This window comes from Thalia democratica, chromosome 1 (genome assembly GCF_965202585.1).
Source record: "Thalia democratica chromosome 1, ktThaDemo2.hap1.1, whole genome shotgun sequence".
Classification (NCBI taxonomy): domain Eukaryota; kingdom Metazoa; phylum Chordata; class Thaliacea; order Salpida; family Salpidae; genus Thalia; species Thalia democratica.
Window position 1 is genome coordinate 53,499,628 of NC_139165.1, and position 144,179 is coordinate 53,643,806.

The window sequence follows — 144,179 nt, forward strand, 5'->3', positions numbered from 1 at the left end:
GTGTTGTTCGATACTTCATACATTTAAAAACAAACATTTCCGACCATAAACATTAACAAGGCAAGGATAAGCTATCTTCAAACCTAATCGGTATTTCAGTGCACTTGCAGATTTTCCAAAACCTTCATGCAACTAGATTTAAACAACTCTAATACATGATCAACCTTAAGTGTTTCATTGAGATCTTTTATATATTTTTTTTGCTTTTTATGGTAAAACTGTTTATCATATCAGAATTACTTTTTGTTTTGTTTCTTTTATACATGCAAAAAAAATGTAATGAATCTTCTTTAGCTTTATTAAATCAAATAACAGTAGTTTAATATTGTATAGTTTGTTAATTTTTGAAAATATATTATCACTATAAACTCCAGATAAGGATTTCCAAAATTCATTAATTTCGAATAGTTTGCAATTTTTTTATGTTTTAACTTGAAATGTTAGGCTCGAGTAACTTTTAGTAACCAAATTATAATTTTTTTAGGACTAACTAGTATTATTTCAGTCCAGAGTTATAATATATATATATATATATAACTGGCTGAATTTAACTGGCTGATGATTAAAGCTTTATGAAAAATTAAAGCTTTATGAAACATATGTACCAGAATTTTTAAAATCGCCATTTCAATAAATTATTTAAAAGCCCTTCAAGTGGGCTCAGTAGAAGGTGTTTAAGTTTGAACATTAACCTTATTTTATATATATATATATATATATATATATAGAATTATGAATACTTAACTAAATTTAACATAAAATTTCATACTTGAGAACCTTGGTAATTAATGTATTGATTCAAAATTCTGAAATACCCGATCAATAAGCATCTAACCGGATCCAAATCTTTTCGAAATTAGCTTCCATTTGGATCCAGATCTTTGTCTAAAAATAGTATTTAGCCGGATCCGGATAATATGTTTAAAATGGGATCAGGAACTAAAAAAGGATCCAGCTGAATCCAAAAGATCCCTAACTTAAAATGATCCAGCCCGCTGAGGACTATATTTTTCTGGATCCGGCCCGTCAACTATTTACGTTGCCCGCCCCTAGTTTAAAACAAAAATCACTTAAAAAAAATGTATATACTGTATTATAAAACCTGTATTGTAATATTATAAAAATATAAACTTTATAAACCCTATTCATGCAAAATTATGAGTGTTTAACAATAATCTGCCTTACTTTTCTGGTTGAAGTGTGGTGATTTTAAACTACAAATATTTGCTACCTATTAACTATATAATATATATAAAGTATATAAAAATATAGTACAGGAAAACAGCTGCAATCTCCTGATTGCAAACAATATTTGCATTTTTTCTTTAATAAGTACTTGAACAAAGACTAAAGAACTTCAGGATTTCTAAAATTCTTTCTTACTACAAAATATAGATAAGTTATTAATTATTTTTCACAAATAGTTTTAAATTACTAGCTAAATATTTTGTTTTAAAAAAGAACTTTAAAAACTACAAAATAAAAACGTATAAAAAGATTAACTTATTATGTCAGCACTTCTTAAAAAAATAAATTTTAAATATGAATGACATGCAAGCTATAAAAATATTTACATTTTTTATACAAATAGATTTTGTAAAAAGTTTCAGCTAAATTTATTTAAATGTTAACTAAATAAAACAATTTAAACTATTTTTAAATTGATAAAAATTAAGATAACTATCATATTTTATTGACAAGACCAAAACAAATTTGAGATTTGTTGTCTTCTTAATCAGTTTGGAAAAGGAAGAGTTTGTGACTAACGTTTTATACCATAACTTATTCTCAAATCATGTTTAATTAAACATGAGAAAAATTCAGGTACTTACCCTTTGCTTTTCGTTGTAAAGAGAGTTATTTAATTTTAAATTGAAAAGCAAATAGAAGTAAGTTATGAAAATATTATTTCCTGCCTGGGCAGAATGGTGAAAATCAAATAATGTTGAAACTAAAAATGTTTGTACAACGGGAAATTCCCTTAAAAAGAGCTAGTAATTAAGTAGTTTATTTTAAAATTTTATTCAGTGACAGTTTTAAATTTTATCAACAATGTTTCACTGTATTCAATATTTTTTTTTTTGAAAAACTAAACAAAACAATAAGTCTTAAACACATGAACCAAAAATTACGATAAAATCAATTAGTATTAAAAATCAAAACAAAGAAGGTATAATCAATAATAGACTTAATGTTGTTGATCAATTAGTAACATTTATTTAATAATAATTACTACAACATTTTATATCCTGGGCGAGACATTAAAAGGTATCCGTGTTGTCGAACCGATAAACGAAAGGTTTTTTGTACACAAGGTCGTACGACCGAGTATTTTGAGCGTCTTTTTGTTTGTCTATCAATAAACTATATAAGCAAAAAATTTATACATAAAGTACATATTTTTGCAATTTTAAGCTTGGGAAAAACTTTTGTAAGAAAAATACAAAAAAAAAATAAAACACAATAAGACCAGAAAATTTATAAACATAGAAATACAGAAGAATTGTACATAAGTTAAAAATTTATAGACGTATAAAAAATTTACGATAATCTAGATTTACGATCAGACAAATAATAGTTTTTTTTTACTACTCAGAGAACTATCATTTTTAGGTTTAGCTATTGCACCCTTTCTATATTACTATTCTAAAACTTAATTTCAATTACAAGTTGGTTTTCTGTTTCCTGTGCACCCCCTGAGAAAATAAGCATAAGAAAGAAAAGCTCAGATTATTCAATTAAAACGTTATCTAGCCGGAGACTTTACATATTAATGTAGATTAAGTTGTTCTTTTTTGCTAAACTTTTGAATAATGTTGAACTAATATGACGTAGTTTTGTATGTTTTTATGTTGAAAAACAGTAAAACTGTATAAAAATGTTATAATTGCAATAGTTGCACATATGAAAATTGATACTTTAGATACATTACAAGCCAATCAAAATTGTTTGGAAAAAGTATTTTTGAAAGTTATCACAGCACAAAGGGCTTCATTTTTAACTTTGGAAACTTTCACGTTTGCCTATATTTTGTTTTCAAAAACAGAATTAATTTTTGATTAAAATTTAGTGTTTAGCTAAACTATTATAACTGAAATTGTTTAACTTATCAATTTATCTACATTTCATTAAATATGCTTTAATAATATCAAGACAAGTTAGTTACTAATTTTGATGAGTCTTCGTGTTTAGTTTCTTATTTATAAATGCTTTTGTTACTCATGTTAGCTTTAAAATTTAAAGAAACATTTTCACACTTTCAATTATAAATGACCTTGGTGTATATTTTGCTAGTTTTACTAAAATTTAAAGAACTGTATTACTTGTCAAGATTTTGCATTCTGTTTGACAAGTATTTAAAAAGAATATGTAGATAAGAAAATTTTAAACAGTTTTATATTTGACGCTTATGAAAGTTTCTTAATTGTTTATCAAAAGCTACCACACAAAATGCTTTGTTTTTAAACAAAAAAACATGATACCCCACTGAAAAAAGTCTAGAAACGCCCTTTTATAAAAATATGAAAGTTAAAATAAGATATGGCATTGCAGAATCCTAATCTTTTTTTAATGTAAACAAAAGATACGATAAACAAAAAAACTATTAAAATATTTACAAATTAAAACAGAAGACACACAGCTAAGCAATCTAACTGCACATAAATCTTATAAACAGTGAAACGGATAAAAATATAACTTGCCGCATAATATGGGATATAATAATTAAAATTAAAAATAATTAACTAAAAGATGGTATAAAATTATATACGTTGAAAAAAAGAGAAGTTGAAAAAGTACTCAAATCTAAAGCTCTATTTAATAACTAGAGACAGAATTCCGACAACACTTTTAGGGTTTTAAAAAGATATAAAAAGATTGAACTTTACATTCTTAAATTGATATTAATCGAAGAACAAAGGCTTAAGTTAAACACTCAAATAACATCAGTTTACTAATTAGAACATCTTTACTTGATTTTGTTTGCTACATCAAAGTTAAAGTTTTGTATCTGTTTTAATCTTGTTTGTATACGTCATAATACTTTAAATTTTTTTTTTTTAATTTTTTTTTTAGTAAATAATTCTTAATTAGTTACATCATTTCACAAGGAAATATAGTCTTTTATTTCAAAAATGTTTATGTAGAATAAAAATTAAATATTAAATGAAAATAAAAAACTTCTGCTTTTGTATTTTATATTGCAAATGGTATCTAAAAATTAAGACAAAACATATGCATACACTACGAAATCTAATCAAGAAAAATTTTTTTTTTTCAAGCCAGCATCAAAGTATCTCACAATACCATTAAGTAAATACAAGCTTTTTTATTAGCTATTGTATTCTACTAAGTTTTTATCAAATTCTTATCAAGTTTTTTGATAGGTTTTTTTTAAAGATTTTTTCCAAGTCAAAAACAAAATACTATTAAATTTCACCAATTTATTCAGCCTTAACCATGCAGTTTTTAAATTGTATGATCTATAATGTTATCTAAAAAAAAGGCAAACAAATTTAGTATTTAGCAGTTATGTTTTTAAATTTGACTAATATATTAATAATTTTATTATGTCTTATCATCTTTTTCTTTTGTATTTATACTAAATTTCGATTCTAAGTTAATAAAAATTATTAACTTAGTTAAGTTAAAAAAATGTAACTTGTTGTTTTATGTTTATATAAGAAATAAGTTTACAATATAAATATTACACAAGTTAAAAATATCAGACTTATTATGTTTATCAAAAAATATTCGAGTAAAACAAGTTCGTTAGAGTTAAATAATAAAACTTATTATATACTTGCTTTACTGAAACTGACGTACGTTTCTCTGTGATTAATTAGTAACCAATTCCACGGAGTAAAATTACATACAACTTTTTTTGAAATTTAATAAATTATAAAGACAAAAAACTCTTACAGAACAGTTAGAATAGGTGCACGACTATTCAAATTCGGAAAATTTGAATTTTGGTAATTTAAATTCTTGATAAAACTCTAGAGGATCACGACTTAAAAAGTGTTATACTTGTTTAGAAAATAAAATTGCGTATGTACTAAATATACATACTACACATACATACTATGTAGGTTTAATTAATGCCTACAAATACTATTTTTTCTTAGAAAATTTTTATTAATTTTCTGAGATATGGCTAATTTAACTTTTAAAATACATTAACTTTTAAAAAATAATTAAATTTTTTTTTGATCAATTTTCTCTTTTTTTTATTGAAAAAAAAAGTGTTTGTAGGTATCAACTATAACTACACACAATTTTTTTATTGTTTTAAATATATATTACTTTTTAGTTGTGGTCCATCAAAAAGATTTTTTAGGAATTTGAATTGCCATGTAATAAGTTATAAGAACAGCAGAATTTAAGAAACTTAAACATTATAGTACTACTAGTTTTTATTTTAAAGAATAAAAGATGTAGATAAGTTGAATGTGTGTATTGTATAAATGTTAATCACAGTATAAGTAATGAAAAAATAACTAACAAAAGTTATAATTACATTAACATTAATCATAAACAATATTAGTTTACAAACGTTAATTTAAAAATGTTTTACAGACCATGAAAAATTTGTGTATTAAAAGTTAAAAAAATTACTATAACATTCAAAATGTTTTAAGTTACAAATGTTTTAAAACAGTTTATATAGCAGTATTTAACTTAAAATAAGTTATCATAAACTCATGTTCAGGAAGCTTTTAATACTAAAATTATAATTTGTATCGAAATTATAAAGTTTTTATAAATAATTACGCTATTATAAATTGCTTGTTATTATGTACTGCATACTTTGCAATGTATACTATGTAAATAATTTTAAACAGTATTTTAAATACATTTTAAACTAAGCAACTTAAAATTATATAATTATTTTAAAAATTTTACACTTATTTTAAAAGTTAATAAACCAGACAAACTAATTGTTAAAATACAAGCCTGCAGTAATAGAATACTGCTGATTTTATAAAAAGAACTTAAGTAAAGCACGGTGCATACTGTAATTTTAAAAACTGGCTTTTAATTTAAATTGAAAAGTAACATATAAGAAGATATTGTATTAAAATGAGAGGTAGAAAGTTATCAATATTATCTTGTTTTTTAACTTCTTTGTATTCTTGAACCAGCTACATACGAAAAGCTTAGCTTAATGGTTTGTTTAAAAAAATTGATAATCTTTTGATTAAAATTTTTTTACTTTGATAATTCTAGTACCAAGGAGCAGTAACTTCTCTCAACTTCTTCAGTTCCAAATTTTTATGGAACTTATTCATTGGTTGTTTTCTCAGAAAGACTAGCTTATTTTGTATGTATCTCGAATTTTTTTTTACCTAAAATAAACAATTGAAAAAGAAAAACAAGTTTACTACCTTGAAAAAAAACTAAAAGCTTAGAGATTGAAGCTGATACAAATTGTGATACTATTTCTTCTTGGAGGAACAACTGATCATGTGTTCATCCCCACGCGTCATTTTTGTTTGAAAGTGAAAGAGTTTAATAACGCAACGATATTGTTTGAAGCAAAACCGTCTATTGTATACACAGTTGTTCGAAATATTTTATATTTTGTTCAAAAGATTTTTTAATCTTTAGCTGCTATTGCCATGCGCTCTTAATAGTCTATTTGGCAGATCCCGTTCACGCCAAAGATTTACAACTGGCGTGGTGAATGATTCTACATAGTCTTTAAAGTTATTAAATTAAACATAGTGAAACGTACGTCAGTTTCATTAAAGCAAGTATTTTGTAAATTGTTGTTATAAATACAAGTTTTGTTTATTGAATGTCAAAAAAGGGCTTAAAATAAATGGTATGGGGACCTGGTGTGGTGTACGAATAAGTTTTTCGGTTATCGAGCCGTATCCACTTGGATACAGTTTAAGGTCTTGTCCAGCAGGAAATTATACATTATATAAGAAATGATTTTTCCAACTTACTTTCGCAATTTATAGAGAAAAAATTGTTGAAATTAACTCGATAGTAAGTATTTTGCAAAATGACCATAAGTATTAGTTTTTAGGTAAATAAAGTATTGTTGATGCAAGACTACGGCTTTTGGGAGGTTTTAAAGTGTTAGCTTAGTTTGTATCTGCTTCATATACATGTAATTTTCTACCAATACGTTTAAGTAACTTTATTTATTTACTTTTACCAATTTTAATATTTTTATACCCCCTTTTGTAACCCCTACCCAAACGCATTCTTTAGCCCTAACCCTTACACTAACGTTTACAGTTTTACAAATTATTATGTTCATAAAAAAATACTTTTTAAGTAAAACTTTTTAATAATTAAAAAAAAAAAATTTATACTCTTATGTCTTATCCCTAACCAATGTAACAAACAAAAAAAAAAAAAGTTTTAATAATTAAGATAAAAAACAACATGAAAAAGAATAGAAAAAGTCTTGGATTGATATATGTAAATGTTTTAGGTTTTAGAACTTTCCTTATATGAAGCAGACTAACATTTCGCTACTAGTAGTGCTACAGATTCGGCTAACTCTTTTTAAAGCCTCCATAGATTAAAAAAAGCATAACTGTTTTTGAACATTGAACAAGTCAAAATATTTTGAAAAAATATTGTTCTTGGGGGTAGCTTGATAAACAAGCTTGGCTTGAATAGCTTTTTTTTGTAATTTTTATTTTCAACCAAGCTTTAAAACCAATTATTTTCATCTTCTTAAATGCTAACTTGGAACTTTTTTTATTCTAAAAAACGTTCTTTTGCTTAACTTTTCACAAAAATTTTCATTGAATTGGGATTTTATTTTTGTAGTTGTGCCCCTATAAAAGTTTGATGTTTTTTTACTCTTGAATAAACTCTCAAATAGTTTGCATAAATTAGTAAATTATTACACAGTTGCTGAGTCAGCAAAATTGTTTTCAAAAATTTTTTATAATTGTTTAAAATTTATACCCTTACTCCCTAACCCACCTTACCCTAACAGATAAAAAAAAACTAATCAAAATTAAAAACAACATCAAAACTTTCGGTTAAAATGACATCATCAGTTTCTAAATATAGCAGATAAAAGCATGGAACAAGATTAAAATATGGTACTGTAAAATTAGTAGCTATTTTTAACATTTTCAAAGTTAGTTTCAAAGTTGCCATTATGCCAAATAATTGAAGTTTTTAGTAAACTAGCTGTTACAATTGGTTTCATTTCTTACACTTATATTATAATAAATTAATTGTTTAAAAAATAAGTTTAAAAAACTAAAAACAACCACCAGACTTAGGATAGTTTTAGTTATAACAGCCTTGCTTTTAACAGTCATGGATATTTGCTCTAAGCTTTAATGACAGCTTTAGTTAATATACCAATAGTTACTACTGTGGCAATGAGTGTATATAATTATAAATAACCTGTGTTTAAAACAATAAATTAGTCAAAACTATGAATCCAAATAAGAGTGTGCGTTCTGATGTCCCTAATATTCGGTTTGTAAAGCTTAGTGCAAAAATAATTTCTTCTTATCTTTCTAAATTGTATAATAAACTTGTTTAGTATAGTGTGTTTCCTAAGGCGCTTAAATTTGCTGAGGTTTTCCCAATTAATGAATCTGGTAAAAAAAAGACAAAAATAACTACAGACCTATTTCTCTTTTATCCCCATTTTCAAAAATTTTTGAGTTCTTAAGTGTGAGAGATTGAAATTTTTTTTTATTTGTTGAATGAGGTACTGCATGAGAAACAATATAGGTTTAGAGGAAATAGTACAACTGAACTGACTGTGAATCAAATTGTTGATGAGTTAATTGAGGCTGGTGAGAAAAAATTGATAAATTGCTCTGTATTTTTCGATTTGGCAAAAGCTTTTAACATAGTGAATCACAAAATTTTAAAATCTAAACTTAAAAATTATAATATAAAAGGTACAATGTTAAATTTATTAAAGGACTATTTAAATGATAGAAGCCAATCAACTGTCATAAATAATGTTGTGTCTGAGCGTGAAATTGTGAATGTTAGAATACTACAAGGTTCTTTTTTGGGTCCTTTGTTGTTTCTTGTGTATATTAATGTTATTTTTGCTCTACTGAGATAAATAGAGAGATTGTTTGCTGATGAGGCCTGCTTTAGCTACCAACATAGTGACCCTGAGTATTTAAATAAAGTTATTAATGCTGAGCTGGTTAAAGTTGATAAATGGTTGCGTGATAATAAACTTTTTATTAATTATTCAAAAACAAAATTTTTGCTTTTCAATAAAACTTCAAAAAGTTGTGAATTTAGTGTTAATGGTTTTCTTATTGATCAGAGTGATAGTATAAAATACTTGGGTGTGGTTTTGGATGATAAGCTGAATTGGAAGAAACATTTGAGTTCTCTGAAATTAAAATTGTCTAGGAGTTGTTATGTTTTGTCAAAATTGAGATATTATTTGGATACAAGTACTTTGATAATGGTGTTTTATAGTTTGTTTTATCTGCACATCCAATATTGTATATCTGCTTGGGGTGGTGCTGCTGAATGTTACTTAAAACCAATTGTTTGTATGCAAAAAAGAGTAATTAGGTATGTTTGTCGTGTGCCTGCCTTGACCACAACAAACCCTTTGTTTAAAAAAACTTGTGTACTAAAATTAAATGATGTGTATAGATTGCAAATTTGTAAGTTTATGCGTAATACTATAACAGGATTTGATGTAGAACACAATAGATTTACACTTGCTAGCTCTGTTCACTCACACAATACAAGATTTTCAAAGAAAATCAATTTTATAACTGAAAGACCTAGAACAAGACTTGGCCTAAACTGCTTTAGGTATTTGGGTCCCAAGTTTTGGTCTAGTTTCACTGAAACTTTTAAAAACTTAAAAAAAAGTTGTATTAAATACAATCTACAAGGAGTAGATCTAAAGTGTTTCTGCAGGTATGTTTTGTTTGTGTTGAAATTTGATTGATTTTATTGGGGCATCAGATTGTGATGTGTTGGTCTTTATTTTCTGAATGTTCTGTTAATGTAAGAGTGATTGTTATAAATTATTGAAATAAATTTTGTTTATAGTTAATTTATTTATTTGTTTTTCATTTTGTTATTGTGTTAGATTTAAGATAGTTCATTTTATTTATTATTTTTTTATTTTTAATATAAATTATAGGTAAAAGTTTAAATTTAGTACAAAATGTTAATTCATTTATTTTTAGTTTATTTATTTATTTAATATTTATTTAAGTTACTTACTTATTTATTTATTTTTTTTTTTTTTTTGAGTTTTGTACCAATGTTAATACTAAAAAAGTTGTAAAACACTTATTATTTTATTGATATTAGTGTTGATGCATATATATATTTTATTTTTTTCAATACAAATAGTTTTTTTTCCTACTTACAGTATTTCTTTATTCTAGATTGTTTTTTCTAGAACTAAATACTTTGAATTAGATATTGGTTTATTTGAGTTTGCAACAGCTGATTGTGAGTTCACACTGGTGACAGTGATCACATAGTTGGATTGTTGATGTATTTTTTGTTGTAGCGCAGGTGGATACTTACTTGGGGATTTGAGCTTTATCGTTTTTCCCACACTTTGTGGTTTTTGATGTTGAGATTTTAGCCTTGTGAGTGTTATGACGTGTCACCAAGGGTTTTGTTTTTTGAATAAAGGTTTAGGATTAGTTTTTATTTTGGTTAGTTAAACATTTTTTTTTAGTTTTTAGATATATTTAGTTTTATTTTTAATTAAATTTTTTTTTTTTTCTTAGTAAATTTAAAAGACAGGGCAGGTGGAATAACACGTGATGAGCTCAAACTCACTTGCATGACCTTCAGAAAACGTTTATTGTTGTAGAGGGGAGAATGGGTTTCTTCTTGTGTTTTTCTACCTTGAAAAAAAAACAAATATTTATTAAATGAACTAGTTTTTTATGGTAATCCTTGCCTATGCCTACTACATACTCTATCTTTTACATTATCTTAACTTTAAGTTGACATTCAGAAAAGCAGGAAAACTTAAGCTTTAAACAGGGTTGCTACAAAACCTGGAAAAACTTGGAGTTTTATTAAACATCACCGAAAAATCTGGAAGTTTAAACAATTTTTACTTGTAAAGTAATAAAATTTTAATTTGACACAAAAATTCTGTCGTATACATAACATTTTTTGTCATCATCAGATATTTTTTTAAACAAAAAAACACTTTTAAAGTAGGTTTACAGTGTCTTTTTAATGTTGTTAAACTATTTATTTCAGTTTTTTACCTTAAACTTAATTTTAAACTATTTTAGACCCAAAAGCGTTTGCTTTTAAAAACCTGGAAGAAGTTTTGAAAACCTGGAGAAAATTTGCAAAAAACCATTGATAACCCTGTTTAAATATAAATGAATTAATACAAAAATCATTAAATTAGTCTGTGAATTCTTAGTCTTCAACTTGTTAAATAGTAATTACTTTCTTAAATCAATGTGTTGTATTCAGTACCCAAAGTAATTAAGCTTCACTTGAACTTGAGGTATTTAAAAGTAATTTATAATGATGTTTTCACTTTCAGATATATTTTTTAAACTCTTAAGTTTTTATCAAAAATATGTGGCATGAAGCAAGAAAACAAGAAAAAGCAGTTCGCAAAGCAATTGTTGATATTAGAAAAAGGGCTGAAAGGCGTACAGATTACTATGAAAAAATAAAACAAGAGCCAACTAAGTTCTTGCAGGTAGATTGTTATACATTTAATTGTTTATTTTTTGGTTAATAAGTTAAAATGTTTTCAGTTGTTTAAATTATATTGAAAAGTAGTTATGATCATTCATTTTTGCTTATTTTCATTTTGCTTATTTTTATTTTGCTTATCTCAGGTTAGTTTTAAATTTTAGAAAGTTTTGAAAGCTTTACCTGTCTAGTAAGTTGAAAGTTTTTTTTGTAAACACAGGCTCGTTTTATTTTAATTTCATTGTATTTTATCTTAACTTGTTAAACATATAAGGATTTATAATCAATTTTTTTTTTAATTTTTGTGTATTAATACTAAATATCATGGAGCTTCCACTAATCCAAAAACTACAATATTTTTTCATAAAATCAGGCTATTATTTTTATTTAAAGTAATGGATACTTTATATTGATGATGACAAGTGTCATTTACATTTCCTAAAAGTATATTATTATTACTTTTATATTAAAAACTATAATTAAGGGCATAGGGGCATAATATATGTCCAACATTTTTTTTTTACAAAAATTAACATTGGCTTTTATTTCAAAGCTCATAGTATATACTATAAGATACTTTTTATAGAACAAAAAAAAAATCAATTGACTTTTGAGGTATAACAAGTCTTATAAAAAAAGTTCCTATACAACTGTATAAAATCAAAAATATTCCAGGGTGATTTCCTAAGAATTTTGAAAAAGCTACTAAACATTTATCTCCTCCTTCATTTTTAAAGCAATTTAATTCAAATTTTTAGGAAATACTATTTTTAATATTACAAACAACTTGTAGGAAGAGGATTTTGAAAAAAGTTGTTAAAAAATGATGAACAAAATTAAAAAAGAAGATTTCTTTTTGTTTATTTTCAAAAAAAGAAATTATTTACTAAAACTTAAAATTTGTTTTTTACAAGTTGTTTAAAACTTATAAAGATTACTCTGAACAAATTAAAAAAAAATAGCTCAACTCTGAAGGAGGAGATAAATTTTTAGTGAAATAATCCCTTTTAGTTTGCACCTCCCATAAAGAGCCTATTGAGAATTCTAAGTGTAATCCCTTATATATCAAAAAATACTTTATTTTAAAACCAGCTGTAAAAAATAACAAGTAGCTTGACTAGTTATGTAAAAATTAAGACTAAGTTTCAAAATAAGTGTTTTACCCCTTAAAAACTTAAATTTTTAGAGAAAATAATGAGGTCAAATGTTTTTTAAACAAGAATTAAATTTTAAAGAAATAAGCTGAATTGGCTGATAAAATAGTAAGGAAATGAGAATAATAGTTATAAAAAATGGTTGGATTAGTTCTGGAATTTTGAAAGTTTTGGTAAAATAGTATGTTTAAGAAATTTTGAAAAAAAGCTGGAAATTTGAACAAATATCTAAAAAGAATTAATTTTTATAAGACTCAAAGATTTAAAAATTTAAATGTATTTAATTTTGTAGCTGCATGGTCAAAAAACAAAGATTCATATTGATGAAAGTGGAAAAATTCAAAGTGAAAACAGTACATCTATGATGGCATGGCAAGGAGACAAAAGTCACATGATTGACAGGTATATTCTAAAATTCAAATGATAAATCATTTTAAAAAGCTAATAGTTAAAACTTTGTATATGCTAAAATATTTTTATTGTTTTTTTTTAAATTAAGGGCAAGTACAGGGTTCCCAATTTCCTTTATCTCATTTTTTTTCATTGATTGCTCTTGAATTTTGCAATTTTACAAAAAAAACTTGATTTTTCCTAGGTTTTACTTACTTTTGTCTAGTGTTTGACCAACTTTTAGTTACAATTGTAATTGATAAAATTTATTTATTCTGTAAAAAAGTTATTAGTCTTAAATATTTTGCATTTAAAATCAAAATACTTGGGAGTTCTAAACCTAAACAAGTTTTAGGACATAGTGTAAAACATCTGTTTATTTTTTAAATTTATGTGATACCAATTTTTTTATAATAGCTTACCAGTCATAAAAAAAAATCAGTTTAAATAGTTTTAAGTTTAAGTATGAACCAAAAAAAATTTTCACTTGATAAACTTTAAAAAAGGGTTGATCATGCCAATTCGATCATCAGACCACAAGCTTTGGTAGACTGAGACCGGTTTCGTCCTGATTAGGACTCAGCAGTCAGTCACAATCGAAAAACTTGCAGTTGTCAATCTACAAACAGTTTATCATGCTATGAAGCAACCATTTGGTAGCAATGATCATAGACGTCAGCATTGTCTTTTGCCATGCAATGTTTAAATCATTGTCCACTAGGCAAGACATCTGGTACGCTCGTATTAAGTACGATCAACAAAAACATCAACAAAAAATTCGGTTGTGACTGACAAATGAGTCTTAATCAGGACGAAACAGGTCTCAGTCTACCAAAGCTTGTGGTCTGATGATCAACCATTTGTTAAACTCGAACTTATCTCACTGCAAACGAAAGTCCAGGTTTCTGCCTGCAGACTTTTGCTAATGTTTTTGTTGATTGATAAACTTTAAAGTATTGATACACTTTATAAGTTTTTGTTTTGTTTTATAACATATTAATGAAATAATGAATAGAAACAAAATTATTTTAGGCATAAAAAAACATTTAATAATTATAACTTTCTTTTAGCAAATATGTATATGTATTTTGTTATTGTACAAATTTTTTTACAAAAACTTATTCTGACAGTTTAGTTTTAATTTTTTTAAATGATTTATTTTCAATCGAAAAATTAAGTTTCTCCAGAGATATTCACTAAATAGCATGTTTATAAATTGATTTTTTATTCAACAAAAAAATCATTGGCGAAATTCTATCAGGCCAAAGCCTGGTTTTCAGTGAGACAAGCCAAAGTTAACATAAAGGCTTGATCATACCACTTCTCACGGCACACGTAAGTCCAGGCATTGGACTGATATACTTTTGCCAATGTTTTATCTGATCATTTTCAAGCAAAAGCTTGTGGTCTGATGATCGAAGTGGTATAATCAACATGATTTTTTTAATACTTAGTTATATCCAGTACAACTGATCACTTTTTTTTTAACTATTTATTTTAAATTATAAGTGTCTAAAAACAAGATAAAGCATTTTAAATCTTTTTGGAGACCTATGGAAGTCTTCCTTTATTTTTCCATTTTTTGAAGCTTTACTCGGAAACCTGGTTGTAGATAAATACTTTCTTCCAATTTAGTAGTTCTGTAGATTTTTTACCAGCTACTTGTTGTATTTTACTGATTTAAAAAATTCAAAGTAACTTTTAATTTAGTTGTTAATGAAGTTTAAAAACTTTAAGCCTTAGCATACTTATGAAGTCATCGGTTTCATATTAATAATAATTTCATTACAATATAAAACTTTTGTCTTTAAAGATAACAACTAAAGATCTTAACTTATTGCTAACGCGAAAAGTGTTATTATTATTTGCCTATTGCATAGGCGATAATAACTTCCAATATTTTAATATTTTATTTCCAAAACAATGTTTCACTCAAAAAAATAAATCATCAGTTAATAATAAAATTTTATTCAATATGTTCTGTATCTAAATATTATTACATTTGGTTAATATTTTGTTATTAACTGGTGATCTATTTTTTAAGTGAAAATTTAAGAATTTTTTTTTAGTTATAGTTTTATTACAACAGACAATAATTATAAGGTTTAATAATAAAACAACTCAGCTTGTACAAAATTTTGTCATCATGTGTTTTTGTCAAAAGATTTCTCTGTTTAATGTAAATTAATTTTTAGATATGATGCTCGTGCTTTGTTGGATTTTTACAGAGAATATAAATCAGTAGAAAAGCAAGACACAAGTGGAGACAAAGAAGAAAGAAAATGTCAGTACGAACGTTACAGAGTGCTTGCGTTTAACAAGTTCAAGTAAGTTGATAGATTGCTGAGTTTTATCTGTGTATAAAACTTCTAATTTTGTAAGGTTAAATTTGTTTATACAGGGTTTGTGCGCATCAGGCCAAATCAGGCTAAATCTTTGTTTTTTTGGGAAAAAGTTGATAAACATCAGGCTGAATCAATTTTTTATTTTAAAATTTGAAAATCTCAATTTTTCTCAGTTCAAATGCTTGAAAATTCTTAATTAAAAAAAATTAAGATTTTTTTTTTAATGATCAAATTGAAATGTGATTTTTTTCTAAATATAAATTTAGTTATTAAAGACAAAATCAGTCAGTATTTGTTAAAACAGATGCTTGAAACTTTTTGAGTTTCTAATAGAAATTTGAAGTATGTTTTTTATCTTGTTTTGAGTAGATTATATACATCATAATTAAGAAAGTTTATTAAGAATTATTCAGTTTAAACATTACAGTTGGGGTGCACAACGATTCAAATTGGGACAATTCAAATTCCTGCTATTTAAATTCTGAATTTTAAAGCAAAACTCAAATATTTATATGAACATAATTTTTTTTTTCATCATGATGATTATGATAATCAGACCTATGTGTGCATTTTTTATTTTTTTAACTTCAAGCTACTTGACAAGATATAATTTGAAAACTTAAAAAAATAGATATTTTTAGTATTTACTTATTAAAATTTGATTTTTACAAGTTCTTATTTTATAGAGTTTTATCTGAGCTATCAGACATTTTTAACCATTTGAAAAAATTCAAAGTATTTTTTGAGATATGAGCAATCAAAGTCGGTGACCTCAATAGGTTCATAGTGGAAGGCGCAAACTAAAAAGCGAAACACGACCATTTCACTAAAAATATATCTCCTCCTTCATTTTTTAAGCAGTTTTCTTTAAACTTTCACAAAAAGTCTATATTATTTAATTTTTAAAATAATTACGGCAGGAATTTTTTTAAATAAAAAAAATATAGTTAAAAAAAAAACACCTATTTTTTTTGTTTTTTTATCTAAAATTTTTATTTTTTGATTTTATTAAAATCCAAATATTCGAAGTCTTTTAAACTATAAAAGGAACGTTTCATGAAAGTTTGAGATCTAAAGCTCAAAAGATGAAGGAGAAGATAGATTTTTAGTGATTTTTTAAATTTCCAAGAAAATTGACCCCATAAAATTTGCTGTTATATTTCCTAAATTAGAAACTCAATACCAAATACACTTTGATAGACTAAAAATCATAGCAGTTTATTAATAATTTTATTTACTGTTTGTTTATTAAAAGTTTTTGAAGTTATTAACAAGACTAACACATTCTGACACAGCAGCTACTTTATAGAGACTTTTTAACAAAGAATTTTTTATCTTAATAATAAAGAATACTGACAGAAACTTTATTTTGGTTCAAAAATTTGTAACTTGTAAAAGATGCGTACTAAAATGTGTACTTTATGAAAGTGCGTAACATAAATGCGTACTTTTCAAAACATGCTTACTAGAAATTAAATGCGCACTCAAAATGCAAATTAAATGAGAAGTGCGTACTCAAAACAAATGCATAAGAGGAAGGTGAACATTAGGCTGAGTCGAACAAAATTTTAAATTATCAGGCTAAATTTTTAAAAATTTGTGCACGAACCCTGAACATTGCATATTTACCGTTGGCCTCTTTACCTTCCTTATCGACCATTGGATCTTCCACATTGACTACTAGATATTCCACTTGATTACTGAAAAATTCAAATTGTTCCACGTTGACTGGATGTTCCATGTTGAACCCTGGATCTTTATTGTTGAATATTGAATATTAAATTGCAGCCACTGATTTCATCAATTCTGCTTTGTGGTTTTAAGATTTTTTATATAGTCAGGGTTGCCTTTAAACCTGGAAAAACCTGGAATTTGAGAAATTTTGAAAAAAACCTAGAATTTTGAGCAAAAATCTTTAAAAAAACCTGCAAAAATCTAAACATTTTTTACATATTAAGTTGTAAAGTTTTGATTTAAGACAAAAAATCTATCATAAAGATAAAATTTTTTGTCATCAACAACATTTTTTTTAATCAAAACACATTTAAAGTAGCTTAACAGTATCTTTTCAATGTTGTTATACTACTTAAGGCCATAGGGGGGGGGGGTAGACCATGTTTTTTACAAGTTGATCTTATTTTATAGAGTTTTTACTAAGCTTCAAGTTGCTTTTTACCGTTTTTAAAAATTCGAATTAGTTTTTGAGATATGACCGGCCAAAGTCGGGCCGCATAACAGGTTCCTTATGGGGAAGGAAAAACTAAAACGGCAATAAAAGACTAATGCATTCAAAATCTATCTCCTCCTTCATTTTTTAAGCAATCCTCTTCAAACTTTCACAGTCTATTCTTTATACAATAACAAAAAAACGTTATTTGTGACTTTATCAAATTAAAAAATTTGAAGTAAAAATACTTTTTTTTGAAAAAAAAAAATTTTTTTTGATAAAAAATCACTTTTTTTTTTTTTGTTATAAAATTTTTATTTTTTTAAATTATTAAATTTCACAAATAGCGTTTTTTTCTCATAATGTAAGGAACATTTCCTGAAAATTTGAAGAAGATTGCTTGAAAAATGAAGGAGAAGATGTTTTTAAAAACTCGAGAAAAACGGCTTTAAAGTTACCCTTTATATACCCTTTATAAAGACAACCCTTTATATAACAGGTCATAAAAAAAAAGTTACTTAATATTATTAAAATCTAAAAAAAGCATCTGAAAGATTATGAAATTTACTTTAATATAAGTCTATATGTTATTTTTGGTCAAAAAATGGCTTCTACCCCCCCCCCCCCCCTATGGCCTTAATACATTTTAAAATCTTTATTTAAATTTAAACAAAAAATAGACCCTAAAACGTATTTTTTGAAAAACCTGGAAGAAATTTATTAAAAACCAGCAGCAACCCTGGATAATGAATTGCAACAATAAGATCATGTAGCTTGTGTTGCGCAAAAACTTTTATATTTTGTTAAAAAATAAGTCCTGCGCATGAAATTTTCAATACTAAAGAAGTACTTGTTAAAAATTTAAGAGTCTGGCCCAAAATGTTAGAGTAGATAAGTTTTTATTGAGTTTTTAAATTTTCCTGAAAACTGTTAATGAAAAACTGCAGTACAAATGTATGTATAAAAAAATATTTACATAACAGGCTTTTTCTTAATTAAATTAAATGGGATTTTTATTTTCTGTAAAAAAGTTACTTATGGTTCATACTTTAACCTTTAATACAAAAGCCAATGATATTTTTATAAAAACTACTTTAACTCCCTAAGCTTAATTCTTATAACTTATCTCTATTCATGCTAATTTTATTAACTATATCACACAGATGCTCAAATTTTAATATATATTTTGTTTTAAAGATGATTTTTTTAACTAAAATTAGATTTTATTTGCTTTGACAAAAACAAAAGCTCATTGTACAAAACTCATGTTTTCACATTAGGGGGACTTCGGAAAAAGAACATCTGAGCTTGATTGCAGCCAATGAGATGCATGGAGATGTGCCGAAATCGAAAGATGGAGAGAAAAAACTGCTGGCTGCATCAAAAGCCCAAATCGGGTACAATTACGACGATTGTTCAGCTGTTGAAGATCGGCGATCAACTTCGAATTCGTATGGAAAATCTGAGTTGAGAAATGACAGCGAAGATGGTTGGAGGCAAATAGTTTCTAATTAAATTACTAGTACTTTTCTCAATAGAGAGTTCATTATAAATCTTAACTTTCATTTGAGAAAATAGCAAGATTCCAGGAGTTTGATATGTAGCTCAATTTTTAAATTTTACTTTTGATTTGATATTTAAATGAATTATCTCAGTAAACTTAAAGTTATTTTGCATATTGCATAAAAAAAGGTAAGTCTGGAGTAGAACGGAAGGTAATTGTTTCGCGGGTTACTTTAATTCATGAATCTAGTATTTCGAACATCTCTGACTCCTTATATTAAATATGTAGTTTTGACGCGTTCAGATTAAAGAGTAGCAAAAAGTAGATTTTATTTTCTTTATCTTGAATTAAGAAGTCTAAACTCTTATGTACTTATAAGCATAGTTGCCTGAAGTTTTAAACCTGCATATGTATATGTATGCTAAATAAGTGTGGCTTTCAGCTGATTAAAATGTGGCAACTATAGTTTTAAGATAGTTTTAGTTATAAATTACTATTAAGTTATTGACACGAAGCTCAAAGTTTAAAAGGTAAAATTATAAAAGTTTTATGTATAATTGAACTTCTGCTTATTGTGAATTTGTAGTGGCTATTGACATGAGTCATTGCAAGGTTTTATATAAATACAAGAAAATAGTTTATATAAAAAAAACACATTTAAATTGCAAAATAAAATAAAACAACAGCAACTAAGAAAAATAGTATGAAGGTTTTAATTTTGAAAACAAATATAAAACAGAAAGCTCTGACTTGGAAAATTTTTTGAACGGCATTGAGGACATTCCTGTGTCACGTGACTACTACGACACTCGCTCATTGGCCGAGATAAACACGTGTTCGCATTGCTACGGAATGGTGAGAGGAGACATGGAGAAGTATCTTGGAGAAGATGCGGAGGCCAAGGAGAAGAAGGAGGTGAGAGACGCGATCATGGCGGAAAAGAGCAAGATGGCGGGTAAGGGGAGCAGGAGGCAGCGCAGAATGCTGAAAGATGAACTTCTAAAGGTTAAAAAAACTTAAATGTGTTCCTTGAGTGTGTTTCTTTTTATTGTTTAACTTTAGATTTAGTGCTTTGCCAAAATTGATAGTATGTAAAAAAATTAATCTAGAAAAAAAAAGTTGTTTAAAAGCAGTTTTTTATGAAGTGTTTGAATTTCAGCACCGGAAGATTGGCAAACTAAGCTTTGCAAAATATGAAGACGAAGAAGATGGTTAGTTTTTGTCTATAGCATAAAATTATTGGTACTAAATTAAACATTGTCTCTTACATATTGCCTAAAGTATAAAATGTAACTTACTTTTAATAAGTTAAAAATATATTATGTACAGCAGTTTGAATTCTGCTTATGCACTTTTCAGCCATAAAATACTTTTTGTTCAAAATGCAACTATTTTTGTAACGTTGACACTAAAATATACTTGAAAGTACTAAAAATAATCATAGTAAACGCTACTTGACGATAATTAAAATAAATAAATTCAAAATAACAAACAAACAAAGTATGTTCTTTGTATATTGTAAATACTCTTATGATCATTCATATATGTATATAAAGTAGTAAATAATATGATTAGATAAACTAAATCACCTTCCACAGATCCCACTTGAGGGGCTTTTAAATAGTTTATTGCAAATATTTTATTTTATTATTGCAAAGTGTATTTCAATTCGGATTACAGCTGAGAATTAAAAAAATTTTGTGTTTTTATGAAACATATGTACGGTTCTTTTTTTATTTTAATTTTCGCAATAAACTATATAAAAAGTACATATAACAGTCATATTTAGTGTAGTTATTTAAGAAAAATAAGAAACAGTAAAATTTATATTTAATGTAATCTTGTCATATTGATTTACTGATTGCTTTTATTTAAAAACATAGTTTGCTTTTACGTAATATTTCTCCTTGAATTTGATTGTTTGAATCGTCAAAAAAAACTATTACAAAATACATGACTATAAAGTAAATAAACTTTTAATCCCTTAATTCTTCTTAAAGGTTTGATAAAAAGAATACTTTTTTATAGAATTTTTCATGATTCCCCAATGATGTTTTTTTATCTTATTTTTTTTAGTATATTCAGATTATGTTTAGTATAAGTAAATTGACGACCAGGACCTATTGGGCACTATTGGTAAAGTAATTTTTTATTGGCTGTAATTGAAATGATTTCTCAAGCAATAGACTAATGTACAACAAATTTTGTACATTTTTTAAAATACTTAATATTTCAAAATTTTTTTTTACACAAAAACTGTTTATAATTTATTTTCATAGTTTGTATTTTGATACACTAACATTAAAAGTACTTGAAGAATTCATCAATTTAGTTATTTGTTTTACAGACAGCTCAAGTTCATCATCTAGCGAAAGTAGCGATGAGGACAAATTGGCTGCTTTTAATTTTAAAAGAAGAAAAGTTGAATCACCTTCAGATAGCAGCTCATCTTCTAGCAGAAGGTTCATTACTTGTGTATTATTATTACTATGTGTTTTTCAGTTTCTAATAAAAGTTAAAAATCTAAAAATAAGTACACAATCATGATAGACATACAAATATACAAAATACACATAAACATATAATTTGCATAATTTTCATCATTAACATTCTAATCCAGCTTTTGTAAAAGTTTTGATCTTTAATCAAGAACAATCTGTTTGATATTTTTTATTATCAGTAAAGTATGTACAGTATACTACCGCTTAAGTACGCACTTTTTTTAGTACGCATCACGCCTTAAGTACTTTCTTATCCAGAAAGACAAAGTAAAGGATGTTATACTAGAACTTATAAGAAATTCCAGTTTTTTTGCCTAAATTTTCAATCATCAAGTTTTTCCAGATTATTTTATGTTTCCAGGTAGAATGGCCAACCTGCTGAGTTAGCCTGAGACTTTCACAACTTTTAAATTAGGGTGAGTAATCCTGAGTAGTCTAAAGTAACCTGAGATTATGACAGTCCTGTTATTAAATGTTAATAAACTAAATACTTATGTAGTGGTTGCAGAAAGGTACAAAGAATAATGATATTTGAGCTGTAATGCTATAAAATAAATAAATATAGATAACAAAGTTAAAAAAACCTACAAATACAAAACAGTTAAGTCATATATTAATATAAATGTACATACATTGATGTTTTGAAAATGTTTGGTAAACACAATGTAGTTTGGTACTTTTCCTCTAACAAAACAAAATGTAGCTTAATATTTTTTTTAAATCATTGACTGACATTGACTTTCTATATTAAATGTATGTATTAATTATGTAAAAACTTTTAATATAAAAAATAAATCATTTTAAAATTTATTAAAAAATTTTACAAATTAGAATTATGTATTAAATGTTATTTAAAATAAAAAGACTTGTTTGTTTGGCTTAATTATTTGGTGGCTAGTTGTAAGAAAGAAAACAAACAACTAAATTTCATATTATACTATGTCGTCAAAAAGTACGCACTACCCGTGCTAAGTACGCACTTTTTGGTCGGGTTCAATTTGCGTACTTAAGCGGTAGTGTACTGTACATTAATATAATGAATCTTAAATTTAGGTATGCGTTTTGTTTGTATACTATTTTGCTATTTGACTTAGAAGCTATACTAAATAACATAATGCAGCATAATTTCGCTAGTGGACAGTTAAATGTAAAGTTGTAAGTTTAAAACTTTCAAATAAATCAAATAAAAAATATGTGCAGTTTGTCGCCTCCAGGTGATAGAAGGAGATCGCATGAAAGAAGTCGAAGCAAATATGAATTGAGTCGGTATTCAGGAAGAAGCGGCTATTCGAGGTTTTTTAATTCAACAACTCAATTTATTTTTATTGTTTTCAAATCTTAGTGAACAAGTTAATTTAATAACATTTGCTTATTATTATTTTCTTTTTAATAAAGCGTTGTTTTATACAATCGTTAAATAAATTTCAATTGTAGGTCGCGTGATTATGATAGGGATCGCAGAAGAAGATCTCCACGGGACTCTCGGTACCACCGGAGAAGAGACTCTAGGAGGTTTGTTTTAATTGCTGAGCTTTAAGATTTTTTTTAACATTTAAATCAGCATTGAAACTGTTTCAAGAAATGATTAGTAAATCCAATCAACGTAATATTAAGCTAAGTTACTCTTGTTCTCTTCTAAAGAATATTATAGATTAAAGTGTAATATTTAGTAAATTAAATTTATGCTAGATTACTAAAAATAACACTATAAAAATATAAAAAATCTAGAATTTGTTTTCGTTAGTAACTTTGTTTATGATTTTTATATGATCTTAAGTATTTATTTTACAACTATTATGACATTTGTATGTAGCTCATCACCAAAAAGGTCTTCCAAAAGTTCAAAAACTTCAAAGTTGCTTACTCCGCAAGCAAAGTCTAACAAAGAAAAAAGTTCTGCAGTTAAAATGACGCCGCAAGAAAGACTCAAGTTAAAAATGCAACGTGCTCTCAAAAAACAGGTAGTGAAATAAAATTATAGATTTTTAATTGTACATGCTTGAAGCAGGGATAACAGTTATTATTGTCATAAGTTAAAAAGTTATACAGCAGTTTTTTACTTTCAAACCATTTTTTTGTCTTTTCGGTGTAATACATTGAAGCTTGTGTTTGCTTTTTTAACAGTCACCTTACTCTTTAGTAAGCATTTTTTAGGTACGCAGTTTTTACCCAAAAAACGTTGTGTTTAAAATTTATATTTAAAAATTTTACATACTCAAAAAACTCTGGTAAAAAAGATAATGCTGAGAAATTTTTAGTTTTTTTTGTGTTTAATTGATGAAAACGAAAAGCAAAAACAAGGCATACAAAATATAAATAAACATGCAGTACAATCATAGAAAATAATAAAACAAATAATATTGCAGTTTAAAACTAAAAGGCTCATCAAATTTAGGAGATAGAAATATATTAAAAAGTTTGTTTATCATACTTAAATAGTTTAATAATTAAACATATTTTAACAAGATGTATAGATATGATGTTTATAGTAAGTGTTTATATTTTGTTTTAAATCTCGTCGTTACCTTTAACATATTAAGTTAGCCATTTTGTAAAAAAATGGACCGGGATATTTTCTGTTGATTACGCATTTTTTTCCAGTTTTCTAAAAATACTCAAACGGTTTTGAGATAGAAATTTATAAAATTAATTTTTACACTCAGTTGAAAGCAGACAAAAGTGCCGAAGCGGACAAAAGAGCTCAGGTTTACCACGAACAAATGGAAAGAGCTGATCAGCTTAGAGAAATTAGCAGAAAAATTCACAAGAAAAAGTATAGCGATCGAAGGTTTTTTAAATTTGAAATAAAGTTTTTGATAATGTTTTGTTAAATTAATGTAAGTATTTATAGGATAAATAAAGTTAAGTAAATAATTAGAAAATTAATTTGTATTTTTGACTATTTTGTTTACAAGTTTAGAATGGTTGAATTACGAACATAAAATTGTTTTACAAGCTAGCTTTGTTGCTGCATTAGTTATACATTATAAAAAAAAATATTTTTAGCAATCTTAATTTTACAAAGCCTGTTTTGAAAAGTTCTAATCGTTTTAGACAAGTTGAAATAAATTAGATAAAAAAATATTTAATTATGGCAGTAAAGTATTATTATAATTCCACGTAATTTTTTAATCAGTTCTTTATAGTTTTAAACAAGTAAAACGTTTAGTGAGTTTTGTAATTCTTTAACACATACTAACTTTTGTAGGAGTCCAGAACGTGATAACTATTACAGATAAAAGCTGGAAAAATGTTTAAAGCTTTTTCCTCTGAAGATAATTATTTTAACAATTAAGTTTATAAATTTACATGTCTATTTTTGTTTATATCTCAAAATTATCATACTAACTGTGTTTAACTTTTTTTCCACTTGTTTTTTTATTGGTTATTTGATAAAGTAAGTACACAGTGTAGATTGAAATTAAGTGAACATATACAAAATTCAGAATAGTAAATGTTTAAATATTTGTATTAGTAAATGTTATTAAAAAGTGTTTATTAGAAACTTTATTATTATAAGCATTTTATGTAAATTAGTTTTAGTTATTTTTAGTTTTTTACATCTAGTTTACTTAGATAACATTGGTCACCTACCTTAAAATACTTGTATTGAGTTTTAACATTACGTAACAATTTAATGAATTCTTATAGCAAATTTTGAAGTGTATTAAGCATAATACAAAGTTTTTATAAGTATATTCAAAATATACTTCTGCTTTTTAATTTAAATACAAGCTGTTATTTATTAACTATATTAATAATTCTCTGAGACTGAGGTTTGCTTTTTCAAAAAATTTAAGTCTGTAAATAGTCAAAATATGTTTTGTTTTTATTGTTGTTGATTTTTTTAAACGTTTTAAATATAAAATATAGATAAAAAAATTATTTTTTTAGTTTAATTTAAAATTTTTAGTAATTTTAAAAATATGTGTATATTGTATACTTTTCTATTGTTAACAGCTTTAATTCTATTGTTTTTTTTTTATAATTTAGCCATTAAAACATATTTTTATGACAGAGTACTGTTGTTATGAAACTAAACTAATGTTTAACGGTATATTATCGAAATCCACCCGATTTTATTTATCAATATGTTTTATATACTTTTTGCATTTAAAAAATTTATTTTTCTATATTACTGTTACCCCTACCCTTACCCTCGATTGGTAAGCGGTTTTCGAATTTGACCGGGTGGATTTTGATCGCGGGTAGATTTTGAACGTGTCCCTGTTTAACAAACCTATCTGTTTAATAGTTTTTTATTAGTTTTTCAACTAAATTTTAATTTTACGGTACTATGTAGCTCTTTTTTTATCTAAATTTAATTTGCTACTGTCACAACTTAGTTTGCATCGTAGGACTCAGCCATGATAAAAATAAGTATACACATAAACACACGCGTTAGTTTATTTATCTTAGTCTTGAACTATCTAACTTTTTTCAGTAATTAAAGCTAAATTTGTTTTATAAGAATTTAACTATTGACAACTTGGACTGAAAACAAGACAAAAAAAAAAGTGAAACAACCACTCTACGTTATTACTTTTATTAATTGAATGTGGCAAATAAAGACATTGAACAGTAAAGATAAAAGAAAAATGGTCATAATTTACTAGATGGAGTTTAAAAAAACACCAGTTATTTCATATCATTGTAGCGACAACTTTTTGGTTTATAGTATTGCTGGTGGTATAAACATTTCATGAGCCTCGTGCCACCTCATGGTACAAAGGAAGATCACGGCTACTAATTAAATCTAAAAAATGTGTATTTGACATCTGTAAATTTTATTCATCTTGGTAAACTATATCAACAAGCAACTTCCCAATAATAATTTTTTGTAAATAAATTTTAAATATTATATTGGTGCTTTTGATAAGGCTTGTAGGACTCAACCAAAAACTTTATTTTTTATAATTTCACACTTGGTTTTCCTTTTTGTGCGTACAATAACATTTATTAAATTAAAATTATAGAGTTTATTCATACTTTAACAAAAAAACTCAAAATAGACTTTTATAATCTAGTCTTTTTTTTTGAAAGTATTTAAATACCAAATTTTTAAATTGTTGATATATTTTTTTAAAGCGAAATATAAAAAGTAATAAAACTTTCAATGGTTTTCACAGTAGTTTGTTTCTTGAGCTATGCCCTTTTCTAAGTTCAAAAACATCTTATCCTTTGTAGACTGTTTTAAATTATGTTTCCATTTCTTCAAAAATATATTTGCATAATGTTTGCACTACTTTTAAACAAGATTGTAAAACTCTTTAAAGTATCCGAAAGAAGATAATTATTCAAAAAGATACCAGAGATGGCAACTCATGGCATTTAGCACTGATGTTGCACACATCTGTCGAAATTTTTGTAATCTCAAAATATTTTTATTAAAACAAAACCATCGTTAAAAGGAAAATTTATCCATCAAGAAGTGAATCAGTTTAATTTTAAACCAAGAAGGCATTTAAGTTTCATCAAACAACTTTAAAGACATAAATGACTTTTCTCATTTATCTAGCTTTATGAACAGCTCCTAGAAGTTAAAAAGTGATGTCATACGAGATTTAAAAATCAGTTTAAATTTAGACGAGTTTATAAAGCTTTTTATAATCATCACAGAGAAGAGGTAATTTGTTTTTGATGAACTTTAGATGTAAAACTAAGTTAACAAGTTCTGTGTAATAATAGATCCAGATTATATTAACATATTTCTTAAATTTTTTGAAGACACTCTACTCAGAAAGCTTAGATTTTCTCTAAAGTAAGATAAGAGAAAACTGTATCTAGTACATGGTGCCTACAAGCTACACAGCATTTTCTTTACCTAGACATCTTAGAAATATTACTGAAGTACCTGAAATGTGCCCTGTACTGCAGAAAACATACCGTATATGATGTTCACACAGTTCCATAGTTAAGAACATTCCTTAAATTTTTTAAATTTTATTTTTTCATACTGTTTCTTAATGAAAGAACTCTTAAAAGCTTAAGTTCTTTTTCTGAGATTAAAACAGACAAGCGTTTTTTCTTCGAAGTACATCCTCGATTGTGTTATCATTTTCGTCTCATTGCATCAGAAGGCTTTAAAAGCAGTTAGTTTTTGCCTGATAGCAGAAGAAACTGCTTTATTTATGTTGTTAAAGTTGTTTAAAAAATACGGATGTCTAAAAATGACAAAAAAGTAAATCTCTACCACAGATATTTATAAAAGTAAACATAATCGTCAGTAAGTCAGCTGGGGTGTTATAAATTCTTATTGTAGCTTTAACTTTATCATTAAGAAAGTCCGCAGGTAAAAACAGTGATAAATATTTTTTGACTTGTGCAAAAGTTTCTGAGGAATTTCAGTAAATGTATCAAAATTAAAATCTCAATTGAAAAAAGCGAATGTCAGGTATTTTTTAAATATGTCATCACTAATGAGCAAAATATTTTAAATATTTACTTGCGTTGCTCCAGCTTCCGTTACTTAATTCAACTGATGTTTACTTTCTCTAAAGTGCTTTAATGAGCTATTAAGTCATTTTTTATGGTGTGAAGATACTGCACGTTAGTTCTGATCCAGTTTTCCTTGTTGAGATGCATAAAGTTATTCTGATGGTCATGAGATTCAAGATTTATTTTTATTGTATCTCCAGTATTTGAAGGTTATAAGGACATAATTTTGCTTTAATATTTTTTGACCGTCTAGTCCAGGGTTTCCAAAAGTGGTAAGATGGCCCCTTAGGGGCAATAAGTTGCAAAAGCCATAAAGTAATAACTTGAAAACACTAGATACTCTGAAGTTGACGATGAAGAACAAAAAAGATCTTAGGCGTATTTAAGGGTATTTTAAGAACCTACACCAGATGTTACGGGAAAATTTGAAACTTACACTAGATCAGGGCTTTCCAAAGTGGGTCATTTTAGAAAGTTAGGGGGCCATAAGCTACAAAGAGAGACATAAGGCTATCATTTGAAAATTACACTAGATATTCTGTAGTTAATGATAACAAGAAAAAAAAAAGGTTTTAGGATAGTGGGTAGTTTTTTGAAAACCATTTTTAGAAAGGACCATTGGTATTTTAGTTTCTTCAAAGGGGAGCTTATGAAAAAAAAGTTTAGGAAACCCTGGTATATGATGATCCAGTAGCTTTTCCAAGTCAAAGTTAAATACGTACTCTCAACTTTTTCTATTCAGAACTACGTTTTATATATTTTCCACTTTAAAAAAATAAGTTTGAATATTTTAATATACAAGGATAGTTGTACTTTGTTCCAGTTTTTTCTACATATACGTTTTAGGTAATTTTATAAAGTCAAAAAATTTAAACAGAAAGATTAAAACAAACCTTATTTTTTTAGTTTCTGACAATATGCTGTTTATTACCTAATAAAGACTAATCTGTAAAATTTTTTTGAATTAGATTGATAACAATAGGCAAGATAAACTTTAAACAAATTAGTCATTTTTTGCTGTTTCCGAAAGGAGCCTATTGGACTGTTTTCTATTTGTCATATCTTAAAAACAATTTCATTTATAAATAAATATAAAACGCAATTTCAAAATAAACAACAACTAATAAGCTAACTTTGGACTATTTTAATGTATTTCGCTCATATGACCTTATTGAAAAAACTGATAACATAAAAGCTCAAATTTTATTATCGACGAATACTACCCTTAGAATCAAACCTTTTGCCAAACAGGTTTAGACTTATCATTGGCAACAGTTCCATTATGTGCTGTGTCTGAACAACTAACCTAAGAGTTAGAGTCACTTCTCCAAGCGCAAAGCAAAAAGACTTCAGTTGTTGCCTATGCAGCAGGACTTCACTCTCAACAATGAGGTGTAGCTCAGCTGAACAGTAAGGCTGATACAGCTGATATTTATCATTTTTTTCATATTCTGCCGGAATAGAGTTAAATTAGACGCTTGAGAATTCCACTACTAGAATTCCACTACTAGCCAATTAGAGCAAGCTTTTTTTAAGCCAATCAGAGGCTGTTTTAACAGTAGTAACAGTAGCTTAACAACAACTGATGCTAAGCTGAGAAATGTAAAACCATTCATTGAAATAAGAAATAAAATAAATAATAAAAGAAGAATTTAATGAAAAATGTATATTATGATAGATAAAGAAGTTAATTCATTTTCCTAGGAACATATAGTGATAGTTATAAATTAGCTAGTAATGTCCTAATAAATTTAAAATAATTTATATATTAAGTTTTGTATTAAGGTTGAGTATATCATCATTTTTTATTTGGTTTAGTAATATTTAAATTCGTTGAGGTACTTCTTATTATTATTTATTGTAGCATTTAAATAGAATGAGTTGTAATTTACAAAAAGTGGTTAGTGTATTTTTTGTATACTAATTTTTGAATTAGAATGAATTATCAGTGTTATGTTTGAAACGCTTTTAAAACATAAAATAATTTTAGCTCTTGTTTTCTACAGGCAACAGAGAAGATAGAAGTTGTATTGAAAGGTATTAGCCCGTCTGACCAGGTATTTTTGTTAGAAAAAACTAACTTATTAGAAGTTAATAAATTTCTGGAATTTTGTAAAACCAGGGAAATTTCTTCAAATAAAAACCATAAGACTTCCTCAAACTTCTTTAAAATAGTAAAACAACCTAACAATTTATTAAATTTTTCTGATCCGTTATTTGATCCCGTACAACCAACTTCTACATCTAAAAATTTTCCCACCAAAACCCTTGGTATTAAGCAATTTTCTAAACCTTCAGGTTCAATCCTTTTAAACTCTTCCCTTTCTTCACCTTCTTCTAAAAAAATTACTTTTTTGACTTCACCAACTATTTTACCTAAAAATGTACAAAAACCCCTTTGTGTTAAAAAATTTCTGATCCTTCAGGTTCAATCCTTTAAAAAAAAGGGGGTTTTCCTCAAAAAAAATACAAAAAAAAAAATTCATTTAGTTTATATTTTAACATTATTTGTTGTAGCTTTGTTTTTAAGTTTCAGCTTGTATTAAATTTATTTCGAAATGTTAATTAATTTTTAGAGAAAAATAGTAATAAAGCCCTATAAAAGTAGTTTTAGATTTTTTATTTGATTTTTTAGCTAGATTATAGTGAGGTAACTTAAATTATTTATTGTTAATCATATGATGTTACCAATTAAAATTTTTGAAAGGGCTGAAGAATAACTTATGATTGTATAAATATTTTTGTTAAAAATTTGATTATTTAAAATTGCAACAACTTATTGTGAGTTCACACTGGTGGCAGTGACCACACAATTGGATTGTTGATGTATTTTTGTTGCAGCGTCGGCAGATACTTGCTTGGGGATTTGATCTTCATGATTTTCCCACACTTTGTGGTTTTTAGTGTTGAGATTTTAACCTTGTTAGTGTTTGTCAAATGTGTCACCAAGGGATTTTTTTTTGTAAAACAGATAGTTTTATTTTTTTGGTTAGTTTAATGTTAGTTTTAAAGGGGTAGGTAGAATCACAGGTGATGACAATTTACTTCAAAATACGTTTATTATTGCAGAAGATTGAGTAAGACTGATGTTTTTCTATCAAAAAAAATAATATTTGTATGTATTAAAATAATATATAAATAATAATTAAAAGTTTGTTATTCACAAATTGTAACATTATTAAGATCATTAACTACATAATATTATTTAACTTTTGTTTATTTACAGATTTATAATTTTTTATATACAAATAAAAAAAAAATTGTATAACATTTATTAATGTAAATAATGGCTTCATACAAGACAGAGAAATAGGATGACAGTGCTCAATCTTTGAAAAAGGACATCATACTTCACATTTATGTTAGTTTTTATTTATATTATATTTTAAATTTTTTCTATATGATTGATTGTTATATAAACATTTCTTGCAGTAATTAGGTTTTTTGTTTATTTTAAAAAATTTCTAAATAGCAAAATTCAAAAACTTTTAAACTATAAAAGGAACGTTATCAGAAAGTTTGAGGTACATACAGTTTGAGGTGTTGGAAACTTTCTACAAAAATTACAATATCTCAAAACTTAAATAATTTTTTAATTTTATAAAAACTGACTTGTAGTTTATACTTGAAGCTTTCATATTAGCATATAAAAGCCTATTTTATTTTTAGATGCAATTTGAATAGTCGTGCACCCCCAATTCTATGCCTTTGAATCATGGGTAGGCAAGTCAAAAAATGTATGTAAGATTTGGGAGAAAAAGATTTCTGTAGCAGTCAGAGGAATTGACAAGATAGGTTTGCATACAATAGTTTCAATCTGTCTATCTGATCTTCCAGCTATCAGAAAAGAGATGGTGGCAGAGCTTGTCTTAGGTTTTCTTTTTAATTAGAACTATTAGTAAGATAAAATTTTGTTAATTATAGTTTAATCGTTATTAAATTTCAGTGATAGTTATTTTTTGATTATGTTTTGTTTGTATAGTTTTAATTTTTATTTACAAATCAAAAAAAAAATTAACTTTAAATTATGTTAAGTGTACTACTTAGACAAATTAAGTTTAATCCATGTTTTTAATTTTGTTAGTTCATATAGTTTGTTTTATTAAAATGTGACCAGGCTTGCATTGATTTTAACTAGTGTATTAGTTAGATTCAAATTAGCTTTTGTATATTAGTTTAGAAACAGTTTTTATCAATGATTATTAATACAGTTTTTTTATTAATTATGTAAACATGTGTGCCTTTTTAATTTATTATTTTTTAATTACAATTTAAAAATGTGAACAGGTTTGCCTTTTTTTAGTTATAAAAAAAATAAATTACAGTTGATTTTTGTGTATGAGTGTAGATATTTTTTTAATGAAGATTGCTTTTCCTTATTTAAAATGTAAACAAGAGTGCCTTGTTTTTTAATTAGTGTTATAGTTTGTTAACATTGATATATATAGATAACTTTAGATAGAGTTTTTGTGTTACAATTAATATTATTAATTTTGACACTAAAACATTTTTTAAATGTGAAGAAAATGTCAGCTTTTTAGTTTTGGAATTCTTTACTTTTTGTTGCATTATAGTAGAGTGTTGATATTTTTAATAAGCTGCTTTTATTTTATTTGTGTATGTTTAAATGTCTTAAGAAAAACTTTATTTTTTTTTTATTAGTTCGTTGAAATTTATTTTATTGTTGAACAAAGAAGTAGATTTTTTTCAATTTTTGATGTTATTTGTTACTTCTGAAAACAAATTAAGTGTCTTAAAATAAAAGTTACTGTTTAAAGCAGTTTTTTATCAATTGCTTTAAAAGTTTCTTTACATTTTAAGTCAACTTTATATCTACAAAAAATTATTACTGATGTTTATTTTTCTCTTTATTTTAACTAAACTATAGCTACTTAAATTTTTTCTTTTTAAATTCATTGATTTTTAAATGCTCAACTTTGTTTGATTTTAGTACTTAAGTAAAACAAACCAATTTCCAACTAATTTATAGTTAACAAAATACTTTTAAAAGCTTAGTTTTTTAATTTATTTTAAAGCCGGATGGTTGTAAACTGTTTGTAATAGTAACTATTTTTAATAGTGTAAAAGTTAATAGAGTATATTTTTGCAATTTTTTTTTTCAAACAAACTCAAAAATTTATAATATTTTACCAGTTTTTTATTATATTTTTACTTTTCTGATTTTGTTTATTTTCTATACATTTTGATGAAAACATGTTCGTACTTTTTTATATTTAAATACTTTTGTGCAAAAGATAAATTTTTAATTTAATAAATATTTATTTATCTGTACTATAGTATTAATAATGAAATAAGAAAATTAATAATTTTTTAGTGTTTGTTTTTTACAACAAAATTGTGTGAAATTTATTGAACTAAAATTAGTATACTTTTAGATAAAATACATCTTTGATTATAGACCATAAATATTTTTATTTAATAGAAATGGTAAATGAGCACATTAAAAAATGTAAAATTGGCTGGCTTTGAACCCAGGTACCCTAGATTTAAAAATTTTGATTAAACACAATAACCCACTACGCTATGGAAAACTTTCCTGTCGTTCGGGTTTTGCATTTATATATCTTACACCTTTTTAAACTTTACAATTTGAGCATTTTCGATCGTGTTACTACGTGTTTTACAAACACATATAATTAAAAAGTTTTCCTTAGTATATCTTTAATCCTAAAGTATAATAGTTTTGTACTTAATAAAATTATTAGATAATTAAGCTAAAAAAAAACTGTAATTTGAAAAATTATAAAAAAAACTTGGAATTTTGAACAAAAATCAATAGAAAAAATGAAAAACTGCAATTTAAAACTTTTACATGTGAAGTAAAAAAATTTAAATTTGACACAAAAAAACTATTGTATAGATAAAAAAAAGTTTTCATCATAAAATAAAAAAAATTATTAAACAAAATATTTAAAGAAGATTTAACATATCTTTTCAGTTTAATAATACTATTTAACACAATTTTTTACCATAAACTTAATTTTAAACAAAAAATAGACCTTTGAACGTGTAGCTTTTTAAAACCTGGAAGATATTTTGCTACCGACATTGTCAATTTAAAAAATAGTTTAAAACTGTTAAAAGCTAGTTACTATAACAAAATGTATTCCGGTAAAAAAGTTACTTTTACAAAAATCATTAACTGAAATTTTTTACAATTGTTACTACTAACTATACTCGAGCTTAAAATTATCCAAAAACTAGGTTTTAAAAAGGAAACTATTCATTTATCTTTACCAATGTTAATAATTTAAATACAATTGATCTAGATGTGAAACGTTATAAAAATATCTAGTTAATTCAAATATCGCAGCTAAAAAGAATTCTATTCAGTTTAACTTATAATTTTGTTAACTAATGTACAAAACTTAATAAAGAGCTATCATATACCATTTACATATAAACTAATTTTGCCCTTGCAAAGCTGCGCAGTTGCGTTTGCCAACGAAAAATATGCTTTGGTTGAATATATAGTGGGTGAGACCATTAAGTCTTAGCATTTCCATGTTAATGATCTGTTGATTGTGGTGACCCAAATTTATTTTACAGCGAGTTAGTCATTGGCTAACCAAGTAGATGACGTTTTCAAAATGTTTGCACTAAAAAGTTAGACAAGCTGGTTAATGACCGCAATTTGTTTAAAATTTGATAAAAACGCAAAAGAGAAAAACAATGGTTTCAAAATATTTTACGTTAACAAGTATATTTAAAGTTATATAGTTTTGTTTTCACTATTAAAAAATTAATTTTTAAGAAAGAAACATAATCTTATTACTAATTATGAATAAAAGCAACTTTTGAACAAAACTACTGAATTAATAGTCTAATTTAGTTACAATATCATTGGTATTTGAACAAAGTTGCATATTTCAAGTTTATTAAAGATTTAAAATAAGGATTAATATTAGAATTACAATAAATCAAGATTTATCAGACTCCTTTAATTCAACTAAATTTTGTTATTTTTTTTTACAGAAGTGTTAATATAAGCAAGATAGTATTAATGTATATTATAGAGTTAGACAAGACGTTAAAAGGTATCCAAGTAGTGTGTAACTCGATAACTGATATTTTGTGCGTATTTTTGTCGTTTAATTGATAACAAACAATTTATAGGACTCAAAAAAAGAAGTTTGTTAGTGTACATCGCTAGTTAAATAACTTATTAACAAAAATGATTTTTTTTGTTTGATTTGTTATTTTACTTTAAAATTAATGTTTAAAATAAAATAAAATATTTTACTCAGCTATAGTTTAAAAACACTTATTTATGTCCAAAAAATTTACTAGAATTTCAATACCTTACATCAGTTTTGTGTTATATTTTATTACTTTTATGTATTTTTTATTATATTAGTTACTGTCACTAAAAAAAAGTATTTTAACACATATCCCTTTTTGTTTTGTATAAAACAACTTAAGACTAATTGCTTCACTTCAACTTGTATAAACTATTAGTTAAATATTACCACAATTATTAGTCTTTCAATTTTGTCTTGTTCGATTGTTGACATAATAAAGTTTTTAAAATAAAGTATTTGTCGTATTTGTCGTAATTTAGTACGTAAAAATTGGTTCTCTATTTTATCTTGTTTTATATGTGTACTGTTTATTTTTCGCTCTGGTTAAATAAAAATTTAATTAGTTTTTGTTACTGTGTATCTGAGGGAATTTTGCTAGTAGTGGAAATCTCAAGAGACCCAAATTAGACTGCCTGACTGCTTTAACTACGACTTTCAGAACATAGTTCTACTTCTCCTACAAAAAGATTGAATTACGGGTCTAAAGAGCTTTCTCTACCCGAGTGTTTGAGTTTTTACTTTGTCTATTTTTTTTAAGATTAAACCCGTAGCATTAACTTAACCAAAGCATCTGCAAGGTAGCGGAAGTAGACTAAGAAGTTACAGAGCTGGTGCTAAACCAGGTCAAACCAAAGAGAGGTGTATAAGCTATAACCTACTCATTTTTATAAAACCCTAAACAATCTTTCTTGGAATTTTGTATAGCTATATATATAAACCCTATTATTCTTCGCACCGTGTTTTTTCTATGTACTAAAAATATTTTCTACATAACTAAAAAAAATTAAGCATATAACTTAGAACTAACTTTGTTTTGTTGTGTTTATATATGACTTTCACAATGAAAAATCTTTACAAGGCTTTTCTCTAATTTTCACTCTATTTTAAAATACGTTTAAAAATAATTATAAAACTGTTGATTTCTAAGTTTTTTATCGGTAAACAGTATAATTCTTTATGCAAAAATATCACTGCAGTAATTTTATTTGTAACTATAATTAAGAATGAACTAATAAGCTATTAGATTTTTTTAGACTAATCTTACGGGTGTACTATCAAAATCCACCCATTCTTTTGAAATATTTACTTCTTTTTTTATTATTATTATTATTATTTATTTTTCACTATCACCTTTACCCCAAACCTTACCCTCGATCGGTAAGCGGTTCTCGAATCTGACTGGGTAGATTTTGATCGGGTGGATTTTGATCGCGGGTGGATTTTGAACGTGTCCCATTTCAAGACACAGTTATTCAAAGTAGTAAATGTCTCAATTTTTAATTAAAAAAAACTTTTACGTTTCCTAACTCAAAACAAACTAGCTAGGTTAAACTTTTTCAATTTTTTATTAAGTTTGTTTTTATCATTCCGGTTATTAACTCAAAGTAATATGTTTTTTTGTTTAGCTAAACTTTAAACATTAAGATATATATTTAAATGCTTGTAAACTTAGCATAGAAACAAAATAAATAATAATCAAAAAAATTATTGTATAAAAGTAATACTAGGTTTAATTGTGTAACCTAAAAAAAATTATACATTTTAGAAAAAAATTCTTTATTACCAAATGTTTCAAAATTATTTTTACTATTATAGTTTAAAAAATGTGACCCTTAACTTTTGACAGTGTAAAGTATAGTTAGAACAGTTGTTTTTTGTTTGAAATATGTTTTTTTTTTATTAAGTTCAATAACAAACAAACATTCAGAAGTCTCACCAGAAAAACTGCTATATAATAATTCACTAGAGGCTCATCTGCATGAGAATATCCTCTAACGTTTTCAAGCAGATCACATACACTGTCATCGATCAAGGCGTAAACGTCAAAATCAGAATCAGATATACGAAATGCCGACATATATTGCTTAAATTTAAGTTTAAACAAATAAAATTTAGAAAAAAATAAAAGTAGTGTCGATGTAGATTTAATATATCAGATGCTTTGTTCTGTAAGTGTTTGTTTAATTAGTAGATTACGTTCGATTATATCTCGTGGTGTGTTTCATCCTTATTATTAACTATTTATTTAATTCAGCTGTTGTACAATTGACTTTAAAATTTTAGCACAGATATTACAAACATTTTTTAACATTAGTTACAGAGTTTTTCTATATTAGGGCGTTTCATATATTTCATATGTTACTCGTTTTTTTTTTCTTTTAACGTATCGTTATGGATGTCTCATTTTTTTCTTAAACTATATTAATAAATAATTGAAGTATTTGGTTCGTTGTTGTTGATTTAATTTTTTTCGTTTAGTTTAATAGTTTAGTATTTGTAAACAATGTTATATGAAGAGACTATGTTAATTTCTTTTCAGAAACCATAAATCAAAGCTTATTTCCACTTTGATTTCCACTGTGATATTGAATTATTTTTTTTTTTCGTACATTTTTGTTTCTATTATATACTATTTAATCCGAATATAGTGACTTAAGGGAAAGGACTTTTCCGCTTAATATTTATATGTAAAAGACATTGTTTTTTTTTAAATTAAAATTTTTAAGTAAACATTTATAAATATAAAGTTAACATATTGCATAAATAGGGCTAATTAAATTATGTCCTTGCTAAACAGTCTATTGTAGGAGCTAAAGGAGTATTAATACAACAAATGAATCTACAAGTTAGGATCAGGATTTTCTCCGACTGAATCTTAGCAAAATATTTCAGGTTCGGTAGATCACTAGTTTAAACAAAATATCCGTTTTTTTACTGAAACTATTAAAACTTGTTAATCTGTTTTAAACTTACTTTTGTTTTAAAGAGTTATTAGCAAATTAATCTAAATAACACCAGTGTAAATCAACATGATAGATCGAAATTTAAAGTCCATCTACAACTAATTATTAAAGTAAACTTACAAAAAAAATCAAAGCATTTGTTTGTCAAGTAAATGCGACAAATAATCATGTTTACTCACATACTGAGCCATCACAGAATCCGATCATTTCTAATTCGCGATCACTTCTAACCCGATCAGTAAGAATTTAGTCAAAGAAATTAAATTTGTTAATTTTTAGATTTTTAAAATTAGGACTAAAAAAAACTAACAAAGTTGTTCTTTTACCAAATTTTAGTTAAAATTGTCCCAAACTAAATTTGATACTTATGCAGTTTTAATTATAATTTTTTATTAATACTAATTTTAATTCACTTTAATAATTTTTACTTTTATTTTTATCAATCAGTTTAACCCAACTTTTTTTATTTTGATTATATTATATTCAATAAATTATTTGACATATATTTTTCTAAGTTTTATTGTAGGATTTTTTAAGTAAGCTGTTATAACTATGTTTAAGTTAGATCTTCTTGTCATTAATGTATCTAGAATATTTTGAATGCAAGCAAATTTTAAAATTAAACCTGTACCAATTTAATATTCTGATACAAAATTTTTCAAATTACAGTCTATTAGCTAAGTTGTAAGTCTGGCGCTAAAGTTTTATAATTGTTATCGAAACTATTACTATTTTATAGTCAAAAATAAATAATGACCTTTACCAAATGATTATTAACAACAGTATCCGAGATAATTTACTACCAGTTTCGTCCTAATTTTTCTATTCTACTTTATAATCAATTAGTTTCCAGTTTCAGCTTTAAAACTTACACATTTTTTTCTACAATTTGCACAGACCTATTTAGATGGTAAAATTTAAACAAACATTAGGCAAACTTGAAATTTTTTGTTTTCTTTAGTATATTTAATAAATTTAGGTTATAAGCTAAATATTACCAACTTATAAATAAGTTATGTCATGTAACAATCCACGAAAGCATGTAATATCGGCTAACTGTTTAGCTTTTACTTCATTACTAAATTTAAACTTAGAATCAAGGCAAAAAGTTCACTGACACTTAGACAGACTTGTTCATCAACAAGTCTAAAGACGATCGAATCTCGTCTCGTTACTCTTCCTTAAAAAATCTCACTTAAAATTGTATAATATTTAAAATGTAATATCGTTTGATTCACTTTTTTTTTTTTCACAATTTAAACTTATGTCAATATATATTTACAACCTATGTAAATATATATGTTTTACATTTAATTTATTTAAAAAAATTGAAACAAAGAAAGTACAAACAAAATATAACAAAAAAAAAAAAACTTTCTTAAAAGAAAACAATAAAAATACTTATTGTTAAATTAAATATAACTACGAGCAAAAGCTCGTAAAAACTCCTTACAAAATTTACGAAGATCGGTATAAAGAAAAATCAAAATAAGTTGAAAAAAGTTAATACATGAAAATTATTTTCAAAGTATAACTTTATTATCATTAAGTTTTGTTTGGGACAAAATAAGCTTAATTTTACAAACAGAAGAACTTTGTTAAGAATAGTTTATCTTAATAAAAAATATTAATTATGAAAAATATAAAAATTAATAAGTTTTTCTGATCTGGATAGATATGATTAGTTTAGAAATGATAAAATTACATACTTTTTAAACCTATTTGTTATGATGTATTTCCTTAAATTCCAAGTTTAGCATTCGAGCTCCTTTTCAAATTTAGTCAACCTTGCATTTGTAATAAAGATTACTAGTAGAATTAAATGTGTTGTCGCTGGAATTTGTTTTAATGTTTATCGAAAGGTGATTAACACTTGATTTATTTTGTTTAAAATAGTTACAACCGACTAAGATCCTTGTACTCTTATATTTAATGCTAATTTTAATGGTTGCTAAAGATTTCAAAGTTTGTGTGATCATGAATTACCTTATGAAAATATTTAGTTATAATCATGATCTTTATAAACTAGACCTTCTGTAATGTTTTTGTTCTTTTCAGTTTTAGTCAATTTTTTGAGATATGGCAAGAAGAAAAATTAAAACTTAAACTATGGGTTTTATGACTTTAGTTGTTAATCACATAATCTACTTCAACTATCTAAAACTTCAGAGAATGAGATTAAGTATTTTTTTTCTAGCTGTTTATTTCAAAAACAACATTTTGCTAATTGAGCTCATCAGTAAAATCCAACCAGAAAGTACACAAAAGTTTACTGTTGAAGTCGTTGAGAAAAAAATATCTAAACTATTTTTAGCATTAGAACTTTCATTAGTTTGATCTTAGATAAATTTCTACCGTCTTCAATTTGAACTAAGTTGAGAAATTTCCCCTTGAAAGTATCATAAAAATACGAATTACTTAAGGTTTAACACTGTTTTTAAGTACCATCACATTAAAAAAATAAACCCAAGCCGATAATAGCGATCAGCAAGTTTATACGCAATATATTTATTCTACATATATTGGGATTATAAGTGGTGTAAATAATCATCATATAAAATAGAAATTACTCACATGTTTAAAAGAAATAAAAATTATATGAACTAAGACTCTATGAATTTATTACTGAGATAAATATCAACAAGTAACTTTATAAATGTGTTGTATTAAAGTTTTTAATAAAAAGATCAAGAAAATTTATTCTTTTTACATAGGAAAAATGTGCAGGGTAAAAAGTCAAAAAATGACTTTTTTTGGCAATCATAAAAATAATTTTTAAAGATAGTTTTTGAATCTGTCTTTTAATTTAAAATAAGTATCTAGTTTTGTACGATATAATAAAATAGAGTTTTTTAACATACTCATGGTTGCCACTGATCGAGCTGAGAAAAATTTCCTGACTTTTTACCAAAATTTTCATGACTTTTCCAAAACAAACTCTTATATAAACTTATTCTAAAATACATAATCTAACACTTGAAACTATATAAAGCTTTCAATCTAATTTTAATACAGGTTAAATCAACAGTTTTTTGCTGCATTTTATCATTAAACTTCCAGTACATCACTTAAACCATCTGTGTATGATTGATGTTTGTAATAAACAGCTCTATCAGCAAAATACTTGTATTATTACCTTATAAAAACAGCTTGTCTGAAAAAAGACACAATTTTTTAGCATTTCCTAGCATAAATGTATCTAGATAAACAAATGACATATAAGGAACTTTTACAATTAAAACCTTGAATTAATAAAGAACTTTAACAACTAAAATCTTAAAACAAAAACAAATTTTTACAGCTGAAACCTTAAAACAATAAAGAACACATATTTTAGAATTTTCTAGCATAAACTTATCTAAATAACAAAACGACATATAAGGGACTTTTACAATTAAAACCTTAAATCAATAAGGAACTTTCACAACTAAAACCAAAGAATAAAGAACTTAATCAAATACTATTTTTTTTTTAATGTATGTACTTTGATAAAAAACTTTGATTCTAAAATTATGCTAGATAAACTTTTGTGTATATATCACAGTTTCACTATGGAAGTGTACTTGCTACAGACCATCAATACTAAAAAGCTTACAAAATCTGCTTGTTCAAATAGGGTACTTGTTCAAATTTCAGTAGAAAATTTTTGCAGTTTTATAAAGGATATTTTACTAATTTATACCAGATAAAGGCATTGGAATTAAAATTAAATATATTTGTTATCTAGGAAAATTTTGGAGTTTTTTTCTGACTTTAAAGGACTTTTAATTAATTTTTACCATTTTAAGGCTTTGGAAAACAAGGATTTTAGTAAATTTAAACAGACAAAATCTGACTTTTTTTAAATTTTATCAAATTTCCTGACTTTTTTTCAAAACCCCCCATTTTTTCCTGACTTTTGTCATTCTTTTAAATTTTTCCTGACTGAGTGGCAACCCTTCATACTACACAAAATATAAATTTAAGCGTTTTCTAACAACAGGGTTGCCAACTCGTTTTTTAAAATAAAATTCAGGTTTTCAAAATTTCTTCCAGGTTTTTCAGATTTTCTTCCAAGTTTTTAAAAGCACATCTTTTTTAGATAGTTTGTAGTAGTAAGTTATCATCTATTTAATAAAACTGCTGTTCAAAAGATATAAATTATTTAAGAGTAACTGTTAGTACTGCAATTAATTTTGTCACGATGGAATCTGTACTAAATTCTTCTTAGATGGTTGTTCAAAAGCCTAATGTTGGTTTAATACAAATAGCTAAAAGTCTACTTTAACTTTTTCTTAGTTTGAACGTGTTATCTTTCATTAATTCTTGTTAAACTATAAATCAAATGATTGTTTGCTATTTTAAAAGTTGCAGTAAGTAGTTAAAACATTATATTTTTTTTAAACAAGAACAAAGTCTTAGAACTGAAATAAAATCTATCATCATGATAAATAAAATACGTACATCAGTTTTACTTTCTTCTGCTATTTAATTTCACATTACATTAATATTTTACTCTAGTTGAATGATTTTATAGTAATAATTTAAATAAACAAAACAGCAAGTGAAACTGCTATTTCATTAAAATATAGTTACTATACTTTCTGTTGAAAAATTTGGAGAGTTTTGTGTTCACTTTATATTTTTCTGTAAAAAATTTGTAACATTTTTGTTACAAGTACAAAGTAATGTTTTTATTTATTTCCTAATGACTTCCACCCACTAACATATAAACAAAAAGTTAATGCTAAAACATTATTGTTTTCATAACAACAAAGTTAGCTAAAACTACAGATTTATAAATCATAAAACTATTTGAATTTTATCTATTTTATAAAAATTAACAAAAACTTTAATTTAAAAAATTCCAGATTTTTTGTTCAAAGTTCCAGGTTTTTTTTTCATTTTCATTTAAATTTCTCAAATTCCAGTTTTTTTTTTTACCTAAATTGTCAAACTCCAGGGTTTTCCAAATTTATAGGTAAAGTGGCAACCCTGTTATAAAAATCTTAATGAAACAAGTTCAATGGAATATATAAAAATAACAAATTTAAACAGTACTCTTAAACAGTACAGTGTAATAAAGAAAGAGTACTGTTTAAATTTGCATTTTAAATTTTATTACCAAAAAAGTGTTTCACTTGTTTAAACAAGATCTTTAGTTGATTAATAAAATCTTATTAGTATGTGTGTGTTTACTTAATTAACTAGTGTGTAGTTTATTTTGGAAGCATATATTTTTTACAGAAGTTTTTAGCACCTTGAACTATATTAAATAAATTTATTTAATTAGATAAAAATTTATAAAAACTACGTTTTCAAGTAAATAAACAAAAAATTTATTCTGTTAAGTTATGTTAGAGCCATAAATGCCTGTAAAACTATAAAAAGCAAAAAAAAACTTTACTAAAGTAAAAACTGAAGAAAACTTATGCAAAATAAAAACAATTTATTTTATAACAATTGTTAGATAATTAAAATTCATTTAAAAAACTTTCCAAAACATATTAACCAAAAATTAAATTTCAATAAATTAAACTTAAATAATTTTTTTATAAACTAATATTGCAACTAAAAACAAAACAAAATATGGGCGGAAAGTGTAACTAACACGACGTAAAGGAACATTAGCAAAATTTCATCAAAAAGCATTTAAGGCAACAATATAATAAATTTCAAAATTTGTACGTTTTTTGGGGTCCTAAAAAATTAATAAATAAAAATAGGACAAAATTTTGATGAAGCTTATAAGCAAAAGTTCGTTAAATAAAAATTATATTAAATTTCCTATGCATTTGTGCGAACACAAAGCTTTTAAAGTCGAAATCTTTAATGCATTTAAGACAATAAAATTAAAAGTAAGATTTAAACTTGTTACTTATAATGAAAAAAATACAAAATAACAACTTCATAACTTTTTGTCATGTCTGTGATAATGTTGCCTAGATTCATGGTAAGCGTGATTTTTGTGGTTGTGACGGTCGTACCCACCCGGTTGTCCGTGGTAACGCGGGTCTTGCCAGCTTTGTTGGCGTTGATAATCCCCAGATGAACCCCCGTGGTAATCTTCTTGGTACCCATGGTGAGGCGGAGGCCTGTCATAGTAACCATAGCGGTTGTTGGTGCGTCCTGGTCCGGAAAATTTTGAGGGCGACCTTTGGTTGTAAGGTTGTCTGTTTCCATGGTAACGCTTATCGTTGTAACCGCGGTTATACTGGTCCCCAGGCACTCGTCGTTGGTAATCCGGATGGTTGTAATCTTGATGCATCGGCGGCTTCCTGACAGCAGAGTTTTGGTTGAAACGATTGTCGCGATCTTGTTGGTAAGCAGGTCTGTATTAACATAAGCTTTCATTATTTCCTTGTTTAAATTTTTATGACTTTTTTTCTTAGTTGATTACTCTAAAAATAAAAATAAATCCACATTACAATATGGCTAAATGTTGTGAAATGTTTTAATAAAAATTATTTGGTAATCATTTGTAGTCTTCGGCTACCAGAGTTTCCCAAACTCATATTCATAAATGCCCCCTTAACTGTTTAATTACTCATTAATTTTTCTCCGCTTTACTACTTATTGCGCCATGATAGCCAATGTTGCGAGATGGGGGTGACATTACTCTTTTTTAGGAAACTCTGATGTATACCAATCACTGACAATCACAGTAACTACATAATCATAAAACATGAACGACAAAACTAATATTTATTTTAAACTATTTTTTATTAAAAGGTAATATTATAGATGTTTACAACTTTGTATATGTTTTTAGAAAAAGAGCTTTATTGCTCAGGGGTGCACGACTATTCTAGTTGGAACAGTCCAAACTCTTAAAAAGATGTTTTAAGGGCCACAACTCAAAAAGTAGTATATGCTTTTAAATAATAAAAACGTGTATGTACGTTTAATTAATACCTAGAAATATTTTGTTTCTTTTAGCAAAATTTTTAATATTTTTTGAGATATGACTAAAATAAGTATTAACTTTTAGTAAGTTTGAAATTTCTCTTTTATTAGATAAATAAATCATTATCTCTTTAATTGGACGTACATACGCAATTTTTTTTTCAAATATTTATTACTTTTTGAGTTGTTATTTTTAACATTTTTTTTAAACTTGAATTGTCGAAACTAAAAAATTCCGAAATTGATTTGTCATATAATCATTGTTCAGAGTCGATTTTGTGTTATACATGCTCCCTCACTTATGCGGCCGGTTTAAGTCAAGAACGTTTGATTGAATTCAGCTAAAATCAATGGTTAACTATAATAACATGTCTAGTTTGATTTCAATAACTATGCAATGCAAGCAATTTATACTAATGTAATAGTTCGTAAAAAAACTTATAGAAATTAAATTTTTTGGGCTATATAAGTATAAGAATATCAAACCGGAGCTACTCCGAACACCAGTTTTTGTTCATTGAACCGGGTTGTATTTAAGAATGTTGCATTACTTAAGCATTGGTACACAACCGGCCAGATGAAACAAAAAACCAAAAACCACCCCAGAAAGTGTTTCACAACTTATCCGGTTCCGTGAGTTTAATGCTAAGAAACAAAAAAGTTATGTGAGACAAACCTTTATTCTTTCCTTTTTTAGAAAGAGTTCTGATATTAGTTAAACTGTTCATAAAGTAATATGTTTTCGTTGAAATAGTTTTAAAATTTACAAAGTTTAAGTTCGTTTGTTTTTTGTCTTTTTTAGTTCTTTGGTTCGTTGAAAAAAGTTAAAATAAACTTAATTAACAGATAACTAAGTGTACGTCTTATTATATGCATCGGATAATATTAATGAGGTAGGTTATTAAAAAACGATATTTTATTTTTATCCAGCCATATTTACAAAAAAAGCTTGCCCATCATGGCCGGATAAGTCAGGAAGCACTGCATTAGCAATCAAAAGGAATCGTAGCATAATAAGATGTTATCCATTTTCCTTAGATGGATAGTATTTCAAAAGTACACGTGTTTTAAAAGTATACTATAAGTCAGGGGTCAGCAGGCTATTGGTGCTCGCGGGCCAAAATTCAAGTTTCAAATTCTTCGCGGGTTGCAGTTTTAGTCATATTTTAATAATCTTTAGACTTTAGTTTTAATCACACACAATAGAACATTGTTTTAGTTTTATTCAAGGTGTTGCTTTTAATCACTTCATTAATTTAAATGACTTTTAGCTATACACTAAAGGCTTTTTAAAATTTCACGTATTTATTGAACTAAAATTTACTTTATCTAATATACTTATGCCTTAATAAACTATCTACTATTTTGAAAACTTAATACATTTAATAATAGGGGGCAACCATATAACAAAATATTTAAGCTTTATTATTTAAATAAAGACAAAAGTATGATTAACTTTAAACTCATAATAATTATTCAGTTGAAAACTAATTTTGTTTATTTCATTTGAGTAAAAATAAATTTAAAAAAACCTGAATCTTTCAAAAAAATCTTTAAACTAGTTTGAGCTAGCCTGATTTTTACAAAATTTCACATGAGTCTGAGAATGTCTAAGTGTATAGCAACACCAAAAACTATGATTTCTATTAAATACTAAATCTATTTAACAGTTAAACTAAACCAAAATCATTTTTACATAATAATACGAAAATATATATATATACTAATAATAACAATTAAATATTAAATAAATAATAGAGATTGTGCTAGGAAATAAGAGATATCTAGATTTAAAATAATTCATCATTGTAATAGTATTTTTGATCTCGTTAAGTTAGGGGCTATCTCTATAATTTTAAAGATACCAGAATTGTGCAAACAAAAAGAATTAGATTACAAAGTGTCTTTATTTACTTAAATTCTACATTTTGTTTCCGTTAACAGTATTTTAGTTTAATTGATGATTACTTTACACTGATTATTTATTGCGCTAATTAATTAGTTAGTTTAAATTTTTTGTTTTTAAGGAAAAAACTATTCATAATTTTATGTTTTGTTCTAATGTAAGTTTCTGATGAAAAGTCGAGAAATATGTATTTAACTGTCACAAAAAAACTGTTATTTGAAAGTCACATTTTTACCTGGAATTTGTTTGATCTTTGACTTGTGGAGTAGTTGTAACTGCTTGTTTTGCTTTTTCTTTTTTTAATCTGTTAAAAATAGTATGGATATTACCTTATCAAAGATAATTTTTCAGTTTGCTACATTTATATAATGTTTTTTAATTTAAAAACAGTTTTTTATTATTATTATTCTATTTGCTAAACTCATACTAGAGTTTTTACATTCATGTATAATAATATATTTCAAAAACTTTACAAACTTCCAAGGTTCCTAAAAAGTAAATACTATTTCTAAACTAATTTTTTTGCTTGGCTTGTCAAATAATTTACGCTTTACATTAAAAAAAATCACTACTATAAAAAAAAGCAAAGTTTTAAATATTTTTCAAAAAAAAAGCTTACCGAAACAGAATGTGTTGCTTTTACAAGTAAACTAAAAAGGTAAAAGTAATCAATAAAAGCTTGAAAATATCACATAATCTAGAATCGTAAAAATAACTTCATAGTTTTACGTTAACAAGGCAATTTTATAACACAAAATAGCACTATAAAATTAGTGCAAGATATGAAGAAAGTTGAAAGCAGTGAAACCTCATATCGACATCACACATCGGAGTAGGCAGAATTCCATCATCAGTGATGTTATTTGAAGGATGTACCAAATTTTTAGTAGGAGGCAAGTTTTTAGCGGGACGGATAAATTCTTTTGAACTGTCACAAGGTAAAACGAGCGGAGAACTTTTCTTTGACAATATATATTTTTTAACATCAATTTTCTTTTTTTCTTTTTTCTCAGTTTTAATCAGTCCTTTTATAAATAGTTTTGGCTCTGTAGCAGCTAATTTTGAACTGATTACTTCATCAGAGCTTTTGACTAACCTGTTGTGTAATAACAAAAAAAAAACAAATATAATCAGGCTACAGCATCACAAAATAAAAGTGACACGCTTTGTCTAACAAAGATACTCAAGTAAAAAAATAAACACACTGACTTTTTCCTCATTACTAAACTAAGTATGAACAACAAAAGCTATAATCTTAATGATGAAAACACAAGTTCTTTGAAGAAAACAATTAAAGCCTTTCTAAAATCTTCGAAGTTATATGTAGTGGTATCTAAGAAATTTTTTCTTATATGCCACTAATCATCTTATTTTAGCAAACATATTTAAAATATAATAATATATGATAACTGCGAAAGTAGCAATAGCTGAATGCATTTTAAACATACAAGGGTACAACATACAGCTGACAGGTCGGATCCGGCCTGCCAACAGAAATCCTGGTCCGGACGCATTTTTTACTTTGAAAATATCTTGTGTAAATCGACTAAAATTAAACTATTAAAAAATATAAAGAGTTTTAGAAACCCGCAGTGTTTTTAAATGATTTATTCTTTGCAATTTTAGTTTTAAATAATATCTTTAATCTTTATACAACTTTTTTTTCTTTAATTACGTGACTCACTTTGAATTTAAAAAAAGTCAGGTCTGCGAAAAATTTTCTCTGAAATCTTAAAAATTTGCCCACTCCTGACTAAAAGTACATACAAAACTAAAATAACAAAACGAATTACAACTTAAAAGTAGTTTAGGTTTATCTCAATACATTTTGACAACTTTACTTTAAACTATTAAAAATTTTGAGTTTAATTCAATCACACTAAAAAGTAAAATGTGACTATTATTTGAGTTCATATTTATTTTTTATTTCTAAGTTAGTTTAAAATTCAGCTCTATTTTATCTTTGTTCGTAAATTGAGCGCTTTCATTACTTAATGTAGTTTAAATGTAAACAAATTGAAAGCAATTCAAAAATCGTTCTTCAAGTTAAGCCTTTTTAAGTACGTCGTCCCAGTAAAAGTGTCCAAACAAATACTGCTGCATTCTATTGGGACATCTTTAACTTGTTTGTTTATTAATTTTTTTCATTAATAAACACCTCAGTTACAATTCTCTTATACAAAAACAGTTATAGATAAATATATGTTACAACAAACATAAGTAACTTTTTATCTGTCGAAACATCAGACTTATCTCCTGATTTCTTTCTGTTGTTTTCAACTTTCTTTTCAATTTTGATTGTTTTCATATCTTTGTGATTCACTTCCTGTTTTAAAAATAAATTTTATATGTATTAATATTTTTAATAAATAATTTTAGTACACTAGGATTTATTCAAACACACTGTGTTTCATGCACTGATAATGTTCACAGAGAAATAAACAATTTATTGCTATTATTATAAGCTCCTTGTATTGTAGCTTTTTTAAGTATAAAAAAAAACTTAAAAGTTTTTAAATTTTTTGTATACTTTTAGTATAATTAAAGTAATCTAATTGGCTCACTGTCGCAGTTTGTAAAATTGTTATTTTTTAAAGAACAAACAAAATAGATGCTTGATATAGCATATATTAAACTTATTTAAAGTCATAGATAATAATAAATACTATGCACAATATTATACACAAATGGAAACAATGAAAAAGCTGTAATTACATCAATTAAAATGTAGAATATTAAACATTATTTAAAGAAAACATTTAAAATTACTTTTATTTTATACTATTAGTTACATATACAACAATTATCTAATTTAAGGCCATAGGGGGGATAAGACATTTTTTTACAAGTTGATCTTATTTATAAGAGTTTTTTTCTAAGCTTGAAGATGCTTTTTATCGTTTTAAAAAATTCAAATTATTTTTTGAGATATGACTAGTCAAAGTCGAGCCGCATAATAGGCTCCCCATGGAAAGGGAAAACTAAAACAGCGAAAAAAGACTATTTTATTAGAAATATATCTCCTCCTACATTTTTCAATCAATCTTTTTCAAAATTTCAGTCTAATCTTTATACATTAACAAAAAAAAACATTACTTTGGAATTAAAAAAAAACTGTAAAAATTTTTTTTCAAAAAAAAAAACACTTTTTTTTTATTTTTTTTTATAAAATAAAAAAATTATTTATATTATTTACTTTTAAAAATTCTAAAGTAACATTTTTTCCTTTTAATAAAAGGAACATTTCCTGAAATTATCTCAAAAGTTAAATGATATTTTTAAATTCTATAAAAACAGGCTTGTAGTTTGTATTTAAAGCTTTCATATAAAAGCCAAACTTAATTTTTGTAAAAAAAAATGTCCCCCCCCCCCTATGGCCTTAAGATATTTTTAAAAGTTTTAAGTTACAGACTACTTTATTATTTTTATTAATTTAAAACTTTTTAGTTAGTGTTAACATAAAAACACTGTGATAATAGTACTAACTAAGTTGAAGTTATTGTTTCTTGACTCCTTATATAATTTTAACCATTGATCTGCAGATTTGTCTGTGAAGCAAGACAAAAAATTCCACAATTTGCTGTTAATAAAATAGTTATGAACGTATAAAATTGGCAGTTTTTATACTAAATTAAATAGGATTTTGTAAATTTCTGTAAAAATACTAAAATAAATTTATACTGTGAGTTTAAAATTGTAACCACCAAGTTCGGAAACTAGCCTGCAACTAATTTAATTTAATCACATAGCTTTACTTTTAAATTTCATTTATTATACTAACGTTCTTGAGTCGTCCATTTTAGCCGGATCATGCTTGTATTGCTTGGTGTAATTAACAATCAAGTCGCCGATCTTGTGCAACCTCTTTCGCATCGAACCTTCTCTCTTCTTTTCTTTTTCTTCATCTGCTTCGTCCCTACCTGCCTTGTCGAGCTTGATGAACTCTTTCAGTTCCTTTTTGACCGGCTTCAGTATGTGACGGCATTTCTCAACAACTTCGTCGTTATTAAACAAGTCCATACTTGACACGCTATCACCTATATAAAAAAATTGCTTTATATTACTTTTTATAATGTGAGATCAAATATTACAGTTTTTACTAAACTAAAAAATATACACGTCTATAAAAATACTTTTTTATATAAAATACTGAGAAAAATGCTTTATAAAAATGGTTACACGAAAACTCAAACTTTGAAAACTCAAATTATTGGAAAAATGTTAAAGGGGTCATATCTCAAAAAGTAGTGTAGATTTCAATACAACAGAAAAATGCTCATGTAGGTATAAATAGTAAAAATATGGTAATAACCAAAAACCTGAAAAATTATAAACACAGAAAATTAATATATTAATTAGTTATAGTAAGATTAAAACTTTATTTTAGTTATATCTCAGAAAATAGTTTAATTTTTCTTAGAATAAACAAACGCTCATGTAGGTCAAACTAATACAATAATAATGGTAAAATATCTTAGTCATTTTAACTATATTAAAAGAAATAATTAACAACAGTTTGTAACTATTAAAATTTGAATTGTCGCAATTTTCAGATGAGCTGTCAGAATTTGAACAGTCGTGTACAACTTAAAAATGAAAACAATACTTTTTACAATCACTGTTAACGAATCTTATTTTATTTGTAAACAACATTCAGGTCGAAAAAATTAAAAATAACAACAACAAATGTTACTAGAAGTACTCATTTAACAATTTTACTGAACTACTAAAAAAAATATATTTTGTATATTTCATTCTATCTTTACTTTAAGAAAACTAACTTAAGGAACTCAAACATATTTTAACACGTCTAGAATAAAATAAAATTCTTTTGTAAACATCTAGCCTCATGAAAAACTTTTAATTGCTAACTTGATAATAAATAACAAGTCTGCCTTGATTAGTTTACGAACAAACTCCTACATAATTAAAAAAAAATTATCATTAAAAAATAAATGTGTTTAAACTTAAAATTAGCTAAACAAAATAACACTTATATAGCTGATTTTTGTTAGAAAAAAAGTAAACTGCTAAAAATATTATTCTTAATAACTTTTAATAAACATTAAAATTGAAAATGGGTTACAAAACTGAACTGTTTTTTTGAATACGACTAACTACAATTATAAGTTTTACATATCGCATAACAAAATAAAAAACTCAGAGGTTTTTAATGTTTCGCATTTTAAGTACAATACTATATAAAGTAATAAGTAAATTGGTGAATATATAATCGTTTTAACACGTTTTTTAATTATTGTTGCTTTGTAAGAACCTTTTGAACTTTCAATAATCTTTGGGTTGAGATTGTTTTAAATTATGTTATAAATTAAACTTAATGGAAGCAACAAATAAGTTAGTATCCGGAAGAAAAATATTCTTAAATAAAACGCTAAAACCTTAAATATATAATTCAAGAAGAAAAACGCCAGGGTTTTAATGTTTTAATTCTATCAATGTTTTTGTTTTAAATTTTAAAAATTATAAGAATAGGTTTTATAAATTTCGAAAATCTACCAAATGAAACAAACCGATATATTTAGCATTGGGATTTGTCTGTTTGATTTTAAGCTTTATAGGAGGTTTGGTAGTTTCTTTCAAACTCGTGCTGTCGAAACTTCTAACTTTAGTTTTTATCTTTATACTTGTAGAATCCTGTTTGGTAAAAAAAATAACGATTCTACCATTATATGCTTACCATAGTAGAGTAAAACAAATCAGTATTATGCGTTAAAATAAGGAATAGAAATTATCAAGCTTTTTTCACTACCATGGTTTTGCGTTTTTTCGCAGAGCTGTGTTCAACATTATCCTGGTCTGCAACATTCTCTTTGATATTTTGCTCTGAATCTTTCCTTTTCCTTTTGTTCTTCTTCGATTTACTCTATCAAAGAGAATTCAGTATATTAAAACCACCGATGAAAAATTTTTGATAAAAAACAACATGTTTCTTGTAAAAAAAAAATAGTAATAAGTTTTTGTTTATGTGTTTTATTTCTTTTAAACATTATTATCTAATGTAAAAAAATTTACACGTAATAATGTTATTAACAATAAATTTTAGACTACTTAAAAATAAATAAGCTAAGTTACTAAAAAGGCTCCTAAAAACATTCAAAGTATAAAAACAGTCGTAAATTTTACAAAAAATAAGATGCTTCAAACAAACTTGAAATTAACAACTTTACATTAATGCAGTTTTCATATTTAAGATGCCTATTTAGAAGCTGAGCTTACTTGTTAAACCATTCTATACATATTTAAAATCTGTTAAGTTTGATCATGAAGCAACAATTTTAAAAACTTGTTTTGCTAGAATGATTGCAAAGCTGTATGCAAATTACTAACACAAAAACTAAAGAATACTATTTATCACAATTATCGTAATAACTTTATTCAATAACTTTTGAAAATATTTTTGAAAAAAAATTGCGGTAAGTTTTCTAATTACAAAATACTAATAAGATTATAACTTACAGACTCTTTACTTTGAACTTGCTTTCTTTCAATGTCACTATTGTCATCATTTACTATGGCTTTCGTAATATACTTTTTAGACTTGTTTTTGTTCTGTTAGCCAAAATGTTATTAAATTATTTTAAGTCAACAGATAAATAAACTTAGTTTATTTTTAAACATACTTAGATAACTTATAAAAAAAGTATAAGCTAAAAGTTACTTAAACGATAACTTAAACAAGCATTGCTCATTTTGAAAACATTCAATTTTTAGCAAAAACATTTTTCAATTTGAAAGTTTTAATTTATAACCAATTTTAAAAAAGTACTTTTTTCCTACATTTTTTCCAGTACACTTGAAAGTTAACAGATATAATAAGTAAAAGCTTACTCTTTTATTAGGACTAGACACAGTGATATGCTTTGTCTCTCTAGATTTACGAGACTTATTTTTAACTTTACTAGTTGAGACAGATTCAGCTACAGTAGAGTACTTATGTGATTTAGACAGAATTTTCAAAATGGTGTCGCATCTGCTTTGTAACTGTTTTGCTTGGGGTTTTTCATTGTTCGGTTGCAAAATCTATGTTAACTTTGTTTAATATATTTGAAAACATAATCTTATTACATAATCTTAAAATCAAAAACAATGTTTAGAACATAAAATTTATTAAAATTATAATATAGGTTTAGTTTAAACTAAACTTAAGTACTTAAATAAAAGTAAAACGTACATACAGCACAAAATAACTCAAAAAAAATAACAACGGTTTTACTTTATTGGTTAGACCAAGACTTGGATCAGCTTGTATTTGGTCCCAGCTCCCCATACCGTACTCATAAACACCTTTCATCAAGTTAGAATCATCTTCAATGTTCCATTCACAATGCCACCTTGTAACTGGTCTCACTCCTACATCAAGACTGAATCTGTTTTTTTTTTTTAATTAAGCCTAAAATAAAACTCAAAGTAATACAAAATTCTATAGTTTTAAGCTTTTCTAACTTTTTCTAAAAATAACCCTTTTAAAATATAAACAAAGCAGAGCTATTTTGGCACAAGTTGAAATATTATTATTTAGTTTAATTCATTTATTATACGTTGACTTGGAAAACTTACTAACCATACAAGTACTGAATTCAAATAGATACAAAAATACATTGGTTGAAAGCAGATGGCTTCAATAACTATATAAATTCATAAAGTGATATTTAGTAAAACAATTTTTAAAGCCATAATACAACATTTATATCATAGAAAACAAATTTTATTTTAAATAGTTATTTAAATTCATTAGTTTTCTTTAAAAATATATTAAGACAATTCAAGTAATAAAATTCTCACACTGCCTGAGCGTAAAGCTTTATATGATCTTTAAAGTTTTGGTGAGTTGAACATATTAACTACTAAAAGTAAGTATACTTATTTAGTTAATACTAACACTTACTTACTAGTTAAAATGAAATATACTTTACTTAACTTTTAAGTAGAAAAATATGTAAATAAGTTTTAGGTGTGCTTGTTTAAAAGGTCTAAAAACTAAGAATAAATATAAGTCTAAAAAAGTACTTATTAAAGAAACTAACGTTTTTCTTTCTTCAGGATCCTTAGGAATAGTTTTAACTAGAGGAGCTAGTGAGTCAATAGAGGACAAAGTAGCTTTTACTGACACCGATACACCAGCCAACCTGAACGATGGCCCTCTTCCTCGTCCTTTTGATTCATCCTAAAAAAATTGTAATGCAAAAAAAAAATCAAGATGAAATATTAGTTCTAAACAATTAATTTAAAATAATAACTTAACTTATCAAAAATCATAAGGAATTTTTAAAACAGTTACTTCGCGTTTGTTACTATTAAGACGGTATTTTATAGTAAAATAACCTACTACAACTTACTTGATCTTTTATAATTACTTTTGTTATGCATATTTTAAGAATGTTTATTTATCAATATTATATGATATATATTTCACTCTTATTAAAAAACTACAATAATGAAAAAGTTTTGTTTAATTTGAAAGTGACAAACCTCAGTGTCATTACATGCATTAGAGTTAAGTCTATTATGCAACTCTTGGGCCAATCTCTTTAAATTATTTTCTGACTTTGAATCACAAGCTAAAAGCTCAGCATCTCTTGCAATAGCATCCAGCCTAACAAAAAAATTGTAGAAATTATATGGGTAAATTTCAAGAAAAACTGCTTTTTGTACCTTGCTAGACAAAAATATTATTTTCATTAAAATTTTTATGTTTGTATTAAAAACAAAAGTTAACTTCGTTATTAACCATTTGCGTGGATGAGCCTAAATACCTGTTTAGAGGATCTCCAAACTTTCGATAGCTTTTGACAAATCTTCTGACTTGTTTTTCGTCAAATCCTTGCACATAATCGTCCCACTCCTTCAACCTCTTTCTCCTTCCGCTCTTCTTGTTGTTTAAGTCATCGTTTTCGAATTCGTCATACGATGACTGAGAATCTTCCGATTGTATGACGTCACTATCGATTTGGTCTCCACCTCCGTTCGTCTTAAAAATAGATTTTATATATTTGTTAATACTTTGCTAACTTTAACTCAAATTTTAGATGTAAAATTATTACTAAAAATATATTTAAAAACAAAGTTTAATCTATCAAAACTCACAAGCTTTTTTCTTTTCCTAGGAGCAAGAAACATTTCTTGTTCTTTCTTTAGTCTTTCTTCTTCCTCAAATTTTTGTCTGTCTTTTTCAGGAATAATGTTATTCCAGTCTTTTACTTCCTCATCTTCAAGATTTAACGTAGCTACCTAATATAAACACAACAATTGTAATATTTTTTTTACGATATCCACTTTTTTATATTGCTGAAAACTTTGACAACTTCGTTTCATATCAATTTTATAAACAGTAATGTTTTAAATATTACAATACTCCATATTTGAACAAAATTTTTACAAGGCATAGTTTTATTAAAACAATTGAAAATCATTTATAATAACTAATTTATTTTAAAGATTTTTCAACTATGACTTTTTAACACAAATACCTTAGTCAAAATAACCTGAAAAAATATTATACCTAATACTAAAAAGTTTTAAACACAGTTTTAATTATTAATTATGTAAACAGTAATGTATTGTTAAAAATCATGCATTGCTTACAAAACCTTGGTAACTACGTTATAGAACAATAAAACTACTTTAAATCCTTGCATAAGTTCTTCATAAGCATTGTGAGCACCATTTTGTTCTTGCCTAGTCTCAGCGCGTGATAAAATGTCGTCAAGATCACATTCAGGTTCCTTATCATCGTTCTCATTTTCCTAATAAAAAACATCTAATAAGAATAAAATATCGATCAAATGAAATGTTAAGGCAGTAACTAAGCTTAAACATTTTTTATGTTTTTATAGGAAATCAAAGTACTTGTTAAAACATTAAATTAAAAAAAGACTTTAAATAATAAATCTTTTTATATACATAAATAACAATGCACTTACAGCAAATAATTCCTCGGCACCAAACTGCAGAATAGCATTAAGTTCTTCCTTGTTGAAAGGATTGTTGTGTTTTTTTGATGAGTTTCCAAGCGTATTTTTTCCTGAGGTGTTCATTCTTTGAATAACTAGATGATCCAAAACCATTTTTTGCTTAGCTCGTTCAACAATATTTTCTTCTACACTGTCAGCAATCACCAGTCTAAAAATTCGCACCTGCCATAAAAATTAACTTAATGCGAAAGTTTAATAAGATTAAAAAAATGTAAATAGTTGATATTTTTCTTATAATTACTAGTTTACAAAATAAACTGAACTTTTTTTCTTTTTTTCGTGATTTGTAGGTGATATCAGCAATATAAGATCAGTATTGAACAAAATGTATTAAATTTAATTTACATTAATTTTTTTTGAAGAAAACATAAAAATGACAAATTTGGTTCCTGGTAAACGTTTGACTAAAAATATCTAAAAATAACTAATGAAAAAACTTTAGATTTATTTATTAAAATCAAATAATTTTTACGATTTTTAATTTTTTGTATTTTTTTATGTTTTTGTTAGTTTAAAAGTTTTAGTAATTTCGTATAAAACATAAAACACTTTAAATTTCAGTTGATTGAAAAAGTATTGCACAACTTGTAATAGTAACTAAAAAATTATTAATAATTATTTCATTTATTCTTAGAACAAAAACTACTTCATTCTTTTGTCCTATCCTATGAGCACGAGCCTGAGCTTGCAAATCATTCATAGGGTTCCAATCGCTGTCGAATATGATGACAGTGTCAGCTGTAGCCAGATTGATACCAAGCCCTCCAGCACGGGTTGACAGCAAAAAACAAAAATCTTCAGAGCCTTCTGCATTGAAATGATCTAAAGACCTTTTTCTGTCTGCACTGGGAGTTGTTCCGTCTAACCTCTTTTTTTTTACAAAATGCAGAAGTTATTTTATTTATAAAATGTTGCGCCTAAATTGTAAGATAATAACAATGTGAAACTGAACCATTTATGAAAATGTTCTTTTAATCGAAAACTGGTAATAGTTTAATGTAAGATTTTGATGCATATGTCAAATGATTTCATACGTGTAAATTAAAATATATATCATGTACAAACGAAGCATTGTGACTTTTTTAGTAATAAAAATACTATTAGCTCTTTATTCTCCAGCATTTTGTAATTATTAAAATAATCAAACTTAAAACAAATCAATAATATAAGTATAAAAGAACCTGAAATTTTATTCTTTTTATTTTAAGATAGTCCCCAATAATGTTAAGCATTGTTACCATTTGGGAGAAAATAAGAACTCTATGTCCACCTTCCTTAAACCTTTTTAGCAATTTATCAAGCAAAATCATCTTACCACTGCTCTTTAAAATCTCCTGCAACATTTGCTTTATTGTAGTTTATTTAGTTTTAAATATATGTAAAATAAAAACTATTTTATACTGTTTTGAGTTTACATATGTAACTATCAAAAAATTATGAATAAATAAGTTATAGTTTAAGTATGTATTTGGAAAAACAATTTAGTATTAAGAACTTCCACTTGTTTTAAATTTTCGTTTAATTTTGACTTAAAAAATTTTAACTTATTTTTTTACATAAAACAAAATGTTGTTAATTTCTTAATTTACTTGTTTTTATGCTTATCCAAATTATTTAAATCAAGTAATTTTTTGAAATCTTTGAAGTTTGTACGAAAACTGTAAAAGTATTTTAATAATAAGTTGAAAATTATTTTCTTTAATAAAAGAACCAAACAAAACAAGTTCTCTGTGCTACTCATATTACAGAGAAACGTTAGTTTTAATAAATTAAGAACTTTTCGAAAGTTTTGTTATATACAATTTAGTGGTAACAATATTTTCTGCTTTAATAATATTCTTAGTTTTTAGTTAAATAATGTACGTGTAGATAAATTTTCAGAAAATGCTTAATCGCAAAGCGCTCAAGTAAATTATTATAACATCTAAACAATTAGATTTGAAAATATTTCCAATACATGTAATTATTTAGTTTAACTATTATTAATTAAATCTAAATGAAAAATTTTATTATCATCATTTTTAAAATGAAAAAGGCGTTTTTAAGATTTTAAATTCAAGTGTGAAGGAATTATAATTTAAAAGCAACTTGATATAGAATATTCATTCAAAAATAAAATAACAAGAAAATCTTACAAATATCTTCCATATAGTTATGTATGCTGTTATTAAGATTAAAAACTGTATAAGTGTTAATAATTATAATTCATCTGAAGAAATTTTTGCTTCTTAAAAGCATAAAATCTACCTCAAATTTATTAAATAAAAAGTTCTTTAAAAAAAAGTAAGCTTTACACTGAAAAACACACAATATTTATTCTTACAGGACCAAATGTTTACAATCGTTAGAAAAAAAAATCTAAATTTATTGTTTAAAAATTCATTGTAAAACACGTAACTGATCTTTTTTCTAGAAAAAGTTTTGTTAAATTGACATGTTTAACAGTTTAAGTAATTAAATATATTTACTAAGTAAAACTTGTAAATGAAGTAATTAAAATAAAAATCGTAAAAAGGTTTTACGCATTACTAAAATAAATGAAAACAAATTACACAGTACTTTACGAATTCAACAAACTAGCACATTATTTTCAAATAAAATTAATTAGTATTTCGTAATGCTTATAATCAATAGCAGATAATAATTTCAATAAACTTAATTATTTGTTAATGATAGTATCTTAATTATCATCATAAAACGATCGTAAATTAACTTTAAACCTATGCTTTGATATGTCTTGATACGTAAACTATGAAATTTCTGTTTAATATAAGCAAAGGGCGCTCTAAAATCCATAACACAGTCTTAAACTACAAAAAAACAAACACATGTTTGGTTTTCTTTCGTATAAAAATAGCACTACAAAAGTTACAACATACCTGAAGCCTAACTTCAGCAGTTGCAAATTCAGAATAATCCGGTTCTCTGACCAGGTGTGAGTGGTTGCAGCACTTCTTCAGCTCCATCACGATATTGTTCAGTGAACTGACCGCTCCTTTGCCTCGCTGGCCCTTGCGAAGTTGCTCGTAATTTCGAGTCAATATCCATCTGTTTCAAGCGTAGGTTTTGAATAACTTCTACAGGTTATTTACTTTCAATATATACATAAAAAATGTTATATCATATATTTTAAGAACACTTGTAGATTCTCACTTGTAAAATTGCTTTTGTTTTGATTGCATAGGTACACGAAGTATTTGTTCTGTTTTGTTTGGCAGTGATTTTTCTACATCTTTTTTAACTCTTCTAAGCAAAAATGGTTGAAGAACTTTATGAAGTGATTGAAATCCGGTTTCATTTTTACCAACATACTTATATTCAAACTCTTCCCATGAATTAAACCTTGTGAAACATAAATTATCTAATTATTGTTACAATTAAAACTAGTTAACAATAAAAAATGTACAACTTTATTTACAGCTTTACAGTTTTCAAAATTATGCGTTTACAAACTATATCCTTAGTTTTATAACTATTTATGTTACAAATGATTAATAAAACAAAATAATTAACTGTTGCAGAAAACAGAAACATTGTAGTATTAGTTACTATAAAGTTCAAGCTATACAGTACAATCACAAAACTAAACTTTTAACTAAAAATAAATAAACTAAAAACGTTATTCCTTGGTGTTTAAAGTTAACATAAACATTAAAGAATAAATTATTATTTGAAAAAATGTATATGTTGTTGAATTTCTACTTTAAAGGCATGATGAAATGCAAAAGTGCCCAAAGCTCCTTCATAGAGTTTTGCATAGGAGTACCGGTAATTAAGATACGATGGTTCGACTTGAAATCATATAAACATCTGAAATTGACATACTTTATTTAAATAAGTTATTTTTTAAACAAAAATCTAACTATTTTGAAATATGTTTAAATACATACACCTTTTTTATCTAAAAATCTTTAAAAGTAAAATAAATAAACCAATAAATTGTTTGCTTTGTATATTATTGATTTTCATTGGTTCAAAAAGCTTATATTTAGTAATCAAATAACTAAGAAAAATTTTACTTGCGATTTTCAACTTATAGCTTACCTGTATAACTGAGAAATGTCATTTTTAAGTCTATGGGCTTCATCAACAGCAATAACCGACCAAGCATGTGATCCCAAAAATGCTTTATCTTTAAGTACAATTTCGTATTGCACTAAAACAGCATTGAACTTGTAGCTTCCATTCGGATGTTTCCATTCACTTTCTCTGATCTGTTGAAGTAGTAAACCAGCTATTATATTTTACTTTTGAAAACTTTAAAATTACTTGAGAAGTATTTTTAAAATAGTTTTTCGATAAGTCAGTTTAAAATTTTAACTTGAACAATTTATAAACAAAAAAAAAATGTAGAATAAAAAATTCTTCTAGTTGTTTTATTTAAAAAATCTTTTAAAAATAATAACCACTAACAATAGTTCTACTCTGTTGATCGCCTTGATAAGCTATGACATTCATGAAAGGAGCCCAGCGATCGAACTCTGTTTGCCAAGCAGTCATTGTCGAAAGAGGAACAACAACGAGGAACAATCCGTACAAGTTGTGAACTTGGTGGAGGTAGGACAGAAATGATATTGTTTGTATTGTTTTTCCTAGTCCCATCTCATCTGCCAGTATTACACTGTTGTTTCTGTTATAAAAATAAAAGCCAATATAACATTTTATTATTTAAACAGCGCTTATCTAACTAATTAGAAAGCAATCCACATCATTTGTATTAAAAAAACAGCTATGTGTTTCGTACCTTGAATATGTTAAAACAAACTGTCATCAACAAAAAAGCAAAATTATAATTCACGAACTTGCACCACGACTGAGATAACCAGTTGACACCCTCCAGCTGATAGTTGCGCAGCTCCAACTTGTTTTTTAGCCAATAAGGCTGCTCTTTCATTTCTTCAAATTTTGGGCGGTAGCGTAAAGCCTTTTACAACAAAATACATAATTATTTACCAATAAATACATCTTCTACCATAACAACTTGTATTATAAGTACAAAATAAGTTGTGAGTAGGTAAAAGTTTGAAAACTTGAGCTAAATAAAGGTGTATACTGCATCTAAGTACTAACTTTGTGTGTATCTCTGTTTTTTATAACTTTTTCATTTCTTTGTCTTTCACTAAATTGTTCAATAAGTGGTAAAAAGTCCTGCAGCAAAGATTCATCCTCATAAGTAGAATTAACATAAGGTAATCCTTGCCACTTCACTCGGTAGTCGTATCTTCCATTTGAATTTTTAGTCGAGGAACGACCTAATTTTAATTGGTAGTTTTAGTAAAAAAAACAATTAAATTGTTAAGGTAAAACACCAGGTTATTTATAACTTTTCAAAGTGTTACAACTCACCGAATATGCGTTCTACATTGCGATAACTCTTGTAAGTATTTCTCTCCATTTCGAGATTGCAAAGAATATATTCCCTGTCCTCTTCACTTGCTCTGAACATACTGATGTCAAACAGGTTTCGCTTCTTTTTAAAATTCTCCAACTTTTTCATACCGGCGCAATTAAGTAAAGCTAACGACTCATCACTTTCCCATGTGTTGTGAATGTGTGACTTATCTGTGTAAAGTAGAAATGGCATTATTCTATATAAATTGTTGTTATAAATGTTTTAATTTATAAATTATATTTACTTAGTTGCATGAATGTGTTTCAGTTCTTTTAATTTAACACAAGTTCACTGAAGACGGACTGTTGTCTGAATGCGTTTTGAACTAAACTAGTATGCATTAAACTAGTAGACTTATTAATCCATCGTTTGATTTTTTGTAAAAATATAAATTGTTTAAGAGTATTTAGCTTTAAAAATTATTATAGAGTTATCATAGTTTTGAAAACTTTAACCACTCGGTTTCAGTTAAATTAAGTATGATGACTACTGTTTTACAACAAGTCAAACTAAATAAAGAAATAAAAACCCTCGATTAAGGTCATAGGGGAGGGGGGGTAAACCATGTTTTTTACAAGTTGATTTTATTTTATAGAATTTTTTCTAAGCTTGAAGATGTTTTTTATTGTTTTAAAAAATTCAAATTATTTTTTGAGATATGACCAGTCAAAGTCGGGCCGCATAATAAGTTCCCTATGGGAAGGGAAAACTAAAACAGCGTAAAAAGACTATTTCATTTAAAATCTATCTCCTCCTACATTTTTCAAGCAATTTTCTTCAAACTTTCACAGTCTAATCTTTATATAATAACAGAAAAACGTTACTTTAGAATTAAAAAAAAAATTGTAAAAATTTTGTTTTTCCAAAAATATTTTTGTAAAAAAATTATTTTTTGAAAAAAAAACACTTTTTTTTTTAATCTTTGTGATAAAATTTTTATTTTTTAAAACCATTAAAATTCTAAAGTAACTTTTTTTCCTTTTATTATAAGGAACGTATCCTGAAAATTTGAAGAAGATTGCTTGAAAAATGAAGGATATAGATTTTTAGTGAATTTTAAAATTTTTGAGAAAATTGACCCCGAAAAATTTGCGGTCCATACGTTTATATTGGAAAATTTTTACAAAAAATTAAATATCTCAAAAGTTAAATGATATTTTTCAATTCTATAAAAACTGGCTTATAGTTTGTACTTTAAGCTTTCGTATAAAAGCCAAAGTTAATTTTAGTAAAAAAAAATGTTGGACCCCCCCATGGCCTTAATTACTAAACATTACTCAAATGCAGTGAATACGTTAGAGAACAAAAACTAATACAATAAAACAAATTACTAAACAATTTTTCTAAAAAAATATGCAGCAAATAAAAATTGTTCCAACTCTTGTTCTTCTTTTCAGTAAGTTTTTTTTGATCGACAAAAAATTATTATGAAGCAATAAGTTAAACTTGTGTTTGTAAAATTTTTATAATTACTAGAACTACCAAGTAGAAAATTTTTGTTCTAATAACTTTATTAGTTTATTTAATTAAAAACAAACATCATAACAAAAAAGAAATGTTTAAGTAAAAGTATGATTAACCCAAAAACAAACCACAAATTATTTTTTAGATGAGCTTAAATATGAACTTTTAATATTAGAAGTTTTTATTTAGTTAATACACTAAATACAAATCGATTTAATAAGAAATAAACACGATGTAGAAACATAAGTCCGAAAAAATTCAAACTGAAAACAAGCGAGAAACGATTGAATTTAAGAAAAAAGGAGTTTAAGTATTTCTTTTATAAGTATATCATTTATTTCACCTTCCTAACAAAACAGTAATTATAAATGTATTTAATATCAAAATATATTTACTAAAATTTTTCTATAAAGAGTGTTTAAAATAATTACAACATTAAAAAACCTTGCCACTTGATGAAGTACTGAACCTCCTCGTTTTCTCTATCTTTACAATTATTAAAATCCTTATTTTTATCACCATGCAAACGCTCATTGTAGGGTGTAGTCATTATACCAGTATCTCCTTTGAGCCAGTGCTGTTCATAAAAGTTCATAAAACTATTGAAAGATTTAAGATTATTTTTTTAGGAAATTAAAAAAAAAAGTTTTAAACTTACATAATTATCTAAAATATGAAGTTCAATCTTAAAAACTTGAATATTAAATTCAAAAGGCAAACTATTTGAGTTTGAGAAATCATACAGATAATATTCATTAAATAACAGAAAGGTATCATTACTTTTTATATTCATAAGGCTTAGATTATCCATGCTAAAGGCGATATTAACTCAATTTAATCTTATACGTAGACCTTATTTTCAATTTTAACTTAGGTTACTAACCTGACATACAGAAAAAACTTAAAGAATTTCGATTTGTAACATTATCTCTTATAAAAGTTAAAATTATTTAGTATATCTCGTAGAATTCGGTATAAAAGTATTAAAGTTTAAAAAAATCATAAAAAACTCGGGTTATAAATTAGAACTTTTTGTGATGCAAAAAATCAAACATATTTTAAAACATTTTGAAATTAAAAGTAAACAAATACAATACTTCACTTTCAAAAATACTAACTCGTTTATCGAGAACAAATTCAATTTTATCTTTATCTTCTTCTTCTTGCATGGTGTAGTCTTCTTCTGCATCAAGAATGTCATCAGTATCTGTGTGGCTTGATTCGTTTTCTGCGTAGCTAAAACGAGATTCATAATTTTTATATTGCAGCTTTTAATTGACTATTTTATTGTAATAACATTAATAAACTGTAAATAGAATTTCATACTAGTTTAACAGCTATAAAAACCATCAGTTAGTTTTACTTGATGCAAAAACATAAAAAACTATTTTAAGAATAATGACAGCTGGATTATTCATCAAATTCTTTTTTTATCAGTAAAAATTAAAATTTGGCAACAAATAGAAAACCTATATAAAAGTGTCTTTATATTTGCTTGATTAAGAAAAAAACTATATTCATTCTCACCAAATTTTTTTATCATTTCCAGATCTTCGAGAAGAGCGCATGGCACGAGTTTGTTGCTCGTCTTCCGATGAGAAGCTGTCATTTGACTCTTCGTAAGAACGAGTTGCTGGCCTTCTTTTAGACGCTGCTGCATTTTAAACATATTGTAGGCAGCGCTTTAAACTTTTATATTTATATATATATAATTTATTTATTCATATATAATGTATTAAAAATTACGTTAATTTTTAAATTTCTTTAAATTTTAATCTTTGATGCTGCTGTACTAATATTCTATTGAACTTAATATTACTACTTAATATTGTACAATTAATTACTAAGTACAAGACTTTAAATATTTGAGTACATTTTAAAGGCAGCTAAAAAAATAGTTTATCTAAAGTGCGATAAGTTTATTTACAGCGCAAAAATAACAGATTCAAAAAGCTGAGAAATTTAAAGATATATAGTTACGGGTTATGTTATTAAACAACTACATTTTTTGTTTAGTAAACTTCATGGTTGCCACTGATCAAGCTGAGAAAAATTTCCTGACTTTTCCTGACTTTTTCCTGACTTCTTACCAAAATTTTCCTGACTTTTCTAAATCAAACTCTTAAATTAAACTTATGCTAAAATACATAATCTAACACTTTAAACTATATAATGCTTTCAGCCTAATTTTAATACAGGTTAAAAACAACAGTTTTTTGCTGAACTCTATAATCAAACTTCCAGTACATCACTTAAACCATCTGTGTATGATTGATGTTTGTAATATTCACCTCTATCAGCAAAATAATTGTATTATTACCTTATAAACACAGCTTTTCTGAAAAAAAGACACATTTTGTTAGCATTTCCTAGCATAAATGTATCTAGATAAACAAACGACATATAAGGAATTTTTACAATTAAAACCTTGAACTAATAACGAACTTTCACAACTAAAATCTTAAAACAATAACAAATTTTTACAGTTGAAACCTTAAAACAATAAAGAACACAACTTTTTAGAATTTCCTAGCTTTAATGTATCTAAACAAACGAAACGACATATAAGGAACTATTACAATTAAAACCTTAAATTAATAGGGAACTTTCACAACTCAAACCTTAAGACAATAACTAACTTTTACAGTTAAAACATTAAAACAATAAAGAACTTAGTCAAATACTGTTTTTTAAATGTATGTACTAAAATTTATTTTCTAAGTTTTTTTATTAGCACTTCAACCTCTTCATCTAATGAAGATATGGTTTCCTTCATCTGAACTGCATTCCGCTTTATTTTATTGGCAGTTAAAATCATTTGCCTCATTTTGTTTAAATCGCTCTCATCTGCTGCCCCTACACTTGTTGAAAAGAATCTTTTCTCTAAATCAAGCCACAACTTGTGGGCTTCATTTCTAATCTTTTGGCACTCATTTATTTTCACTTTCATTTATAAAATATTTCCTCTTATCATTTAGTATAAAATTTGTAACAAATAAATATACTCTTATTTACTTAAAAAACCTAAGTTACTCTACAAAAAGTACAAATAATAAGTAAACTTAATCTTGGAATATACCTCTCTTATAACTTATTTTATAAATTTAAACAACTTTGAAAAGATTATAAAGAGGTAAAGTATACACATTAACTTGTTACATAAAATACTAAACTAACTGCTTAGTTATAAAGAACTCAGTTATTTACTTAAACAAAAAACATTATGATTCTAAAATTATGCTAGATAAAATTTTGTGTATATATCACAGTTTCACTATGGAAGTGTCCTTTCTACAGATCATCAATATTAAAAAGCTTACAAAATCTGCTTGTTCAAGTAGGGTACTTGTTCAATATGTTAATAAAAAATATTTGCAGTTTTATAAAGGATATTTTACTAATTTATACCAGATGAAGACATTGGAAATAAAATAAAATATTTTGGTAAATTTCTAGGAAAATTTTTGAATTTTTTCTGACTTTAAAGAACTTTTAATTAATTTTTACCATTTGAAGGCTTTGAAAAACAAGGAAGTTTGTAAATTTAAACTGACAAAATCTGACTTTTTTTTGATTTTATCAATTTTCCTGACTTTTTTTCAAAACCCCCCATTTTTTTCCTGACTTTTCCTGACTTTTGTCATTTTTTAAAATTTTTCCTGACTTTTCCTGATTTCCTGACTTTTCCTGATTTCCTGACTTTTCCTGACCGAGTGGCAACCCTGAAACTTAGAATTTCAACTCAACAATACTGTGTAAACTTTTAGTATCTAGAGTATTAAAATAAAATTTTAGAAAACTATTTTGAATTTCAGAAAAATTAAAACATTAGTAAACTGTTTACTTTAAATTTTATGTGTAAGAACAGGGTTGCCACTCATTTTTTCAAACTTTTTCCAGGTTTTCCAAATTTCTTCCAGGTTTTTAAAAGTACGCATTTTTGGGTCTATTTTTAGTTTTAAGTTAATTTCTATTAAAGAAACTGTGTTAAATAGAATAAAAGCATTGAAAGATACTGTAAAGTTACTTAAAATGAGTTTTAAAAAAATAAAATTTTGGATGATGACAAAAATCTTAATTATATGATAGATTTTTTGTTTCAAATCAAAATTTTCCAACTAAAAATGTTAAAGTTAGTAAAAATTTGAGGTTTTTCCATGTTTTTTGATCAAATTTCTTGTTTTTTTTTCAAAATTTCTCAAACTCCAGGTTTTTCCAGGCTATTTTAGCCTAAATTGTCAAATTCAAGGTTTATCCAGGTTTCCAGGTAAAGTGGCAACCCTGTAAGAAACATGTGATAGAAGTAAATTTATTTAAATTTAATTTTTGAAACATTTTTGTCAATGATATAAAAACCTTTATTCCAAAAAAACAAAAACATTAAGTTTATATTTATTCGTTAAAACTGATCAACTATGTTTATACTAACTTGAAACTGTTTTTAACTCACAGTTCGAATTGAAGACATACAATTTAAACTTAACTAATAAAAAGAGGAGATTTGAAATAGAAATAATTAGAGCTTACAAAAAATTAAAACTTACCTTAGCTAACCTTTAGCAAGCAAAACATATTCTTCTCAGATAAATTTTGATTATAAAAGTGATAATAAACTTAGTTATGACAATAATGAATACTTAGACAACTACAGTTAATAGTAGTTCAGTAATCACAAAAGTTATGTAAAGTTACTTTTTGTAGAGGCAGTTGCTCTAATGCTAGCTTTGTAGCTATTTCTAGTGTATACTTTCTTTCTTATGTTTGAAGCATGGCTCCAAGAAGATTTGAAAGGTTTACGCATCTTTTTCTGTGGTCCTGCTTCAAAATCTGAATCTGAGCTATCATCATTACTTGAACTTGAATCCGACAGATTTCTGTTAAAATAACACGTTTTAAGAACGAAACTGACAAACATTTTAAAAACTGATATCAATTGAAAGTAAATATATGTATAATAGATTCTTCCAACAGTTAAACAAACTAACGTAGCATCCTTTTTATACATTTTGGGCCTTTGCTTTTTTAGTGCGCTATCATCAGAATAATCCTTAAAAATTTATAACTTCTGATAGAATAATGTTAAGAATATATGCTTAATCTATTTTTAACTTAAAATTGCATATCAACTTATAAACTAATTGAGTTACTACAACTTTTCTTGTATTTAATATATTAAATATGTAGAAAAATTGATTACAATAAATTAATTTTAGTACATGTCTCTAATAATTGAATGGAAAAGAAAAGCTTTATATTTTGTTTCTAAAGTTTTTTAAATAAACATAATAACAAAAAAAATGTAGAGATCAGCATTGAACATAAATAATTAGAAAAAGTTATTTTTTTTTATTAAGATATTTTACAAAAGTATTACATATAAAGTAATCAATTTAGTTTAAATCAGGGTTTTACATGTAGGCATTATCCCCCTTTGGCCTCTTTAAATATCAGGGGGCAATAATTAATTAGGGGGAAAAGTAAATTGGATGTTAAATAGTAAAGGGGCGAAATTTTATACAAGTGAAATTTATTTCTTAAATTTTCTGAGTGGGCGTTTATGAAATTAAGTTTAGGAAACCATGGTTTAAACCAGGGGTCGGCAAACCGCGGCCTACGGGCCACACTTTAAATTTTTTCAACTAGTTTAACATATTAATATTCTCAAAAAACAAAAATTAACTTTTAGTGTTATCTTTAAAGGATAATCTATCACCTAAATTTTTTTTGTTCATAAAAATTATCTTTAAATATGTTTTTTAAAGCACATAAAAACGTTACTTTTTTGACCTGCCGACCCCTGGTTTAAACAGTAATTTTTTTAATACAGTAACCTCTCGGATCTTTACGCACTCGTGACGTTACGCACTCTCGTTTAGTTACGCATTTCAGAATTCTATAAAATTCAGAAAATAAAATTTTTTATTTTTTTTAATATTGCACAAATTAGGTTTAATGTATATTTTTTAATTAAAATACGTTTTTGAATGCTAACCAATAACTCTCTATATCTTTAGACTTTGTAAATTTATGTTCCTTGACTAATTGATAAACATTTAGTTATACCTCAGTATATCAGAAATTTCTAAACAATAAGAGGATAAATCAAAATTCTGTAATATACTTGACTGTTTTTAATAATGAAAGTATAATGAAATAATGAGAGTTTAAAACACAAAGAAATAATACAGCAGTCTTGCATTATATATTAATCAACACCATTTTATAGTTGTAAAGAAATGCTTAATTATAAATTGAATTTGCTAAGTAGAATATAATATAAATGTCACATATAAATAAAGATAAAGATAATTTCTACTTATTATTAAAATAGTAAAATTATTTCTACTTGTATTATTGTTTTATAGAAATTCAAATCCTTTTTTAATATATGTATAGTTTTATCTGTTGTTTTCATATTTATAAATAAAGTAAACAAATTGTTAAAAGTAGGAAAGTGCCAAGTCTGCTTTTAACTAGAAGCAATATTAAAAAACAGCCATTTTAGTGAGTATATTTGGGTACCTCTCGTTTCTTTACGATCTCTCATATCTTTACGCACTTTTTCTGTGGACACAATGTGCGTAAATAAGCGAGAGGTTACTGTATTTAATAATATTTACAAACTTTTAAAACAATGATACTTTTTTTCATAAAGTAAAATAATGTTACCCTTAAAAGATATTTGATCAAAAATAAATAAACTTTGTTTTTAACATATAAATTTTATTACGAAAATACTACTTTATAAAAACTTAAAGCTGGCTAAAAAAAACTCAATTTTTTGAAAGTAAACCTATAGAGGTGTATGATGTATTTTTACTAAAACTAAAACTTTCTCTAAGATCCCTACATAAAAAAAATAATTAAACTCATATCTTACTAGGCAATGTTGTAATTTTCATTTTAGCCTAAAATTAAAAAACTATTTTATTCTAGATATTTTACACGGAGGACCTTGCCTTCAAAGTTCCTAAGTATTGAATGTTGGAAACTATAAGTATCTTTAAAGACCATGGACAAATCTTCAAAATATTTGTTTAATTTAAAAATGTATTACTTTTAATTAAAAATATTTAAATTCAGATTTTAACATCTTTTGTATTTATTTAAAAATTGGACTGAGTGAGTTTGAAAATAACTGCATTAAAAATATCAGAGTCTTTTAATAAAATAATGTTAACCTCATTTTTCAAAATTGCTACATCTACAAGTAACATGTATCACTTCGTCTCAAACTAGTTTTTTTTTGGGAGCGGATCATTTCTAACCCGCTATCATTTCTAACCCGATCACTTCTAACCCGATCACTTCTAACCCGATCATTACTAACCCGATCATTTCTAACCCGATCATTTCTAACCCGATCACTTCTAACCAGATCACTTCTAACCCGATCACTTCTAACCCGATCACTTCTAACCCGATCACTTCTAACCCGATCACTTCTAACCCGATTATTTCTAACCCAGTCATTTCTAACCCGATCACTTCTAACACGATCACTTCTAACACGATCACTTCTAACACGATCACTTCTAACCAGATCATTTCTAACCCGATAATTTCTAACCCGATCACTTCTAACCCGATCACTTCTAACACGATCACTTCTAACCCGATCATTTCTAACCCAGTTTAGCCCGATCATTTCTAACTCGATCATTTCTAACCCGATCATTTCTAACCCGATCACTTCTAACCCGATCACTTCTAACCTGATCACTTCTAGCCTGATCGTTTCTAGCCCGATCGTTTTTAGCCTGATCGTTTCTAATCTGTTTTACTTGTTTATTTACGTTTTTTTTTTTGAGAATTTTATGCAAAAACAAACAAATCTTAATAAAGTAATTAAAATAATTACAAAAATTTCAGTTTTTAATTTTTTTTAAACATAATGATTTAATGTGTTACGTCAAAAATATTTTTTGTGTAATTTTTATTTTAGTTTTAACTTAACATAATATTAATTTACTTTTTTTACCTCATTTTTTGAGTTGTATAAACTAATCTAATAACTTATACTTATAACTAATATATAATGATCGCTAAATAATCTAAAGTTTTTGTGTTTTTGAAAATCTGTGAAATAATAACTTTTAAAAGATACAAAGAAAAATATTAAAGAAGTTTTTACTATTAATCGTGTAAAATTATTTTTGCAATTTTAAATTATTAAACTTTTAACTTTTATTAAAATGTAAATTTATTTTGCTCTATATACAAGATATTTTAAAAGAAATATGAAAAAATCAAAATAATAAGTTTTCGACACTTAAATTTTATATTTAAGTTTATCATATAATATTTCTTACTTAATCTTTAAATGTAATTTACCATTGGCTAAAATAAAGTAAATATAAATTAAGTTCTAGTAAATGACAGGGTCTAATTATATAAAATAAACGTTTACCTTTACTTTTTACTTTGTATTAAACAGTATACACTTTCGTTTTAAGAACTTAAAATTTAATGATTACAATTTTAAATGAAATTACCATACTAATTACGACTACTAAATTTTATTAACTGTATTACTTCAAGTCTCATATATACTCATATAAATACTCTTTAAAAATTGTATTTTGTTTAAATTTGCCCTAAATTAGAATGCAACTTGCCAATCTAGTCTCCATATTTAAAAATTATACTAATCATATAGAATCTCTTCAAGGAAGAGTAAAGAATAGTCTTTTACCGCTGCAATGCTCATTATTTTTCTTACATTGACGACTATCAAAACTTAATATTTAATCTATAGAATACAGAAGACTTATACTTTTCCTAATGCTTTTTAAATTAAATACTACAATTAATTTATAACCTACTTTTGAACCTTATTAAAATAATTTATTACTACGAAATTAAATCGAAAAATTTATGCAGTCATAAGTATCTTTTAGTTTAAATGTTGAGTTAGCTTTTAAACAAAAGTAATCTTTGCATAAAGTTGAACAAATTTGATTAAAGCTTACTTGATTAAAATAAGATACTTTATAGCAGAAACTATCAGTAAGTTAACAAATTTTGAACTTATGAACCATTGATTTAATATGTAGGATTTTGTTTATTCTATAGTTTGATTTTATTATAATTGCCTTTCCTATGTAAATAATAAACCATTTTTCATTGTTTCCAATAAATGTTTATTTGACCTGTATTATTAATGTGCTTTGGACTTAAAGTTTTAAACTTAGTGGTTAGTCAATGCATTTGAATTTTTATTTTTTTCTATTGTGTTTACTTTAATTCTAATAATGTTTATTTCAATTGTATAGATTATGCTTTGGCAAAGTTACAAAAAAAAAAGATAAAAAAACAATCTAGTACCAAATGGTTGCACAAATGTTCAGAACCTAACACTAAAAGTATATTTGGTAGATGTATAAACAAGAAGAAGTTTTATTCATAAATTTTTGTAGTTTGTTTGAATTTTGACATTGTAGTATATTCTAAATGAATTTTATAAAAGTAATCCTGAACCTTATTTTAATGTAGAAGTGCGTGATTCAGACTATTTTGCTGATTGCTGAACTAAAATCATAAAGAAAATTTACTAAATTTTCTCAATATGTATTGCTGAATTTTGCAGAGAAGGTTGTTTGTTGAAAAGAAATTGGAAGTTAGTTATAAAATGAAAGATTGTGCAGCTGTGTTTTGTTTTATTGGAACTCACTGATCGTTAAAAAAAATTGATATTTAAGTTGCTTATTAAAAAATTAAAACCAAGTTTGTTAAAAAGTTTCTCCTTCGAATCATAAATAAGTTAAATAGTCTTATTCTAAGTGTTGATTTTTTTTTGCAGCTAATCTATAGAAATTAGATAAAACTGTAGTTTTTGACTTTAAGATATATAAATTTTTGTCTCTTCGTTATTGCTATTTAGTTTAGCGGCCCAGATTTTTATGTTTGGGTCTAGCGTAGGAAAAAATAACTTCCAATAGCAATAAATATCAAAAATTATATTTTATTAAAGCTATCTAAACATTAAGTTTTACTTTAAACAAAATAAACTAAATTTCGATAAAAAAAATACAACTTTGTTGAGACTATTTTGATTTAGAAACAAACCCTTACTTTAATACAATTATACATAAACATATTGTTACAGATCGGATTAATAATTGTCGGGTTAGAAACGATTGGGTTAGATATGATCCGGTTAGAAATGATCGGGTTAGAAATGATTGGGTTGAATTGGGTTAGAAGTGATCGGGTTAGAAATGATCGGGTTAGAAATGATCGGGTTAGAAATGATCGGGTTAGAAATGATCGGGTTAGAAGTGATCTGGTTAGAAGTGATCGGGTTAGAAATGATCGGGTTAGAAGTGATCGGGTTAGAAGTGATCGGGTTAGAAGTGATCGGGTTAGAAGTGATCGGGTTAGAAGTGATCGTGTTAGAAGTGATCGAGTTAGAAATGATCGTGTTAGAAATGATTGGGTTAGAAGTGATTGGGTTAGAAGTGATCGGGTTAGAAGTGATCGGGTTAGAAGTGATCGGGTTAGAAGTGATTGGGTTAGAAATGATCGGGTTAGAAGTGATCGGGTTAGAAGTGATCGGGTTAGAAGTGATCGGGTTAGAAATGATCGGGTTAGAAATGATCGGGTTAGAAATGATAGCGAGTTAGAAATGATAGTAAACCGTTTTTTTTCTACTAAACATAGTAAAAAAATCTTTAATTCAGTTTAAGTTATTCAATGTAAAAATAAGATATAAAAAGTATTTTACCCCCCCCCCCCCTTAAAACTGTAAACATATTATAACTACCTTGTAACTAAATCTTTCTGTTTGTTTTCTATGGCGAGTAGATCGCCTTACTTCTTGCATTTGATAAGCTAATATCCAATCTTTTCCAAGCTTCGAATATAACAAAAAAAAGTTTTATCAGATAAGTCATAAGAAAAACTAATAACACATCGAGTTTTATAAACTTTTTCTACTAATAAAAAATATATAAAACAAAGTTATTCAAATATATTTTGACTAAAAGACCTCAGTAGTTCAGTACTAGCTAAAAAAAATTTAACTATATGTAGCTGCTTAATCAAGCCTTTTTTTTTGTTTTGCTTTATAAAAAATTAAAGCTAATCATTTACCTAGGCTAAGGTAGATGAAATGTAAAAACTATAAAATGTGAGTAATTCTAGCCAGTCTAAATCAACAAAAACAACTAATTTTAAATTTTAAAATGTAGAAAAAAACTGTTCAATTCAATAGAATTTCTTTTTTTTTGTGTTTTAGCCCTTGTTTCTGATAACTTTAGTGTTAAACTGTTTTTTAGTTATATAAATTTATTAAAAAAAAACTACAAAAATGAATCCTTTAAGAGCATAGGAGCAGCTCTAACACTTTTTTTACTGAATTTAAAACTGGCTCTTATTTCAAAGCTTTGAATTAGATACTTTATGTTACTTTTTATAAAACAAAAAAAAATCAACTAAATTTTGAGATATAACAGGTCTTGCAAAAAAAAGTCCAATACAATTGTTTGAAATCAAAAATTTATAAGGCCAATTTTATCAGAATTTTGAAAAGTTTAATAAAATTCTTATCTCCTCCTTTATCTTTAAAGCAATTAAATTTAAATTTATAGGAAATGTACTTTTAAATATTACAAACAACTTGTAGGGAGCGGATTTTTGAAAAAAAATACATAAAAAACATTTATGACAAAAATAATATAAAAAAATTATTGTTTATTTAGAAAAATTTTTTTTTTTATAAAAACTTTAAAATTTCCTACGGTTGTTCAATATTTTTATATCAACTGCTCAAAACTGAAGGAGGAGATAGATTTTTTGTGAAGTAGTCTATTTTTGACCTTTTAGTTTGTGCCTCCCATTAAGAACCTGTTGAACGCTCTAACTTTGATTACTTATATCTCAAAAGTAACTATGAGTTTTAAAAAGTAACAAGTACTTAATCTATATTTGAAAATTATTACTCTATGCCTATGCCCTTGATATAAAGTCTCAAATTATTGTAACATTGCTATCAGCATTTTACTCTAAGAAGGCAAAGAATTTCAAAATCTTACAAAGTTGGTGATTATGAAAATGAGCTAGAGAAACCCTACTTTAATATCTTTAAAAAATAAAACTAGTTTAAATTTTAGACAAACCAATATTTTTACGTTAAATAAAGCTAAACTATTAGCTAAATCTTATAAATGTTCAAACATAACACTTAATAATTTACAAAAAAAAAAGCAAACATTTTTGAACGCAAATATTTATTTTGAATGCATTTCTAAAGAGTCTTCAAATTCAAATGTACAAAAAAAGGTAAAAACTACAGAAGTACAAAGACTAAATCAAAATATATAAAAAACTTGATATCTACACTTTAAGGTGGACAATAAATAGTTGTGCCTGAACTTGACATACAGAGTAAAATTTTAACTACATTCAATAATTGTAAATCTATAAAAAGATACTTTTCAAAACTAGCCAAAGACTAAATCAACTGAATTTTTCAAACTAAGTAAAAAATTATAGTAAAACAAAGTTTATCAGACTTAAAGTAGAAGCTTCCTAAAGTATTTTTCTTTATGATTTTTTTTAACAGGAAGTTTATTTTAAAGTTTAAAATAAGGCAAGTTAAACTATCATTTTTATAGTTTTTGTATTGTATCAATTTGGAAATTATTATTAGATTTAAATATTAAGTTTTGATAATGAAAAAAAACATTGTAATTAATTAATGAAACTTTAAAAAATAAGTTTTACATGGTTTTTCTGAAGAAAACATCATTTGTAACTGTCTAAAAGCATAAAGCAAAAAACTTTATGGATTTTCTGGGAATATTTTTTAATTTAATAAAAGCATAATAAATCTGTGGTTTTAAAAAACATTTACGTATAAATACTTAGATTTTTAGCCGGTATTTTATTTTTTCAAGGTTTAAGGATTTTTTTTAAGAAATATTTGATAAAACTATTGATGAACTATTGAAATGAAACTTTAAAATACCTTGTTTTAAACTATGATGAAGGGAGTTAAAAGTTTTAATATAATAGTAGTTTTTATAAAGATATTTTTTCTTTGATGATTGATGCTATTTTTAAAGATAATAAAATTTGATCAACTCAAAAAACTTCAAATTGCCTCGCGCGAACTGGCATAAGCTGTGTTATAATAAGAATTGTGTAATCTAGTTTGAAGCTCTAAATGTGGTAGAATATTAACTTTGTTGTTGTTTTATATTGTCAATTTGAAAAAGCTCTGAAGAACCTTCTAGGTGAAACTGTGTTAGCTTGAATTGACAACTGTTGAATAAATTATACTTAATAACTTTGTTGTTGCAAATTTTCATAAAAAGTTTTAATATTTTTCCATTTGCTGAATTCCTGTTCCACTGCGCACTAGGGTGCATTTGTTGCCTGGCCTTGGAACTAAGCTTAATTTAATTTTTTGTTCATGGCAAATTACGCAAAAATTAGCTTCCTAGCTTTTACCACCATTGCGCTATTTACATTTTTCTGAAAACAACCCCTATGTAAATTGTATGGGACATAAAAAACTTAACCTTCGAGGTTTTGGTTGATTTTTTTTTACATGTAGCAATTATCACAAAAAGCATTCTACATATTTTCAGAGGATTAAAATAAGTTTCATTAAAAATTGTTTTTAATTTTCTGTACTTTTTTATCAGTTTTCATAATTTTAAAACTTTTTGAGAAAATCAAGAAGTACCTCCATGAAACTTTCTTCAAATCACCTGAAAACGAGAAGAATGTGTTTTTTTGGCAACAGATGCACCCTTCTGTGCATTTTTCATGTGATAACAAAAATAAAACTTATTAAAATAAGAAAAATGTTTAAAAAACATGCTTTGAAACATAATTATTTGCACATTTGTGTGACCACAAAATATTTTCTATGTCATAAGAAATCATTTATATGTCCATGAACAATTTAAAAAAATATATATATAAAATATTGCTTGATTGAATCAGCCTAAAATTTAATAGTAAATCTTCAAAACAATTTACAAATGCATGACTGAACTAAGACATTGTACTTTTAAGTTTTTCTAAAAACACAATTTTAAAAACTAGCTGAAAAGAGTTTTCTTTTGTTTTCAAACTAGCCTTATTTTTTTCAAGTAGTCAGTCATATGATTGTCATTTAAAAACTATCTACCCAGTTATTAAAAACATACATTTTAATCATAATAAGAACTGCAATGTTAAAAATTATAATTGAATAGATTTTATATTTGTTTATACTGATCTAGCAATTAAATTTTTACCAGTAAAGTAACCAGATTTTTTGTTAGTAGTTAAATATATTCAAATGATAATATTAAAAATGTTAAGCCAAAAGGAGGGTTCTACAGTTTTTTTATAAAAACTAATATTATGTCTTAAATAAAAGTTTCAAGTTTTAACTATAAGTAATTTTTAAATAGTAAGAAAATTGTTAAAACTTTCTTACCCCTTTAAACTTTAGAACTCATAAATTTATTAAAGATATACTTCAATAACAGTAACAAATAAATATTACTACAAAGAATGAAGTAAAATAAACAATTACTCTGCACTGTTGATAAACAATAGAAGTAACTATATCGTTAGGTACAAACATTTTCAAAGCATTGACTATAAGATCAAATTAGTTAAGTAATATTTATAAGCATTTTAGTTATTTATTACTTACTGTGTTGTTTTGATTGTTTGATGTCAAACTTCTGTTAGATTTTTCTTCATCTGAACTACTATAAAAAAAAATAATTTTATAATAACGTTATTTAATGTTTAAAAAATTAAAAAGTTTTAATTCTGGTCTTTTTTGTAAGAAACTTTAGAGTTAATGTTAAAATTTATAATAAATCATTGTACTTCCCCTTAAAAGTAAAACAACAACTTTAAAGAAAAAAGTTTGCTTGTGATTATTATAAAAAACTTTTCAATGTTAACAATCAAAAAGAAAATTCAATTAAAAATAACATTTAGTTTAATAGAAATATTAAAATCTACCTAGATGAAGAACTAGAATTTTCACTGCTACTTGACATGGTGTAAAAACAGTAATTATATAACTATAAATATAGAATAGGATTAATTTTAATAAAAAGAATAATAATAGTTCAGAAGTACTTAATAACAAATACTAAAAAAGTTTTGTTAACTCTGTTAAAAGTGTATAAGTTGTTTTATTCTAAAAACTATTTTAATAAAACTTGGTATTCTAGCAAAGTATACTTTCATGATACTTATAAAAACACTCCATGTAACATGTAATCAAACTTTATATTGTGATCAGATTATTTAAACTGAGAAAAAAGTTAAGTGAGGTTTCAGGAATGCCTTTATTAGTTATTATATTAGGATTGCTACTATTAAGTCAAAAAACAATCATGAGTGACAAAATTAGATACATACCATATCAGAAAAAAAAAGTAAAAAAAAAGAATTTATATAAGTCTTTCAGGTGTATTAGTGTAGTTGTCACTAACTTTAATTTTGAAAAAAAAAATAAGAAAATTTTTGGTAAGTTTCAAATGTAAAATTAATAAAATTAGGGACATTTAAACTCACATAATACTTGAAAAATAAATTTAAATAATGAGTATGTTATAGTATAATGAGTACATATAAATCCTTTATCAATAAGTACATAGACATTTTTACAATTTATAATTTTTTTTTTCTATAATTTAAACTTTAGTAGTATAATTTTATCTTCAATGATAGCTTGATTAAATGAGTGGCAAGTAGAATTCTCTATGTAATCATGGTTGCCACTGATCAAGCTGAGAAAAATTTCCTGACTTTTCCTGACTTTTTACCAAAATTTTCCTGACTTTTCTAAATCAAACTCTTAAATTAAACTTATTCTAAAATACAGAATCTAACACTTGAAACTATATAAAGCTTTCAATCTAATTTTAATACAGGTTAAAAACAACAGTTTTTTGCTGAATTCTATCATCAAACTTCCAGTACATCACTTAAACCATATGTGTATGATTGATGTTTGTAATAAACAGCTCTATCAGCAAAAATTTGTATTGTTACCTTATAAACACAGCTTGTCTAAAAAAAGACACAATTTTTTAGCATTTGCTAGCATAAATGTATCTAGATAAACAAACGACATATAAGGAACTTCTACAATTAAAACCTTGAGTTAATAAGGAACTTTCACAACTAAAATCTTAAAACAATAACAAATTTTTACAGTTGAAACCTTAAAACAATAAAAAACACAATTTTTTAGTATTTCCTAGCATAAATGTATCTAAATAAACGAAACGACATATAAGGAACTTTTACAGTTAAAACATTAAAACAATAAAGAACTTAATCAAATACTGTTTTATTAAATGTATGTACTAAAATTTATTTTCTCCGTTTTTTTATTAGCACTTCAACCTCTTCATCTAATGAAGATATGGTTTCCTTCATCTGGTCTGCATTCCGCTTCAGTATACACATTAACTTGTTACATAAAATACTAAACTAACTGCTTAGTTATAAAGAACTCAGTTATTTACTTAAACAAAAAACATTATGATTCTAAAATTATGCTAGATAAAATTTTGTGTATATATCACAGTTCCACTATGGAAGTGTCCTTTCTACAGATCATCAATATTAAAAAGCTTAAAAAATCTGCTTGTTCAAGTAGGGTACTTGTTCAATATGTTAATAAAAAATATTTGCAGTTTTATAAAGGATATTTTACTAATTTATACCAGATGAAGACATTGGAAATAAAATAAAATATTTTGGTAAATTTCTAGGAAAATTTTTGAATTTTTTCTGACTTTAAAGAACTTTTAATTAATTTTTACCATTTGAAGGCTTTAAAAAACAAGGAAGTTTGTAAATTTAAAATGACAAAATCTGACTTTTTTTTTAATTTTATCAAATTTCCTGACTTTTCCTGACTTTTTTTCAAAACCCCCCATTTTTTCCTGACTTTTGTCATTTTTTAAAATTTTTCCTGACTTTTCCTGATTTTTCCTGACCGAGTGGCAACCCTGTGTAATTCAACTTAACTTTATTAAGTAAATATCTATCTAAGGAGATTGATTATATAAATAAAGGTTTGAAATTGTTTAACAATTGTTTAACTCTTTTATTTATGTAACCTTTGTTTACTTTTTTTTCAGAATATGTCTTTTGTATATTTATAGGTTTAATTGTACATTATCAGCCTTTTTTTTTAGAAATTTATATTTATTTTTGGTCATGCTTAAATTTAGGTGAACACGCCTTGGTTCAACATACAGGAGTTTTTCAGCTTTATTTCAATGATTTTCAATTTATTGAAGTTTATTTATATTATTTATGTTACTGAATGTAATTTTATCTGGCACCTTAGGTGACTCTTCAACTCTATATAACAGTTTCATTTCAACAATCCAACTTTTAAACTTTTTTGAATTTTTTTAGTATTATGTTTTATTTATGTTACATATGGGTGTGAACTTAGTATAAAAATTAACTCCTTTTGTTAGGCTTTATTTAACTCTAACCATAAAGTCATTTCAACTTAGTGTCATTTTTAATTATATTTTACATTATTAGATAAATTAAATAAATATTTTTTTAACAAAACAAGTTAATTTTTATACTAAGTTCACAGCAATATGTAACATACATAAACCTTAATACTAAAAGAATACAAAAAAAATTAAAAGTTGCTTTGTTGAAATGACACTGTTATATACAATTGAAGAGTCAAAGGTGCCAGCTAAAATTACATTCAGTAATATAACTACATAAGCAGGGCTTAGCTTGTACTTATTTTCAAATTAAAATTGCAAATCATTGAAAATAAAGCTAAAAAATTTCTGTATATTGAACCAAAGCGTGCTCACCTAAAGTTAAGCATAACCTTATTTTTAGTGTGAGATTTTTTTATTAGAAAAATATGAATAAAACCAAAAAGTTTTTTTACTTAAATACAAGCATATAAGAGATTTATAGATCATATTCAAGAAAATACAATGCTTTTACAGCCTTATGTTTGTACTTAACACAGGGTTGCCACTGGTTTTTTCAAAAAATTTTCCAAGTTTTCCAAATTTTTTCCACATTTTTAAAAGAACCTATTTTTAGTTCTATTTTTAGTTTTAATTAAGTTTAAGGTAAGAAAAACTTGTTAAATAGTATAAAAACATTAAAAAGATACTGTGAAGCTACTTGAAATCATTTTTTTTTAATTAAAAAATGTTTGATGATGACAAAACAATGTTTATCTATGCAATAGATTTTTTGTGTCAAATTGAAATTTTACTACTGAACATGTTAAAATTGTTCGAAATTCCAGGTTTTTTTTTTTGCCTAAATTTTCAAATTCCAAGTTTTTCCAGGTGTCCAGGTAAAGTGGCAACCCTGTTAACAACTTAATTATAGTGATAATACCTTTTTGGTCTACTATTTAACTCTTTAATCCTGGTTGCTCTTGTAGAAAGGGCCTCAAAAAATATTAATATAAAGAATTATCAAAGTCAAAGTCTAAGAAAGGAAACAGTGAATAAACCAAAGTAAGCTGTGGTTTCAATTGTAAATTTAGACAGTACTGATTATAATAAGTGTGCATACCATTTTATTTACCTTTTTTTCTTGTATCTTTTATCTAAAGAACCTTTAAAAAAAAAATTCTTACTTTAATAATTATAATAACTTAAGATAATGCTAGAAAGTTAGTGGTGTGTAGCTTAATGACCAAAAAGTCTTAATCATTTCCAGTCCAATAGACTTTTGTAATGAATATTCATACTCTTTTTAAACAAAATTATCCTAAAATATTTATGTTTTTTTTAATTATCATAACATCAAAAATTTTGTTTTTTAAGGACAAAGAGCATGCATTTTTAAATAAAATTAGTAAAACCAATCTGAATTTTTTATTATTTTATAAAGGTCGGCACCTTCTTAAATATATGTTTTTTGTAAAGTGATGTACATTACAATTTGTCATCTGAAAAATTAAGAGCCTTCAAACATGTTTCCTTAACCAGTGGTCTACCTGTGCACAGTAGTGTGCAGAGAAATTATGTTACTGTGCACTAAAAACATTTATCAAAATAAAACATTAATATTTGATGGTGCTTGTTGTGTCATTTTTTAGAAAAAGCTGATAATAAATAAATTAAACAGCTTTTAAAACATCATTTGTGTTTTAAGACACTCAAAACATTTAAAAAAATAAGTTTAATGTTTTTAAATTTTCCTGTAACTTACTATGCACAGTTTTTGAATAGCTTAAAGACGACTGCTTTATACTATTGCTATTAAGTCACTAAGTTGATTAATCATTGAAAATCATATAATTTTAAAAATATGAAATGAAGTAATACATAAATAGAAGATTTTGAATCATTTATTTTAAAAAACAAAGCATTAAGAACAATGTTGCAGCTTACTATAGCTTGGTAGAAACAGCATTGCTGTATAGGCAATTGTTGTTTATATGCTCTAATACAACTGAAAATACCAATGAAAAGTTATTTGCTATACAAAACTCCTAATTCATAAATTCGAAGCTTTTAATTTCAGGGTCTGGGACTAACAATTAATTTAAGAACAGCTATTAGATTGATTCAAAAATCAAAATTAAACAATAAATTTTATTTTTTATAAATAAAATCGTTTTATAATGTATATAAAATAGTATATTTTAAAAAAAAGAAAAATAAAAAACTAAGACTACATTAGTTGCGTATGTTTACTAATACTTTCTTTATACTTTAAATAGACAATTTGAACTAAAACTTCATTATATATTTTTTAAGAGAAACATCTTAAAACTGTTTTATTAGATACTAAATAGAATTTAATTTTAGACCGCTATCAAGCAATACGGTTGCAATTTAAACTAACTAGACATAAATTTGTATTTAAGTTAAGCCTTAAAACTATAAATATTTCTTGACTTAATACAGTCTTTTTTTAAGACCGAAATTGTTTATGTAAAAAGCGATCAGAAAGTAATAGGTTTGGTTTTTACAATTTTTTACAAAAAAAATATTAATAAATTTTAAGTATACAAGTTTTTGAAGTTTTTTAGTCATAAATTATGTGATTGTAAGTCTAAAGGTTGTATTGTAACTACCACGATTTCTTGTACTTACGCGTTTTTATGCATCTAATCTTTGAAAATTAATTCAGAAACAGACAAGCTTTAGTTTCGGTAATACTAACCTTGCCATAAAAGTATTTTTTCATTATTTTTTACTTTTTTTAGCATCGTTTTCTAACCTCTTTTTTAAGCAGAGCTATTATAATTCAAAATACCCAGACTTCATATTTTAACTACAGCAAAATATCTAGCTGTTTAAAAACATAAAGTTTTTTCTTTGTTTCGTTAACACTAGACAGCTAACAATTAAAGTTCAGGAAAATATAGACTCTGCAACCACTATATTAACGCCATAAAAATCTAGCAACAAAGTTTTAAGAAGTTAATTTATAACAGAACGTACGGCCCTGGCTAAACTGAATACTTTACAAAAAACTGTGCTTTAAAAATAAGTTTACACTTGACACTTAAATAAATGTCTACTTACAATTGTGCTTTTAAATAATAAGTTAATTTCAATTCGTAAGTTAGTAAAATAAAATTAATAGTTTTAAATCTTAAAAACAGTATTAAAATAAACCAAAAACAAATTTTAAGGAATATGACTACCAATATTTCTACAATGCTTGGAATAGTACTGGGATCCGCAAAGTGCGGCCTGCGGGTCATAAGGAGGTCAATGAAGGGTAAAAGTGTGGCCCGCGGATTTGTTTGTATTTTAGGTGTTCATGTAAAAATAGTCTTAATTAAAATTTACAGGTAATTCAAATACTACAGTAAATATTTTAAGTCTGCAATGAAGAGTAAAAACTAAAACTACAACTGCGGCCCTCAAATACTCTTGTTTTTGAAACTTTGCCCGCAGCCCCTAAACTAAAACAACATAGTTTGCTTGGAATAATAAACAACACTTCTGTTAATATTCCATCTACTTTTCAATTGCTTATCAAAGTATTATTCTCTTTAATTTATGTAAGTTAGCAAGAAAACTGATAGTTTACTGTGAAAAACTTTGATAGTTTCCATTATATCAGACTTTTAAATAAGTAAAAATTCAATTTCTTTAAAATATTAATTATTAATATAAAATATTTCAACGTTTTGTGGCTTTATATACTATACTTGTTCGATCATCAGACCACAAACTTTCGGTAGACTTGACACGAGTTCCGTTATTATATTGCAGTCGTCAATATGCAATCGGTTTATCATATCGAATAACTTTGTTTAATGAATGACAAAATAAGCGCTCAAAATATTTGGTCCTGAAACCTGGTGCACAAAAAAAAACCTTTCGGTAATCGAGTCGCACACCACGGATACCTTTTAACGTCCTGTCTAGGACACGAAACCTGGGTCTCACTTTACCGAAAGTTTTTAGTCTGATGATCAAATTAGTAGATTCAAACCTTTATTTTAACTTTAGCTTGTCTAACAGCATACGAAAGTCCAGGCTTAGGCTCTGTAGACTTTCGCGATTTTTTTCTTTAATCATGTGCTTCTGTGTGAAAAAAAAACAGTTTAAGTATAAAAATAAAATTATAAGTCGCCTAACAGCGTAAATAAATAAAAAAAGTTTTTTTTTAAATGTTGACTAATTATATATGTACTAAAGTAGCTTAAGGTGATGATTTATAAAACTAAATTTACTAAATGCCTAAACTTTTAAGGTAAACTAGTTTATTTGACAAAATTATGACATTTTTCTGTTTGTTGTGAAACATCGTAAGTATGACTGAATACGTTTTTTAAACTACATTGTATAACTCAAAACAGGATTTCGTTTTGATGTTTGACTTATCATAAATATATTGAGCCGTATATATTCTATGATAACAAGTTATATTTCATAAACTTTAAAACATAAGTATTTAAAATACAAACAAATCCGCGGGCCACACTTTTACTCTTAATTGACGGCTTATGACCCCAGCCGAACTTTGCGGATTCCAGTACTTTTCTAAGCGTTGTAGAAGAACTGGTAGTTATATTCCCTTATATTTGTTTTTTGTCACTTTCTGTACTGTTTTTAATATTTATGAAACTCTTTTGATAGATTTGTGCTAAAGTATCACTTTTTTCTAAAAAGACCCCGTGCTAAAGTGTTGTTTCGTGCTAAAGTGTTGTTTCGTGCTAAAGTGTTGATTTATGCTAAATTGACCCACCGTGCTAAAAAGACGCTGTGCTGAAAAATACCCTATATGATTATACTGCTAACAAATTGAACTATTTTTTATAGAATATCTAGAATGGTTACTGAAATTATTATACAGCGGAATACTAAAAAATAATTAACAAATTTATAAAAAATCCAACTTAATTTATAACTTTTTACAAAATGCAAAAAAATATATATCTATCAGAATAAATTTTCAAACTTCGCTTACTTGTTTTAGAAAATAATCAAGTAAATACTTAGTTATAAGCTTATTAAGAACTAATTTTCAGTTATTAGTAAAAACTAAATATTAAACAAAGCTATCATGTTATTTCAAAAAAAATATTAATTTGTAAGTCATTTATAGTTTAATGTTAACGAAAAACATTGCTAGTTTTATTAAGAATGAGATATAAAAGTAAAATATTAAAAAAGTATCATAACTAAATCATTAAACTCTTAACCAAAACTAAGAGTTTTTATAACTTTTAAAATAATTTTCATTACAAAAAGTTTACGGGAAACCAAGATATAATATGTTTTGGTTTTAAGAAAACAAGATATGTTGAAAACAACAGTCTTTAAAGTATATTATCACTAATCTTAGCTTAGATAACCCTGAAAAGCAAACTTTTATACATTAGATGCTATTTTTAAACAACTGGTTTCAAAAACTGCTAAATTTAGAAATATAAACTCTTAAAATATAAACTGTTGTATACATCGTAAATTCTCGATACTTATAATATAAAATATACTTAGCTTTTTGAGGAAATTAATACTATTGTTTTACTTCAATACTATAACTCTATTTATTTTTACTAGCTGTTATAATTAAACAAAACTAGCATCTTAAGTAGAGTACAGTAACCTCTCGCTTATTTACGCACATTGTGTCCACAGAAAAAATGCGTAAAAATATGAGAGATCGTAAAGATACGAGAGGTACCAAATATACTTACTATAGTGGCTGTTTTTTGATATTTCTTCTAGTTAAAAGCAGACTGTGGACTTTCTAACTTTTAACAATTGTTTATTTTATTTATAAATATTAAAACAAAAGATAAAACTATACATAAAAAAAAAGGTTAAAATTTATACAAAATAATGATACTTGTAGAAAAACTTTACTTATTTTAACAACTAGCAGATTTTATCTTTATCTTTATTCATATGTGACTTATTCGATACTTAACATTTATATTCTATTCTACTTAGCAAATTCAATTTATAATTAAGCACTTGTTTACAATTAAGAAATTGTGTGTTGTCTATACAGTAACCTCTCGGATCTTTACGCACTCGTGACGTTACGCACTCTCGTTTAGTTACGCATTTCAGAATTCTATAAAATTCAGAAAATTAATTTTTTAATTTTTTTATATTACACAAATTAGGTTTAATGTATAATTTTAAATCAAAATATGCTTTAAATGCTAACACACCTCTCTATATCTTTAGAATTTGTAAATTTATGTTCCTTGACTAATTGATAAACATTTAGTTATACCTCAGTATATCAGAAATTTTGTTAACAATAAGAGATTAAATCAAAATTCTGAAATAAACATGACTGAGTTTAATAATGAAAGTATAATGAAATAATGAGAGTTTAAAACACAAAGAAATAATACAGAGTCTTGCCCTATATATTAATAAACACCATTTTGTAATTGTAAAAAAATGCTTAATTATATTTTGAATTTGCTCAGTAGAAAAGAATATAAATATCACATATAAATAAAGATAATTTCTACTTATTATTAAAATAGTAAAATTATTTCGACTCGTATTATTATTATTTTATAAGAATTCAATTCCTTTTTTTTAATATATGTATAGTTTTATCTGTTGTTTTCATATTTATAAATGAAGTAAACAAATAGTTAAAAGTGGGAAAGTGCCCAGTCTGCTTTTAACTAGAAGAAATATTAAAAAAACAGCCATTATAGTCAGTATATTTGGTTCCTCTCGTTTCTTTACGATCTCTCATATCTTTACGCACTTTTTCTGTGGACACAATGTGCGTAAATAAGCGAGAGGTTACTGTATCTAAATTTGTTTCTATAGCCTTTTACCAAAATATACTTTTGGTGCTGTAATAGATTTCTTCTTTTGAAAAAAATATATAAAATATATGAAAAATTTTTAATAAAAATTATTTATGTAACTACAACTTTTTTTAAATTTAATAGTTTATTGTTAGAAAATTTCTGATAAACTGAAGTATAAATGTTTATCAATTAGTCAAGGAACATAAGTTTACAAAGTCTAAAGATATGGAGAGGTGAGTTAGCATATAAAAACATATTTTAAATTAAAAATTTACAATAATCATAATTTGTGCAATATTAAAAAAAAAAAAACTTTTTTTTGAATTTTTAGAACCTTAAAATGCGTAACTAAACGAGAGTGCGTAACGTCACGAGTGCGTAAAGATGCGAGAGGTTACTGTAGTTAACTTTTTTTTTTAACTAGTTTAATGGCTTTGAAACATTTTCCTATATTTAGATATTTAAACAACAAAGAAAGATATTTTTAACAATTGCGTTTGAGTGTACATTTAGCCTACAGTAATGATACTTATAACCATATTCAAATGATAAATGTTGCATCTATAAATACTATACTTATTCTAGTGGTACTCCTAGTACTTAAAACTCAAGAAGTCATTTAACAGCTTAAAAACATAAGAAAATTCATATATTTTGTTTTGCTTTTGTTTTGCTTAAGTTTTTTTTTAGTAAATATTCATTTTAAAACTTTTAAAGCAGTTTTCGTCGCCAATTAAAAAATATTTCATTGAAAACTTGGTTACGTTAAGTAGCATTTGGCCTTAAAAATTTCTTTTAATTAAAACTTTTTCTAGTTTTTGTTTACTATAAACATTTAAAATAAAAATTTACAAACACAAAATAATAAACAATAGGTTCTTTTAATCTTAATATTTAAAGTATGGACTGCATAAGTTTTTTTTTTTTACCAAATTTATATTTTTAATGCAACTTCTATAGTTTTTATTTTATTGGATACAACTTTAGTAGTCAGGTACAAATTTATTGCTGACATTACAATACTTTTATTAAAAAAAAAAAAAACTTTTTATACGTTCACTAAGAGGGTGGGAAACTGCAGCCCCAAAGGGTTAAAGTACGGCCCACAAACATGAAAAAATAGCTTAAGAAAAATATCTTGAAACCTCAATACATATTCTGGTGTTGCAAATGAAAAAAAAGATATATAGTTTTTTGAACGACAAAAAAAAGACGCTCAAAATATTTGGTCCTAAGACCTGGTGCACAAAGGACCTTTCAGTTATCGAGTCGCACACCACAGATAGCTTTTAACGTCTTATTCAAGACTTAATTATATAAGGTCTTAGGGTCTTAATTTTATAAGGACCTTAATGATAAAAGGTCTTAGGTACAATTTACGAAAAATTCTATTTTTGAACCAAATATTTCGGGTCTATTATTCAAAGTAAAAACTAATACTACAACTGCGGCCCGCGAAGATTTTCTTTTTTGAAATATGGCCCGCGACCATCAAATGTTTGCCTACTCTTGTAACAGTACCAAACTAACTTACTAAAAAGCTCAGAGTAAGTCATAATGCTTATTTTTAATTAACTTTTACTTATTAAAACAGAATTTAAAAATATAAACACAAAAATTAAAAAAAAGTTTTTCATTTGTTTTAGCGTTTTTACGAAGCTTAAACTTTTAATAAAAGTACAAAAACATTTTTTTATAAATTTTTTGATAAAAAGTGTGTGTTAAAAAAAAAAACATTATACAATCAGGTAGAATTAAAAATTAAATCTGTAAACAAAGTATGATACAAATAGAAATTGAATAGTGTTTTTGTTTAATAAGCTCTTTAAGTATCATGATAATAAGTCATTATTATTGACTTTAAATCAAAGTTTTCCACGCTATTTTTCATTAACATCCCCTTTGCAGAAATAAAAAAAATCGTAATAAATATTATTTTTCTCATTACATTCAAAAAACGTTTGTAAACAAAATACAGTTTTTTTATAACTACTCGGATATACTTTCTTTAAGCTAATTCCAGATGGTTAATATAATATTTGTTTCAAAAAAATTTTTCAATGTTTCATTTTTTTGTAGAAATATGAGAAATTTTTAATTTTTATCTTTAAGTTAAAAGCTTAAACTAGAACTTTATACTTGGATTTAAAACAATTCTTTTGATTTTATAATTTTTTTAACTAGTTGAGGTTCCTATTTATAAAAAGATTCTAAAACAGCGTAAAAAAAACTTTTGATAGCATTAAATATTTAAGATTACATTAATTTTAAAGTATATAAGCATCAATTTTACGAATAAATATGCTTTAAAAAATGTATACAAAGTAGAAGTAAAATAGTTTGTTTTACAGTACATTGTTGAAAACACTGACAAAATAATTTTAGGTAGACTGCATGCAAACAGAGTGCACCCACAGTAATTTCTAAAAACAAATGTAATAAGCTAGTTATATTTCGTAACTCTTCAAAATTTAATCTTACGGCTAAAATAAATAAAGACTGTTTTGTATTTTAATTCTTGTGCTGTAAAATTTGTTTTGTTTAGTATCTACAAGAGAACGTTCCTCGTCTGATTATTATTATAAAAATATGGTACAACTTATACTGTATATGTAAGAATTTTAAAGAAAGAAACAAGTTTTTAAAATTTTAATATTTGTTTTTAGAACGTTTTAAAATGTTTAACAAAGTTTTTAAAGTTTTAAAAACTGATAAAAATAAGAAAAACCTTTTTGTTTAAAAAAAAAGAGTACCTTGTCAGGCAAATTAACTTATTTAGTTTCGTGATTTAAACCAGCTGTTTTATTCGAATGTTGAATTTAAAACTATATAACCTTAACTTGAGACTGCAATAGTTAGGTTGCTGCATATAGTATTTTATGCTGATTAATTTAACTTTTTGTACTTATTGAATATTTTAAACAGTTTATTAATGCATAATTAACTACAAATAATTAAAAATTTACTAATTTTTTTAAATATTTTTGTAAGTTAAAAAATGTATGTTTTTTTGATTTTTGTTTGTATTTTTTATATTCTGTTAATAACTCAATTATTTCAAAATAAACATAAAATGCTAATAACTAATATACTTTTGAGCTATATTTGGACATAAGTAAACTAAAAATAAAAATTTTAGCTAGTTTTATCTGCTTATTCAAAATTTATTGATTTCAAAGGCAGGTGCTGTTAATTATTTTTATCAACCAGTAGTTTGTATGCAAAAATACAACATTTTGGTATTTCCTGTGTCTGCAATGATCAAAAATAATCTAAGTTTTCTAATAATTGCACTTTTTAGATTAAATAAGTTGTTTTTATTGTACTTTGTAGGTTTCAGAAGAAAACTATTGGCATCTCTTTTGGCAAAACTTTTCTAGGCTACAATTTGTAGGCTATTGTAATTTGCTAATTGAAAAGTTGTTAAGTTTATAATATTAAGACCAAAAAAAAGTTTCATAAGTATTAAACATCGAACAACATGCATCCAAGTTTTAAGTTATTTATTAATATTTTGATTGTACTTATAGCAAAATGGTATTAGCATACAAATTTGTAGCTTAGGAAGTATGTAGCCCAAAAAGGGAAAATTTTTTTAGTTTGAATTGTTATTCAAAAATAATGTAGGTTTTTTAATCTTTTTATACTAACTTTTAATTAAAAAAAATTACATTCAAATTTTCATTGCTAGGAGCAGTACATTTGTTATGTTTACATCTGTTTATACTATTGCTTTTTTAGAAAATATTTCAGAAATTTATTTTGATATCGTTTTTTAGACTCTTTGTCAAAGTAAATATTTAAAACTTTTGTAACTACTGCACTTCTAATACTTTTGTTTATACATATTTTTGATGATAATGATCAGATTTTTTGGTTGTGGTTATAATATTCATAATTAACTTTTAAACAAGGGTTTCCCAAAGTGAGCAAATTTTGTACTATTTGGGCGCCAAAGTAGGCGAAAAAAAAGGTCATAGGTGTATTTATTAGTATTTTTAAAATTACACTAGATAATCTTAAATTGCAGATGAAGAGCGAAAAAGAAAGGTCTTAGGTTTTTTAAATGGTAGTTCTTTGAGTCATGAAGGTAGCACTAAAGTTGATCAAGTTTCGTTTATGTTGTCAACATGAATGGTACACATTTGTTGGAGCGGGCAATTTGAAAAAAAAAGTTTAGGAATCTTTGTTATAAACAATACCCTAGTGTTTTAGACCTTAGAGTTTTCTCTTAATTTATGAGTTTTTGTTGAGAAACTTCAATCTTAAGAATGTTTAACAAATTATATGCCTTAAAGAGTTTTTACTTAAAAAATTATTTTATTTTTTCAAGTTTCATCTTACTAAAATTAAAATATAGCTAAAGGTACAATAAAAGTATTTGTTTTTTTAGTTGAAAGATCTGCAATATATATATTTTTAAAGAGGTTGTTTAAGTTAATTTTTTTTGAACTCATGTGTACAGGTATATTACTGTTATTTCAGCTTATTTTGATTAGTAAAAATTAAAAAGTATCTTTTTAGGTTAGTATGAAAATTTATAACTTTTAATAATACTGCTGCTAACTGTTTAAAATTTTTAAGAATGATTGTTGGATGTAATTTTATTTAAACTTTTTCTAATTGCTAGTAAACACTTAAAATCATGCTAACAAAATCATCAATAAAGTTTTATTTAATTGGGTGTTTTAAAAATATTTGAAAATTTGAGAATCTCAGTTTTTCTCAGTTCAAATGCTTGAAAATTTTTGATTAAAAATAATTGAGAAATTTTTTAAAGTTCAATTTGGGATGTCAATTTATTTCTAAATAAAGATTTAGTTATTAAAGACAAAATCAGTAAGTATTTGTTAAAAAAATGCTTAAAACCTTTTGTTGAATCTCTAAAAAAAATTAAAAAAACTTCATTGTTTTGTTTCGAGTAGATTACATACATCATAATTATGAAAATTCATAAAAAAAAAACAGTTTGAACATTACAGTTTAGTTCAGCAACTTAGCTGTTTGTTTAAATTTGTTTACATCAGCTATGTTTTTCAGAGCTTAGTTGGTTGAACTGTTTTAATTTCTAATTTAAAGGCTTTATACCAAATACTTTTTAGATTAAAACTCTTGGCAGTTTATTCATATACTTTACTGTTTGTTTAAAGTTATTAGAGATATTTACAACACTAAAACTTAGCTTTAAGATATAAATACTAAGTTTTGTTGGAGTAAAAATTTCAAGTACAATTCATTTTTCTTTACAAGTACAAAATATTACAGGTTTTTTTTTAATTTAAGTGTAAGCTTTTTAAATCTGATATGCCACCAACAATCACTGTATTTATTTAGAGTTTAGGATTTACAATTATGTATCAATTTTAAGTATTAGTCTAAATAATATAATAAACATTTGTTACTTATTTTAATACTCGTGTAAGCGTTTCATTTTAAATTTTAATAAAACACAACAATGCACATCGTTTTGTTATAAATCTTCTGGTTATAATGTTTTTACTTAGTGCTTAATTAAATTGAACAGTTGTGTTTAGTAATATATATTAAATATTTACACTAGTAATAGATTAGATATAACACTTATTTAAAATTATCACTGAATTTGTTATGTTAAGGGCATAGAGGGGCAAATCACCTTTTAACAATTTAGTTTTATTTATTGAGTTGTAACTAAGCTATGAGTTGCTTTTTACAGATTTTTAAAGCTCAAAATATTTTTGAGATAAAGCTGGTTGAAGTAGGAGACTACAATAGTACTAATCAAGATCCCCTAATACCTAAAATTACTTCTAAAGGGGATTTTCCTTACTTTAAAAAAATGTCAGGCTAAATTGGTCTCAGTCAGGCTAAATGAAAAAACAAATTGCGCACGAACCCTGTTTATTTACTCATCCTGCAGAAGTTTTAGAAAATCTGTGACTGTATCTTTATAGTTTTATTGTATCTTAAGCAGGGAATGTTTTGAGTTTTTACAAACAAAAAAGATGTAATTATTGTACAGTTTGCAAGCCTTTACTGCTAGTAGTGTAAAAGAATTGTTAAATTAAAGTATGTATTTAAATGCAGTTTATCTGTAAAAAGTTGAAATCAAAAACTTTAACTGTGAGTTAAGAATAAAAAAATATTTTTTTTGCTGATCAGTTACAAGTTGTTTGCATTTGAAAAAGTTGTTAAGTATATATGTTTTTAACTAAATCTAAGTTTTGATTTTTATTAGCAAATAGTATGAATGAAGATAGTTTAAAGCAAATATGGAAAAAGGCAGATTGTGTTTGCTTTGATGTTGATAGCACCGTTTGCCAAGATGAAGGAATAGATGTTCTTGCAGATTTTTTAGGAGTAAGCAGTCAAGTAAAAGAATGGTTTGTTTTCAGATTTTTTAATAGTTAAACAATTATCTAAATTGGTAAATAGCCTTGCTTACTTTTACAATGCAGTAATTTTTTTTTCTATAGTCAAGTTGTCATATTACAGTAACCTTTCACCTAGGTATGCACTATTTAGCTGATAAACGCTGTGTTCAAAATACAATTTATTTTACTTTATAGTTACAAAAACAAATATGAAATTACTTGTAAAAACGTATTATATTAAGAAAATTTATATACTGTATTAAACTTTAATAAATTGAAACAAGAAAATAAGTTATAAAATTATAGATTTTATTTGAAATTTGTAGTCTAAAACAATCATACTACAGTTTAATTATTTTAAGATAATAACGAACAGTTTAAATCTAGCAATTTAAATTTACATACCCTATGGATATAACATAGGGTTAGAAAACAAGTATATTTTCAAAAAAATCACTGAAAACCTGGAATTTTATACTATTTTTACAATTAAGTAATGTTATTTCAATTAGATACATAAAATCTATCATTTAGAAATTCTTTTTTTATTATCGAAAAAAAAAGAAACATTTAAAATAACTTTACAACATCTTTTTGAATAGTTTGGTTTTGGTAATAGTTTTAACTAAGAAATTTAAATATAAGTCACTCATTTAAAAAAGGTTTAATAATTAATTTCATTTAGCGCATCATCAGAATAATCTTGCTAAAAACTGATAATAATATTGTGTAAATTTAGTTATAAACAATAATTTTCTAGCTAAAAATAGTTACGTCATAAAGTATAAAAGCCTGTTTTAAAGGTTTAAATCAAAATAGAGTTATACTTAGCTGATTTGAAGTTACTTATAAGATTAAATTGTTAAAACAAAAAAAATAAGAAAATATAAATTGTTTTACCTGAAAAAATTTTCTTTTTATTTAGTTTAGTTTCAGGTAAAAAAAATCTACTATCTTAAATGTTTTGTTTTAACAATTTAATCTTATAAAATATAAATAATCAGCTAAATATAACTTAATCCTAATTTAAACCTTTTAAACAGACTTTTATGCTCTATGAAGTTACTATTTTTAGGTAGACATTTCAAAGTTATTGTTTATAACTAAATTTACACTATATTATTATCAGTTTTTAGCAAGATATGATGATGCGCTAAATGAAATTAATTAATCAACATCTTTTTAATGTTGTTAAAATATTTACGACAGTTTTTTACTATCAATTTAATTTTTTACTAAAAAAAGACCAACAAGCTTGTTCTTTTATAAAAATGAAAGAAATTTAGAAAACTTGTAAAAAATTTCAAAAAACCTTTAGCAACTCTTATGTTATTTTTAAAGAGTAAAAGTTCTTGAATATTCATGATATTTCTATTAACTAGTAAAAATTTAAAGTCTTTTTTTTTTTAATTTAATGGAACTAAAAAACAATGCGTTTTTAGTTTTTCTATAAATTAAATTGTATACTTCTTAATTTAGTTCAAACGTAAGAATCAAAGATTTCAACTTGCATTCAAGGAAAAAAAACTTCAAATTTTTTGATTGACAAGTTTTAACTGTTTTTCAACTAAAAAGTAGAAATGAAAAGTTTAAAATTTAAGGACTAACAAAGCAATGGGTGGCGATGTGACCTTTCAACAAGCATTATCAGCAAGACTAGAAATAATTAAACCTTCAACCCAATCCATTGATAAATTTAACCAATCGCATAAACCCTTATTAACTAAAGGCATTAAGTATGTTTGTTGTTCATCTATCTGTGATTCAGATTAATATATTAGTAATATTTGAAATTATATGTTGATGCAAATTTTTCTTTTAATTTTTAAAGTTTTCTTTATTTATTTATTTTTAAGAATCAATAATAATAGACCGCTAATTTAAAATCATAAAATTATATACACAAATAATTTATAAAAATAGTTTAAACATGAAACTTATATTACTTGTATAAAAAAGTGTTTGTTAGTTTTTTGTAACTTATACTATGTTAAAGGACCCTTATTGAAAAGCTAAAAGCTCGTAACTGTGCAGTGTATCTTGTTTCTGGTGGACTTCAAGAAATAATTGAACCCGTGGCAAGAATTTTAGATATTAACACGGACCACATCTATGCTAATCGAATAAAGTATTTCTATAATGGTAGTTGTCTCTTTTGAATTAAAAAGTAAAACCACACAGCTAAAAAATGTTTTTCAGGTGAATACGCTGGATTTGATGAAAATCAACCTACTTCAAGATCTCAAGGAAAACCAAAAGTATGTGACATGCTCAAGAGTAAACATGGATACAAAAAGTTAAAAAGTTCTTTTCTTTTGAATTTTTAAACTTAAAAATAATATTTAGCTTCTAAAGTTTACTTAGAAATTTGAAGGTGCTGCTGCTTATGTGCAAGTCGAAAATAATGTAAAGGAAAATAGTGTTTGAAATTTTATACATTCGTAAATTTCAATTTTTTAGTCAAATGGTTTCTGCTTTTTAATTTTTATTATCTTTTGAGTACAAGATTAAAAAGTTTTTAGTTAATTAACTCTTTACAAAATAAAATCTTTAGAAAAGTATAATAAATATTTATTTTAAAGTACCTTTTCTACATTTTTACAACTTTTAAGCAATTTTTTTATTTGTTTTTTGAAGATGGATTATTAGAAAAATATTTCTTTCTTTTTTGTAATATTTAACTATTCATTTGTATAGTTTGCATGACATGCAAAGGACATTAGTAAACTATAATGTTCTTATTCTATGAATTATCTGAAATCTATTTTGAATAAATAGTGGATTTATGATTTTAATTTAACGTTATATCCTTTTACCACATATTTTTACAAAACTTACTAATGGTATATTAAAAAAAGAAAAATAAATAAATTAGAAATTTTAGTTATTTTGATTAACTCGTTTCTTTAGAAAGTATATTTTAAAGTAGTTATATGGTCTTTAAATAAAAACTAGCATTAGTGAAAAATTTTTATTCAATGTGCAGTGTATGTATTGTATAAATTGTAAAATTGTTGAAAGAATGGTGATTGTTCGGACAAAATATTTTTGTAAATATAAAATACATTAAAAATTACTTTATATGACATAAAAAACTGAATATCTTCCTTAATTACCATAAAGCCTGAAACTTTCATAGAAAGCCTGAACTATTCATAGAATGTGTGTTTTTGTAATATAAACAAGAAAGTAGTACTTATTTCATTTTTTATACTGTTTTTACCTATTTTCTATAGATCACTTATGAAAGTTGAAAATTTTATTATATACAAACTTTACAGTGATTATTTATTTTTGAGATATACTAAAAACTGTACTTTTTCAACAACAGTTTAGTGATGATAGGAGATGGTGCAACTGATATGGAAGCTTCACCTCCAGCTGTAAGTTATTATGTTTAAACTAGTTAACTAATATTATAATTCTTCAGTATTGATACTGGTAAATAAAATAGATAAAGATTTTTTTCAGAGGTATAAAACGTATTGCTTAGGTTTTCACAGGTTATGGTACTTCATTTTGAGTTAATGAAATGTTAATTGAAAGATTACTTTAAAGCAGTGTTTGGAATTCATTTATTTATGAAGAGCCAGGTTTATTAAAAAAATATTTGTTTGTGACAATACTTTTTTAAATTTTTGCTTAAGAGTGTAAAAAAAACAAAAAGCAAAGTTGACTTAAAAGCAGAAAAGACTATATTTGTAAACATTTGTTATAAAAATGCTTAAACTTACTTCTTCTACATCACTTGTTTTTAAGCTAAAAAACACCTAGCGGGGGTTTTTTGCCAATAGTAGTTATATTAACTATCTTAAATATCATGGTTCGGCAACATTTTAAAGAGATTTGAGACAGATTTATTAAGAAAATTCATTAAGGGTCCACAGTTTAAAAAAAAGGTAACTTAAAAACTAAATATTTATTCTATAAATAATAATATTTTTCAACGATAGGTAATTATATTAATGTATTAATTTGTTAAAACTAAATGTTATAACACCTAAATCTTAATTCATAAGTATATTCAGGATTAAATTTGTAATAAGTTAAACATAAATAGGAGAGCAGTTTGTTCAAAAGCCAAAAATTATATTTATTTACTTGAGTAATAAAAAAGTTCATATTTTATTGCATAAGCTGTTTTTTAGCTAAAAAATAGTTTGCATGTCAATATTAGACAACAGTCTGCAGTTTTTCGACCTCTGCTTTAACGTATTTATACTGTTATTAAAGTTTGTTAAATATTGTTTTATTGTTAAAAGTTTTAAATTTAGAACCTTAAACTAGGGATGGAAAATTGGTTGGTTGATAAACCAATTAAGCGGTTTTCACTACATTGGAAAGTTCTGGAAATAGTCAATTTTACATAAAAAATTATTAAATGAAATATAAAAAAAAACTTACGACTTGTGTTTTTGTTCTTAGCTTTAACCAAAGGTGTGATAGTTAACAAGTATCTATTTACACTGAATAAAATTCCAAATTGACTAAACTGCTTTAATTGCCCGTTCAAAGTAGCTCATAGCAGTCCCTTCTAGCAGATTTTTTTTACATTTTTAAAATATTCGATTAATAAAATAAATGTTAGTACAATCTTTTTTTTTGAAAGTATATTAGAAGTCTCTCATTTGGTTTAAAATTAAGACGTTTTGTAGTTCAACTTCAAAGTTGACTTAAAGAAGTTATATTTAGAGCTAAAAAATATAAATTTTTAAGAAAAGTTGTACACTTAAACTTAGCTTACTTGAAAATAGATTCAGGGTTTTTATTCACTGAGGTTGAATTTTAATTAAAAAAAATAAACTTATTTGAATTTTTATATTAATATTAGTTTTAATACTAGTGTTGTTATAAAAATAGATTTAGGTTTGTATATTAATCTCAGACTAATAAGCTTCAGATTAAAACTTTTTTATATTATAAAATGTAGCGCTTATAAATTTTAACAAATGTAAGGAGTAAGAAGAATTTATAAAAAAATATGAGTAAAGCACAAATTAATTAATGCAGAAATAAATAAATTAACTAGGTTTTCTGCGATAACTGATTTTTTTGTAGCATTTACTACTCTTATAGATTTACTGTCCTTATCACTCGTTTTACAAAGTTCATCAATATTTTTGGAATATGCTCCTTAATCTTTTTGTCAAATTGCTTTGAAGTCATTCCGACATAATTGTCTTCACAGAAGCAGTAAACTTGTAAACTACCATACTTTTTTTATATTCTGATATCGGATCTTTGCCCCCAGGTCTAATCATTGGTTTGGATAAGAAAATAACGATCGGTTTTGCCAAATGATAAATTTTACATATTAATTGATTCATATTTCTCTCTATAATTTTTGAGTTATTCTTGACATAAGGTAGTACTTAAGGAATCAAAAATTTCATCCGCCCTGCTGGCTTTATTTTGTTTAAACTTTTAAGGTGTACATTAATTATTTTATTCACAAGTTCTTGTGGATAGTCATTTTTGTTTAGTATCAATTTCATCTGTTTTATTTCATCAGCAAATAATTCTCTTGAACAGATTTTATGTGCTCGATGGCAGAGCTTTCTTATCAAATTTGTCTTTCTCTTCACATTACAAAATGAATGAAAGTTTAAATAGTTCCCAGTACAAGTTTTCAATCTATAAACAGATGTCAAAATCGGTTCTTGTGTCATTTAACTAAAACGTCAATTAGCCAATTCATCGTTATTTTCTTTTTCTGATGTAAATGTTATTGATAAATGTGTTTTGTTCAACACACTAAAGAGTTCATCAATCACTTCCTCATCTTTTCCTAACACAAAACAATCGTCAACATATCTGAAATAAGTCACCTTGTACTTAGAGATCACTTTTCTTTCTATAAAGCCCATGAATATATTTGACAAAGTTGGCCCTAATTGGGAGCCCTTGGCCATTCCATCATGTTGGGAATACACCTGTGATTAAATGTAAATTGTACAATAAGAAAAATTAAAACAATAAAAAAAGTAAAAAAAGTATGGTAGGTTGTAAGTTTAACTACTTCTGTGAAGATAGTTATGTCTGAATGACTTCTAGGCAATTTGGCAAAAGAATAAGGAGCATATTCCAAAAAGTATTGAAGAATTTTGTAAAACGAGTTATAAGGAACTAAAATCTATCAGAGTAGTAAGTGCTACAAAAAGATCTGCTATTGCAGAACACCTAGTAAATAATCTTGATTGTGCAAGTAATTATAACTTAAATAGATTTGAAATAAAGAAAATTATTATATTTCATAAATTAAAAATCCAAAATTTATAATATTTTCTTTCAAAGAGTGAAAAACTTTTAAATAATAATACTAACTATTTAAAGTTTTACACTTATTAAAGTACATTAAACTTGTGTAGTTTTTGAGGAACGTATCATATATCTAAAAGTTTGAATGACGTAATGCCTTAGTCAAGAAACTGTAAATAATATCTAATTATTAAGTATATTTAATATTATACCAGGGTTGCCACAAAACCTCGAAAAAGCTGGAATTTGACAATTTCGACTAAAAAACTTTGAATTTGAGAAACTTTGTAAAAAAAATAACATGAAAAACCTAGAATTTTGAACAAAAATAACTAAAAAATCTGGAATTTAAATAAAAATTACGTTTTAAGTAGTGAAATTTCGATTTGACATATGAAGTCTATCATAAATATAAAATGTTTCTGTCATCATTAAATTTCTTTTTTGTAAAAAAAATACATTATAATTAGCTTTACAGTATCTTTTCAACGTTGTTATACTACTTAACACTGTTTTTAACCTTAAACTTAACTTTAAACTAAAAATATACCCAAAAACGTGTACTTTAAAAAACCTGGAAGAAATTTCTCAAAAACCAGTGGTAACCCTATATACTTTAAAATATGTTTTTCTTTAATGATTGTATTAATAGGGTGTTGCAAAACTCAAATCGATACAAGCAAATGATAAATCTCGAAAAGATACTATACTTATTAAATGATAATTAAAGTGACAGATTGTATTATTAAAGTGTATTTTTCCCATTATATATTTGCATATAAATTTTTTAGTTTATATACAAGTGTTTAGTTCTTTTTGTAGAATATATAGATACTGGAAACTAAAAATAAAACTCAAAATATGTTTTAGTTTTATTTAGATTTACTTAAAAATAATATTTTAAGGTCATTTAAGTAACTAACAAATTACTTATAAAGGACGCGTTTATTGGCTTTGGAGGCAATGTGGTTAGAGAAAAGGTTAAAAATGGTGCCAAGTGGTTTGTTAATTCTTTTGACGAGCTTTTACAAGAACTGAACTAAAATTATTATACTTAATCAAAATTTTGGTAATGTTAGTTTTATATAATACTTAAAGTTTTGGTATTTTTTACTTTTTATCTAAAAATATATGCATGTAGTAAATTTAGTTGAAACTTGCATCAGTTTACACTTGTTTTTCTTTCAGCATTATTTTCAATTAAAAACTAGCAAATTTCTAACTTAAATTATGCTTTACAAGTTAATGATGCAATTAGTCAAATTTGTTTGTGCCTTTTTTTTGTCGTCGATGAATATAATTTGAGTCTAGATTAATGAAGTACATTTTTACTTTAAGTTTATAGTTTTTAACATGATTTTAACAAAATTCAAGCTTATTAGGTAAAGTCTATTTGTAGTTATTAAACAATAAGTTAATTATTTAGAAATAAGGTATTTTTTAACATTCTCTAGGTCTTAAGTCTTATTTACTTGACTTTACTATTTTAAATTATTACTAACTACTATAATATTTATTGTTAGTGATTTTATTTTGTATAAAATGTAATAAGAATGTAAATTAAACAACCATAGTTATTATTATTTGTTTTTTTAATTAAATATATATTTAAAGAAAGTGTATAAAGAACTAACTTTTCAACTTGAGATTTGAATTTAAATATTTACATACTTTTATCAGAACTACGTACTTTTTTTTGTTAGATATTTGATTAGGGTAGTGTAATATTTAAACTCAATTATTTTTTATTTAATAAGCATATATGTAGCTCGGTGTTTGAAGTAGAGTTATACTTAAAATGGGAACGGGTCAAAATTGCACGAAGAAAAATTTGCGCGAGGGGACAAAATTGCACGAAGACAATTTTGCAACAAGGGTCATTTTTTTTTGCAAGGAGGATCATTTTTGCAAAAGAGTAAAAAAAATCAGAAAATAAAAACATAACAAAAAACAGATAAAAAAACTAAAAGATAATTTAATAAAAAAAACAAAAAGAAAAAAATAGTGACCAAGGGGTAAGGAATAGGGGTAACAGTGGTAGTAAATATAATAATAATAAATAAACAAGTAGAAAAAAGTTACCGGCCGAGGGTCAGGGGTAACAGTGATAGTAAAAAAACTATATTAAGAGAAAAAAAACTCAACCCGTGCAAAATTGTCTGCTCGTGCATAAGTGTCTTTGTGCCCTCGTGCAATTTTGTACCCTCTTAAAAGCTACCCACTTAAAATAGTTCTGTATTGATACTTTACTTAAGTATCATAAAGTAATAAGACTACAACGCTTTTAAAAACTTTCATAATTAAGTGCAAAACATAAGAAAACTTTCCGACAAAATGTAATTTAAAAAAGATTTAACAGCTTAACTTTATAAATTTATTTTGATTAAGTTTTTTTAAATTAAACTTAACTGATTCAGACATTATTTTAGCACTATGTTATTTACATTTTAACTTCTTTATATGTACTTTTATACAGCTACTAAAGCTATTTACATATAAAGAACAAAGTCAAAAACAGCTACTAAGATATAAAAAATATTAATTAAATACTTTCTTGAAAAAAAGCATTTTATAGTAAGTTGAAATTTTAGAACAAAAAAAAAGTTTTTTTTTATAACGTCTGTAAATGCATTTTTGTATAATCTACCAATAAATTTTGTTCACCAAAAAAACACTTAAAAATAATATTAAGATTGTTAAAATTTTTTTTTTTCATTATCTACGTGTATAAGTAGTCATTTTACTTATCTATTAGTGGCTAAGCTTATAATACTTAGAATTTATTTCTTTTTACAAACGTTTTGTGACAAAAATATTAGCTTTAAACTAACTGTTTTCTGTATATAACACAATTTGTCTAATTTTAATCCAATTTAAAAAGTAACTAACAAGTTGATTTCAAAGTACTTAACTTTTATCATCGATAAAAATTAAACAAAGCCTGAATTGTTTTTAAGCATTCTTTATTTTAAGTATTAATAAGCCTAAGATCTCGAATATTAGTTTTAAAACAAAAAATCACAAACCGTTATAGCTAAACAATTAGAACAATTAATTTTATTTCGATAATTTTTACTGACATAAATTAAACTTTATAAATTTTCAGAGCCTACGCTTTCTGTAAACTAATCAATTTTTTTCAACATAAGCTATTTATCAATTAAAAATGTTACAGTTTCTAAAAAAGTTAATATATGTACATTACTATGTACTTTATGATCATCCAAAACACACTTGATAGATCTTAACTAGTTTTAAGCCACACGTATTAAACATACATGCAATTAGGAACAACAACACTGAAATACCCTGTGAAGAATTTTAAATGGTTACAAAATACTTTCACTTTGGCACCGTCTGGTTTTATGCAAGCCTACACAATGCAAACTGTTAGGACCTAAAAAATACGACCCTAGAGTTTTTAGCTAAATTTATATTTACTTGAGATAGTCATCATAAAAACTTTTTGTGCAAAATTTAAAACGATTTAAAAAGTTTTATTGAGGCACTTGTCTAAAAAAATGAGTTTGAAAAAAAAAATTCAAGAAGTGATCAAAATAAATCATTTTTTTTTATTATTTAAAAAGTTGTATAGGATGTTTAGTTAAGTGCATTATATTTTTCAGTTGTAATAACTTAAAAACTTTTATATGCATTTTCGTGCATTAATTATTTTTATTAAACAAAATTTTAAGATTTATTTTACTATTTTTTACTTTAACCATAAACAATGTATAAAATAATTACACGATGCAAGAATTTATGCTACTTTTTTTGCTTTTTGACTTATATTCATTAAAAAATATTCTTTTTTATTTGTCCTTCACAAAACACTAAACTGTATCTTTGGTGGATGACTCAATAACCGAATTTTTTTGTGCATCAAATCTATGGACAAAACTTTCTGAGCGCTTTTTTTTTTGTTCGATAAACTTATTATTGTAAAATCTTTATCAAAATTTGTTTTTTCAAGTCTTCGAAATTAAAATAATTTTTATAATTAAATTTATCAAAATCGTTTAACTGATTGTTTTATTACTAAAGATTTAAATGATAAAAAAAACTATGTGTAATAGCTCGTAAGAAACTTTATAAGCATGTGGTATATAACTCGATAACCGAAAGGTTCCTTTGTACACCAGGTCCTTAGACAAAACTTTTTGAGCGCTTTTTTTATCGCTAATAAACAATAAGTAATTAATAATATTACATTTTTACTTCACTGTTTTTTTTAATTAATTTTAAAAAAGCTATTTTAACGAAATAAACAAGTTTTAGCCGATATTTTTTTATATAAACAAAAATATGTTCTAATATTAAAACAAGTAGATCTTTGCTTGCTTTATATGTTTGTAGGAATACAGGTATATAAAAATAATTATGTCTATAAATAGGTTAGTATTCATTTAACTTTTTAAAATATTATTTTTTATTAGTAGACAAATAATAATTAAGACTGATTACTAGCATATAATTATGTCAAACAGTATCTATATTACAGCTTTTATATGTTGTACAATTTCTAAGTGATAATACAAATTAATAGCTGAGGAGTTTGTTTAAGGTATTATAACACAAGTATAAAACAAATTTGTAGCATATTTGAAAGTTTCATACAAATATATATTAACCTATTGCAATTTTTTCTTTCTAAGCATGTTAAAAAAAATATATTACTTCAAAAGCAATAACATATTAGTATGAAGTATATTAGTAAGTTATAAATAAAAATTAAGGCAACTAAAAGCTTTGATAAATGTAGTTGAAGTTAAAGATAGATTGACTTATAAGTGTTTCAAACTTCTTGCTTTTTTGGTTAAAAATAATAAAAGTTTAAATATGATCATTTAAATACATAATAGTATTTCTCAATGTTAAAACCAGCATAACAATTTGAAAATTTTGATATTAAATTTAAACTGACTTTTGTTCTACGTTAGTACCTATTAAGTTCTTATTTGATTTATAGTTTACATAATGAAAATTTATATTTATAATACTTCATTATTTTAATTCTCATTTTTTACTAGATCTTTTTAGATCATTCTTAAAGTTTTAAGTCAAAGTGTAAGGTGCATTTAACAGGAATTAATTTAAAACCATGGTATACTTCAAAGAGAGTAAAAAAGTATTTGCCTTCGTGTTTTGTAGTGGTTTATCAGTTTACGCCCTATTAAAATTTTTGACCAGATCGAAATCAAACAATTCTGATGACACTTGCAACTCTTTCAAATCAACCGAAAATCCGAAAATGTAAGTAATGATGACCTGCAAAAATTCGAGATGATCAAGAATGAGTCTGAGAAACTTTCAAATTTTTTCCATCACTATGAATCGTGCTTCTTCATGATCAGTAACGACCTTTTGATAAAAAAAGAAAATCGCGAAGGACTTCTTTCCTGGTATAATGTTTCTTCAAAAGTTCTAAAAAGTCCAGCTCCATGTTTAATGAAGCTAAATAACAGCGATGTTTGTGGTTGCAATGAATGCAAAGATTTAGAGCAAGTTGCCAGGTTTGAGACAGATAAATCTCAAAGCCGTCTACTAAGTTCTTTTAAAGAAATATTGGTTGTCTGCAATGATTTCAAAAAACTGAAGAAAGAAATACACGCTTCTATTGTGTTCATGTACTTCTTTTGTAGCTGCCTCCGCAAAGCATTTTACAAATTTGCTGAAGGCGCCAAGGTTGGGTTTGAAATTGGCAGATGGGATCGTGGAGGAGTTAAATCTTATCTCGCCAAGGCGCAGATCATGTCGGAAGATGAAGAAATGTAATGAAGAGATTTTTTGAAATTGAATATTTTCAAGTGAACGCCGTGCTTGAAAAACTCAACGCCGATCTGCATTTTTTTTTAGTTTAAAGTTGAGACCTAGTAAAAGTCATGTGATGTTATAAAGTGATACATTGTATTTTGTGTTAAATATTAAAACGTTTTTGTTCTGAAAAAATATCTTTGTTCGCTAATAAACAGTAAAGCACATTATAATGTAGTTACTTTTGTATCTAATAAATATTAAAATGTTCTTCAGTCTTCACTTATACGTGTTTCTGTAGTGGCTGTAGTCAGAAAAAAAAACTTAAACAAGGTTGTCATCTTAGGTTGTAGTGATAGAAATAGCAATGAATAATTAATAAATTGCATATTGCTATTTCAGTGAAAATTTCAGCTAGTCCAAAAGTTGAAAATGCAGAGCTAGATTAATTGTTGATTTTTTTTTTCGAAGATCATTAAACAATCAAACTTGTTAATTCGAAACTTGGAATTCTTCACAGCAATGTTTTTAAGTTTTTCAACGAAAATAAATGTTAAAAAGTGTTTAAAATTTTTTTAGCCTATCGTAAATAAAATTAAAATATATTCTCTATTACAATTGTAATATGTTGAATATTTCGGTGACTCCCGACTACATGTTTCTGTTAGTTTTGATCTGTGAAAGATATATTTAACAACTATGACAACTTCTTAAAAGAAAGTGACATGCTTATTCAAGTCCTATATACTGTATATTTTTGTTTTTAACAACTTATTTTATATGAATATTAAATATATTTAATTAATAACATTATACTTTATGTTACGTATAAAAATTAAGAAATAACTAGTATACAACCTAATTTAATTTTGAACGATAAAAAAAGCGCTCAAAAAATTTGGTTTAAGGACCTGGTGTACAAAGGAACCTTTCGGTTATCGAGTCGTACACCACATGCTTATAGAATTTTTAAGAGCTATTAGATTTAATTTTTTATCATTTAAATCTTTAGTAACAAAACATTCAGTTAAAAAAAAAAAAACTAAACGAAAATCAGCTGAATTTTGTGTAAAGAAATGTGCTGAAAAACTTGTTTAGTAACCTAAGAACTAAAATATAGATATAACTTTAAAAAAACTTATAAAAGGAGATAAACAATACTTATAGCAAATATTTGAATACTTGAATGATAGGTTACAACCTCTTTAAAGAAAATAAAAATGTAATACAATAAAATACTTTTACGTTTAATTTTATCAGTATTTTGTGCTAAATGAGTTATTTTTGTTTTATTTAATAATTATAATTGAACAGTAAAAATAATTTTACATTCGAATAGATAAATAAACTATTGCATAATTTTTTAATAACTTTAAAGGAATGAGTTCTACCATAACTGAACTTAACTTTTACAAATGAAAGTGAAAAGTTAAGGGCTGTTAAATTTATGCTTCTAAAACGAAAATAAACAAAAATTAACATTTATATTAACAACAACATATTTCCTTCTGTTGTAAAACAAACTTTTTTATATTTTTAATGCTTGTCTAAGTCTAAAATTGTAATACTATAAGGCAAAAAATAATTGTTAACATATAAAAGATTTTATTTTTGATTTTATTTTGTTTTCTCAGAAAAAGAGATTTTTTAACATAAGTTTTCTTGAAAAAGTCATCTCAGCATGCTTTTCAAATACTTAATTTTCTTTTAATGTATATAAACCTTAATTAAAAATAGTAATCTTAAAAAATAATCTAAAGAATAACCAGATAGAAAACGCTGCAATATAGACTAAACCAGTGGTCGTCAAGATGTACACTGGTGCACACTAGTGTACACAAAACTTTTTTGGGAGGCACGAAATTTTTAGGGTACACGAAACTCATTTAGGAGTGCACGAAATTTGAGATTACAAAAAAAATGCATAGAGTTAGATTAAGTATGTAGTCAATATTTAATAAAGTATTTAAAGAAAACTGAACTGGGGATTTTGTAGTATTTGCGGAAAAGTGTTCAATTAATAAGTATGTAAGACAAAGCCATATAACTAAAATATAATTGTGAAATAACGGTAAAACAAATAAAGAGGTCAATTAAAAGAGGAACAAAAGAAAAAGTTTCAGCTTTAGTTGTTAAATAGTTTGCATGTAAATACAAACTGAGTTATGACTTTTAAGAAGAAATGCACTAATAAAAGTGTTTACGTAGTCACACCACTAGCGGCGCTTTAAAAGTTAGATCTTGGGGTGCACTGATTTTATTTTTTGCAGCTTGGTGTACACAGAATTTGATTAGCTTGACGACCACTGGACTAAACTACTGTTATTGTAACCAAACAATTCAACTTTTGAACAAAAATAACAAAAAAAAAAGTAGACTATTAAATGACAAATACTATTAACTCCTTAAACAAAAGTAAATAGACTTGCAGCAATGATCACTAATGACCTTGTTAATCACTTTTTAATAGATAACTTTTAAGTTTATACTAGAACTTTCCAAAATGACTTATATTTTTTAAACATAATGGTAGCTTAATCCATAACTTACTTCCTTGGTAGGATAGCGATTTATGACCTATTTTGCTGTTGAATCTAGGTAAGAAAAAATTAGTTTCTGAAGACTTGGTATTACAATTATGGACATATTTCACATTTTATAGTAATTATTAAAGTTATCTGGTAACAAATTATTGTTATTCTTAAACAGACCTAATTCATATAGATACAGACTTTCAACATCTAACATTTTTTTCTGAGTTTTTAATTCTCTTACACTATCATCATATTTTTTATAATGTATGCATCTAAGTGCTCTGTTTATGAGAACATTGATATCATTTTACACTTTTTGTTTGCTCTTCCCCAGCACAACAAGCCATATCTAACATTGTTCATAAGTAAAGAATTAAAGACCAAATATAATGCTTTGTCATGTAAGAAGTGTCTGATTTTATATAATACACCCAATGTTTTTTTGTAATTTTGTTTTTATAGTTTCTATGTGTTCTGAACAATTTCAATTTCCGTCTATAATTATTCCCAAATATTTATAGCTGTTTGTGTTTGTTATAACTGTTTTACATTAGGATCTATATTTTTCCAAAAACTCTTTTTTGATTGATATAGAATCATGCTTTTGGCTTTATCAAGATTTAGTTCTAGTTTGTTTCCCATAAGCCAATCTGATACTTTTTTAGTTCTGTGTCAAAATTTTTACTGTCATTTAGATATGTATCTTTTGTGAATGCTTTGTATAAAATTGTATCATCTGCAAAGTTGAGGACGTTAAGACTAGAATTATTCTGTAAGTCATTTATATATTAGGGATAACAACGGACCTAATACTGAGCTTTGTGGTACCCATGCTTCACTTTTTTCACCGGTTGGCTCATATCCTCCAAAGCTAACGAATTTTTTCCTTCCATTTAGTAGATGATTTGATTAGTAGATGCATATTTCCTCTGACACCATAACATTCCAATCTCTTTAGCAAAATATTTCTATTAACATTATCAAATGCTTTACTTGAATCCAAAAAGACTGAACAAACTACGTTTCCTTTATCAAAATTGGACAGAACCCCTTCAACAAATTCAGACAAAGCTAAAGTGGTGGAATGATTCTGTTGGAAGCCAAACTGAGAATTATTTAAAACTTTATTTTCAGAAAAAAAATGTTAAGACGATCATAGATTAACTTTTAAATTAATTTATTTAAATAATATAGAAGTAAAATGGGTAATTTATTTTAAGTTTTGAAGTGGAGTTTTCCGAAAACTCCACAAAAAACTTAAATTACCCGTAATACAGGTTTTATGCTTGCTTTTTAATTTTTGTGTAGCTATTATTTTCAAGCTAAAATTTTTTTTTTATAAAAATCATTCAAGCAAAATTCCAAATTTTCGTACCTATTACAAGCACAAAATTACTTAAATTTTCAATATTCAAATCACAATAAAAATTAGCTTGATTTAAATGCATCTTAACTTAAGCTCACTTATTACTTACTATTAACTACATTTTTACTTAAATTACCCATAATACAGGTTTTATGCATGCTTTTAAATTTTTATGTAGCTATTATTTTCTTAAAGCTAAAAGTTTTTTTTTATAAAAATCATTCAAGCAAAATTCCAAATTTTCGTAACTATTACAAGCACAAAATTACTTTAATTTTCAATATTCAAGTCACAATAAAAATTAGCTTGATTTAAATGCATCTTAACTTAAGCTCACTTATTACTTACTATTAACTACATTTTTATTTAAGCAATGTTTATTTGAAAATCAACTAGAAGAAAATAGAAATCTACACACAGATTTTTTTAATTATTATTTGTGTTGTTCTCTGATTTTTAAACTTTACTAAAATTTAAACTTTGCCACAAATTCAATCTTAGTGTTTTAATTTAACTTATTTTGTTTCTAGGTAAAAATTTGTTTTAATAAGTTTTTATATAAAGCATTTGAGCTGGATTTCAAATTTTCCTAGCGATTACAAGCACAAGATTGTTTAAACTTTCAATAGTTACGTCACCATTAAAATAAGCTACATTAAACTCAACTCAATTTTAAGCTCACTTTATTAATTACATTTTTGCTTTAGCAATGTTTACTTTGTAAATTAACTAGAAGAAAAAGAAAGCTACATTCAGCTATTATTACTATTATTGTTGTTATATTGATTTTAAAACTTAACAAAAATTTACCTTAAACTCAGTCTTAATATTAAAATTTGATTTGTTAAGTTTCTTAAATAAAAATTTTGAGTAAAAACTTGGTTTTAATTTAATTGTTTAAATGCTATTTTCCATGACTGTCACATATCTTTTTTAGATTTATTTAAGCACTGACGAGGTCTTTGACCGAAACTTAGTGTGTAAAATAAGTACTTAAAATAATAAATTAATTATTTCGCCTCCAGTAATTGAGATCTCTCTATTTGTTTTCTTAAAACCAAAACATATAATAGTTTGAAATTATATAGTTTATCATTCTGAATACTCAAAGTAGGAGTAAAAACAGTAAACTAATTAAGATAGATCACAAAAAACATATTTATAAAAAAAAAAAATTGTAAGTTTTGTAGCCTGAGTATGATTAAAACACATATCAAAACTTTCTTCAGTTTTGTAAATAAAACATTAATAAAATATTTTTAATGAATAAATGAACACTCAATATATTTCGTCAAATTCTCTTCAGGGAAATTACAATTTCTTCGTATATTAAAGACAAAAAAGACGAAAAGAGTGTTGCAGAAAAAATGCAATAAAAAAATCTGCGATAGCAGAACACCTTGTGAATAATCCAAGTTGTGGAAAAAAGTTTGCATTATCTAATTTCAGTGTAATGTAATGCGACAATGTTCAAATACATTGGAATTAATTAGACTTGAAGCCATTTTAATACATTTAAATAAACCAAATTTATGTAAAAAGAAAGAATTTGACTAAACTTTAGCCTTATTTAGTTAAGACCATTTTGTGTTGATTTTTAAAGTTTTTGTTGATTACATTTACGTTTACTTAATCGATTAGTTAATTAATTTGTAAAATTTTGTATATATACTTGTTGTGTTTTATTGTATTGTTTCAATTGTAATTTCCCTGAAGAGAATTTGACGAAATATATTGGAAAGAAGAAATTTGAGTGTTCATTTATTCATTCAAAATATATAAAATAAAGTCTGATGTTTAAATTAATAAAATAGTTTTTTTTAATAGCTTGATTTTTTTTAAATTTAACTAACCTATGTTTCTTGTAACCCTGTATCATACTTAAACTGGATACTAACAGAGTTGCCACTCTTTTGAGCAATAAGTTATTACAGTAACCTCTCGCATCTTTACGGACTTGTGACGTTACGCACTCTCGTTTAGTTACGCATTTTAGAATTCTAAAAAAAATACAATAATTTTATTTTTTTATATTGCACAAATTAGGTTTATTGTATATTTTTAATTTAAAATATGTATTTAAATGCTGACTCACCTCTCTATATTTTTAGACTTTGTAAACTTATGTTCCTTGACTAATTGATAAACATTTAGTTATACCTCAGTATAACAGAAATTTTGTTAACAATAAGAGATTAAATTAAAATTCTGAAAGAAATATGACTGTGTTAAATAATGAAACAATGAGAGTTTTAAACACAAATAAATAATACAGCAGTTTTGCCCTAATTATAAATTGAATTTGCTAAGTAGAAGAGAATATAAATGTTAAGTACCAAATAAGTCACTTATAAATAAAGATAAAATCTACTTATTATTAAATTAGTAAAAATTTTCAATAAGTATTATTATTTTGTATAAATTAAAATACTTTTTTAATTTAAGAATAGTTTTATTTTCATATTTATAAATAAAGTAAACAAATTGTTAAAAGTTGGAAAATCCCTAGTCTGCTTTTAACTAGAAGCAATATCAAAAAACAGCCATTATAGTAAGTATATTTGGTACCTCTCGTATCTTTACGCATTTTTTCTGCGGACACAATGTGCGTAAATAAACGAGAGGTTACTGTAATTATGAATGACGCAAAGCTAGTATGGTTTATACTGCGTTTTAGATAAAAACTATAAAAAAAATATATTCAATCAAGAATAAACATCTGAAGACATCATTGTTGAAAAAAGTATTTTAAAACTAAATAAGTAGAATAAAATACATAATTCTTAAGAAAAAAAATCTAATTTATAAAACTTTAAATTTAAGAAAACTTACCAGACTAGCCTAACTACTAAATAAGTAGAATAAAATACATAATTCTTAAGAAAAAAAATCTAATTTATAAAACTTTAAATTTAAGAAAACTTACCAGACTAGCCTAGCAAAGAAAAACAAAAAACTAGAGTCATCTTGGGTTAAAATAAAACATTTAAAAAATACAACTAGACTGAATATGTTGAAATATGTACAAATATACGCCATTCTAAATACTCCAATTTTTTCATGTACTTTTAAAATTCTGAATGAACACATTAACAATAATTTTTTTTTAATTATTTTAGGTTTGTCAATTTAGTCAAAAAATATATTGACTGTGCTGAGTCATCATGAGTTTTAAATAATCCTTAAAAACATTTAAACTAAACTTAAAGTAGTTGATAAAAAGAAAATTAAATCAGTAAAAATCTAGTTTTTGAACTAATTATGAAAAAATATCGAACAATTGTAACTAGGATAACTAAATCTTATTCAAGATCTAAATAAAATACTTGCCTATAACTTTGAAAGATCTTAAAAATATCTTAAGATATGTATATCAAAAAACAACTAAATTTACTAAAGTCACCCTGAATTTTTTGAAAAATTGTAAGTAAGCTAGAGTTGTCCTAAGATTTCTAATATTTTAAACTGTCTTGAGTTATCTGAGTGTGTGATAACTGATAACCCTAAATTTTATTGTTATTTATCAATTTCAAGATACTTAATGTAAATAACTAAATAAGTGCATTAAATTAAAATTTATTTAAAACTGAAACAAGTTAATATGTATTTAAAAATAAATATTAATTTACCTTTGATATTAATTAAATTATTTTTATTAAAAGGAATATTTTATGAAAAATAAAACAAATTGTTTATCATACTAGACAATTATAATTAGTGCTTGTTCTATTTTAATTGTCATAAGTTTTTAAGAAAAATGTTAGCATATAACCTTGTCAACAATAGGATATTAACATATTTACCTATACCTATTTATGTTATAATAAAGTAAACAACTAATTTTTTGTTGTATAATTCATCTTGCTTGTTTAATAAGCTATAATTACGCAAAACAGTTTTATAAAATTTTAAAGTAAACTCAAAATGTTTCTTACAGAAAAACTACATCTCCTTTGGGAAACCCAGTTATATAGCGGCTTTATGTTTGTAGCTATATGCACAGTTGCCAGAATTTTATAGCTATTTTTGCCCTTATTTAATTTTCAATGAAAACTTGACATACAAAATATTTTAACCGTTTGGTATCTCCCAAGAGCTAAGTTTGACTTACTTTGAATATCAATGAATGCTTAGCTTACTATTAAAAAGTTATAGTATAGTTCTTTTCTCACAAATTTAAAGTTTGTGAAAGTAAACTTTTTCTTGACTAAATACTTAAACTAAAGCCTTTGCATCAGAGCAGAGCAAATTCCTATACTGTTTTTTAGGTGATTGAAAAGCTACTTTCAAAAATTATAATTTTTTGTTTATAAAACTAATAATTATTTCTAAATGGAGAATTTTCTGAGTTCGCACATTCGGTTAAATGTGCAAGTTATGAGTTTGCACTGCTGCTTAAGTTTGCATTTTAAGAAATTGTGTTAATAGTATTTTTTCTATTTTTTGCTAAGTAAATTAAACTTGAAAACTTTTTTTTAAATTTAGTTATTTTTAATTCATTAACTTCTAAATAATATACTTGAACGAAATATATTGAAAATATTATGATACAATGAAAAAATTACATTAACATTAAATGGTCTAATCAACAAAAACCATTCGCTAGTTTGCAGTTTAAGCGATATTGTAAAACTAAATTTATATAACTAATCAATACTTATGCTTTTAAAAACAAAAAAATCCCTAAATACTTTTGTTTCCTTATTAAAAATTTACCTTATTTGTAAAAAATATTGCTTTCAATATTTACATTTTTATCAGTACCTAAACTATTTTACATTACCTTTAACATTTATAAGCTCTCGGTAAAAAAAAATAAGGCTTTTTCATAGTTAACATTTTTATAACATGTGAAAGTCATGTAAAAGTTTCAAATGGTTAACTTTAAAAAAAAAATTGTAAATTAACCCTATAGACAGTAAAATATATTTAACAACAACAGTATACATAGAAGAATTTTTATTTAAATTAAAGCTGGTATTATAATATATTTTGAACATCATAACAATGAAAAATATAAGGATTAAAGCTATTGAAAATAGATACTTTTATTGGTACTTATTAAAACTGAATCATAGAAAATAGAATTTCCGATTTACGGTTATTTTTTATTGATTATTTTTTAGATTTGAAAAAAAATTCAAATGGTATAAGTTAATCTACAAAAAATGGTTTAAAAACGACTAATAAAAACTATCGCTTTTTTACAAATAAAAATCAAAGAAAAAGTAAATGTTCAATATATAAACTGAAAAAGTTAAAAAACAGTTTATTATTTGTAACTTAGCAAAACTAAAAGTGTGAATACACCCTAAAAACAGTAAAATCTATTAAACAATGGAAGATACATAAAAGCTTTATTTTTAATTTGAAGCTGGTCTTATAATCCTTTATGTTCATCATAAAAATGAGAAAACATATGGATTAAAGCTATTTTAAAAATTACTTACATTGGTATTTATTAAAATTATTAAAAAAATATATGTTATTTATATTCTTGTTCTAATAGTTTTATGTCATTAACTAAGTGAAAATGAAAAAAAAATCAAACAACATCAGTAAATATACTTTGAAATGTAAAAAAGTTGATTAAGAATAGTATCTACACTGGTATTCATAATAGTTAAATTTTAATCAAAATGTAGAGCTTAAAGTTATAGTTTTTAAAGTTCAATTAAAAACTTTCAGCGTGTAATAAAAAAAACTAACTTTTATCCATACTTTTAAAAATAAATAAAATCGATGGGAAGATATAGCTTAAAATACTTTTTACACTCATATAAAATTGAATATCAAAAACTACAACATTAATTGAAAGATTACACATATAATCTCCAATGTACAAGGTAAAAAGTGTAATTAGTTTAAAGCATTCATATATTACCAATGATGTAACAAAAAAAAACAGATATTAAAAAAAAAAACAAATTTAATATCAAATGTTTTAAAACATTACATAAGCTTATTATATACAATAATTAACAATAAGGTATGTTCCTTTAATCTAATTAATTTAAAATTTACTACACAACATTTTTGATCATATAGTATATATGAATTCTGTCTTAAAAGTTTTTTTTTTTCTGAGATTAGAAAAATTAAACTACATGTTTCAAATAACTTACTACAATAAAACTTTGAAATAATTTTTTAATAACTAAGCTTTAAAAAGCATTTTATATTGCAAGCTTGAGTAATTTTGTTTGTTCTACATAAATATGATAATCAATTAAAACAAAGCATTTTGAAATCATTTATTAAACATAAACTTAGTTAAATGTAGTTTAATAAAAATAAGTATAAAAAAACACTAAATAATAACCTTTTTGTAGATATTAAAGTTGACTTAAAAAGTAAAGAAGCTTTTAATGCAATCAAAAACTAAATTGCTTTAAACAGTTACTTTTTTTTAGAGTCACCTACTTCTTTAAAAAAGCTTAAAGTAGCATCAAAGTTAAAAGAAAATTCAAACAAGAAGGAACTTTCTTTTGAAAATTTTACCTATTCAACATAAAACTCGTTTAAATGTTATATGTTTGATTTGTTATTAACATGTAGAAAACAAAAACAGCAAAAATATATCTTTTTGTTCAATCTAAAGTAAATTAACACACTCTTATAGTTTGATACAACGAAAAAAAATAGAATTAAACAGGAGATTTTAAGCACACTTTAAGTTAAAAAATAATACTTTATCTAATTGTTTTGATTTTTACACAAATCAGTGATTGATAAAACTATAATTCTAATAAAATGATAAAACAATAGAGGAACATGTTCTTTGTTTAAAAATAAATCAAGTTTAACTTTTTCGAAAAAAACTGTGAGTGATAAAACTATAAATATGTACTAAACTAATTAATAAAAAACATCTCTAAAAGTTTTCATTTTCTAAAAACTCAAATGAAATAAAACATTAAGAACAACCTATTTCAATATATCAAATATACCTAGCTCTTAATTTTGTGATTTTACACTTAAATCTTAATAAAGATTGCAAAACCTCTAGGAAACACAACAACTTGTTCATAATAATACATACTGTTATCTTTAATTACAAGACATGTATAAAGGTAATTTAAACTTTTTTACAGAGTTTAAAATTTCAGCTTAACCATTAAAAAATGCTTTTAGCATTGAAACATATTCTAAAAAACAAGTTTCAAACCTCTTGAATTATATTGTTGGGTAGTTGAAACATCTAATGTGGATCTGCTGTTTTTTGAATTGAACTTTTTAATTTTGGACAAAGAAGCTAATTTGAGGTTTCTATCCACCCACTTTCATTGGTAGTATTTTTCATATCAACCTAGAGAATATAAAAAGTAATTATGCTCCCTTTAATATATATATACTGGTTATGAAAAGTGCATGAACAAGGGCATTAAAGTAGACCAACTAAAGTCAAGCTATATACATTTTTGAATTTGTGATTAAAGAGATTTTGATAATAATGTTTAAATGTTCGAGATGATCAACAAAACTAGAATTGACTATTTTCTAAAATTATTTCATAAGAAAAGCATTACAATTTATATGTATTATTTTTGTAGCTTGTTTTACTTAATTTGCTTTAAACAACTTTTACTACTTTTTAATTTAGGGTAAATTTACAATTTATTATAACAAGCTTTTTTTTGTAAAAAAACTGTTACTTGGTTAAACCCATTCATACTACATAAGACTCTAAAAATAATTTTCAAAATGATTACAAATAAATAATAACTATATATAATATTATTACAAATTTAGAAATTAAAAACTGAAAAATTAAATAAGAAATTAAAACCTTCTACTAAATAACTAGAAGAACTTAATTAAATTCTAAAAAAAATAACTCTTTACAAGCAGAACCAATATTACATAATGTTAATAAATTTGGTGTATAAAAAATAGTTACAACTTTTGGATGCTTACCAAAATAGCTGATTTCGCCAGCCTTAACAGTAGTATTGTCAACAAAAAGGGAAAATAAGTCATCTCCAATTTTCTTTTTGAGTAATCCTTGCACATAAGTCAAAGGTCATGTTTTATTACAGCTGTGCACTCCGTACGCCTCAAACGAGCAGCTCGTACTTTATCATCAAACATTTAAGCAAGCAGCTGCTTATGCCCAGTATTGCCTCAAGCATCTTAGCTTGAGTTGTAACATTTATGACAGCTATTGTGAATGATGAGGGAGCCTGGTTTAGATTTGTTTTTAAGCCTCCACTACAAATAATTGATTGTAACTTAATAGTAGTTATAGTTTCAGAAATCTACTCAAGTTCTCTTTATTAAAATTTAAAAAAGTCATACTACAATAACTTTTGTGAAAAAGTCTTAGAGGCCAAAAAAGAAATCAGTAAGTTTAAAAAATTATCTTTGCTCTTTTTCCAAGTATACTTATAATTTAGTTAATTAAAATTTAACTTACTTTTTTGAATTTAGTTTTTATATTCAAAGTTTAATTAATTTTGTGTTTACAAATTAAGCAACAATTACAACACTGTTACATAATTAAGTTACAAAAATATTTTTAGAGTATTTCAAAGTTTCTGTAGGGTGAGGTTTGATTTACATTTAATAAACTTTTAATAAATAAAAATTCCTATATGTCGAATGAACACTCATAGTTAATAACACCATATTACAGAAGGCGCATTCAACTAACACAGTTTTACAAATGTACAAAAAATAACTTTAGACAATAGTTATATTTTTATGAAATGTTTTTAGCTCAAATTAATTAAAACTACCATTTGTAAATGATGGCTACTTATAGCATGGTGCATTAGAGTAAAACTTTTAGTATTTCGGTAATATTTAAAACCCATCAATTATTTTGTAAAAATAAATAAATTACATATATAATCTGTCCATACTATTTATAGGTTTTGTTTATATCTGTACAGTTTATTCTTATTTTTTTTTATATTCTATAACTTTTACTTAGAAAAATAAGTGAACAAACTAAAAAGCATCTAGAAATTTATCAAACTATACAAATATCTGCTGAAAAGTATGCATGCAGTTATAAAAATTAAAACAAAACTTTCATGCTCATGCATTTCTCTTTTATCAACATTTATTTCATATAAGCCTGCTTGCTTTTGATGTAACAATCAATTTAAAAAAAAAATATTATAAGAATTTAAACCAATTGTAACATTTCATAGCATAACATTTGTTTTAAATCAACCTGCTTGCTTGTGATGTATCAATTATTTTTTCTTTAAAAAAAAATAGTTTTTTTTTTTAAAGAATTTAAACAAGTAGAACACAAAAACAACATGCAATTCATAAACAACTTTAACAGGGAAGCTGAATATTGACATATTTGATATCCGTTCTGAGTACATAAAGGCAGCTTCTTTATCTTAGTACTAGAATATTATAAAGTATAAGTAGTTAAAGTGTAAATTAATATATACACATGTACTGTAACTAGTAAATGTCATTGTTTAATATATGGTAAAAACAGATTTAACACAGGAATATAAACAAATTAAAAATTTATTTATTTAAATAAAAACTAAATACAAAACTTTGTAATAAATATTTTTCAATAAATGTTTTACATAATTTCTATAATAATTCAATAGTTGGGTCTGTTGTACATTCCATACCACTTGTTAAAATATTTTTAATAAACAGGGTAGCCAGTGATTTAAAAAAAAATCTTCCTGGTTATCTGATTTCGTTCTACATTTTAATTTTTAGGACAAGTTTAGTTGTTTTTTTAAGTATAAAATTAAACTAAAGGTAAAAAAATAATGAAAATATACTATACAGCTAATTGATATTTATTAAACAAAAATATGAAAAATATATAAACATATTATCAGTATATAATAGTTCATTTTATAAAGAACTTGTTTAAATTCTTAGTTTAAAATTCAAGGTAAAATGGGGAACTGAATAAGTTTTCTTTTAAACATTTTTGAGAAAATTTTATAAAGTGTGTTGTACCTTTATAATCAAATTGAAAAGTATTTTAAAAAACAGTGTAAAATTAAGTGCAGGATCACAAATATTGAAAATCAATATAGTATGACAAAATGTTAGTAGCCTCCTAAAACAGATCAAACTTATTTTTAGTCTGGAACTATTTAAAAAATCATCAAAGTAAATTGTATATATAAAAATATAACAACTAGTCCAACACTATGCAAAATAATTAAATCTATTGTTTCAATCAATATTTTCCAATCACCATATAAAACAACAAACCGAACAAAACAGTTGCAAATGTTTCAAAACGACATTAAAAAATCAAGAAGTGATTTTTGTAATTTTTTTGAAAATAATTTAAGGGCATGGGGCATATAATCATAAAACACTTTTTTTCACAATTTGATCTTATTTTATATATTTTTACTAAGCTACAAAATGCTTTTTACAGCTTTTAAAAATTCAAATAAAAATTTGAGATATAGCCAGTCAAAGTAAGAGGCAAAAACAGGTTCCTTACAGGAGTTGCAGACTAAAACTGCAAAAATAGACTATTTCACTAAAAATTTATCTTCTCCTACGTTTTTTGAGATTAGTTATTTTAAAAATCTGGGCCAGAGAGAACCTTGTATACACTAAACACATTTAACTTAGATTATAAAAACTAAATGTGCAATATTGTATCTACAGGTAGAATTTAAAAAACAAATTTACCACTTCTGTATCAAAACAGATCCTTTCTAATTTTTTTATAAAAATATCCTTTAAAGACTATCCTTTTGAAACAGTCAGTATTTTATAATCATAAACTAATATATCTACCAAAAATTCAACTTCACAAACTTCATACAAATTTAGTCTTAAATATAAGTCCATTAGCAACCAGAGAAAAAGCACATTTTCAATTTATAACTTAAAATTTATTAAAAAAAGAAAAAGAAAACATGTGAGGCTCACAACTAAGGTTGATGGATTGGTGTGCAGAAGGACCTTTCATTCATGGGCTGCGCACCATTTGCTTGTGACTAATACTTTGAGCTAAATTTAAAAACAATAATAAGTAAAAAATAAACAAAAAACTTAACAACTATTTATACATACAATAAAAACAATGGTAAGCATTTTTTTAAACCCATTACTGCCAATATTGACCATGGAAACTATAGTCTAACATGGGCTCTACCCACACTGTGTCCTACCCTAGATTTTGTTTTTTACATCATTTAAATTTTATTTTTCCCTTTCTACAAGAGCAACCAAAAAAATGTAATAAATAACTCAAAAATAAATAAAAGGAAAGAATTGGTAAATTCACTACAATAAAATATTTAGTATAATCATAATACTTAAGAGCACCATGTATTTTAAATATTGTCTAGAAAAATTTTGTATATGTATGTATGTAAAAATTTTCAATATTTGGTTAACTGTTTTATTGGTTTGTTTACTTGTTTTATTGAATAAAACAACTAATATGTCCAACCAGCATAAAGTTTGTTTTAATTTAAGTAAATTAAATGAAAAACGTAAAAAAATGTGTAAGTGCAAAAAAGAGTTAAAAAATTTGCTTTTTCACATTGCTTATGTTAACTTATAGACCAATATTTAAGAAATTTTAGTTAGAAGTTTATAAAGTTAATTTTTAAGATATAATATGTATAAAATGAAGTGATAAAATACTTTCTATCAAAAGGAATAGACATTTTTTTAAATTAATATACTATGAATTTAGCTGTTTGATTTTTTCTATATGGTGAATAAACATCAGTCTCAAACTCTACTCCTTATTTTATTCAAACAATGAAATTATTTTAATTATCTTAAACTAACAAACAAGTTTATTATTAACTTAACCTTTTTAATGACAGTTTTAATTAGATTTCTAAATATTTTTTAAGGAAAGAACTGATTGTAGTAATTTTACTTTTATCATTCAACAAGAGTTTGTAAACAAAATTCAATGCTAAAATTTAAGTTAATTTAAAACTCATTTTGTCAAAAAATTTCGTTATCATACATTAATTTCAGTTTACTAATTATTTATGCTGTTTTACTCTTTAAAAAGGTAACTTTAGAGCCAAAAGCTATTACTAGATGAGCTAAATGTTAGAGTCATCAGAAACTAAAAATTTTAAAGCTTTTAAAAAAGGGGGTTTTATTTATTCTAAAGGCAATTTTTTTATTAAAACGGCAATATTTTTTTCCATAAGCTTATAGTGTAAAATCACTTATCGCAATTATTTAAAGGCTAAAAGCTAATTTATTACCACCTTCCAAAAAAGCAATTTTTTTACTAAGATTTATAGCTTTATAGCTACTTATGGTAACTGTGGCTATATGCATATTGCCAATGTTTATCCGAGTGCAAAGTTTAATATGAAAATGAACAAACGTTTACTAAATACTCATATTTTAATGTAAATTCTTCAGTTGAGTCACAATTTTTTTAAACAAGTAATTCTTATCAATAAATTTCGTTATTTAGTACAATAATAAACCTTTTTTTTTTCGATTTATAAAAAGTCAACAGTAAGGAGAAATATAATTAAATAGTTTTTTAAAAAAAGTAAACTCAAAATGTTTCTTACAGAAAAACTACATCTCCTTTGGGAAACCCAGTTATATACTTTTCGATTTATAAAAAGTCAACAATAAGGAGAAATATAATTAAATGGTTTTTAAAAAAAAGTAAACTCAAAATGTTTCTTACAGAAAAACTACATCTCCTTTGGGAAACCCAGTTATATAAAAAAAGTTATTTTTAAATGTTGTCTGGTAAAATTTACTATCCTTGCCTGTGATACTACCTTGAACATTTTGGTTTTAATTTTTAAACTATTTAAAACGAGTGTCCATTTATTTTTAATATAAGTATTGGAAAGTTGACAAATAAACGATAAAAATATTTAGAGTATAATTTTTTTATTAGTGTTGTTAATTAATAAATTTCTTAAATAGTTTAGTTTAGTCTCTTTTTTAGTAATTTTTTAGGCTTTTTTTTTAATAGCATTTCAATCTTAATTAAAAATAAGAACATTCAAGCTTTTATTTAAACAAAATTTTAGATGAAGTTACTGTTACGAATCAAGTTAATGAGGGAATAAAGTTTTGTTATCATAATTAATATATAATATATATATACATATAATAAACTCAGAAGCAGGTTAATTATCTTATATGAGTTTCAGAAAAAAAATTAGCTACATCTTTTTATTTTCTAAATACTTAGACATCAATTGCTGTTTTATTCATCTAATAAATTTAATTTTATAAAAGTATAAACTAAATCACAAACATTTGTTACAGATTAACTTGATTTCTTTACCTATTAATCTATTTTTTTCATAATTTAATCTTTTTTGTTACTATTTTAGTTTTCATCAATTAAATAAAACTGTGCTGTTTTAATTTTGTTATCTTTGAAGAACTTTAAAGTTTTTAATAATAGTTTTAGATAAAAATATAAAAGTTATTAATCTTATATAAATAAAATGACATTTAAAAAAGCATTACTTTAAATTCTAATTTTGTTATTGAAACTAATAAAAATAATTTATATTAATCCAGGATCAAACAAAAAAATGTTTTTTATGTTAAATACTATATGTAATGTAATAAAACAACAAATAACAATTTGTAATAAATTTAAATACAAACTGATAATGTCTTATAGTTTACACAACTTTTTTAACATAACATTGCAAAACTAATCTCTTACCCTTACTTTTTTGGAATTTGATTTTAACTTACAAATTAAGTTTTTCAAGTATCTTACGATACTTCATTTTTGCCATGGATAAAACTTTAAATTTCAAATTAAATGTTGCCAAATAACTATGATTTTTATTTCTAAAGCTTGAAACTATCAATTTATAATTTAGTTGTTATTAAAACCAAATATTTTTAGTTGAGTGTCATTTAAACTTTTTTTTAATATTTACATCATAGTATTTTTCATAGTATAGTTGCCATAATGTAAAAGTTTTGAACACTGATTAAACTTTAGTTGTTGATAAATTTAAAACCTAATGCTTGAGTGATAATGTGGTGACTTACTGATACGTCTATTATGATACGGTATTATTTATAACTACAAATATTATTTATAGTATTGTTGTAATAAACAAAAAAATTGAAAAATTATTACTTTTGTGGGAATCTGTTTAGTTTAACCAAGTTATTTTTTTTTAATACTTTTTATTTATGGCTTTTTTAAGATAAATTTTTCTACATTACAAAATTAAATGACATATATATAGTTTATAAAACCTGATTAGTAAACCCTTGCTTTAGCATTTTCTAATACAAAAAAAATTTGAGTATGAATTTATTGTTTGTAGGTAGATTAATATATATTAACTGTTTAATAATGTCAAGCTAAAAAAACTAATTGGAGATTATTTAAAGTTAAGTTACAAAACCTAAAAATTTAAAGATGTTAACTTTACTATATAATTTTTTTCAAATGATTGCTTCTTTTTTTTCTTCTGTTTATTTAAACATTTTATGGTAAAACTGTGACAACAGTGGTTTCGTTTTAAGTTACGAATAATTGTATAAAATTAATATTATATTTGAATACATTTATTTAAAAGTATTTAGCTTTTAGCATTCCTTTTATAATTTAAAAGTTCATCTAAAAATTATCATTTAAAGGATGTTTACAAAACTACGAACCAACACTAATATTCTTTATCATAAACACTGAGTAATAAAAGTTATTTTTAAAATATACTTTATACTACTGGTAGAAAACAGTTATGTATTAAATATTCAAATTAAGAAAAATAATAATAAGTCTCCTAATTATGAACAAGATAGTCGATGTCTCAAAGAATAATGCAGAAAAAACTTTTAAAGAAAATATTTCGAACTCTTTTCATAAACAAGGTTAGAAACTTAAGTTTATCGAAATAAATATTAAATTTAAAAAGCTAAAATATTGAAATATTCTGTGTATTAAAAATATAACTTTATTTTAGTTACTTAATTTTTTTTTTTAATTCTTTCTTTTAGTTTTATATTATTGTTTTAGTTTTAAATCTCAAATAAAGTTAACTATTTCAGTTTTTTCGGATTACTGTTTGTTCTTAAATACTTTTTTTTTCACTGATATTATTTTCAATAATTCAAAAACCAAATGAGTTTTCTAAAGAATGTAGGAAAATCAAAATACTTTGTATGTTTAAAATATTTTAATTGCAGCTTAAACTTTCTTTAAATCTTACTTACTACTATCTAATTATTTTATCATTTAAAAATAAATTAATATACCTTATCATACAAAAAATATGTAATTCTCTTAAGGTAATAAAACCAGTACGATTTTATATAGCATTAAACAATAAATTCTTGATTAAGGTAATAAAGTTCGAAGAATAAAAATACTTTGGGAACAGTTTTTCTCAGCTTTATATCCGCTGTATTGTTCAGCTGCAACTGAGAATAAAGGTCACGAATTAACCTCAAGTATAAAGCTAAATAAACTTATGCTAAAAGAAGATATAGAACTGAACAAACACATTAATGGTAAAATAACTGTAATAATGTGATTACGTTTTACACAGTTGCTAAAATCTACACTTTATCAAAGGATGCTGAACTATTACTAAAATTTATAGAACTTTGTTTTCCAATGGTTGTTGAAACTAACAACTTTTTACATTTAGACTTTAATTCTGTTGCAAAAATACTTGCAAGTTCTGAATTGGGTGTTCACTCAGAAGTTGAAGTATTAAATGCAGCAAATGCTTGGATAAAGCACAACAGTGAAGAACGTAGCAAGTACGCAAAACAATTGTTGCTAAAAGTTCGTCTTCGTTTGTTGTCAGAACACGCATTGAGATTTATTTTAAAGTGCGACCAATTCAGTGAAAATAATGAGTGTGTTGAAATATTAAAAACATTATCAGTCAGCAAGGCAAGTTTAGTTCAAAATAAGTTTAGTAGTGTTTATACAAATAGATTTTGTAGTCAAACTAAACATAGCATAATACTGTGTGGTGGTTGCAACTTGAAATCTGGTGCCACAAGTGCAAGTGTAAATGAAATTGATGGAAGCCAATTAAATAATGTAAAAATTCTTCCCTCGATGACAGAGGAAAGAGACATTCTTAATGCAGTTTGTTTAAAAGGAGAAGTTTATATTTTTGGTGGTCGTAATAGTGCTAACAATTTGATTAAGATTGTAGAAAAGTATTCACCTTCTACTAACAGTTGGAGTAAGGTAATAAACATGTTTGATAAACGTCAGTATTTTCGTGTTTGTGCATTTATAGATAGTTTCTATATTTTTGGAGGTGATCAAAAAAACACCTTTGCTTATGAGCATGTAAAAACTAACTCCTGTTTAGAGTTCAATATAAAACATAATAGTTTGAAAGAAATTGCGTGTATGAAGAATGGTATAAGCCATGCAGCTTGTACAGTTTTTCAAGGAAATATTGTAGTTTCTGGTGGAATTGGTAGTAATGGAAACGATACAAACTATGTAGAATCATATGATTCATTTGCTGATAAATGGTCACCAATGCCTAACATGATAAAAGGTCATTATGATCACAGTTTAGTTGTGGTAAAAGATATACTATTTGTTATTAGCTATAGAAGTGAAGTTTTTGACAATGTTTGTAAGAAATTTGTCGCTCTTAAATACCGACCTAAAATTTTCGGTAACAAGTCTGTACAAACAGGGAACAAAATTTTGGTATTTCAAGGTCATAGATCATCAGTAGTTTGTTATGATGTTGATAAAGATGATTGGACTGAAGAATAATTTGAATTAACACATTATCTTGATGATTTTTCGTGTGCGAAGATATCTTGGTATTAACACAATTTGTTAAAATATTGCGCATACTGTCAAATTTTTTTAAAGACTAGACTGAAAATTAAATTTTATGTTTTTATTTGAGGAACATCTGATAATTAAATAAAAACTTGTCTGTTTTAGTTTTATTTATTTTAAAACTAAAGTTTTAAACTGAAAAAAGATCGTATTTTACTTTAGTTATTGTTTCAAAACGATTTAAATATTATATTATAAACTTAATACATAAAGGGGTTTATATTGTTACCTCTCTTTTTATTTCTCTAGTAGGGGTAGGCACTAGGCAGCAGTGCCGAGCTGCCAACGCGTATTTCTTTTCTTAGGGGATGCACAAATTTTATTTATTTCAAAAAAATCCCCAAAATAAATACTTTTGTTATAAACTATTAAAATACCTTATTTCAAGATTCAATTAAAATTTATAAATTATTGTTTATTGTGCAATCTTGGACTCAGGCATCAAAACTGAGTCACTTAAACAGAACACAAAATGATAAAAATGAAATAAGCGTTTTGATATTCAAAAAAATAAATAAAAACAAAATTTTAATTATAAAAACTTATTAATAACTTTAAATTTATTTTATTGATATTAAAGGCGATAATTTGATACATACAAACACATTTGTTCAAAAGAAATTAAAGTAAATTAACAGTTTGTTTTTTGGGGCATTGGATAATAAAACTTATTAATATTAAAAAAAAGACAAATAAAGAAATCAGTTGTTAATTCAGATGTCATTCAGAATTCAGAATTATTTATTTATTTTTCTCTATTGATTTTGTAGAAAGTAACTAAAATTTACTGATGTTTATACTATTTTAATTAAATTTTTTTAGTTTTAAGCGAAAATGTTTCAATCTCTCACTATACCAAATCCTTGTTTGTTCCAGCCTTAGCCTTAGCTCTGTAAAAAAACGAACCTTGCCACTGACTGTTATTGAAATTTTTTTCACATTAAACTTTTTCTAGTTTCCTCTTAACTGATATTTATTACGGGAAAAACTGAAAAATTAACTGAAAAAAACCTTATACTTGCCATTAATAATTTTATAAAGCGTAAATAAATCAAATTCCCATGTTCTAGAGACTTCAATCAAAGTTTAAACAATCTATCATTATACGATGTATTAGATATCTTACAACGACTACATATATAACGGGTAAAATTTCTTTGGACAGACTCAATTTTGTTTCTTACTTTGAATAGGGTCAGCAAATTTGGTTATGGTATTCAAGTTTAGGACGAACGTATATTTTGAATAGTTTTGTCAGAATAGTAGCTGAACTAGATTTTAAACTTTGTGATATGATAGGATAGAAATTGTGAAACATTATATGAATAATTTATCTGCTCGATCCATTTTAAATTTTCAGAGATATATATTCCTAAATCCTTAAAAACTTTAACTGGCGGTATCTTAGTGTTATTGATTAATAGGTCAATCGGGTCAATCGTTTTTTTCTTAATTGTTAGAATTTTACATTTATCGGGTTTAAATCGAGTTTCTTGTTTTTAGCCATTTGTAGACACTAGGGGCGTCGCGTTGGGTGGAACGCTAAAGTTGTAGCTCCACCTAAAAAATTATAAGTTATGCTAATTTTTTTATTTACTTTAGAATTTAAGCCTTTAAACACGCTGCTTTAAATGGGCCCCTGCTTCAGCTGTACAACCCTAAACTACGTTAAAGTAACTTTATTTTAACGCTGAGGAATTGAGCTTTAAAATGACATAAGTTTTTCTTTATTACTTTAAAAAATAAGAAAGTTATTTCATCATGAAGTTGTAGAAAAATGCAGCCAAATGTGTACATGAACATCGTTAATTTCCCTGCTTAATTAGTTTTTTTCAAATTTTTATGTTTGATATTCAAAATTTTCGTAAAATTAGAGCTGCAAGCTCAACAAGTGTCAGCTTCATCTAAAATGTTTACAAGTTTCAATACAAAAAATGTTGACAAGTTGAGATTTTGAGCTGCTTGAACTTTCAGCACCATGTGAATTAAATCATGATCGTTGTTGAAAATTTACTACAACGCGAGAACAATAAGGCAAGTCGAACTCGAGCAATAGAAACTCGAGGGGGGAATACTTAAGCAGAGGCAACTAGAGCAGGGAAAAATCGAGCAGGAGCAACTCGAGCAGGAACACTTGAGCAGGGAAAACTCGATCAGGAATAACTTCAGCAGGAAAAACTCCAGCAGAAGCAACTCTAATAGGAGCAACTCGAGCAAGGGCTACCTGGTTTTTTTAAGTTACTTGCATGTTTTTTTGTTTTTTATTACTAGTTAGACAAGTCATGAAATTAAGTTAGTAAGCTTTTAATTTTGCAAATACAGAAATTTACATGGACATAGATAAAAATAAAAGTAGCTATAGATGTTAAAAAAGGGTGATGGTATACAAAAGTATGAGATATGTGTTTTTTTTACTTCATTTTTTATTTATTTAACTTATTATTTAATTAAAGAAATATGTTCCGTTTTTTTTTTTGGAAAACTTGCTGCTTCCTCATATTACCTTTATGATTTTAATCTAAATGTTTCAAACTAGGGGATTTTTTAATTTGACAATGTCAATCTGAAGCACCCCATAACAAAAAGACCACGCGACGCCACTGGTAGATATTAACTACAGTAGAATGTAAAGAAATATTTGACTTATAATTTATATTTGACTTGTATATAATTTTGTATCATCTGCAAATAAACTCATATCATTTTTAGTATCATTGTTTGAATTAAAATCGTTAATATAAATTTAAAAAAGAAGGGGACCAAATGCACCACTATGTGGTACTTCACTGTATATCGATAAAGGGTCTGACAGCGTTTAATTAAAGACCCTATTTGTGATCTCCCAATTTAAAAATTATTGAACCTCTTCACTAAGGATTCATGTAGTCCATACTGACTCAATATTTTAAATAATCGTTTGTGTGATACTGAATCGAAAGCTTTTTTAATATCAGTGTAAACTACTTTAATATGTTCGTTTTTGAGATAAGGAACTATACATGAATGTAAGTACGTTAATAGTTGAATATTTGACAAGCGGTTATGAACAAAATAAAATTGTTTATCAGAGAGTAAATTATAGTTAAAAGTGTGATTTAGAATTTTTGTATAGATTAAATTATAGTTAAAAGTCACAATCGAAAGAATTGCAGTCATCAATCTACAAACGGTTTACTATTTAAGACATGAATCAACCGTTTGGTGGTATTGATTAGTGGCATTAGCACTGTCTTTAGCCGTGCTAAGCAAACGGTCGATCCATGTCTTACATGATAAACCGTTTGTAGTTTGATAACTGCAAGTTTCGATTGTGACTAACTGCCGACTCCTAATCAGGACGAAACCGGTTTCAGTCTACCGAAGGTTTGTGATCTAGTGCTTGAATTGGTATGATCAAACCTTTTATTGCCTTGAGATAGTCTCACGGCATACGAAAGTCCAGGCTTTTGCTTTGTAGACTTTCTCCGATGTTTTTGTTGAATTAGTATTAACCCATAGAAGCTACAATATTTAGGTAAATATCAATACTTAAGAATACTCAAGTTATTTATTCTGTATAAGTATTTTAACCTTGCTGTGTTATTTAGCAATCCAACTCTCTACGATTAATACATAACATATAAGTTGTAAAAAAAATTTGACGGTAAAAGTAACGATAGTAAAGAGCAAGTAGTAATGAAATATTTTAAACGAAATTAAATATTTCATACAAATCATAGCAGATACGGTTTAATTTATAATATTTTTTTGAGTCATGTATAACTATTTTAGTATTATAGCTAATTTATACTTTTTTAGCCATTAATAGATATTTATAAAACATCAATTGCCCGTTATACTGAGAACAATCATAACTAAAAACAAATTACGTATAAATAAATTACAATTAGAATATAATTAATACTACTACTATGCGGATCAGAGCATCTCCTATATTGGAGAAACATCGCGACAAGTCTTCCGAAGAATTACAGACCACTGCAAATATGATAAAAACAGCGTAATATTCGACCATCTGTTTAATTGCACAAGCTTTCAAAACTCTGACATAGTTCAATATTTTCAAGTTTTGAAACGATGTAAACAAAGCAAACTCTACAGCCGCAGCCTGGAATCAATATTGATTGAGGAAAAACGGTCTAAGTTAAATACGCAAATAGCATTAAATGGAAAAGCAAAACTATTTCCAGTTTATTAATTAACATATCTTTACTTAAGTTCTACTTGTTAGACTGTTAAATTTGTATCTATTTGAATTTTTTCATACGTCATGATTTAAACTTAATTTTTTAACTGTTTTACTAACAAAAACTTTTTAAACTCATTAAACATTTGCCACTTGATAATAAAACTTGTGTAGTTGTTAAAACGTTTGAGAAATAAAATATTTTGAAAAAAATAATAAAAATGAGTAATTTCCATACACTTAGTAGCAAATGGTATATAAATTTTCTTTATTATAACACATATTGCCAGATATGCTTTTTGTGAATACTTAAAGCAGAATTTTAAAGTTAAAAAAATTATAACTCAATTAAGGTTACTCGGGTTAGCATTTATGTAAAAGAAAACTATATATTGAAGTTATTGTCAAAATTGATATTTTCATTTTTCGGAAATTTCCCAACTTTTACATTAAAATATTTCTTACTCTTTTATCTTTAACTACGTTTTTTAATTTTTAAACTGCGTTTCATTGTCTGTATAAAATATATATAACGGTATATTTTGAAACAAGGCCTTTTTTAAAAAGTTGGAAATTGCAGCTTTATTAAGGTGAAAAACAATATCTACTAAAAAATTATTTTTATTTATGTACAATTTGTTGGCCGAAAAAAAATAAGCGCTTAAAAATTTTGGTTCAAGGATCTGGTGTACGAAAAAACCTTCCTGTTATCAAGTCATACACCACGGATGCAGCTTAATGTTTTGTCCAGTACCTAGTATAGTTACATATAAGCTTTTTTAGTGTGTTACAAATGATTGGTTTAAGTAATTATATCAAAGAATTTAAATATATATTCTACAATGTGAGAAAAAGTTTTTTTTTGTTTCGCATATACAGTTGACTGCAACATTCTGTGTAAATTATTCAACAACAAGGGATTTTATCAATGTTTTTCTTTCCGTTACATGTATCTTATCGCTTTGAAGGCGATGCCAAGGTTCGAAGTCACAGCAACTGCTGTCCCAGGCACCCGATCGTCTAGCACAACAATGCTCCCACCGTCCACTGTTGGCGACGCGTGGTATCTTTAATAAGGAGTGCGAAAGTTTGTCAAGAAATTTTGACCTTTTATTTTAGTATATTTAAAAAAATGAGTTAGTAACATAAAAACACTGCAATTACAACATACCGTTTGTAAACAAACGTTTATTTAAGAAATATTGATATTAACAAATTTATAATAATATATAAGGTTTTTTTAGATGAACCATTTTCGTTAGTGCTCCACTTCACGCGACGCCCCTACTTCTAAGTTATTTAGTGATATAATTTATGAATATTCATTTTTTAACTACAGTACATTTATTTTTAACTTAAATCCAAACATGATATATGGAACGAACTTTGTACAAAATAAGTGAGTAAAAGGACAATAAGTGATAAAAAGAAACACACAGATATTAGATTCTATTTGAAAAATAATTGAAAATGTTTTTATAATAAACGATAGATTTCTTGCTCGGTGTTTTTATTTTAAAGAATTGAGATAGTTATTTTCAATGATTTTTTAATCAATTTTTGTTTATAAAATTCAATCGAAATAAATACGTCGTCATACTTGAAATTGTTGATGAGTAGGACTTTAGGTATATAAGTAAAATGACAATAATTCTATTTCATTATTAAAAAACTTTATTTGGTAAAATCTTGTATGCTTTCTTTTATGAATTAATTTTATGCATTACTTAATTTCAACTTTTTTTTCTAAAACTATTAAGCTTAACAAATTATATATCAAGCTAGTTTTTTAAGCAACAATTTTTTTTTGAATATAAATTACAGCTTGCATACTAAAATTTATATGTGTGATTAACAAGCTTTAGGTATGTATTGTATTTACTTTTTAATCTGACATATCAAAACTTTAACTTGTATTTTGATAGTTTTTGTTTGTTTGTAATTTTTTTTTGTAAAGTATAAGCATTGCTAGTATGCTTCGTATGTATTTTAAAGAACTCAATTATTTTCATACATTTTTAAGTTAGCTACAACTGTTTTATTGCAAAACCATTGTAAAAGTTATAGTGCCCAGATATATACTTTTTTAATTTAAAACTAAACTAAAAAAGAAATGCTAAAGAATTATTTATGTTAATAATACTCTCAATTATAAGATTATCGATTATAGCTGGATGTTTAAAACGTATAAGTGCTTTTTAGTACTAAACAATTAAGCAAAGTAGTTTGATATATTGTTTTATGACAGTTTTAACAAAATATTACACTAGTTAGTACCAGATATAACGTAACAAGAGTTAAATCCTACAGATCCCAACAAGCAAAACCCGTCGAAAAACCAAAAACAACTGTTTTTGTATACAAATACATTTGTGTGCTTTTTACTTTAAAGAAAAAAGTTCTTACAAATACATTGTTAGATTAACGAAGTTTTGCTTCCTACGAAAAATATACAGTTTGTGAATGTTAACGTGCATAAGAAAAAAGTACACAAAAACTGTTTACAATATACTTTATTTTTCACTGAAACAATAATTTTCTTTCATGTAATGCAGTTTGCATTTGTTAGAATCGCGGTAGGGTTACATGCTGAATTTGTTTTCAGTGCAATTTACTTAACTATACTTCACAAGAAAACATCTTTCCAAGACTGCAGTTATCAGAAAAAATTATATTAATATAAAAGTAATACTTGTAAATAAAAATATAGAAAGGTAAGCAGCAACAAAGCGCTATTGATTTTAAAAAAAGCCTAGTTATAGTGTTTTACAACATTTATTTACAACTTAAAACATAAATTTAATACTCAACTTTACACCAAAAATTTAAATTGAATAACTTTAGAAAAATACAATTTCAGCTAAAAAATAAACCGCGGGCCACATATTTTTGATTTTCGAGCCGAAGTTTTCAAACCCCTGCTCTATACTAAAAACGAACTAGAAAGGTTAAGAACTTAAAAGTTTCGGTTTTGACATGTATTTCGAGTTAGCAAAGTCGAAAGCTTAACTACACCAGAACTCAAACTACTACGAATAATGCTCTCGAAAGTTTTCAAAAAGGCAGCAAAGTAGAGTCTGGAGCTTTAGCCTTCGGACTATCGGCCGTATGTCTGAGCGATGCTCCAGACTTTTACGACCGATTCTAAACAGTTCTATCAAGGAACGACGATCCACGCAATCTTGCCATTCAGATTTTTGTAGGCCCAGTCGAAGGTACGAGTAACAGCAGGACCGGAGAAAAGCAGATGACCTTGCAACCGAAACGAAAGGCTGCAACAGTCAAGGGGGCAATAGAAGTAACAAATTTGACTGAGGAAATATATTTAGGCAGGCAAGGTCGCGTCAAGTATAAAATAATTATATTTATGTCAATTTGTCCGTCTAAAAAAATAAGAACCTTTGCGGGAATTAGGTGCCTACGGGCCAAGTCCTGCAAATGAAGAAGAGCAGCCGCTGGTCCAGCTTTAAGACGTTTACAAAAAAGTGAGTTTGTTTTTCTAAAGTGTGTTCTTAAATGTTATTAAAGTAGTTTTTTTACCTTATGCTTTTTACAGATAAAAAAAAAACGAGCGGCATAAAAAAAGAAGTCCTGACTTATCCCAGAGTTAAAAAAATAAATCCAAATAAAAGAAAAAACCATAAACCAAAAATTACAAAACAAGTCCGTGACTAGAAAGTAGAAGAAAATTTGCGGGGTCTGAAATGAAGAGCGATCCTACCAAGTAGTTGGTCACGGAAAATATTTTCTTAAATTTTATTTGTGTCAACCTGTTCGTCATAATAAGAATAAGAATTCAAGCCTTTGCGAGAACTATATGCCTACGGGGCAAGTCCTGCAAACGAAAAAAAGAATACGCTGGTATCCAGTGGGAGAATAAAAAGGCAAGGTACCAGTGGCAGAAGGTAACAATAGCCAAGAATAACAAAATAAGTTGCAATAAAGTAACAAATACTTGAAAAAAAAGCAACATCTTTAAAATATAATTTTAAATTAATAAATAAATCAGATAAATAAATAAAAATATTAGTATTAAACAACACCTAAGAAAAAATTGATAGTATATTAATTAATATAAATTAATAAAAAGAATTAATTGTAAGAAAAATAGATTAATAACTAAAAAATAATAATAAAACTATATGAATTAATTTTTTGAAGACTTTTTTTTACAAACTAAGTTTCGATCAAAGACCTCGTCATTGTAAAATAAAGCCTTGAAAGAATAAATTCATTATTTCTCCTCTAGTAGTAATAGAAATATATAATAACATAATATTTCAAAAAATTGAAATGTTATAATAACATAAAGCAATGGCGACACTTAGTATTTTTTAAAAATAAATTCAAGATAAAAAATCGTTAAAAAAATTTCAGGCTGTAAGCGCTTCGTCATGATAACTGCTTTAATTTGATAGTAAACTGGGCGTGTTGCCTCGCTTGTAGCTTCACCCGCAAGCTTAGCCTGCTGGTTAGTTGTTTCTCTACGCGCGCACCTGCTAGCTCATGCTGCTTACTTTCTATTTTCACCTTTTAACTGGCATGCTTTATTTTTCGTGTTGCTGCTGCTTGGCCTGCTCTTGTTGCTCTGCTTGTTAGCTTTATCCGTTCGCGTTTGCTCGCTTAAACATTTCGATTTTTCACTCCTTTTCAATATTTTGTTTACATGTAAACTTTTCAATGTATAATGTTAAAACTATTTTATTAATTTAAATGGTGCTGAAGTTCAATCAGCTCCAGCATTTTGTATTAAAAAATGTATATGTTTAAGATGAAGCTGACAGAGATTAAGCTAGCAGCTCCAACTTATCGAATAGTTGTACGTCGAACGTAGTATTTGAAAACTAATTAACTTTATAAAACAAATTCAATGATAAAAGCAAAAAACTGAAATTGTCGGTAAATTAACTATTTTGTTCTTTTTATTTTTGACAACAGCTCCAGCGTTCCACCCCTTGCGTCCCCCCTGTCATTTGCCATTTCAAACTATTAATAATATCTGTTTTACGGGCGCCTTCCATACTTATAGTCATTTTGTTTGTTTATTTTATCTCTAAGTTGTAACAACAATTTTCATTCATTTTTAATTTAGATTTTTGAATATATTTTCAAGAATATTAAAAATTAAAATCAAAAACAAAATTATACAGTTTAAGTGGATCCAACTGAATTGTTTTAAACTCATTATTAAGTAAAGTTTTAATTAATGTTGAAATAAAGCAATTCTAAGATATAAAAAAACACTGTTATAAAAATAATAAAATAAGAAATATCGAAGAAATAATACATTGCAATTTTATTGAAGTTGAAAAATTTTCAAAACACACTTATCGTTATTAACTACTGTTGTGTTTAACTAAGTTATAAAATATAATATTAACATGTATTAAAGCTTGATAATGGATACGTCATAATTATTTTATTGTTATAATCATTGTTATCAGTATTTTAATTTTCGTAAAGCAGACTTATACTATTTAAAATTTGAAATTAAGTAAGATTAATCTAAGCATATATAAAAAATAAAGCACAGATAAGTAGTTTAAGAATATAAAAAATTGTGCAATCATGTTTTTTACAAAAAGATCCTTGTGAAATAAAACTTTCTCAGTTTTTAAAGACAGCTGTATTTTTATCTCTGTCTTTTCAGCACTTTTATTTGTCGTTCAATAAACAATATTAATATTATTCTTATAAAAATTACTTTGTACATAACTTACTTAAAAGCTTTGTTTTTTAATCTAGTTTTCTTTTTAAGAGAAGAAAAAAATGTTTGTATGATTTTATTTTGAGTTAAACTGGTTTTTGTGAAATTCTAAAGCTCGCTTAAATTCTTTTGCAATAAAGCTGTTGTGATTAATTTTAATTACTACTTCATGTTTAAAGTTTCCAAAAAATAACCAATCTTTTATTTTAAACACGTTATCTAAGCTTAAATATTACAGTTATGTTTATTTGTTTCTAATAGAACTTAAATAATCGATATTAAAACTTAAAGCATTGTTTTTTTGTTATCAGTGTGAGTTACTGACTAAAATTCAAAACAAATAATAAATTGGTGTAATGACTCCCAACGCTGGTTGTAAGTAAATGTTAAGATGAAAAACGCCAATTTCGTATCTTTATGCTAGATCTTTAAGAGACGAACATAGAATTTCAGAATACCTCGAATTTCCTCTTTTTCCATTTTAGTCTCACTTTCTCATAGCATATCTCTCTTATTATTTATTTTAAAACCAAACTTTTTTTTATGTTTAGTTGAACGTTTCTTTGACTTTCAAACAAAGTAAAAGAAAAATTTTATTGGGGCTTACTTTTGAAGCAGCGGCCCTTTGAAAAATTGGTCTTTTTAGCATTATTTTTCCCTTTGCAGTAGAAATACCAAAAAAAAAAAAAATTATAACAATTTTTTTTTTTTTAATTAAAGGTCTTTATATTATCTCAAAGTTATATATAATTTTTTTTTAAATTTCAAATTAAAATAATAGATCTGGGCAAAAACATGTTTTCGTGTTTTAGCAGCACTTAGGACAACACTATTGTTTTGCCATATTGTGACAAAAATATCGAAGATATTCTCTTTTTTTTTATTTATTCTTGCTAATTAAGGTTTAATTAATAGGTTATTGTTTTATTTTTTTTCTTAACCTGTTGTACTTTGTTTAGTACGACCCCTAAAAATTTACCTTTTTATAAAATATCACTGTTTTTCATCTGCTGATTATTCCACAAATAAGTCACTGATTCGACAAAAGTTTGTGGCGCTAAAGAGCAAAAAAGGTTTTCTAATTTTTTCAAATTATAACGAAAGCAGGGACGAAAATATGCTATAACACTAAAAAATCAAAGAAATGTTAACTAAAAATCTTAAATAACTTTATTTAAAAATACACTTGCGAATTTCGAATGTTAGAAGGATTTTAAAAATATTTGTGCGCTTTTATGCTGGTTAATGAACTGATTTAAGTTATAATTTTGTTAGTTCTTTTTTTTTGTTTTTTGAATAAAAACCGATAAGTGTTATTGATTTTTTTCATAAATACTAATAAAAAACAAATTTTTAAACAAGTAATTAAAAAGGAACGTACTCTTAGTTAAAAAATTATATAAAAATCAATAGTGAATGATCTTAAATAGTTAAACTCAGAAAAAAATAAGAAAAAAAAAAATTAAAGATATAGAATAAGACATTATAACTTAATTATTTTCACCTAAAATAATTACATTAAATATAGTTTGTATTTAAAATGAACATAAAAACATCGTTAATACGTCAAACAAATATCAACTTTTTAAATGTAAATATCAAAATTTTTTTATCAGATATTATTCTCTAACAATTTTTTTTCATTTATAAGTTAAGCTGTTTTCATGGAAAAAACTTAGCGATAACAAAAAATTTTAGTATAAATTAGGACAACAACGTTTAAAAAAAAAAATTGAATTGAGGTCTTTTTACATAAAAAACAAAAAAATAAAAATCAATAAGGTTTTTCATATAAACGTACATTTAATATACTTTTTTGACGAAAAAAACGCATAAGTAAATTTGTATAACAAAATAGGTGAATAAAATAGCGTGAATTATACTTGAATAAACGTAATAACTAAATAAATTCATTTGTCGATTTAGACTTTTTATTATGTTTACAAAATAGGTTCATAATTGATTATACTAACATATTTTTATTGATTTAACAATTAAGAATATATTTCAATTTATGTTCTTCATTTTAGTTTTGTTATCCTTTGTTATTATATCCTAATAAATGTTACTCATATAATAACAAGTATATATACGTTTTTAGTTTAACTTTGAATAAATTAAAATACATAAATTTAAAAAAACTTTATAATATTAAAACTATAAAAATTGGTAAATTTTAGTTTATGTTCTTTATTTTATTTTTATTATCCTTAGTTACTATATCCTAATTAATGTTAGTCGTATATTAACAAATGAAATTAATATTTTAATACAAATTAATGCTTTGAAATAGTTATTGAAGCTAATAAAAATATAATAGAGGTCTTTATACTAAAACATTTATAGTATATTACATTTAGTGAGAAGAACAACAAAATTATTTAATAAACCAGCCTCTTCAAATTTTGTATCATAATTAATGTTTGTCCTATGATAACAAGTATATATACTTTTTTAGTTTAGTTATAAATAAAATTCAATACATAAATTTTAAAACATAAAAAACATAAATAAATAAAAAATTGGTAAATTTGTAGTTTATGTTCTTGGTTTTATTTTTATTATCCATATTTATTATTTCCTAATTAATGTTAGTCCTATATTAACAAGTATATACACTTTTTTAATATCAATTAATGCTTTGAAATAGTTATTGAAGCTAATAAAACTGTTATATAGGTCTTTCTTCGAGAAGTACAACAAAATTATTTAACAAACCAGCCGCTTCAAGTTCTGCAAAACACAAATTATTGATTAGGGAATTTCCCATCCAGTTTCTAATGACACTTTTTTCAAATTTAAAATGTCATAGTGGCTGTATTTAACTTATCAAAAGGCATTAAAATTATTATCATTTTTCATATTATTATTACAATTAATTCAATCACAGCTGCTTTAAAATTTATTCTTTTTAGTTAATTTACTTTTACTTACATTAAATTATTTAAAACATGCCATTTCAAAAGATAAAGAGAGGAAGAAAAGGAGAAAGTCCAATTGAGTTAGAGAAAATATGCAAATCCCTTATTGAAACTAAATATTTTAATAATTTAAAAACCCTTCCTGTGGGTGAATGTTATAAGCTAGTAGCCTTTAATTATTATAATTTGGATTTAAATGTACAACCCTCAAAATTAAAAATACTAATTAATAGAGTAAAATCTTTTTTATACAATAAAAATAAAGAAGTCTTTGCTGAACTCAGCAAAGACTTTGATGGTCCGAACTTAGTTATTCCTAAAAGTTTTAATATTCAATTCAAATTTCACGAAATTTTTTTGGTTAATAATATTTTTGATAAAAACTTGTCTGTAAATGTAAATAGAACTTTTTCCAAAATTAATAATTTATGTAATCTTGTAGTTTATAGTAAATATACTAAAGAATCTTATCCCTTAGCTATTATTAATTTTCATTGTTGTTATAAAGGTTGCCCAGCAACCTATAAATTTAGTTTGATTAATTCTAACTTATTATCAGATACAGATTTAGTTTTTAAAGTAGATCAAACCGGTAACATATTACATAATAAAGTATTTCAAAAACAATTTAAGAAAAAGTTAGTTCTTAAAAATTTAACAATAGAAGCTAAAAACGATTTAAGACAACAGCTGTCAGAAGCTAAAAACCCTAGCCAGGTTTATTATAGTTTGCTTGAAAAGCGTCGACTAGAGGAACTTTCAGGCAAGCATACAGAGAAAGCTAAACAAAGCGATTTCATTTCTAAACAGCAACTTTGTAGCCTTAAGAGTGACCACCTTAAAAAATCTAAGTTAGATAAGGACCCTTTTTTAGAAATTATTAAATTCAAAAAGCTACAAGAATTAAATACAATTAAATTTATAAGAGAAATATGTCACACACCTCTACGGTTGTGTCTGGTACATCAAGATGCATTTAAATGTATCAAACAAGAAATAAAGCATAAAAAGTTTTTATCTTTGCATCTTGATTGTACTGGAAGTCTATTAAATAAATTTCAAGAAAAACAACCATTTTATTACTCTGTATGCTTGCCTAGTGTTAATGTTTCTTCCCAGGTTTGTCCTCAAGTGAGTGTGGCAGATGCCATACTCACTGACCATTCAACGCATTCTATAAAAACTTGGCTAGAGAAATTCTTACAATTACTTGATTTAAATTTACGAAGTTCCCACCTCGTTCAAAAAATCGAGGTGGACTTCTCATGGGCCTTTGTACATGCCTCAACTGAGATTTTCAATAAATGTGACCTTAAGTCATATTTACAAAGATCATTTGAGGTATGTACAAAGGTCAAAGAAGTTTCTGATTATTCTTTTTTTACTATAATACACTTATGTAGTAGCCATTTAATAAAATCCATATCAACTAATCTAAGTAAGGTAACCAAAAAAAAAATTATTAAAAATAAATTTTTATTTTGTTTTGCAAGGCTACAAAATTGCACTGATTTAGTAAATGCCAAAAAATTTTATTACCATGTAGCAGTTGTTTTTCTTTCAGAATTTGAATCTAAACATTTTTTAGAAAGTTTAAATGAAATAAATAAGCAAATTAATAATCCAACATTAAATTTAAATGACTTAAAAATTGATATTGATAGTACAACTGTTGAAAATAACAATTTTTATTCAAATTTTGAGGTAGGGTTGTGCAAAGGGTCACCTTTTTATTATTATTTCCAGTCAGTGCATTTTGTGGCTGAGCAGACAGCTAAAATACATAGCAATGGTAAACGTAATATTTTATACTGCCCATCAATTTTTAATTTTATGTTATACAAGTATATGCCAATTTTTTCACTATGGTCGGGTGTACACATGGTTAATATAAATAAAACCAGAGACACCAACGGCCATGTGGAAAATTGGTTTAGAGTAATTAAACATTCCATTTTTGAAAACAAACGTTACAACCTAAAAAACTTTATTGAAATTCTATATAATGCCTTAACTACACGTTTATATGAAAGGTTAGCCTTTTATAATGATTACATGCAGGAGTCAACGTCTGTAAGAAAAAGAAAAATAACAAAAGTTATTCGATCAAGACCGTTGGATGAACAAACTTGTTCATCCATTGTTCAGGAAAACTGGAGCAAAAAGCGATGTGTGACTCCTGCATTAAAGCCTATTAAAACTAAGTATTATATAGCTCCAAAAACTAAACCGGTTTATCAAAAACTAGAGTTGGACAAAAATTTCTTTGATTGCATTCACAATGACCATAATTATTGTGCTAACAGGAATTACAGCAAACAGTTTTACAATGTAATTAAAATTTATAATAATAGCCTGAAAAAATTAGATAGTGAAATAATTAGGACAATAGGTTCCTATTGTCCTAAAGGTAAAGATATAAAAACACTACAAGGGGAACAGTGGTTAAATGACGAAATTATTAACTCATATTTTCAATTATATGTTAAGAATAATGTTAAATATACTGCTGTTGATTCTCATACTTGGTGTAATTTCAAAAATAAACTTGATAAAAATATTATTTTTAAATTTAGAAAGGCATATGCCTCTTTAACTGAATTAGATTTAATATTTATACCTATACATCAAGGTGGTAATCACTGGGCCTTTGTGGTTGTTTTTTTAGGTGATTCTAAAATTCATTATTACAATTCCATTCATCCTGGCAATAAGTTGTGTCATTGTGTTTGTGATGGCGTAAAACAATTTTTAATGTCATCAAATTACTTTTCGGGTGTTGATAAATTTGTGTGGCATTTTGAGTTTCCACCAACACCGCAACAAATTGATGGTTATAATTGTGGTGTTTACGTCTGCCAACTTGCCAAACAAATATCAAGAGCACAAAAGTTATCAATTATCACTGAAAATTTACCACAAATCCGCAAGGAAATGGTTGCAGAAATTGCTTTGGGAATATTGTTCAACTAAAGTTTTTGATATGATTCTACTTTAAGTACTATATATATTTTTGTTTATTCCTTTTATGTAAATATGTTTTTTTACTTGGTAATAATAAAAAAAAAAAAAAAAAAAAAAAAATTAAAAATAAAATAAAAATTTTTGAGTTTTTTGTTTAGTTGCTTTCACTTGCCAGTTTAAAAAAAAAATTGTGTTCAATTGTTTTGTTACTATAACTTGCCAGTTGGCAATTAAAAAAAAAAAAAAAATTAAATTAAAAAAAAAAAATAAAAATTTTAGAGTTGTTTGTTTTGTTACTTGCAGTTGCCATTTAAAAAAAAATATTTTTAAATGTTTTGTTACTATAACTTGCTTGTTAGCATTTGTTAAAAATTGAAATAATAAGTTTAGATTAATGTGTTTTGTTACTATCAGTTAAAATAATAGATCTTATTAAAAAAAAAAAAGTTTATGGTTATTTGTTTTATTATTTGCATGTGTTTTTGTTTAGTTACTGCATGATCAATGTCAAGGATGCTTAACCTCTGCGTTGGTGACATTGACTAGTAGGTTGAATAATATTAATTGTATTGTTCAGCTGAAGCTAATAAGCATCACTGTTATTTTGGTTTGTTGTTTATAAAATTGTTAACAAACTTTGTTGTATGCACATGACTAAGTTGTCTAAGTGGTGATATAACACCATTAGAGTCTTATTCAGGAGTATGCTAACAAATAAATCAAGTTTGACAAGTATGATAGACCATAGGCTGGGGGGGGGGGTTTAACAAATTTTTTGATAAAAATTAATTTTGGCAAATATATCATAACTTTGAGTAAAAACGGCAAGCCAGTTTATATAGAATTCAAAAATATCATTCAAATTTATTATTAATTACTAATGATAAAAACTAAATTATATAACAGTTGAAATTATGTATTATTATTCAAATTTATTGATATAATTTTAAAATGAATAATAATATAATTATATGTTTATAAAATTGTTAACAAACTTTGTTGTATGCACATGACTAAGTTGTCTAAATGGTGATATAACACCATTAGAGTCTTATTCAGGAGTATGCTAACAAATAAATCAAGTTTGACAAGTATGATAGACCATAGGCTGGGGGGGGGTTTAACAAATTTTTTGATAAAAATTAATTTTGGCAAATATATCATAACTTTGAGTAAAAACACCATTAGAGTCTTATTCAGGAGTATGCTAACAAATAAATCAAGCTTGA

The 144,179-nt window shown here is 25.4% G+C and overlaps 3 protein-coding genes across 4 annotated transcripts; 2 read left to right on the forward strand and 1 right to left on the reverse strand.

The window, feature by feature from the left end:
- Positions 1–11,519: 11,519 nt before the first annotated feature.
- LOC145830969 (CLK4-associating serine/arginine rich protein-like) lies at positions 11,520–25,089 on the forward strand. Its single transcript, XM_082938305.1, has 12 exons — positions 11,520–11,677; positions 13,120–13,229; positions 15,413–15,544; positions 19,010–19,218; positions 19,973–20,238; positions 20,393–20,444; positions 21,581–21,695; positions 22,935–23,027; positions 23,169–23,246; positions 23,548–23,695; positions 24,398–24,522; positions 24,943–25,089. The coding sequence occupies exons 1-12, from the start codon at positions 11,552–11,554 to the stop codon at positions 24,971–24,973; spliced, it is 1,485 nt and encodes a 494-aa protein (XP_082794431.1). The 5' UTR covers positions 11,520–11,551; the 3' UTR covers positions 24,974–25,089.
- An 18,451-nt stretch (positions 25,090–43,540) lies between these two features.
- LOC145836022 (ATP-dependent chromatin remodeler CHD1-like) lies at positions 43,541–78,913 on the reverse strand. Of its 2 annotated transcripts, none has more exons than XM_082943924.1 (33): positions 78,857–78,913; positions 78,537–78,594; positions 68,863–68,924; positions 68,570–68,751; positions 65,405–65,528; positions 64,996–65,113; positions 64,322–64,454; positions 62,368–62,583; positions 62,092–62,273; positions 61,824–61,945; positions 61,435–61,651; positions 61,066–61,235; positions 60,724–60,831; positions 60,175–60,363; positions 59,901–60,069; positions 58,203–58,355; positions 57,668–57,889; positions 56,971–57,183; positions 56,671–56,793; positions 56,135–56,278; positions 55,804–56,018; positions 55,520–55,643; positions 55,075–55,214; positions 54,264–54,417; positions 53,879–54,070; positions 53,507–53,599; positions 52,800–52,913; positions 52,561–52,684; positions 50,811–51,066; positions 50,516–50,609; positions 49,255–49,355; positions 47,265–47,333; positions 43,541–44,549 (listed from the first exon to the last, which is right to left on the reverse strand). In XM_082943924.1, the coding sequence occupies exons 1-33, from the start codon at positions 78,892–78,894 to the stop codon at positions 44,126–44,128; spliced, it is 5,043 nt and encodes a 1,680-aa protein (XP_082800050.1). In that variant the 5' UTR covers positions 78,895–78,913; the 3' UTR covers positions 43,541–44,125. The 2 variants fall into 2 exon arrangements, with proteins under 2 accessions (XP_082800050.1, XP_082799974.1); XM_082943848.1 differs by having other exon boundaries at positions 65,405–65,531.
- Positions 78,914–94,345: 15,432 nt separating this feature from the next.
- LOC145844002 (phosphoserine phosphatase-like) lies at positions 94,346–102,070 on the forward strand. Its single transcript, XM_082951347.1, has 6 exons — positions 94,346–94,489; positions 96,082–96,216; positions 96,477–96,622; positions 96,680–96,776; positions 97,812–97,863; positions 101,677–102,070. The coding sequence occupies exons 1-6, from the start codon at positions 94,353–94,355 to the stop codon at positions 101,779–101,781; spliced, it is 672 nt and encodes a 223-aa protein (XP_082807473.1). The 5' UTR covers positions 94,346–94,352; the 3' UTR covers positions 101,782–102,070.
- The last annotated feature ends 42,109 nt before the right edge of the window (positions 102,071–144,179 follow it).

Excerpts from the sequence above, each read along its gene's own strand:
- LOC145830969 (XM_082938305.1), top strand. The coding sequence starts at position 11,552 with ATGTGGCATGAAGCAAGAAAACAAGAAAAAGCAGTTCGCAAAGCAATT. Across the intron at positions 13,230-15,412 it reads AAAAGTCACATGATTGACAG|ATATGATGCTCGTGCTTTGT; the intron begins GTATATTCTAAA and ends ATTAATTTTTAG. Across the intron at positions 24,523-24,942 it reads AAAAAGTATAGCGATCGAAG|GAGTCCAGAACGTGATAACT; the intron begins GTTTTTTAAATT and ends TAACTTTTGTAG.
- LOC145836022 (XM_082943848.1), bottom strand. The coding sequence starts at position 78,894 with ATGTCAAGTAGCAGTGAAAATTCTAGTTCTTCATCTAG. Across the intron at positions 57,890-58,202 it reads TAAAAAGAATAAAATTTCAG|AGGTTAGACGGAACAACTCC; the intron begins GTTCTTTTATAC and ends GTAAAAAAAAAG. Across the intron at positions 56,794-56,970 it reads GTGCCGAGGAATTATTTGCT|GAAAATGAGAACGATGATAA; the intron begins GTAAGTGCATTG and ends GTTTTTTATTAG.
- LOC145844002 (XM_082951347.1), top strand. The coding sequence starts at position 94,353 with ATGAATGAAGATAGTTTAAAGCAAATATGGAAAAAGGCAGATTGTGTT. Across the intron at positions 96,623-96,679 it reads AATAAAGTATTTCTATAATG|GTGAATACGCTGGATTTGAT; the intron begins GTAGTTGTCTCT and ends AATGTTTTTCAG. Across the intron at positions 97,864-101,676 it reads TGGAAGCTTCACCTCCAGCT|GACGCGTTTATTGGCTTTGG; the intron begins GTAAGTTATTAT and ends TTACTTATAAAG.